Here is a 144,179-nt window from a genome sequence, read left to right as displayed (position 1 = left end):
AGGCATTTTGCTCTCCCTGTGAAATGAGAAATTCACTCTTTCTGACTGTTTCAGACTTTGTCTGCTGTGCTGCACGGTCCGTCTGGCACCACTGCTACATGGGAGGTATTCTTTAGGAGCTCAGCAAAGCTACCTTTGCATCTTCTGCAATCAGGCTACCTCATGGTTACTAGATGCTGTCAATTTTAGATTACTGCCTAGAGAAGACAGATTGGGATAGAGTACTAAGAGGAGAGACAGGCTCCTCCCATGATCCATTTCCTACCCACCAAGATTTTTCTTCTTACAGTTTCTTGGGAAAGCTTTTCTCTTACAAAAGTTCTTCTCTGATGTCCTTCCACACTGCTTCTTCCCTCAGTATTTTAGCTTCTGAAAGGCTCCAATACTACAATAAGTTGCAAAAAAAAAATCAAAGTGAGGCCCATAAATCAAGCTCTGCAAAATTCCCTCCAAAGAGGTTCCTCCAGAAGGGAACCTCACTCACTCTCTCTTCAAAAGAAACAGATGCCGCGTTCTGCAGAACAGGGAGGTCCATATGCATCGTTGGTGTTATCTGGAGACCGTACTGCTGTACTGATGGCAGGGCCCCTTCCTCCTTCCCTGACTGCACACCCGCAAGGCAGTCATTCCAGCAAGCCTTCCTCTACCACAAGCCTTCCCTGCTGTTGCACCTCAAACTCCCTCCCAAGCCATGCTGAAGGCCAGCAAAGAGAGAGACCTGGTAGGGATAGAACACAGCCTTGGGCCATGCTGACTTGACCTGCCATTGAGCTGCAGGGCTGAGGCTCCCCAGGGCCCGCCAGCGGGGATGGCATCCCCAGGACAGCAGGCCAACATCTCCCACATGGATTGTCCTCCAAGCCAGGCTGGAGAGGACTTAGTAAACCCAAACATTATCTAACCCTGCCTGCGCTGCAGAACTGTGGTTTTGACTTTCAATCCCGAGTGCTTGCTTCTATTCAGATACAACTGTTGCTAATTTCATTCTTAGTTTATTATTGGAGAAAGGCTTCCCTATTTAATTACTAGAAACAGAGAATCTGTAATATACTCAAAGCTGTGAAAACTTAATCCTGGATAATTTTTTACTCTCCAAGAAAAGTCACTAAGACTGATCTATTCTTTCAATCAAGTACACCCATTTAGTTTATTTTTAACATTCCTTTCATTATGTTATGAGCTTCTTAAGGATAATGAAATAATTGCTTGTCTCTTTGATTGATCTTTGTTTTGAAAGGAAACTTTAATAGTGTTATTTCTAGAGCAGGCTTACGATATAATACAATTAAAGGAAAACATGACATTAAAACACATTAAAGCACATGTTCCAATAATTAGACCCACAATCCTCGTCAGCTAGAGCACTGTGCAGGGAGGAGTTACTGTAAAAATTTATGAGGGAAGAATTCATATTCTTTTGCTTAATAAAGCAAATATATTAATAATGACATTTATTAACATCGTATAGCTGTAGCAGTCAGTGAATAGCCTCCTTCTGCTCTGGAAAGTTCTTCACTTGCTACAGAGAATCACAAATTCTGGTGTTTTATTTTGTTAACAAGAAAACATCTTAAAAATATGGTAACTTGGAGTCAGTTCTAAATTTGTCCCTTGCATGAAAGATTTTGCCGTTCTTCATGCGTGGGGAAATTTACCTTCACCCTGGATCTACTATTCTACTATTTTTTTTTTCTTTTCCATGTTACGATCCCCCATGTCTTCCAGCAGCTTTCCAGAAATAAATGAGCAAACGGAACAAAAAATGAAGAGCTACAGTTGTATATATTAAATACAATGCATGGCAGGCACTACGGGTCTGTTTGGGACACTTACCGTGTAGACAAACATAAAAAAATGCTCATTACCTAAGAGCTGCCGGAGTATAGAAACATGTTCTTGTTTAGATAACTAAACCTCTCTAAAATCACTCATCTTTTAATAATACTCAAAGCCCACCTCTTGCTCTTTAAAATTAATTGTATTTGCATCCTTGGTAAACTGGATGCTGAAGTATTTTAGCAATAACCACTTTTTAAAGCTTTTATTCAGTCAAGAAATGGAAAGAATCCTTAGAGCAATGCATCACTAGCATATTAGTAGGAAGCTGTATAGAGGAGTGCTTTGACAAGCTCCGGGCTTCCAGAAGTAAGAAATCTAGTTTGCACAATTCTCTGTGACAGCACATGATGGGGGAAGGTTCAAAACCTGATATAATTGGGTATAACTGAAGTGTGGATATGCATGCATGCAAATTAGAAGGGAAAAAAAAAAAGGAAAGAAAAGAGAAGAGGTCCTGAACTTGGATGCACGTGCTATCAGCTTGAAATACAGCTGTGCTGATGATCAGACCATAGTGAGACAGTATAGGCAGGCTGTGCTAGACTGTATAGGCAGGCACCTCCTGCTCCCACAAAGCATTAAAAAAAGAATGGGGCAGAAAAGCCTTTCACCCTCAGATGATGACCTCGTGCCCTGTTAGGACACTGACCCAAGGGCAAGGCTCTAGCACTGGAATCAAGGATTTTCTAAGATGTACTTTCTGTCCAATCTTCTGCAACCTGATTTCTCAGTAACACGGCTGAGATCCTAGATAACCAAAATATTCAGGACTTTTTTTTTTTTTTGTCCAGTTGCAGTTGCATTCAATTTAAATATTTGGGGTTTGGCAGGGAAGGGCGGAAGGGTGGAAATTTTTCACTTCTTTGAATCCTAGACCCAATAATCTTTTCTTCATTTAAGATCAATGAAATCACTTAGAGACTGTTAGTTTGCTTGGACTCATGCTGGACAAACAGCCTGCTCTCTGCCTCGGAGGAAAGGAGAAGCGGGTCCGTGGCACCTCGGGGAGCCCTGTGTTGATGTACATGGCTCAATCCTCTGCTGAGGTTTCAGTGATGCTGTAGTGCTTTTTTTTTATAGCAAATGAGGATTCACTAATGATAACGACTCTTTTTAGCATCCACCCACATGTGGGACTAACAGTGCAAAACTACATCAGCAGTTATGCAGTGTCTGACAACGTGATTTGGCAACTTGGGAGGGAAAGCGAAGACTCTGAGTGAACTAAGGAGGTTTAGGTCATGCTCTGTACTTGTCCAAACTGGAACCACAGGTTTAACATTTCTCCTCTTGAGAAGCTGGGGCACTGATCGAAGCTGACCAGCATTACTTCTGCAATGTGGATGGGATCTTCTGGTCTTGTCTGAGAGGTGTTCTAGCTGTAGGTACGCCGAAGAGGCAGTTCAAACCTGGGACTACCCAGAGTTTGGAGTTCATGCTGGGAAAGGACACTGTCCTTGTTTTTCAGGATGCCTGTAAGCCTACGTTAGTAAACACAGATGACGGCAATTACGCCTTTGGGAGAATCTTGGCACATTGGGACCGACCGTTTTTCTGATGGAGAACTGAGATAGCAGGAGAAACCTTTATCCTCTAGCTGAACAACATCTTGAATCTGTTTATGTGTGCATGAAAAAAATTAATCAAACCTCTACAGGCTAGATTCCTCAAGGATGATAAACACTCGGCTGGCTTCAGAATCCTGCACAAAAAGTACGGGTTAAACCTGGTGAGCTGTTTGACTCAAGATAAACTTGAGGAGCAAGGCTGTGGGGCACAAGTAATGAAATGTTATCAGAAGGAGAGGTCAAGCCTTTTCTGCATGCAGAACAGGTACCGAGTCACTCCATTCTTACCCACTTTGGTGTCTTTCACTTTGTGTTACTAATAAAGCCAATAAATACTACTCCCCTCTTTGCTTTTATTTGATGTCCCAGAGGTCAGAACCTGATCTCTGCCAGGATGAGTAAGGATCCTGGCTCCGTGGTAGATAACCTCTGAGTTTCAGTTTTAGGAGGATTAATAGGAAATCAAACACAGAAATCAAACACTGGTTTATCTGGGAGAAGGGCGTCAGGAAGGTAAGCCCAACCTCGTTTCTGCACATCTGAAACAGATGATGGTTGAACGTAAAGGTGGTCTGGTTTAGCCTGTGAGGTCAAACAGAGCCTCCTCCTTGTGTCAGTACACCGTCCCGGCTTCCCTGCAGCTTGGGAGGACAGGACACACAGCTCAAGTGAGACAAGCAGCCGGTCAAACCTCACTTTGCTTGAATCATTCTCTCTCATCCCATCATTCCCTAAACAGCAAGATGCTGATGATAGTTACCTCCTAGCGGGTGGATTCAAATCCCTTTCCCCAGAGAGATCTGAACCTGCATCTCCCACACGTTGGCTCAGTGCCTTAAATATTTGGTAAAGTATCTGGATATCCTCCACAGTGTTGTAAACCTAGGCCAAGAATAGTTTCCAGCTGCAACTATATGACTAATTTGACCTGGGACTACTTTTGGGGGGCAAATATTTTACTCACAAAAGAAAAGTAATTGCCCTCCCCTGTTAAGAAGAGAGAAAGGAAGAGACTTTACTGCTATGGAAAATGAGCCATGAGATCTTGTAGACAAGGTTAGCAGGCTACACTAATACACATCACCTTTTCCCAAGCTATAGTTTGAAAAATCTGGAGTTCTCCTCCCCATCTCCTCTTGTATACAGCCATATACTTACTTATGGATGGGTTTTGAGGATATCTCAAAGTCATTAGCATATTCTCATAATGTGTGGTAATAATTATATATATTTTATAGCCGCAGCCTCAGGGAGTGCAGATAGAGGTCTCAAACATGTCTTTCCAGGAAAGAACATTCAAATTATCGAAGCATAGAATCATTTAGGATGGAAAAGGCCCTTAAATCACTAAGTCCAACCATAAGCCTAACACTGCCAAGTTTTTGCCTTCCTACTCCTATGTATCACAATAGCAATAGGTTTTGGGGAGGAAGGAAGGAGGGAGCTTGAACTACCAGCTCAGAGTATCTTAAACCAAGTTATCAGTGTGTTTATCAAGACACTAATAGTTTCATATCTTTATTGAGAAGTTTGTAAAACACTTTGTTCTGTGCAACTTAAATGGGTAAAAGTCCTGGTCCTAGGTTTTAAAAGACATTTAAAGTTAGGCTCCTAGGATCATATTTAGGCTTATAAATAAATAATCAAATTTTCACATGTGCTACGCTCAACAGCTTCTCCTAGCTTAACGTGGTTGCAGCTGGAAGATCAACATTTTTGCAAATCAGGATACTTAGGGGCTTGAATGCAGACTTGAGATGAGGATTTGCAAAGACAGTTAGTGCCCAATTTTTATTGAGAAAAGGTTTAGGAGTTTCATGAGCATAACTTTTAGGCATCCATTAGGAAAATCTCAGCTTTGCTGTAAATGCCTCTAGATTCCTTAGATTTCGTTCATTTGGCAGCCAGGCACCTAGTTCTGTCGTCTGAACCAAAAGAAACTTGCCGAGTTCTGTATAACTTATGTAGTCTTTCTATGGAAAATAAATAAATCATTCAAATGGAAATACTCAAATAGCTGGGCATGTGTCCAGATACAGTATGCCTAGCTTAGTGGCAAAAAAGTTGCGGCACACATCCTGTATTGTCGAGGACACTGAATGTTTTGGCTGCCCTAATAGAAAAACAATAATTCAATCATGTATTATAAAGGAATTTCCTGCAGAAGTTTGGCCCCACTCAATCATCCTATTAGATTTTTCCTTAATGTGGAAGAACGGCACATTAAATTCATTACATACATTAGGCCAGCTACATTTATTTCCAGATGGGTTTCCAAAAAGTGGTTGAAATGCCTAAAAAAAGACATTTTGAAGATGCCTTTATGTGTAACTTACATAGCATAACAACGCTGCAGTCTTACACCACTGTATGCCCAGTAATTCTTTCTCGCAGTGGAAGGACACATTTAACACAACTAGCTGCAAGTATTTTATAAATCAATAATAACAGGCCCACAGGGCTAGCATCATTGTTTTATTTTGCTGGCAGGGGCCCACAGGACTTGGATGTTACGCAAAGGCGAGAGAGGATGTGTGAGTAGACAGTTATACTAATATACGCATTTCCCCCCTCCCTCTCTCCTCCTTGGAGTAACTGTCTTAACATTACATGTGGTGATTTGTCCTCAGCAGTTCCAAATTACCTGTTGGCTCTGGCACATTAAATAAACACCCGATTAAGCATTTCTCTACTCACAGAGTAGGAGGAAAATGCAGTTCAAAGTGCACTGCCACAGCCCTATAACTCTCACTGAAGTGTTTTACATAGCTTTCAGATGGAGAGGAGTTAGATCGATACCAAGCCTTTGGAAAATAGGGCTGCAGAGTGATCTTTATGCAATTTTAGGGATTTAGCTTTCTCAGAATACAGCCTTGCACATTTAGGCCTGACCGGGGCCTGGGATTGTGCTCCTTGAAAGCAGCTCTGTTCCCGTCAATGCCTATAAGGTATGGTGTCTCTGACGAGGAGACTGAAGCTCCCTAAGGAAAAGTAAAGGAGGTTTGCCACCTCCAGAGATGATACTGCTGGTTACAACCCCTTTCCTTAAAGCTTCTCAAAGACCAGAACCTCCTCTGTTTGTAAAGACTGTTCTACACTGCCTGACTTTCTCCCAGCTGCAAAGCCACAACTCTCAGCAAGAACAAGAGGAAATGGCCTCAGGTTGTGGCATGGGAGGTTTAAGTTGGATATGAGGAAACACTTCTTTACTGAAAGAATGGTCAAGCACTGGAACAGGCTGCCCAAGGAAGTGATGGAGTCACCATCCCTGGAGGTGTTCAAAGAACCTGTAGACGTAGCACTTCAGGACACGGTGTAGTGGACGTGGTGGTGTTAGGTTGATGGTTGGACTTGATGATCTTGGAGGTCTCTTCCAACCTTAAAGATTCTATGATTCAAAGCAGATCCAGACAATCTTGATGGCAACCTCCTTCCTACCTGAGGCAGCTCTGATGACCCCACAGAGGTTTCTGAGCAGTATTAACACAATTGTGTGCATGCCGTGTGCCACTCTCTCAACTGCACAATCAGTGCTGTATCAAGTTAGCAGCAACATGGCCAGGCTTAAGGAGAATCTTCCATGAAACTTTCCCATCATTGACTTGTTTACACAAAGTGGAACTGCCTCTCCAGTGGGAAGATGAGCTTATTGTGGGGCATTGGTGCAGGCTGTTCTAGTGTCCAGCACCTTCTCTGCTGATAACATCATGCACACTGTAGATGTGCAGGGATAGGATGGTTTACTGTTTCAATAAAAACATCACTCCTGAACTGAAATTGTATAAAATTGCACGTAGACTGGGCTTCAAAAAGACTTCTTAGTTTAGTAACACAGAATACTTCACTAAAGTACTTAGTTTTTGGGTTACACTTTTGCGGTGCAGGGCACTTTACACGGTGCCCACACCAGACCAGGACACAGCTGTGGTCACAGAGCAGCTGGCTGCACTCAGCTACGCCAGACTGGGTGCTATTTGGGTGCCACTTCATCTGCGCTCCTTGTCTGTCAGGGTCACCAGATATGTGGAAGTTCTGCAGCTGAAGTCTTGACTGATGCAGGTACGGACAGCCGCTAATTACACCTAGCAAGTGACCGAAAACTGTCATTTTATCTGTACTTGGTGCTGGGAAAGGCTTACTATTCTTGGATCTCTCACAAAAACATTTCAAGTTGTCACAATGCCTCTCTCTGAAAAGAGGCAGAAGGCTCCAGTATTTCAGTGGTGCCAGTGCAAACAGTTTCTTAATCACCGTCACTCAAGTGTCTCCTCATGATCACCCCTGGACCCTGCGTTGCACTCCAGTACACATATGCTGTCACATATTTAAAAAAATCTACATTTTATGCATATGTAAATACACCTACTTTGCATTCATGCATGTAATACAGGTATCACTTTCCTAAGTCTACAAGATCTGCAGCTTTACTGGTGCAGGTGCACGTCTTCTGCATACTTAGAAATCATATCAACAAGATGTATGTGCCAAGATTTTTCAGGAAGGAATCTGAATTGGGTAACAGCTGGAAGACAAGCCAGAAATTGTGATATACATGCCCGTAAAGTACCGCTACACACACTGGAGCTGTTCCTCCCTGGGCCGGCAGCGGGGGCAGGTGGGGTGCTTTGTGGTGGCACCCCGGCAGCTCTCCTGCACGCCCAGGGGTTTTCAGGATGGTCTCCTGGGTGCCTCTCTGTACACTGCTGGTACGATTTGCCTATACTATAACTTAACATATGTTTAGACTGCTGCTGTAGGCCTATAAAATGTTAAAAACACATATATTTGTAAAAATTCTGGGTTGCCTGATGTGCTGGAGACTTGTTAGATGCCTATGTGTGTCCTCTGTCAAGCTGAATCCTTTCCCTGGTCATTTCTGCCAGGTTTTCTACAGCTCCAAAGGGGCAAAGTCCTCATCTATCATTTCCAAATGACTAAAACCGCAAGGTTGAGAATATCACAGTTATTGAAAGCTCACAAACTACAAATGGAGGGTCTATTTATAATATTTTGCTATGCGGTCTCCTGCTGTGCTGAACCCAGCACCCCTTCTCTTCAAGCTGTAGGTCCTTTGTTCCGCACTGATGGAAACAGTTTCATACTTTTCAGGTGTCCCACTGGGACATTTCATTGTGGTTGTTGGATTAATCATTCTCTTCTCTGAACTTGCAACATCCCTAATTCTAGATCTGTGTTTGTAGTCACACCCCATCACCTTTCTTACCAATCAAACCCTTCCTGCCTCATTGTTTATGATATCCATTGCAAAAATAAAGAATTAAAGATAGAATTCAACTGGATAGGCCCTTATGAAGTCTTTCTGTATATCAGTTAATTTATACTGTTAATAAAAACCTGGACAAAACCTGACAAAAAAGTGAAATAATTATTAAGTACACTGTTAAAAGTAGGTAGTAATTTGTTGCTCTTGTTATAGGGAAGCTTGGCACATTTTTCTACCTTGTATGTTTTCCAACCTTACTTTTCTCCATCATGAACATTCATTGCTGGAGAGCACAGCATCTCTCTCTGAACAAAGCTCTACAGACGTACTGAGATTATAGACCGCGTTCTGATTTCTCGTATGTTGAAGAAATACAGTATGATGCCAATTACTTCAGGGGGGAATGTCTCTGGATTTATACCACTGTATCTGAGATCATAATTTGACTCCTTGTGAGTAATTGAGGTCATGTGTCTCCCTTTTCAACTTCACCACTGTAATGCCTACGCCTCATGCTGGAGGGTGAGTAGCATGAACCATCCCAGATGACTGAGTCATGAACATTTTTTCTAGATGAATATATGAGAGTTTATATGAAAGCAAGTAATTGCTCTTTATATGTGCCTGGGATATTATTTCATTAAGCAAACTACTCCCTGTTCATGCAGAAGCCCTAAAGATCAAGCAGCTGCTAGTGCTGAATTAAGTTTTCCTTGGGGTTAGAGCACAAAGTCGAAACTCCCGGGTCCTTTTTCATTACCTTCCTCAATTTGTGACTTTGGACAAACTCCCTGGGATCTCTGTGCATCAGTTACCCATCTATAAAGTGGAACGAAACCTTACTTTACGAGGGAAGAGAGATGTGAAAGTTAAGCACGTGGGCCAAATTCTGTCCTCTTACTCATACCAAAACAGTCCCTTCCTCTGTGCTCCTCAGCTATTTGGCTCCATGACATCACTGAGGAAAGCCGGACTTGGTGTAAGTTCGTATGTTTACCCCTGGCTCTCTGGGTTGGTAAAACACTCTGAAACTCTCCAACGAAAGCTGCCCTATAAATCCAAAATGTTCTTGCGGTTCAGGTTCGCTCTTTGTTTGGGTACAGATTCAACATCTCGCTTCCCTGGCTTATGAGACAGGTTGTTATTACAAGGCTCTTTCCTACCTCCTAACACCTACTTAAACAGAAATCACTTCTGCTCTCACATTCAGGGCACAGAAATCTATTTAAACTTGCCTTTCGACATGAAGGAAATCATTAAAATCAACCTCAGTCCCTCTCCCCCTGAGGGACTCCTGTCTCGTTACACTGAACCTCTGCAAGCCAAGCCTACAGCACATCTTTAACTTTGCTTTTCTTAGGAAGGACCTCAGCTTTTGAGACTGAAGAGACTTCTCTGAAGTCATGAGCAGCACAGGAGAGCAAGGGCATAGGGGGAAAAGAGTTCTCCTCCCCAAGGAGCAGTTTTAATATGCCTAAGGAAGGGAATTAAGACTTCAGATCAAGGCTTTAGCACCGTGTCATGTAAGAGACATCCTTTAGCATAAAATCACTGTATTGAGGGAAAGCAGGACACTACCAGCTATGCTTATACAATCAAATTCGAGAATATCTTATACCAGTTGATGAATGCATAAGTAGCTACATAACTTAGAAGGCATCAGAGGTCTGTTTTGCGAAGTCTTCTCCCTATGGTAGCAACTTTTCCTCCCCATAGGTAATATTTAAGCCATAGCCATCCAGGTTAGTGACAGAAATCCATTATTTTCAAAGTGCCACAGCTGTACAGGTGGCAGGTTGCATTAGTACCAGGATGAGGTCGAAGATAATGTCGCTGAACCCAGTAGTCATCCACCCAACACCCCCAGCAGACACGCTCACACTGGAGACCTCTCTCCTTGCCTTGCACGAGTCCAAGGGTCCAGAGCCACCAAACCCAGATGTGTTTCAGAGACACACGCTAAAGAGCATATTTGTGATACCACAAATATTTAAGTGTGGTCTCTGCAAGTGGGAGGAGAAATTGCTCTCTCCAAAAGCTTTTGGCCACAGGATTTCCCTATCTTGCCAGCCTCCAAGCATCCTCCTGAAGCTGTGGGTTTGGTGGGAAGGCCTCAGATAATCAGCTGGCATCTTTCACAACCCTCATAAAAAGAGCTGGTGAGAACTCCTTACATATCATCATACGTATTTGAGTTTCCAAATACTTGAGGACAAAGTAACACTTCCAGGAAAGGAGAGAGAAAGCATGTAGTTGGTGCTAAGGTGTTCAGGGTGTCATCTGCCAGGCGATGGAGTTGGGAAGGAAGGATCCTGCCAATCTGTGTCAGAAAGCTCTGGCCAGCTCCTTCTCTCTTTGCTTTCTTGTTAGAAAAATTCAACTTTACTAGCCTAATATACAGCGTGAATGTGGAATGAAGCTGATGAAAAGATTATTTAAATTTGGTACTCAGTCTCCTGGTTTGGATGGATAAACGGCTTTCCTGCAATACGGTGCTTTACAGAGTGGTCACCTTTCCCCCTAGCTTGAGTGAGAGCCAAACTGAGCCTCTGCGAAATCGAAATAATCCTTGCCCCAAAGTTTACATCTTCAGCTGAAAACAAGCGATCAGGTTCCCTCCCTCAGGCTGAGCAGATTCTTATTCTGTGAGTAATCCTACTGAAACCAACGGGACTGCTCCTGGAGCTGAAAGATGTACCGGCATGGTGTAAAGGTCTCTAGCTTTGGTTCCAAAGATCCATTCACCTTGTTCATTTATTTCTGTATTAAACAGCTTTTAATCCTACAGGCAGTGCAGGGTACTGGGATTGAGGTGCAACGGCTGAGCTTTGCTGTCTGCTTGGCTCTCCCAGAATAGGTAAAGGAATACAGGCTCTGGAAGAATGGAGCAATTTTGGCCAAAATGGCATTTTGTTTCTTCTGGTCGGGTTTTTTGGTTGCGTTTTGGGAGCCAAACTCCCAGTCACACTGGCAAGTGAGCTGTACTTCACTGGATACCCTGTCTTAAAAAAGTAAGTAGCTTTTCCACTAGCAGAGGGAAAAGACAGATCCAATGTGCAGGTCTTGCTGCTTCTTTCTTCTGAGCAAAGTCAGCTGATTCAGTGAAGTACTTGCTCTGTATACCCTCTCAGCTGCTACATGTAAGTACTTCTTTCATTTCCCATGACATTAATACAGCTCTGCACGTAATGCCATTTCCCTGTGGCATTAATGTGGCTCTACATGTAAGGAAATAGGAGGCAAAGAGGAGCTGTGCAGAAGACCTCCTTCGGTCATCCTTTAGCTCTCACCAAAATGAGTTGGAAATTTCAGAGAGGAAATTTTTACGCTGGCAAAATGCCAGACTGATTAAACCAAAATGAACCTCCCAGCAGAAATCAGACGAGTTTCTCAGGTTTCTGATGAGCTCAGTGGGCTGGTAGGCTGCTGCAGAGCCTGGCGACGGGAAGAGCCCCAGCTCAGTCCCGTTAGATCCACAGCTCTGTTAGATAACTGGATGTTAGTCACTGTTATCGTCATCTGGCCATGTTACCGCAAGGAATTCATCAAGCTGATGTAATCCACACCAGACCAAGCTCCTGGGTTGGGTGAGGAGGCTCTAAGGCCATGCTCTCCTCCTCCAGAGCCTGCAACAGAGCTTGTGAACCCCAGAGCTCAGAAGTTAAGTCCTCTGCTTTTAAAAATACCTGAACCACTGTGAACAACACCCCACCCCAAATTGGTTCACAAGTGGAAGATATGCACTCCAAAAGTTACATTTAAAACACTTCAAGGTGGCAAGGAGGAGCACAAAGGCAGTCATTTTGGGTTGCCTGTAACAGTTTAATTCCACCTTGTGTATAAAATAATCTTCTCATCCTTCTAGCTGTCTGGTCCTGTCCTCCTTTCTCCTCCTAGGCTGTCACTCAGTCTTTAAATGGCTTGGGGACCCCTGCCTGCCTAAAGGGGATAAATCTTGGAAGAGTCCAATTATTAATCTCGAGATGTCTCTACTGAGTATATATGATTTCTCTTTAAATTTTCTTCCTTAAAAAATAGATTAATAGTTTTATCCCCTTGTTTTTCAGCTCGAGGCAGAAAATATAACAGAAGTTTTCAGCTTGAATGATGAAAGTTTTGTGAAACTATACTGACTGGGAAACAGGACCTTGTCCTGGGAAGTGCTGAGCAACGTCGGCATGAGGTGGAACTCAGGTGGTGCAGGGTGGACTGGCAGAGCATTCAGCAGAGCACTCCACCGGTCTGGCTGATGAGTGGTGTCAGACCCTCCAGAGCACTGCACTGCATACGTAAATGTGTACGATCTCCCCTGGGGTCTCAAGAAGCCAGGCTTACTCCTGGTTTCATGATGTTTTCTATGTGATTGTTCCAGAATCTCCTTAACTTCCCTTTCTTTGCTGTAAAACCCCAATCTCTCATCCAAATCTTGATGACACCTTCTCTCTTCCCTCCTGAGTGCCCCATTTCAGCTGTTCCTATCAGATTGGCTCCCCTCTTGTCTGTGGGGATGCCAGAAGTGCAGAGCAAAGATGTCACAGAAAAGATGTCCTCTCATATCTGCTACCTCCTTCACTGCAAGGCTTCAGAAGCAGACCCACCTGATATCTATGCAAGTGGCCAACACAGTGGGATGGATCTATAGAGAACTCATCCTTAGTGACCTGGCAGGTGCTTTGTCTACTGATTTTTACAGTTTATAATACATGGGATCAGTCTTTTATCCCTAAGAAAATAAGCAGATCTACACTGTTTCCATAGAAGAGGCAGGGAAAGAGGGTGGTGATGAGCTGGCCTTTAGCACCAGCCCCAGGAAAGCATGGAGCAGGGTCCCAGCACCGAAACCTGCCTCCTGGGGTCCCACCACCCACATTTGCCTCCTGGGATCCCCAGCTCATGAGCCCAGGCTGCACGCCATGCTCCTGCTCCACGCTGGCCTTGACATGGTCTCATCACTCCAAAAGCTGCAGTTTCTTCCTCTGGATCCCGAGGTCTCTTCCCTGAGGAGAAGTTGGCTGGCAATGTAAGAAAACAGCCTGTGCGTGTGCTGCTTCGCAGTTACAGACAAGGTGGCAGGCATGGTGTGCTGACTTAGGAAAATTAGCTGACAAGTTCTCATAAACAATAATAATAAGTAAAATAATATTTCATTTTCTCCAAATTAGGAGGGTTTGTTGTTTTTTTTTTTTTTTTTTGCTTTGCGCCTATAAAAATCTGCTGGTCCTCTGAAATGGATCAGTAGTGACATCCAGTGGCCACAAACTGAGGCAGCTCTAAGAATTTTGGTTGTAACAGAGTGACCTGGATTTACCAGTACTTACACGTATCCTAAAAATGTTCTGTATGCAAAAAAAAAAAAGTATTCTTCCTTAAAAATAGATCACTAGTTTTATCTCCTTATTTTTCAGCTTGAGGCAGAAAATCTAACAGAAATTTTCTGTAGCGTTTTTACAAGTACCACTGTCCAGGGAGTGAAGAAAACCAATATCCACCCTGCTCATCTTTTTGAGGACTAGTGCACCAACTTCTTGTCCTTGGAGCTATTGCTCTGCTCCGACCCACACAACGAAGTGTGCTCCTCCCACCAGGGCTGGCCTTCGGAAGAAGCTTAATTCACTCAACAAGCTATTTTAAAGTGAGTTAAATGTAAAGGTCTTACAGAAGAACTTGGGTTGCTTATGCAGGCTGGCAGCTTGTTTTCTCAGTTTTTTTTCAGAGGGCTTTGTGGTTTCTATTTATCTGCTCATCTTCTTAGGCTTCTTCTGCCCATGCTGTCTGAATAAAGGGGCTACCTGCACTGCAGAGTCACACAGACATCATGGTTTGTATATGATGGGGTGATGGAACTGCTAATAATGCTTTTATTAAGGGAAATGTATATGAAGTACAGATTTTCCCAGCACAGACATAGATTAAAACCTTCATAGCATTATTTCCAGAGATTTAGAAATGGCCACTAGATCTAGGTAGTTGAAGTCTAACTTGGCAAGCATCATTTTTTTTTTTTTCTTATCATGTTATCATGGTGTTCCAACCCACAATGTGCTAAATACAGCAAAGTGCATACCTCAAGCATCCAAACAGCTCCCTGACCTTGAGCAAGCACACACAGGAGCACTGCCTTGGATTGCAGCCGCCCTGCTTCACTTCTTGCCAATGCAGGCTTGCGGAGTGACTGAGCTCCTGATGGGGAACACGCATCAGGCCACCAAGAAGTGAATCAGCTGGTTTGTATCATTCAGGGAACTTGGAGAAGACCTTGCTTCTCTTTCTTGGTCTGGCAGAAAAATACTGACCAGCCCAGCACGCAGTCAGGGGAAGAGCACAGTGTGAGCCAGGCACAGAATATTTCCTTCTGACTAAATGTGCACTCAGAAATTCTCAGCTCTCCCTCGGAGACAATAGGCTTTTCTTTAGTAAAGTGCTGACGCTGTGATTCCATAAAGTCAATCCTCCATAAAATATTGTTTCTCACTTGATCTCACTTGCAATTTAAGAAGTTAAATTTACACCCTCTGTGACAGCCTCGTGCCTCTCGCTTGATTCTAATCTGAAGCGACTGCTGCGGTTCAGTCCAGGGGTGGGAGAGATAATCAAGTTGCTGTTGGCTGGAGAGTTACTGTGTGCTCGTCCAGGTTGAGGGTTCAACCACATGCATACTTCTAGACCCTCAAAAACACACGGCAAAAATGCATTATCTTAAATCTTTTTGCACTGACGTTCAAATGAACACATTTTCCCTCAAATATGTGACAGGCCAAGTGCATCTGGCTCCACTGATGCTCAGTAAGCAACTCATTACGCTGCAGGAGCTCGCTCGTTTTTGAGCCCTGCGCTTCGGTAACGCTCTTGCCTGGTTTCCGGCACTGTGTACTTGAATTGTGCCCGAGCCAGGGCGTTATATTTAAGTGCTTGAGCAACACATTTTGCCCAGAGATCCAAATCTTTAATTCACAGCTATGAGAAGTATTGGAATAAAACCCTCGCTCATTACTCATTGTGTACATTTAGAATATGGATGCTTCAAGGAATGACACAATGTACAGAGTCTAAAAACATATGTATTGAAACTAGAAAGCAGAGGCACATAAGCCAGCCTTTCAGATCCTCCTGATGCTTTACCTGAGAGAGCAGTCTGATAAAACACCCTGCTTGTCTGTTTAGGGTGGCTGCTTAAGGACATTACGACAACTGACATTTCTAGCATGTCACTTTTTGTTCTGTGATTGTCAGGATGGCTGCCATTTCTTCTGATGCTTGCTTACTCACGTGGTAATGCTCAGTCCTCTTTTGGGGTTAAAAGATGCTAAGGCTACAAATAGGATACAGATGGCAGCAAGCTCCTATTATTTAATGTCAAAGAACCAAACACATATAACTAGTTACACTCAGCTAGAGCTTACCATCATACAGTAGATCACTCATATTGATTTCTAACAGAGATGGGTATCCTCAGAAAATCCAGATTCTGCTCCTTTCAGAAAAATTTTGGGATGATTTCCCAAATGATATCCAAGGAACTTAATACTGCAGCAGCAAAACTACCGCCTCTTTCCTAATGTGCTGATCAGACCGAAAAGTTCATCATAATCTAGAAGTCTGATTCCTGCTAAGGAAACAGAAGGGGAAAGTGAGCAGTGCCTGACTCCATGGTAGCTCTGAGCTGCTACCTGGGTACCCCGCTGTCATGGGATGTGAAACATCCTATGAGCCAGGAGAGGGTGAACGGGTTACCACCATATCAGGATAACAGCTGAGAAAAATATCAGGCTGCAAAGAAGGAGTTAAAAATGGAAAGCTTTATGTAATCAGTGCAGAGTTGGGTGACCGAGCAGGTTGGTAGAAAGGAAGAAGGGAGTAAGTGAGAATACCGGTCTCTAGCAGAGTCTTTATGAGGCAGTGTAAGTCTTGTAGGGGTTAACAGGAAGTAACAGGATTAAACTTGGATGAATTCAGAGCAAATAGTGAGATTTGCTGTCTCAGAGGTTTGAGATTCCGAGGTTTGGCAGTTCACTAAGAAATGAAACCTTAGAAGGGGTGGTTGAAGTATTTATTATTATTACTATTATTAATAATCTTTCAAATCCCTGGCAGGGATGCGATCCTTAGGTGACCCACCTGCAGGAGAGGGGATATGTACAGAGGGTGGCTGCAGGCTGAAAAGAAGAAAGGCTACGGACTGGGTCATATAGTGCTGCACTGTCTTGGAGTGCGGCGTATATCTACTTGGGTGCCTTGGTCTTTCTCCAAGACATGAGCTCGCTAGCACCATGGTGAAGGATTCATCACAGCTGCTGGAGATACAGGGCACATAGATTTAGTCCTTGCTCTGTGTGGAAGAGAGAACTGTTCCATTTGCACAGCCAGCAACTGTAGGCTATGTCTCCATGTTTAACTTTTTTAATTCCTATAGCAAGAAATAAAGGTGGAATCCATTGAGCTTCCTGGAAAGTAAGTTTTGCTGGAGGAAAACAGAGTTTTATTTCCTTCCTGACAACCTCGTAAAAAAGGTAAATTAATGTTATAGAGTTGCCCAAATCCACCAACAAGGCCAGCTTGTGTTGAGCATGGTTGAAATAATAAAACTCTACATGTATCTGGTCTCATGTAGGCACTTGGAAGGCACATACCAGGCCAAAGAAGGTGACTCTTAGCAACATAATCACCTCACAAAGGCTGGAGCTTGCCCTTTGCCTCATGCTCCTAACCCTACCACCAAAAAAGAAAATAGTGTTTGTAGAAAGTGAAACGATACCTGACTTGTTGTTTTTTTTTCCCTACAGGATTTCTCCATCTCTGTGCTGGAAAGCTTTGTCACTTTACACACTGGAAATCCAAACAATGTACACGGACTTACCTTAAGGAGCAAATACTGCACCATCCCGCAGCCCATGTAAAGGGACCAACCCAGCTCCCACTGAAGACATGTGAAAAATACAGGGGGATTGATAAGGTACAAAACTCTCTATTAACTTACGCTAAAACAATTTGTGCCTCTGTCCAGAAAAGTCTCAGCTACTGAGACAACCAGGAAATGGGTTACTTGGTTGGTTGATGGTGGCAACACAACAAGCGGATTCCCCAGTGGGAGTGGATTCAATGACTGGATACAACGCTGGTTTTAAGTGAACCTCTCCAGGCTCTTCTGAATGCAGACAAGTGTAAGGTTTGCTGGCTGTCTTTCATTTTCTCTCAGCTGTCCTCTTAGGACCTCTCTCATAGAAAAGAGTTCATCATAGCTTTACTTATCTACAGGTGAGTGAACTCAGCTGCGTGGCAGCAAATGTACTCGTGCTCTTCGGAAGTTGTTAAGAAATATAGAGTTGTGCTGAGGTAGTAGTTGCATCATTAGCCACAGAGGAAAAAAAAAAAGTCATCCCATGCTACATACTTTTATGCATGAGGTCATGTCTCCTTGTGCTGATTCTAGCTCAGTGGGGGCTCAATATGGGGGCAAAATAGGAAGAAGCTGAAAATCGTCTTCATTGTAATGATTGCTTGAGTTTGCCTACACAACTATAAAGCTTTCTTGTTAACATCAATAAGTAGTACTGAAACGAAGCATTTAGATGAGATATAATGGCATATTAGACTGTGAAGGAATTGCAGTTAGGTTTTCCAGTATTCCTCTGTTGCTAGATTTAGTATCACATTACAGGAAGCCTGACTGGACAAACCTTGGCAAGATCTAACTATCTTGCATTCTTCGCTGTTCTGTTTTACATGTTGACGTGCAGATGCTGATCTGTTTTGGAGAAAATATGGGCTGGCTTTGCACATTTTACTATTCAAAAAGAATGGAGTTTTAGAGCCCCATGTCCCAGAATACCTGTGAGGATAAAGCTTTAGACTGTATTTTGTCTCTCCAAGCCAAGAGTATCTCCAGAAGAATAGGATAATGTATTTTTATTGTACTGGTTAGTCAATAAGGCTTTTAGTGGCACAGGAAACCTGAGAGATGCAGCTATGAGTCTCTATGTGGTTAACTCCTGAAGCACTTAAGTAATATTCCTAGAATAATGTATTCTATGCTTAATTTAAAGAAAATCAACCAACCAAACAAAAATACCCAACAAAAAAACCCCAACCCCTTATAAAAGAAAACCACAAACCCCAGTTTCTGTAACATGAGAATACAGAAGGTTCTCTCCTCTTACCTACATAAAAATGTATTTTCTTTTTCATCCACTCAGCTGTGTTAGTCTACTCTATCTCTTTAGCAATAGCCTGTTTGGACCTACGTATTCAGCAGAATCTTGCAAGTTACTCTTTAGCATCTTTATTGCATTTACAAATAACAGGCTATGCTTTTCAAGTTCTCCACCTGCTACTTCATCACAGCACACAAGAACATACGCACTCTCTGCCAGACCAATGCAGGACGTAATTTCCTTAGACGAGCTAATCAGCAAAGAGGTGTCAGCTAAAGCAGAATGAACCAAGGCAATCACAGAAAAGTCATTGGAAGTTTTGTTCTCAGACAAAAACAAGAAAAAAGAAATACATGAGATTTATTGAGCATGAAATCTTCAGATGCTAAGGATCAGGTACTGCAACTTCTCACTATCCATCATGAATTCTGGAGTAGAGAAGCACAAAGTACATCAGTGGTATTGCTGAAACTAGTAAGAGTTGGGTCATGTGTAAGCAGTGGGATATGGAAAGGAGATGTGTTTTCATGAAGATAAGCATTCCTCAGAAAAGCTGTGAACCTGAACACTTAATAGCTACCAAGAATCATTTTTATACTGTTTACCAAAACCCAGTGTTTCTAAATGCTTCTCTATGAGGAAAGGGTACTTTGTATTGTCGGTAAATGGGATAATAAGGAAGTGTGAAAGATGAGTCACTAAGCCACAGGAATGTAGTGTGAGCAACCACAGCACCCTCACTCGCTCTGTGGTCCTTTGATAGAGCAAAGTGCAGTTCCTGCAGCTGTGGCCTCCAACAAGAGCTATATTCAACTCACTAGTGAGGACGAAAGTTACCTATTCCAGCTGCTCCAGATGTGCCTACATGACCAAGTTACCTAACCGCTTGGAATTTTAGTAAGTACGCTTATCCTGATCTCAGGATAGGTGTGACTTTAAGAGCTAAGCCCCATCTTCTCATAGGATTCAGGCGACAACAAACCTTCTGAAGATACGAAGCGACTCGGCTGATGTCTATGGTGAGAATCCTGGCATTGCTGTCTAACAGGGCTGTCCTTCTCTCCATGTTTGGTATCCAAGTCATAAAGATCCTCTCCTTGCACATCAGGATGGGGCAGATTCAAAGCAAAACCACCCTGGAAGTTGGGTAAGTTGAGCGCAGACACAGAGCAAGAAGTTGAGCCAGAACGATGTGTAGGGAGGGAAGACAGGGCTACGATGCTGAATTCTGATGGAAATCTATTTCTGTAGGTAACACTTGTGTCAAAAAACCAAAACAACAACAAAACAAAATGCAAAATGCAAACCAACCACAGATTGTGATATTACTGCTAATGCTACTAAAAGTTAAAATAGGGGGAAGTAGAAGAGAAAAGTTGATGGTGTGCAGTAGAGCAGCAATAACGGTTTTAAATCTTCATTGCATCTGTGACCTCCTCCTTCACCTATGTTTGAACCTGTGCTTGCTGTTAATGGCACTTATCTTGTGTCAAGTGAACAGACTACCCCCGTAAACGCATCTTTCCAATGAAAGACGCTAAAAAGAAACTTACTGTGGGAAGAGTCATGTTGATGAGAGTAACTTTAGGAAGTAAAGAAGATCTTGGCCTTGTGGAAAAGCAATATTTTCACTGTTCTGAGAGCCTTTCACAAATAACTTGGCACACACTTTGAAAATGTCCTTGACAGTGCCCTTTTAACCAATGAGAAAGCAGGCAAGCTCATGTTACAGCATCAGATATGCTGAGCAACTGGTGTGGAGGAAGTATTAGTGCCCACAAATCTCCTGTGTAAAATCAAACACAGACAATTACCTTGGTTATGACCCACGGTGGTGTAACAGGCTTCAGCTAGCAGCCCGTCCAGCTGCTCTCTGGCACAGATCCTGAACAGACCTTGCAGTTGGCCCTAAATCTTCAGATGCTTTCCTCCCCCCCACTCGCTTGGCTAGCAGCCCTGCCGATTACACTAAGCATTCACATCGCTGCTGACGGCTGCCCTTTTCCTAGAGATACGGGCAGCTCGGCCAAATTGCCTTCGGCAGGCTCTCTCCCAGGCTTTCCCAGTAAAACTGCATAGGGTATAAGTGAAAGCGGGATATAGTCCTGGAGAAGACCTTCCCAGACAACTGCCATCCAGAACAGAGCTGTAATTAGCTAAAGAAATCAGAAATGAGGGGTAAGCAACAGGATTACCCTGAGATAACAAAGAAAAATGCTGGGTATGAGGAGGACTGGGAACCCACGCCGGCCTTAACTTGGTCTTTACACTGGAATCAGCAGGGGATGAAGCTCTGGGGAAAGAGGTCTGAAGGAAGGGTATGCAAGAAAAATCCACGTGCTGCTTCATTTCTCAGAAAAATATTATCGTCTTTCCTGCTTCTCCTCCAGAAGCAGCCATTTCCGATCCCTGAGATAAACCCAAGGGTTGTTTGTTGTTCTTCCTCTCTTAACCAAGCTCTGCTCCCGCTACAGTGTTTGCAGCAACGTTCCTGAGGGCTTGGAGAGGTGACTTCCAGCTTCCTCTTCCTCCTCACCACCTTACCTGCTTGCCCCGCCTCCCCCAGCCCCACTTCCAAGCATGATGTGCCTCCCCAGCCTCTTGTTTTCCACCAGCCTGGGAGATCTTTGGCCACAACCTGCTCAGGTTTTCCTTGTTAGATCCCTTCTACTCCCAGACCTCGTTCCCCCTCCTCCCAAGAGGCGAGGGAGCTCTTACAGGCTCATTTTCCAGACCAGCTGCATGTTGATAAATACATCTGTGCAATATTTAGTGGATATTTACTGACTGCAAAGGAAAGTAAGTCTGCAGTGATTTGTGGGAAAAAAAAAAGGCAGCGATCATATTTTCAAGCCTCCACAAAGGAGTTTTGTTGGACGAGTAGCTCACAGCAGCGTCTGCAGCCGAAAGAGTTAACAGTTGTACTTAAAAAAACCATGAACATGAGACTAAGGTAGAACATTTAAAAATAACTGTTCTTAATGTTGCTACGGAGACCTTTATTATAGCCACTGTACGTGATGTGCATTGATTTCATTCCGCGTAGGTAACACTTCTCTCTCAGACCAGTAGACGCTGACAACACTCCCACTTGTACGAGATGGTATGTAGGAGCATACAGGTTGTGGAATGAAACAATGCTAGAGAGGCTTCCTCCGTGTTTCAACTCTTAAAAAATGGTAAATGTGCACTTTCAGTACTCCATTAACAGTTTTTTGCCCTTGCAGATATCCCTTCTTTAATCCATTCTGCCTTTTCTGAAAGAGAAGTGCTCAGGATTATTGTAACTGGGCTGATAAAAGCAGCAATCCTGTTATAAAAATAAGGGCTATCATTTATACAGCTGGCAGTGCGTGCATCTGGAGCTCCCTCAGTTAAATCTGAGTGGTTTCAACACATGGCATTCAAACAAAAACTGTACTGATTGCGTTAAAGATTTTATTTCTCTTTAAGCCTAGTTGATTAGGTCACAGCAGTGAAGGCAGAAAATGTATTGCCAGTGCTCATGTAGCTACACGGGCTGCTTTTTTAAAATGCTTTTGAGAAAATGTTGCTGATCAAAAGCAGTTAAGTCAAAATCTTGGCAAAAAAGCTCCAAGTTTTCATTACCATATTCTAAGCTTTACCCATTCCAATAAAAATAACGGTATTTGGAAACGCAGCCCTCACAGAACTTCAGTTTCACTTTTTATATGACAGTTTTCATCTTCCTGGCTTTTTTTTTTTTTAAATATTGACTCGGATTAAATAACCTTGTACGGATGACAAATTTTAGCAGAAATTATTCAGGAAGCCAAGCTTCTTTAAGGCTTATTTCAGAGAAGTTTTAAATTTCATATTGAAAATATTTACTTCGGTTTTTCCATTTGTTAAAGCGTGAGCTCAATAAATAAATTCAAATAGAAGTGTACAGGCTGCATTTCAGGCAGCTGCGGTTTTAGAGACACGTTTCTAAAATTATTGGAATAACTGAAAAGTTGTAGGTGGGTAGTGGGAGGAATTTCTAATTTGCTGCAATAATGAGGACAACAGACAGTTGAAGTTCCTCACTTCTTCTAGCCCACAGACTAGAATTTCACCCTCTCAGTCTATCCAGCATCCTCAGTATCACTGGGTGTCCAGGAAAAAAGAATAGAAATTGAACAGAACTAAAAATTTATTAATATTCATGAGTTTTGCCTTCTGGTTCAATGAAGCTACAAAAATACAGCCTGCCCAAAAAGGGGGAAATTATTCTTCAGTTAAGAAGGATTTTAATTCTTTTCCATCAGTAGTTTGGAAGTGAATATGAAGAACACTGATTTAAATCACACTTCTGCCAGAGGCTTTAATAAATTTTTGCTGATAATCCAAACATTAGAACAACACCCCCCCTAATACTTTCCTATTTTTTTTCCTATTTTTTATACTTTCCTTCTTTAGGCAGTTCACTTAGCTCATTCCCCTGCAGTTCCTATGCAAAAACAAGGTAGAAAGTGTGAAAAAGTTATGGCACAGCCTCGCTGTTGAAGGATAAGGACAGATCTCTCCATTACTATAGAGATAATACAGTTTTCCAGCTTGCAAAATGTTTGTGAAACTACGAGTTGCTTCTGGCCTTTCAAATGTCACTTTTTGAGTGAATTTAAATTTGGCTGGTGTTTGCCCAGCTCTGAATAGGCCCTGAACAGAAGTAGTGCAGACAGCGTAGTGTGAAACCAGACTATTAAACAAACTCTAACAGGAGAAAGACAGGAATTGTAGCCCTATGAAACATGTTACTAATGGTATTTACATAGATTTCAGTAATATAGCTATTTGTCTTACAGAGTAACTTATGTTATTACAAATATGTCGCCCAGACTAATATGTATATATACACGTATGAATATGTATTGGAATACAGAGCCCAGACATGTGTGCAATGATTATTATTTGTCATTAAATATGACAGGCTGCTTGAATTTGTGCAAAAGATGTTGTGATCAGAATACAACTACATGTGTGAAGATTAGCCATGGAGTCCTCATGCATCTTTTCATTCTCTGAATGTAGAAGCATCAATACAGGCATGTGAAGACTGTTGTGAAAACCTGTTTGTAGGAAGGTACAGAAATGAGAATATATAAACAAGTGTTTCTGTTTACCTCTCCCGAGCTTCCTGCCAATACAAAAGATCGAGCAACAAAAAGCTGATCTACTTTTCCATGCTCAAATGGTCCTTAGTTCATACAAGGAATGGAGCTGAAAGGGCCATCTTCCAGCTTTGCTGAGGGAACCAAGGAAACTGTTTCTTTACTCAGTGCTTGTTAGACTCATCTTTAAAATAGGTATTATTTTTCCTCCAGATTTATTTACATCAAAATGCTTGGTCTAGCTTCGATTGCCTGGAACAAGTTATTTTCATTTTAAACTATTAGGCTGGGAGAGTGGGACCTGTCCATGAGGGAAAATGAAAGGATCTCTTCAGGCATTTGTGAAAGGTTCAGCTCTGCAAACGCATTTATGCATGCTTAGATGGACAGTTTTTATGAACAGCCCTATGTGGACACCTATAGCACTGAGAAGCCCAAGGAGACCCAGCACGGCAGCACGCAGGCGTGCCTGCCCACTGCACTTATGCACATCACATCTTCTCCATAGAGGAACTAGATGAACTGACCAGTAATGTCATTTTTTCCCCCCTTTTTTTAGTGGCTTGAATACCATATATGAAATGTAGAGGCAATCACAGAGGCAAAGGTGAGGAACGGAGAAATCCCAGCATCTTCCTTCTCCTAGAAACCTTACGGATCTGGGCTAAAAATGTCTGAGATACTCCCTCTGGCTTGGGGAAGCGGGGCAGCTTCCCTCAAATCCCCTATCGTCCCTTTATTTTGTTTTTCTTTCCAGCTGAGCCAGCATCAGGGTACACAGAGCTGCGAGCAGCTATGGAAACCCAAGACCTGCCTCAGCCTGTCACTGATCCCAGGACTGCAGAGAGTGAAATTGGATTACTGAGCATTCGCACAAGTAAGCACTCTCCCGAGACCAGGACACAGATCCCGGGCTCGGATTGTTGAAGTGCCGGGCGTTTCTTTCCCACTCCCCCTGTGCAGGCCTTGGGCCCCCGCTTCATGGCCATAAAGCCTAATAAAGACTCTCAGATCTGCGCTGAAATGGCTGCAACGCGGACACGTGTTCAGCTCTGACCTTACTGCAGGGGTGGTAACCTCCAGCAGAAAGGAGGAAGCTTCTTGCTGCGGCCTGATTTGGCCAAGCTTAGCTGGCGGCTAACGAGACTGAGCAGATGCTCTGCGACCAGCTGCTGCCAGGACCCCAGGCAGAAACTCCAGCCCAGTAACCAACCACCTGCAAACCGACGCACGAATTACACATTTAATGAAGGGCAAGTGAGGCACAAAGCCTCACGCGGACACTCATCTCAAAAATTATGCTCATCCCTGAAGTGTGTATTAACTCTTCAGCCGTTGACTGCTTATACAAACTCAAAATTGCTTTTTAATGCAGTTTTTTTGATGCCTCTCCATCAGCCAGAGGCTGCTTTGGACTAATCCAGGAAGTGAGCCAAGTATTAAAAAAAATAATGTGAGGTTGTGGAACATCTAAAACATATTGATCACAGCGTAATTATACTCGAAATGTATTAGGGGAAGTAGCTAAAACTATCTCCACTCTGAGAAAAATTATTTGGGGGCATGCAAGAGGGCCTTGGGGAGGCTGCCAGTAATTCTTATGAGGGATGGTGAGTCTGCCTCAGAGTGTGTAAGGAAAAGGCACTTGAGTGAGCACTAAATGACAAATGTGATAAAAACTACCCCAAACGTATCACTTTCTAAAGCTTAAGCAAGCCAGCATTTACATGAATACCAGAAGTCAGCCAAGCAAATGCAGTAAGAAGCAAAATACATGTGACAAACCGCACTTGCGTCTGCGAATTACAGAACAGTTCCTGGACTTAGGAAGTAACAGCAGGCAGGGAACAAGGGAAATCTTCAGCTTGCCTGGATACTGGTACTATAAAAATACTGAATTTGTTATATTTACATGTAAAATGTTTTTTTTTTTTTTAAATCTTGGACAAGTTATCTCAGTGCTACAGTTCCTAAGTGGAGGATCTTGTTTCATGATATTATAAAAGCCAGAGCCTGGGTGAGACAGTAACAGAATCTCTAATTAAGAGCCAGGATACTTTAAGCTTGAATATGAGCCTCTTGAAGTAAATATCCAAAGCACCTTTACATCCAAAATACTAAGCTCTTGATTAAAGAAGCAGAACATACTTTTGATGATAATTAAAAATGAGCTTCAGTCAAAATACTGGATTTGTATTTGGGCCAAACAAAACCTTGGATGCAAACCCTCGCTCTCTTTTTGTTTTGACACGTTCTGATCCAAACTGTTCGGGCTCTGAGCCACTATTACCAACCAACCCAGGTGCTTTACTTGCTGCATGAAAGATTGCAAAGCTGTTTCATAACCAACCAGAGTATCCTTGTTGTGAGACAGATCATATTAGATTGGTAAGTTGAGACACTAAATTAAAAGCCTCTTTTTTTTTTTCAGAAGTGAATGTCACTTGGGGCATCTGCTTCTTTGGGCAGCCAAGAGATTTTTTTTCCTCCTCCTGCACACAGTATTGACAAGTCCAGATTAAACTCTGCAGTTTCTCAGTAATTCTGAAAATTGAGGTTTAGATGTCTCAGGCAAGATCTAAACAAAAAGCAACATTTAAAGTGCATTCCAATCCTGAAAACATGGGCCTGGCTTCCTTTTCTGAATTCATACGACAGCAATAAATGTCCCTAAAATTCTCAGTTGGCATCCTTAAAAACATCTAGAAGTTGGCGGGTCAGATTTTTCAGTAGGGTAAATTAAAACATTCAACTCAATGGATCCAACCATTCATTCCAGCTGCTGATCTGCTGGCGGTTTGCTATAGCACTAATATAGCCTAAATGCGACTGAGTCGCCCAAACCGTATTTTTTGACTACACTTCTGAGTGGAGGAACTTGCCTCATTACAGTGAAATGTACTTGAGGGATTTGGAAATGAATACTGAGCCACAAGAGACGGACTGTCCTCTGTGCAAAGGAACGTGCTCGGAGGGGTCGCAGCAGAGGAGTTCCTCCAGGTGAGTAGAACAGAAGTCTTCCCAGGGACCAGCTGGAGGTGGGGTGAGCCCTTTCTGCCTGCACTGGGAGCAGTCATACTGCAATCTGCACCTTCAAAGGCAGAATTAAAAAAAAAAAAATAATTAGATGGCATCAAAGGAAATCTCGTATGACCTAAAGGCTCAGTGTTTTTAACAAAGTTCACTCCAATAAAATGCAGGATCACCTGATAATAAAATGACATTGTGCTTGGCAGAGGTCAGAACTAGAATTGGAAGCTGTCCTGATCACTGCGTTTCTTTTCTTTTTTTTTTTAACATATCTTCAGAATCGGACCACATCAGCTGCTCTCCATGCAGTATATCCTGTCTGGAATTGTAGACAGGACAGTCAAAAGAAAAGGGCACTCCCCAGCAGTCTGTCACCAGTGTAACTTCCATCAATCTTAGTACATGAATAGCCTTCAATGGATTTTTTTTTTTTCCTCATGAATTTACCCAATCACTTTCTAAATCCTGTTCCATGCAGCACCATGAGAATGATAATCTAATTTTGGTCTCTAACAGGTGTAATGCAAAAACAATAGGAGGCCCAGGAAAGAATGAAACCATTTTGCCAACAGATATTACAAAAGCAGGCAACGACTCCAGTCCAGTGATGAAGAAAATTACTAAAACCACTTATTACAAAACAATCCACCCAGCACTTCCTGCTTTAAAAAATAATCTATTTAGACTACTTGGCAGTTTTGGAAAAAAAAAACCTCCACCTGTAATTGCTTTTCTAAGCTTGTGACATGGGTGTTTCTTTCCTCAGTGCCATGTCATGAACTTTAAAGCGTGCCTCTTTGACTGGTCTTACTGTCTGGGGTTAACTAAAAATGCTCCTAAACCTACAGATCCTTGGATCAGTCATGAATGAGACGAACCCAGGCAAATGTTCCCAGGGTGTCACCATTCTTCGCTTAGAACAGGAGAATCGGCTGAAACACATGTCCCTTCTGTGAATTTATGCTACTTGCCCTCTATTAAATTACTGGGTTCTATGTATTTTGCAATCTTTGTACACTTCCACTGTTGCAATCTCCTGCAAAATGTTGAAAATTGAAGTTCTACGCTTACAAGTTTGTTCCCATTATGTCCTAAATTCATTTGCAAAAGAAGAGTATTTTCCTTGTTTAAATATATGTGAAATAGGCTTTTAATAAACTCTCCCCTAGTACTTTTTTAAAAAAATCAAATATACATAGTCTTTTTTTTTCCTGTATGTCTTGCATCCTACTTAATAATTTCTAGCTGTTCAAAGTCAAAGAGTTCAGTATATTCTACACAGTTTTACAAAGCTCTATGTAACCAAGGTGGAAACTGGTGAGATTGTATACACCTTTGTATTTATCCAGACTCCCAGAAAATGCAAACAGCCACTTCCGAATTGAAGCCAAAGCAAAATATGCTCTTAAAGGCCCTTTTTAGATGGTATTAAGATGAATCTTTTTTTTTCCTCTGCCTGATACATTTAAATAATTTTCTTTTCTCTCTTACCTCAGTCCTATTTTATGTTATATAACATTTTTCTGCACATCCTTTTTTATTCACGTTAATGCATTTGCTGCTATTTCCCTTTATTCTTCCGTTCTCATTGAAAATGCTTAAACATGCCTGATTCTTGCTTCACAACGTGTCTTTAAGATAACACAGCTCCTGTTGAAAATGTTCCTGGGAGAGGAGAAAAGCGATTACCGACCTGAACATTTCAGAGGCTCTTCAGCTGCCGTCAGGTGCACAAAATGTGCCAAATTTCCTTTTCTGATTAACAGAAGAAATACTCAATTGAGACATCTGCAACATGACTTTTTTTTTTTTTTTTCTCCTGGTGTTCCTCCTGCTCTTCCTCCTGACCCAAAACCAGGGCTGCTATTGCCTTTCTGAATATCTTACTCCTTATCTGAAAAGCCATTTAGTTGCAAATCCAAAACCTTTCCATTCTTATCGCGTATGCCTGTATTAGCCATGGTAAAGGCTCATAACAGAGCAGTTCAATGCTGGACTAATGACCTCTCTGGTATTTCTATAGAAATGCTCTGTTAAACACCCAGGCATTTCAACCTTCAGTCACAAGACTTATAAAAAATTCATACTCTGAATCTCTAGTTTCAAACCACAGCACTGCATCATTAAGAGCTTTTCAATCCTCCCACCCCACACACTTTACAAAGGGGGAGTGGAAAGAGGGCTTTTATCTTCCTGGCATTTAAATTTCACTTTTTCTTCTCCTCTTGTTTGCATTAAGTAGTTTTGGAGGTTGTCAAAAAAAACCGAACAACCAATAACGTGAGCCTGGGTTTTATTTATTCTATTAAGATACAACATTATCTAAGAACCTTTCAGCTAGGTATTTAACTAAAAATGAAAACAGGTGTAAAAAACAAGCTTTATAACTTAAGTAACTTCTGTCTTAATTGTAGCCTTCAGAAACTATAAAAATTCTATTTCAAGATTGAAAGAAAAGATGACCCCTGACACAGGGAAGCACCTGGAAAAACAACGTGCAGCTGTCACAGTACATTTGCCAGCAGCAGGTACAACTTTGATCCAGCCTTTAAATGAGTTTGTTTGATTAGAATAACTGGGTTTTGAACTATGTTTATATTTTCCAGTAAAAATATGGTTATTTTATGACAGTTCTGTAAACCAAATTTCAATATAATGAATCTTCTGGGTTAATCTCTCAAAATGTTCAAAACTCCTCTGCCTGAAGAGTCTCCACACACCTTCTTCCCACTTACTGCAGCCCTGCCTCACGTCGTGTTTCTTCCTTCCATCCTTCACTGCTTTTAAAGCAATTTTTATAAATGTCCATTTTTTCTGGTCCTCAGTTCAATCAGCTGCCACTCATACTGCCTCCTGCCTGGATTACACCTGTCGCCTCCCCTGAAAGGGTTCTGTGCACTCTGGAAGGCGAGATGTCCTCCCCTCCCAACCTCTCCAACTTCAACCGAGCCGCAGTCTGTCCTAACGAAACCTCCGTCCTCGATCCTCGCGGTGGCTCAGCCCTACACGCCGACAACCGCAATCTCACGTCCATCACGGGCTGAAGTACCACGATGTTGCACAAAGTTCTCAGCTTTCTTCTCTTCGTATTCCTTTCCTCCAAAAATTTACAACAAGCATGACGTAAACGAAATGAAGTAAGTAAAATGAAGCAGAAAACAAAGTTTTAATTCATTTATTCAATGACAGCTTTTAAGCATTAGTAAATAGCTGAGAGGATGGAAGCAGATTTATATCTTATCACCAATAACGGCAGAGCTTGATACAATGTGATCTGTGTGATACTGTCAAAACCTGCAGAAAGCACCTCAGCAGCAGGAAGCGGCGCGGCCCCAGGCAGTCGCCGAACTCCCACGAGACGAGATTTTTGTCTCCTTGCCCCTCTCCAGAGCAATTTTACTGAAACAATCGGCAGCCACCTGCCTGTTTTTGAGGGAACTAAACGCCCTTTCTCTCTCATCGCTCTTCGGGTAACAAAGCCCACGAGGCCGGTCACCTTCCCGCGGGGGGGACGTTCGCCCTCTGCCCCCCTCCCCTCCTCGCTCCGCGGTGACGCCTTTACTGCCGCGGGCGACGGCGCCCCAGCCACCCCCAACCGACACGGGCCGAGCCGCAGCCACTGCCCGCAGGCTTCGCGCGTGGGCCTTTGCGTGTCCAGCAGACCCACGCGTGTCCCCACCGGGCTGCCCCCAGCCCGGCGGAGCGGAGGGGGGGGGCGGGCAGTACCTTACACCGCACGCATGCGCTCACCACGCTGCGACGCCGCACCGCGCCCTGACGTCCCCGGCAAAACCTTCCCGTCTCCGCCAATGGGGCCGCGCGGAGGGGAGGGTCGCGCCGCCGTTGGCTGGTCCCGCCCCCTGCCCGCCGCCGCGGTGGGGGGACCCGGATGAGGCAGCCTCGGGCGGCCGGGGCCGTTAAACGCCGGCCTGCGGGCGCGGCTCCCGCCATGGCGGCGGCGCGGTGAGGGCAGCGCGCTCGGGGCGCGGCGTGGGGCGCGGCGAGGATGCTGCTGGTCTACGTGATCCTGCTCTCGGCGCTGGCCGGCTGCTTCCTCACCCTCCTGCTCCAGCTCCTGCTCCTCTACAGGAAGACGCCGGAGCCCCCCGGGGCGACCGGAGCCTCCGACGGCCTCGTTTACTCCCGCGTCGCGGCCGACTACAGCCTCAGGGACTACCTCCAGGGCGCGGAGCCGGCCGGTAGCCAGGCGTCCCCGGAGCCGGCTTCCGGCCCGGCCTCGGCCTCAGTGCCGGCCGCCGCCTCGTCTCCCGCCGCCGCCCCGGGCCCGGAGCCCAGCGCCAAGCAGCCACCGCCGCAGCAGCAGCAGCCAGAGCCCCCTCCGGCCCCCTCCTCCCGCGAGGAAACGTGCCACTTCCTCAATGCTATCTTCCTCTTCCTCTTCAGGGAGCTCAGGGACACGGCCCTGGTCAGGAACTGGGTCACCAAGAAAATCAAGGTGGAGTTCGAGGAGCTGCTCCAGGCCAAGATGACGGGGAAGGTGCTGGAGGGGCTCAGCCTTAGGGACGTCTCTCTCGGCAATGTCCTGCCTGTCTTCAAAGCTGTCAAGCTCATTCGGCCGGTGGTCTGCAATGAAGAGGGCTGCCCCGAGGAGCTGGGCTTTGAGGTAGACTTGGAGTACAATGGTGGCTTCCACTTGGCCATTGATGCTGACCTGGTTTTTGGCAAGTCAGCATACCTCTTTGTCAAGATCTCCCGGGTGATGGGGAAGCTGAAGCTGGTCTTCACACGCCTGCCCTTCACTCACTGGTCCTTCTCTTTTATGGATGACCCTGTAATACTGTTTGAAGTGAAGTCTCAGTTTGAAGGGAGGCCCATGCCTCAGCTCACTTCCATCATTGTGAATCAGTTCAAGAAAGTTATTAAGCGCAAGCACACATTACCCAATTATAAAATCAGGTAAGATGTCCTGGGCCTTCAGTATTACTTTGGGAGATGTGCATTAGAATGGCTGTTTTGCTCTTGATGGGTAGAAAGACATTTCTGTTGGTACTCTTAAAGTAGGGGTGCTTGTACGTTTTTTGTCTGATATCAAATGCATTTCATGAAGGTAAGCGTCACTTTCCATTTGTAGTTGGTGAAGAAGCCAATGCACAGTGAGACTGTGATGTGCGTACCCAAACTACATAAAACTAAATGGTGGAAATAATAGGATCCTAAAATACTTGATATCTACCAGGTGTCCAGCAACAGAACCATGATAAACCTCACTGGAAAAAGTAGAAGGATGGCTCTGTGGAAGGGTATATGGGTTGGGGTGTCCTTCTCCCAGGCTTCTGCTACTGGTGAGCCACCTGGGCAAGACTTGTGGCTTATGCTTACCTATAGAAGCAAGGTGCTTACCACTTAACGTGAGAAAGGATAAAGTTCTCTCTTTAGCGAATATTTTTGAGATCCCATGACAGATGACGTCCTCTTCCTTTCTGGTTTGCTGAATTTCTTCAATAATTTTGAGGAAATCTAAAAGTTAAGATAAGAGAAGTATTGCCACTATTGTGATAAGTAAAACTTCGAGGGAATATAATGTTCAGTGATATTTCTGTAGCAGAAGTAGCAAGTGGCATCTTTACTTTGATTCTCTCCTCATTTCTGATTAAAAGATACTTAATATCTTACCACTGTTCAGGTACCATGTTCCCTTTCTATCATGTGTCTTACCACTCTTAGGATACCATGTTTCCTTTCTCTTTTGCTTAATTTTTGTAGCTTGTATTGTGTTAAGTAAGGGGTTTTGTTTTGTTTACTGCATTCTTCTGCAATAAACCTTTTCTTTGAAATTCCTCAGAGATGAGTAACTGAAAATGCCTGTTTGAATTTTGAAGTGCAATTAGCTTTGCAGTGATGTAACTTTTAAAGCCTTCTCAGCTAGTTCTTCTGCAGTCAAATTTCTAAATTATCATGAAAGTGGATATGTAAAATATCCAAGATTTGGAAAGCCCTGACTGGACAATAAGTCCAGTAACGTGGTCCTGTCAAAGTCTGAGGTACTGAATTGTTCTCCAGAAGTGAGCGCAATTCCTGGGCAGCAGGGAAGCTGTCGGGAGCAAGTTTGCTTCCATTCTTTTTACTGTGTTGGAAAGAGATTGCAGTTGTTAACTGTGGAGAAGAGCCTGAAGGAGAGGCTGGTATAGCACCAGTTGAGGTGCACAGTGAGCACTCTCTGCATACCTAGAAAGAGCAAGTAGAGCAAATTATCTTTATGCTCTCTAGACAAGTTTTTAGGGTCTCTGTGGAACCAGTGATGACAGGCTCCTCCCCTTCAGCAGAGGAACCCAGATATCTTCAGTTTTCCTCTGGGAGATGCACCTGGGCAGTAGAGTGCTCTAATTTACTTAAGAGTAATGGATTTTCTACATATTTCTCACACTTTATGCACCAGAAAAAAATGGATGAGGCATGTGTGAGCCACTGATGTGTTGAGCAAGAGGAAATTTGTAAATGCTTGAGAGGGAAGTACAGTATCACAGCTGGTTTTCATCCTAAATAGTAGGCTGGTAGCACGGAGTGGCAGGTGTTCAGTGAAACAGTTTCCAACCCTGTATGTGGTGCTTTTGACCTTGAAATTTTATCCTGTGTTCTGAATATGTCATTCTGACCCACAGTGTTTGAAGGGAGAAGGCAGGACACTAAGCTTAATGCGCATTAATTAAATTATCTTAAGTAAGGAAGATTGGGTCATTGGTGTTGTAACTTTCTAGAACTTTGCCTTTAAAGCTTAAGTGGGAACACAGACCCCTGCGTGACAACCTTTAGTGGTCTGTGAACCTTTAGCTGGCCATAGTTGCCCAAGGTTTTGTGGAACACAGGCTGAAAACGTGTCCTCCACCACCGTGTCTCAGATGAGCTTATGTAGGTAGATCCCTAGAGAGCAAAACCTGGTGACAGCCAAGTAGTAACAATACACTCTGTGGTGAGATAGTTGAGAATTGAGGCATTCTGGTTTAAATGGTGTGGAGAACTGATTTGGAAAATCAAGCCCCCTGCTGATGAGATTTGTTAATAGATATTTTTATTAAAACTTGTAAGAGTACATTGGCTTAGGATTAAGGTATGTTAATATATTTGTTAGCGAAGAATGTATAGTAAGAAGTCAGGAGAATTTCACAACTGCTTACTAACCTGCTACCTTACTTGTAACAGTTTCTCATCTACAGGGAATGTGCTTCTCCTCTCTCATTTTTTTTTTTTTTTTCTGGTGGCCTATATGACTTTTGTTTAAGTACATAGTCAATGTTTGTTTCCATGTGTAGTTCAAAACCTTTTTGATGTCTCCCTGCCCTTGCTCAAGTAACTTATAAATACATATTTGAATAGCAGTAATTACAACCTTGTAAACAAAAGCACTTGGCATGCGGGAAGTTCTCTCTTCAGCTGGTTAAAGGGGCACTTTGTTACCCTGCTGGCTTCTGGATTGAAGTCCACAAAGGAGGTTTACCTTGTTTCAAACTGCTAAGTAGCATTAAAAATTAAAATATGCCATTTTCTTTGCCTTTTGGATAAGGTGACTTCTGGAGGTTATTACTTGGCAGTGAATGGCATAAGAAGAGAACTTTTGCCAATACTTGATTTTGAACATCCTGGAACTAAGTTTGTGTAAAGCACATCCCTCCCCTCCCCGCTTCTCTGTTATTAAACTGTGAAATACTGCATTAAAAAAAAATGTGTTGTATCTTCACACACGTGTTATCTGTTTTTGCGGCCAAATTACTACACACATACTTTTGTGTCCAGTTATGTACAAAACTTTATGCAGCAAAGCAGTGATTAGTAAGTTCATCTTCTTTTGCATCATCTGTTGCTAGGCGTGACTTTGTGTGATGTGCATGACTGCAGCTTGAGAGCAGAAGGCAGCATCTTGCATTCCTGATACACTTAAATGTCTGTGAGGGGAGGCAATGTAGACTAGTAAGTGCATTTTAAAGTCTGTCTAGCATTTTATGTACCATTTTCTCCATAAAAGCAATTGTCTACTAATTGTAAAAGGAGGGATGCACTTTATGTCTAAACAAGTAAGTTATAATTTGTGTTTTATTCTAATAGTGTGTAATCACTTTTCTTTAGTGCTTTAAGAAACATGTTTGTGTCTGGCAAAACACCCTATTTTGAAGTTGCTCTTCCATTGAATGGCAATTTCTATCTCATATGATAGAAAGGAAGCAAGGCTGCTGGTAAAATTCAGTGAATGGTAGGCTTTTCTTTTTTTAGTCATCATTGGTAAAGGATTTGTGCAATTCAGTTGGTAGTAGCAAGAGTTACTACTGTTTTATAGCTAAGTTTAATCTTAATGTATTTGTTATTGCTTTGTAATAGAAATGCAAACAGCTTTTCTGAAGCATTGTGATCTGTCAGAAGTTTCTTGTTCAGATGTGTGGAAGATCTAAAATAACAGATTTTTTTTGTTGTTTGGGGTTGTTTTTTTGTTTTTGTTTTTTGGTTTGTTTTTTTCCTTTTCCAATATACACGAGTTCTGGTGCAGTCTTGAGAAACTAGGTAACTGTGAATCAAGATTTTTTTTTTTTTTTTAATAACTAGCCCTAACTTCACTAAGATAATGAAGAGTTGTAGGTATCATTTATTTGACTGTAAATAATCCATAACTCTATTTTGACTTGAATTAACTATTTAAATTATACCTTTTTTTTTTTTCCTTTTAGTTCTAAGACAAGTTGACCAGTGGGCAGAGCCTGAGAATGATCATGGAAAGCCTTGACTTCCCCATTGGTTGGTTGTGATGTCAAGTACTGGTGTTCTGCAGGGCAGCCACTGACCCACCAGCTGTGTCTCGCTCTCCCAGAATCTCTAATGCTGGCACTCTCGGGAACCATATTTAGTCAGTCTTGCCCACCGGCATAGCTTGGCTTGACACTAGATTTTTCATGTAAGTCTCTTACTAGAGCAGGATGGTAATATCAATTGTCAGCACAAAGTGGAATTTATCTAGTGGCCTGAATCCAGCCTTTGTTTTTTCATTGTGTACACTAAAGCAGTTCTTTAAAAGTAGTACCATAGATGTTGCTCAGGTTGGTTTCAGCTTTCTATATCTTGTCCTTTCACTAGCAGGATACAGTGGTTTACACTAAGCTGTAGATGGCCTGGCCATAGCGTGTTTAGTATTTTATGTAGTAAGGACTATTTCAGGTGTCTTATTTCCTTGCTTGCTCATGCTGTTGCAGGTATCACAGGCTCATCTCTGTTGGCTCTCTAATGAGCTATACCTTGCTCATTAACCTACTGTTAAGCTGCTTATTGGTGGCAACCTTGGTATTCCCCTCCATCATGTCATTTACATAGGTACCCTAATTAGTTGTGTTGTCTGGTCTATTCTTAACAGTTGGCTGTAGTTTTGATGTTTTGAACAGGTCCTGGTCTCACTTTGCGTAGGTTTTGGAGAGCTTTGTTTTTTAGGCTTTTTCTAGACAATAAAAATATACTTTGCTGTAATGAAGATACAAAGCCCTTTAGTATATGTAAAGGGTGACGAGGAAGTACTTGCAGTCTAGTCTCCTGCCAGAACTTAATTTCCTGATATTTATCAATCAAAGATGGAAAAAAATCTGACAGCTGCTGGTATTTTCTAAATTTAAGGTCTTGCAAGTTCATCCATTTAGACTCTGAGCAGATTTGGTATTGTCTAAGCAGAGAGGCAGTTCTGTATATTTTAAGAACACTTGGTTTCTTACTTTGTTACATTAAAAAAAGCTGATTTTTTTTTTTTATTGGTACTGGCCTATTTGAGAAACTATACTTTGCTGTATTTTAATGCATGCTGCCACAGAGTGGAATAACTTTATTTTCTTTTAGAAGTAATTTCACAAATGATTACTTCTAACATTTCTGTATCTGGTATTTAGATGACCTCCTGAGGTCCCTTCCAACAGGAGTTATCCTTGGAACCGATCGTTTGCAATATAGTTAGTTAAATAGTTTTATGCTTTATTTGGAAGCTGGGGCTATATTGAATATCACTGGGAAGAACCAGTGAGCAAGCCAATTTTAATTTACCATTATAGAATGCAATTTGAGAGTTACACAGCAGTTTCTTATTTTTGGCAAAACTTAAGCTGAGAAGTAATATAAGTAGCTATTGATTGGAAGTGTGTTTTATAATAGAAATGACTTCATAATATGGTAAGAGAGGTATTGGAAAAAGTATAAAATGTAAAATAGTATATATTATTCATATGATGAGGTTATACTCAGAAATACCAGAATTAATTATAGAGATTGGGATTGTCAGCATGTCTAACTTCAAAAATCGGTAGCCAGTAGAGATACTTACTTTTTCTACAGCTTCTGCAGAGGGTGAGGATATGGAGATTATCTTCCTGGGTGGATTTCTACTGTAGATGTGATATGAATATCTTTTACTAGTTAAATCTGTAAGGCACTCTTGTTTGAAGTTCTCATTCCTGTTGCTGCTGAAAGAAGAGGCTTTTTGGTTTTTTAACACTATGTGCATTCTAGGTGGGGAAAGCAGAAAATAAAATGGATTTGAATTGTTTTCTGCTTTGCAAAAAGCAATGGTAAACCAACACTCTGATACTTGTGAGTTTTTGGACTGTTCCAGAGAGGTAGTGCTCTGAATGATGCCAGCACAAAGACTTGTTCTGCTACTGGCAAAGCAATGGTCATTGGAACCAGTGGATCTGTCTGTAGCCAGTAGTTTCATGCCTGGAAGATTATCTTCGTAGTGCATGGACAAGTAGTTTTTTCTTATTCGTACAGGAGTTACATAAATGGATCTATAGGCAACCTGACACTCAGTAAACAAACTCAAACCCTGGAACATTAAATATTTTCATTTCTTCAAGGGTGAAGCTTTTTGTAGTGCAAAGATTTTTACTGTCTTTACTTTGGGGGTGGTCTATCTCAGACATACCTTGTTTCTGGATTGTCACATGTTTCTTCAGATTAAATTAAAGTATGTGGTACGAAGTATGTATGTAAATCTCCTTATGTAGATGTCAAGTTCAAAACCCATTGGTTCTAGGGGTTTTGAGACCTTTTAGTTGTCTTCCCCAGTTCTAGCACTTCACAAGCTTTCACACTGGGAAGATCTAATTCTGAAAGAATGACAATTTGAAACTTGTTTTTATGAAGTCAGAATTAATGAATGACCGGCAGTGTGCTGGACACTTCCCAGTATACAGGTGGGATTCTTTTCAGGTTAAGAGTCAGCCTTTTCCTATGACTAGTCAATAATTACGTTTTCTTTTCTTACCTGAAAGGATGAGGAATTAATACAGCACTAACTTGAGATGGATAAGTGAAGGAACTGGAAGACCAGAGGTATACTTGAGGGCAAAAGAAAAAAAAGAAAAATCTCAGAGGGAGAGATGGATGAAGACATAAAAGAATAAGTTTTGGTGATTGTTGTTTGCTGCAGATAGCAATGCAATAAGCATTAAGGTTAACTGGTCTGACAGGAAAACAAAACCTCCTTCAACTACTCTTACTTAGTATATAAACAGTATATAAAAGATTCTTTGTGCAACGATGATAAGAAAATTACCTTATTTAACACCTTTGCTGTTTTGTATTTTAAAATTACTTGATCTTAGTCCTGCAGTGAACTTATCAGATTTTTCAGTCTTCATTCACTATCCACATGATAGATTTATTTGGTATTTCATGGCATTTTGCATGCGCTAGCATTGAGACTTTGCATTTCTGTTCATCTGAACATTATATATTTATATATTAAGCATGTGAAATAGTTCATTTTTTTATTAGCAAATGATCCTTGATCAGAAAGCTCTTATGTAAGCAGCCTGGGCTGTGGGACAGTAGGTTTCAGTAATCGGTGGCAGAACAGTGTGGTGCTCCAGTGACGGTGAAGCTTGGTCTCAGGCTGCTGATCTCGCTGTTGGAGCTAGTCCTTTCATGTTGCTGGGTTTCTATGGGAAACTGCTTATTCTGCATTCCTGCAGAGATTGCCTGAAGTCACCCGATATGCTGCGGTGTTTACAGTTCATGTTCACACTTGTTTGATTTAAAAGTATTTCAACATTTGGTTATTCTTGATATTGTTCCTTAGAGAATAGTAAAATACTTCACATTTAAAACTTTTCTAGTATTAATGAGCTTTATTGTCTAAAATGAGTATGGAGAGAATGTTGCATACCTATGTCGTTTCTTAGTTTAATAGAGAATATCTGCCACCCATATCTGCTGAAATCATTGATTCAAAAACCTTTGCATGATGATCTCAAACTGTGCTTTTGTCCAGAAGAAAGCAGTGAGCCAATATTATAAATGTTAGCTGGGCACAATTAGCTTTTCTAGTTAGTTCCTTTCTGTGCCATTAATGAATATCAGTATTTTGTATAATTAAGAAAATATACTCTACTGAAAGTGTTTGTTTTGATGTTCAAGGGTTGAAGAGGGCCTGTTCATGACAGTGAATAAATTCTCATTTTGGAAGTGAATGTGGATGCTAGTTGTGTGAAGGGGATTTGGGAATCTTTATTTAATAAACATTCATCAGGGTAATCATAACATACTAAGCTGAACATAGAATTTAGAAATAATTTCTTTGAGTAATTTCTGCTACCGTCACCGAGTTTCTGGCTAAACTAAAAAATTTACTGCTGGAATGGTGTTCATCTCAGTTGAGAGACACAAGTAATATCCACACAAGTTTAGGAACCTTTTCCTGTTACTATTTACCTTCACTGTTTAACAAATTGCGGTTGTTTCACAAGCCAAACAAATCTAGGCTAGAATTGCTAGAATGCAGACCTTCTAGATGTTCAGTGATCCCTGCCAGCATATCTAGTAAATTAGTGAAAAAACCTGCAATAAAGACTTCAGTTGACAGATAGGTTTGTGTTGCAAAGAAAGTTTCTACAGGAAAGTGCCCATTTGACAGTAGGGTGGTTGTGTATGCGGTATCATGGATGTCAGTGCTCCTAAATTGCTCTACTCAGGAAGCTGGGTATACGCGATGTTGGGTTTGGTAGCTCAGACTTCTACGTGAAACCTTCACAAAGCCATTTGGGTGCATCTGCTTCCCTAAGCACTTCTTCTGGAAGGACTCTTACTCTTGTGGGGCCTTGCCTGCATTAATAAGCCCTCTCGGGACTTAAGAGCACTTCTGTTTACTGCAGGACCCAGCTGGAGCCCAGCAACATTTAGCACTGGTCTGTGGCCGAATATAGCTATGGAAGCTGGCAAGGACTTGCTAGGTGTGGCAGAGAAGAAAAGAAAGAGAAGGAAAACCTTACTTTTTGTGACATGAGAGAAAGGCAGAAATTGTTTTCAACTCTGCGTTGGGCTCTGGAGAGTGATTTTATTTTTTTCCCCACTAGTTGATGTAATTAATTTTAGCCTTAAAACTACAAGGGAGCAACGGTCCTTTGTAATTTCTTAGTTCCCCTGTTCAGCTTGCAGCTACATTCAGCAGAATGGTCTATGAGGAGCAGTGCACTCAGCCCTCTTCGTTAAAGCTGTTCCATGTAATGGAAAATACAGGGATTCTACTACAGCAATACGATTTTTCTGGTTTTGAAGACTTATCAGATGTCATAAAAATGTCTGTAATAAAGCCTGTATTACAGCGATCAGCTGATGATAGAGTTAATCAAACTGTTACACATACTGAAAGACAGTAATTAATTGCCAGATATGACTAGTATAAAATTAAATTAGGATGATAACTTAGGAAAACTTTTTAAAGCAATTTTGTGTTGCTTGAGCTGTAGAAGTTAAAGGACAACTTGAGATTAAATTTGCAAAATAATTTTTAAATATTGGACAAATTAAGAAATAAGTGTTATGATTGCCATAGATACCCACAGATTATATACTTCGTTCATTACTTTCTTAACCTATTTTTAATGCTAAGTTTCACTGCATTTTCCTGTATCAGTTTCAATGGCAACATAGTTCTGAAAAATGCCCCTTCAGAAGGAAATGTGCACAAATATTACCATTTGCTTTTATAATGGCATTAAGTAAAAAGTCATCTTTTGCTTGCCAGTGTCACTGAAATGAAGATACTAATGTGTACAATAACTAATACCACATGTGTAAAATACTTCAAGTGATGCCAAGACCTTTGAAAAATATCCTGTCGAATACACTTTTATACAGTATTTTAAATGTAAGCCATTGTGTAGTAAGAACTAAAATGGACTTTTACATGAATGTCACTTGTGTAGTAAATTACGTGAACCATTATTCTAATTTGCCTGAGCTAAAATAGGAAGAGTAGAAATTTAAGATCATAGTCTTGCAGTGACATGGCAGAAGGCTTCATGGAGTTGTTTGAATCACTGCTGGGAATGATCTGGTGAATAATTCCAAAGTAATTAAATAGTGGAAATGACGCAGTGTAACTCTGAAAGCTTCACAACAGTTTGTATTTTTTAAGAATAACTCTGCATACTTGCTAACAAAACTTAATGCAGTATGGTAGAATAAACAAAACAAATTCTAATGTTGCCAAGCAAAGAGCCCAGTGGATTACAAGGGGAGGTGGGGTGGGAACAGCAATGTTAGGCAGTAGTATTGTTTTAAAACAATACTACAAAAACTCAGATATTTTTTCTTTTTCTCTGTTCCTCTGAAAGAAGGCAAATTAGAGAAAATATCCAAATTCATTATGGAGGTGGTGGGAGAAGATGATGGTAATTTGAGCAGCTGTTTCTTTCAGATGTAATCACAAGTCCTGGCTGTAACTTGCCATCAGTGATGCAGGATTTGCTAAGTGCAGGAATCCTTCCTGTTCATTCATCTCGCAATGCCCTCCTGTATTTGATTGTCAGCAGCGGTGCCGCAGGTCACGTCCAGGTGTTACGTGATCCTGTCTGTGTACAGCACAGGCCCGTTAATAAAATGCTCTGCCTCACAAATGGTGCCGCCTTTGCTTAGGGGACAGTGGCGAGTATGTGCCATTGTGTGCCCCCTGGTCCCCATCAGTGCTCTCCTCACCATTGCTGTCTCGATAGCAAGGTTTCTTTTTTACCCATAACTATTTCAATACAAACAGAAATGGCAAATCTTTAAGACTCTTCTTGCCATATTTACAATGACTTCTGTCATATAAGCAGGAAAAAAAAAAATCTACTGCCTTTTTGGAAGGAGCTGCTTGACTATTTACATTGGTGGTTTTATTTGTTCTTGTGTTAAAAGTATTTGTCTTGAGAGTCTGATTCAAGATATAACTCAGAGGTACAGATATCACTGTAAGAAAAAAAGACTGTCGGTTAAGACTCTGGAAATGTGTGAAACATCTTTGAAGAAAAAAATAAAGAATAATAATATCTCTGCCTCTTTTTCTTTTTTTTTTGAGGTCTTGATTTAAAAAGTGACTGTTCATATATTGAGAACTTACGTGTATGAGCCTCCCACATGCCTGTGGCAGAATATCCTGCAATGTAGTGGGTGGAGTGCTAGAACTCATTTGCAGTTTTCCATAAAGTTTCCTAGAAAATAAACCTACTCTCTTATTGCGATGTTTTTCAGGTTACTTGAAAGCCAAATTTTCATGAGTGTGAGTAAAGCTGTAATTAGTATATTTTTATACTGAATAAGAGTATAGCGTGAATTACTAAAGTCCCTTGAATATGAATGCTGACACCTTTCTGCAGCTTTGTTTCTTGTGAAATCAGCGGAAGGTGGAGAATTGCTTTTGTAAAATGTACAGTGGTGGTACTTTTCTTTTTGGAGTACTTTAAAAAAAAAAAACAACAACCAAACCCACCCCCCCCCAACCCTACAAACTCTTTCCAAAATAAGGATAAGTTCAATTTTTGTATCTTCAATGCGAAGAATGATATAAGCAGTTTGCATTATAATACCTAACAAGCTTAAATGTTAGCTGATAAGTACTTTTAAAATGTTGTTATTGTGATCATGCCTTTTTAGGAGTGGGTAGTAATGTTTTAGAATTTTTGTAGAAGTAAACTTTGTCTTAAATTACACAGTGTAAGAATAGAGGACTCATGACTTAAAATATCTGTCAGTCAGTTTTTGAAATTTCTACACTTTAAAATGCATGACTTGTATTTCTGTGAATCAGATAAAGAAAGGAATCTAAAAATTACTGAGTTCTGTTCTGTAGTTAGGCGAACCTTTTGAGTACTCCCAAAACTGAAAAATAAATTCAGCGGTTATTCTTTCAGAAATATTTTAGATACAAGAATCTTTTAAAAACAGTAGCATTTACAAAAGTAAGTTGATACTTTATTAAACTCAGTCCAACTTTAGATTTGGATTTAATTTTTGCTTAGAGTAGTAAACAAAATTAAGATTTGCAATTTATACGAAGTAGCCTTGTAAAGATACTTAAATTTTTAGCTGGTGGGTTCTTCTGAGATTTAAGGTCTGTTTTTGCCTTGTTTGTTGAGGTTTAAATATTCAGTTCATGTAATTTGATTTAAAAATTCATAAAGCTGATAATGTTTAATCTTTTATGGCAGTAAAGTACTGCTGGAACTCATGTGGTTACATGATCTTAAACAGATATGCAGGAATTTTTAGATCACTACTTTAGATATCAAACTTCCTTTATAAAACCAGATAATAATTTAAAAATTTTCCCAGAACTTATTCTAGAACAGTGTTCTCACTTCTTAGCAAATGCTCTACAAAATCATGGCCTTCTCCTGCATTTACAAATGAAACTGCAAGTCTTTCAGCTTCTTCAGTTAGGAAATAGACTACTGAGAGCTTTTGCAGTTTGCTTCTGTCTATATTTAGCCCTTAACAATTCTTTTTGTACTGTAATTCTGGATATTCTTAACAGATGCAATGAACAGAAACGCATAAGTGCTTGGTTATCTTTGGCCAGATAATCTGATATTTTTTTCCCCTGGTTTGTAATAGATTTCCTCATGCAACTAAAATTATTTCAGTTAAGTAGGTACTGGTGGGAGCAGTTAATTTAGGTAACAGGTTAATTAAACTAAACTAAGGTGTAAAAGACTCCTGTCCTCTGTTAAAAGCTGGCTTAAGGACCTGAAAACAGTCATCACAGAATAGTGATTACAAATAAATGGGAATATAGGTCAGACATTTCTAAAACTAAACCACTGAATTAGTCTTGTTCCAAGCAGGTGAGTTCCTCCTCTGCGGAGCTGGCAACTGGAAGGAAAAATAAGTGTTTTTCAGGGGCTGAAAACACCCAACATGAAGGGAACTTTTTTTTCCAGACACAATTCTGATCTAGACTTTGAGTGAGCTGGTGGTGAGATGAGAGCAAGTGAGCCACTGAAGTGACTCTGAAGTATGGCATGAATGGAGTGTAGAAGTTTTTCGTATGAAGGAGAGATACTGACTGTATGCAGTGTCTGGAAACGTTTTTGCTGTGCTTTGTATGTGGAAGAGCGCAGTATTATGGTGCTTTATGTGTAACTTTAATCCTGTATCTTAATTGAGTAACTTTATCGTAATTATCTTTCAGTATAATCATCTGACCTAGTTCCTCACGCGAAATGACCTTTTGCTGTTTGTCTTGTGTTACTTGACAAGAAACACTTTTGCTACTCGACAGCTTATTTCAAATATTATTCTTAGTTTTTTTATTTGCTAAAATTTCACATTAAGTTTGGTGGCTATTCCTCTTCGTAATTATTGACACAAAATGTTGCTTTTTAACAATTTGAGATGTGTTATTTGAATTTTAGACTTCTGGACAGATAAGATGATCAGCTTAGGGCAGGAGACTGATAATTTAAAAACAAATTGAAAAGGTACTGTACGCATCTAATATAAGGTACTTTTAAAGTATGCCATATACAAGTAGAGTTTTGGCACAGGGGCATAAGGGCATTTTGTTTTGTTTAGTTTTTTTTTTTTTCCTAGTATAGCTACATTGTGCCTATTTCCTTCCTGTGAAGAAGATGAAGAGTTTACAAAGGCTTAACAAATGCGGTTGAAAGACAGGAAAATCGCTCCCCCACAAAACCTACCTTACTTCTGATAGTTGTTCAGTATCATTTCATGGGTTTGGAATTGAAAAGGAGGCTTTTGGATATAAGGATTGAGTTGGTGTAATCCTGCTTTGTAGCTCAAGCATTTGTGACGTGAGCATGAATTTTGTATTTTGACCTTGCTGAATAAGGAGATGGCAGCATTAGACCCCACTTGAAAGCGGTCTAATATAGTTGCAATGAAAATCTGCCTTGGAGAACCTGGTAACAGCTCAGCAGTGTTTAGAGGGGTATTACCTTTCTTCCAAGTACCTTTTGGTAACACTTTCTCAACTGCTGTACTGCCAGGAGCAACTCCTAGATTTCCCCACACCATTGTCATGGCTTAAAACCTCTTTCTCGGGCTGCAGCAGTGAATGGATCTATTGCAAACCATTTGTTACCGGCCTCTTTTTCACTGATGGAGGTCCACCAACGTTTTTGGTTACTGGTTAAAATTAAGAAAGGGAGCTGAGAATACTGGATAAATGTTTAAAGATCTAGACACTTAAACAAAAAACACATTTTTTTTTTTCTTGTTCAGAGTTTGCGAAGTGAGAGCCTTGAGTTCACAACAGCAGAACTGACCAGATCCCAGGATGGGTGTTGTGATGAGGGCAGAGACCAGCTGACGCTAACTGGGGCATTTAGTTTGCTGTCAAGGTTTCTTTATAGACCTTTTGAATAGAGGCTTTACATTATGTTTTTTTTTTTCTTCATCAGTGTGATGAATTTCTGAGTCATTTTTTGGTGGACTTTTGCTCTTTAAAGATGGACTAAACATTGGAGGGTAGCAAAATACACTCTTAAAGCTATTGCAGAATTTACAGCAAGGTTATGTACATAAGATATTTAATAAATTAAGTTCTACATTATAATAATGAACCCAGGATGACAGGAAACTTATCTCTCCTTTACATAGGAAAGTTTGGGACAGTAAGATACCAAATCACCGAAGGTCTGCAAGGCTTGGGAATAGAGTTTGTATCTTGTCTCATTCAGTGAATTGTGTTATTGGCACTATTAGCTAATGCCTGCTCTTGGTACTTTAATACAATGAAATGTGTCTTTGCTTTCGTATTGAAAGAGTATTTTATTGTCACTACTGTAAATACTTTATGAAACAAACTTTGCAATTACATTTTGTCTAGCACTGTGATTATTTTCAAGCAGGAAAACTAGACGTTGCAGTGGTGGGGAATCTGCCCTCTCCACAGAGAGGAAGGAAACGTCCGTCGCTATTCCGTTGCACTACTGCTGGACTAAATAAAATTTCAGCAGTGATCACTCTGTAAGAACGCACTCCTCGTCATGCCCTTCGTTATTGGTGATTGTTTCTAAAGGGTAGGGTAGCTCATAGGCTGTTCCTGCCATGGGGAAAAAGATGGGAGAACCTGTGATGCCTGATTCGCTTACGTGTGTGGATTGTGGGTTGCCTCTGTGTAGTTTTACAGCATAAGGGAGCGGAGTGTCGCTGTATTACAGACTGTCGCTGTCTGAGTCTGTATCAATTCACCAGTTCCCAGTAGGAAAGTCTTTCCAAATAAATTTGGGTTATCTTGTACTTAAATAGTGTGTCAACAGTTCACTTAATGTGTAACTGAAATCTACTTGAAATAGTAATTTGTCTAATGTTTAATTTTGGAAATGTACAAACTCTCAGTAAATTACCTTAAATAGATAAGTGCTATGTTATGAAATTGGAAGGCTTCAGAGCTGCACTTAAAAATGCATTTAATGTGGGGTATTTCACACATTGTACATTGCTAATGCCAGTGGAAATAGGTAATGTGTTAGGGTTTTCGCTAAGGATTTTGCAAATTAGTTGCAGTAGTAAGAATGTTGAACATAAGCGCTTGTAAATTTAAAAATGTTGTTGAGGTTGCTTTTTAATCCCCTATTGTAGAAAACTTAACTAGTGCTGCACAGGCTCCAGCATACACTAATTGTTGTACATATTACTGTATATGACTACACTGGGATTTTAGATTTTTTCCCTCTTTAATTCATTGTTGTATTAATTTTAAAAAGTCTATTTTGAAAATAGAAATCAAAATTATAGTGAGCATTATGTCTTAATCTACCAAGAAGAATGACTTGTTCTGAGGATTATTTCATCATTCTGTGCTGCAGCAAAAGGTTACAGTGGGTGCTGTACTTGACACTTTTTTTATGAAGTTACTTGAAAGATGACATTTTTGGTTTGAATATGATGCAGACATACCTGCCTACCTTACTGAAATATTTTAGCCTGTTGTTTTGCACTTTTTTTTTTGTGGTGTTCTTATTTTCAGTATTGAGAATATGTTTGTCCAGGTTTGTGTGTGTGTGTTAAATAGCCTGCAAGGCTGTTTCATGGTATATGTGAGGGGAAGACCTTACCAATACCAACACTTTTAAGCCTGGCACTTGCAGAAATTCCAAGATGGTAACCTGTTGGATCCTATTTTCTTCACTGTTCCTCCCTCCTAGAAATCTTGTTTCAGCAGCTCATTGAGGCTGCTCGTGGTGGTCATTAGTTTGAGGTTGCTATGGAAAACTATTTTTTTTAAATAGATTTTGGGAGAAGGCATATGGGCAGTTGCTGATACTAATTGAAGCGTTGTTTATTTGTGCTGGAAAAAAAAACAACCTGCAAGTATTTATTCACTCCAAACTTGGCATTATTTTCCAGTATGCTTGCCTGATTGTTCTTTTTTTTTTTTTTTTTTTTTCTTTTGCCTAACAAAATAGGAGCTAAATCCGTATTTTGAGGAGGTAAAAATAATTCCTAAAAGGAACAGGGTACCCTTCCTTGTGCTTAAAGTGAGAAATGTGTGGGGTGGTGAGTACTGTGATGGCTCGAGGTGGGGCTGCGTGGGGGGTGGCCAAGCCCTGAAGTGGCGGTGAGTCTTGTACAGTGAAAATAGTGAGGTCATCTTGGTGGTATTTTCCCTACCCTTGTTCGCTGCTTACTATTTCTTTAATAATTCAAGAACTATAAAGGAAGATTATGAGTAAATATCAGACCGGACAGGACATGCACAGGGCGTATTTTGAGCTGATTGTTTATGGTACACTTATAAACCTAAACCACGGCCAATGTAATTTAATGGCTTCATATTTTTTGTACACAGTTTTAAAAAATAATGGAATAAAGTATTTAAAATGGAACTTTTTTTACTTGGTCAATTTCAAACAGTTTTCTTCCTGAAGGAGTTAATGAGAGAGAAACTTGGAACCAAATTAAAGTTAAAAGTTGAACTGGATTTCAGGAACATAGCTAGAGTGTTGAGTTGTATTTATTCACAAGGAGAACAAAAGAAATGTCTTTCTCATGGCTCTGTACGAGGCTGATGCTCGTACAGAAACGGAGTGTCTCAAATCGGAGTGTTGAGCTCCCTCCTGGAGAGTGTGCCGACAGTTAAAGGGCACTTGATTATTTATTTGAATTTCTGAAACTCTTCAGTTCAGATCCATGTGACTGTTTCCTGAGCGTATTCTAATCTCCGAATGTGACAAGCAGATGCCTCTGGTTGAGCAAACAGTACTTATGAAAGACTTCTTTCTCATGAAATGGCAGATACATCCTGCAGGCAGTGGTGCTTGTGTCCTGCTATTTGTAAGTCTTCTCAACAGAAATAATCACTGGGAGGCCGTGGCAGTGACAGAGGATGGAAACCAAGGCATGGGGCAGTGCTAGGAAATTAGAGCAATAAATAAAAACAGAAAGAAAGAATACCCTGCAAGTGCTTTTTCGAGTAGTTTTATATAAAATGCTAGTGCAGATTCCGTGATATCTTTCTGTTTGCAGGGTTGTGGCCCTTGCTGTTAGAATTGCATATGTGTCTGCCATGCGATGGGGCTGCAGCTGTGCAGCCTCTCCTCCTCCTTCCTCCCCTCAGATCGTGGCTGTGTCTGACACCGAAGCACTATCGCTTAAAAATTAGATCTGTATTTATAACTCGGCATATTCTAATCAAGGAGAGAGAATTATGGGGTGAGATAACGTGTGTAAAACACTTAGTATCTTGAACATGAACTGCTTGTCCTGTGAATCACATGCTGTGATGAGGGAAATAAAGCTCAAAGGGCAAATATTTAGAATACCTTTATCAGTGTTTTAATTCGGGAAGACTGGCTGAAAAGAGCAACTGAATGTTTTTCACAAAATAAGAGAAGTATTGATCTGTGTAACTGAAGTGTACTGTTCATTAGGGTACACCAGTCCTCTAAGTAGAACAGCGTCATAAAAATTTATACTTTTGGGTCTTAGTATATTTTCACCTTTCAGTGCTTTGATGTTTTATGCAAAAGAACTTAAACACCTGGCAAGATATTTACGGCAAAAGGACTCTTGTTTTAAATCACATTTGTAATCATAAACCTATTTTGTGACTTGATCAGCTTCCCCTTTTCTCAAAATTGTCTGCACTAGTAAACATAACTCAAGGAATCTGTTCCTGTGAAGCAATTTTTGTTTCTATGTTCTCCAGTCTTCCGCATTCAAAAAGCTGTAGTAGCTCCTACTTGTTCCTTTTGACCAATGGATATGTAGGAATATTTCTCTTTAGCAGTGTTAAAGATTCATGGTAATCCTGTGACTTTTTTTTTTTTAGTTTCTGTGTGTTAGTGTTGTTTGTCATTTGAATTAAGATAAGTCTCTTCTATATTTTTCAGGTTCAAGCCATTTTTTCCATTTCAAGTATTGCCACCTGATGAATATGAAGATCGAGACCTCTGTATACAGGACCTTCTCTTGACAGAAGGTCGACTAAAAGTTACGTTAATTGAATGTACAAGGTATGTTCTGTGGTCCTTTCCTCACTCTTGACTAAGCAAGTACATGTGATTAAGTTTGTAGTAATTATAGCTGTAGATCTGTTCTGATTCAAGAATTAGCAGCTTTGGTGTTGTGATTGAGCTCTAATCAATAATTTTTTTTTTTTTAAGTAAAAATGAGGAGATGAAAGCTGCACTAAGTTTCTGATGCACTTCTACATTGTGTGTGGGCGCATACATTTGCCTTTCATTTGAATTTTGCCTAGTTACAAGCTATCTGTGCCTCTGATTTTTTTATGGTTGTTTGTTTGGATTTTTTTTGTTTGGCACACCAAGTTATGAATCTCTTTCCAAGACAGTATAAATGTTGTAATTATCCTATTGTATTATGCTGTAAGCAAAGGGAAATAATTATTTCACTCAGTCTTACTTAGATTAATCCAAATAACTCTTATAAGGCATTATTTATTGTCTTTGTCTGGAACAAAATAATGGAAGGAAATAAAATCTCCTTCCTTCATTCACTGGAGAGAAAATTGTTCTTTTTAAAGTTGGAGAAAAGGTGTGTGGGCTTTTAGTTTGTTTCGGTTTTTTTTGTCAGTCTCTTGGTTTATGTTAGATCTTATCCAAATAGTGCTTAGGCTTTGATCTAGTCATGTGCTGTTCTGCTTTTTATGAGCTAAACTCTAGTTTGCAGCAAGATTTATTTGTTTTTTAACCTGTTCTTGTCTTTGCTTGTATTACTGTATGAGCTCCTTTTTACAGTTTTTTTTTTTTCTGTAGGCTTGCACAACTGTTTGAACTGCAATTGCTGTGCTAATGTAGTTTATCAGTGCCATGGATTTCCAGAAGATATTCTGCTTTTAAGGATTGTGTGGGACACGGCAGTGATTACTTTTTGTAATAAAATTGCTGCTTCCTTGTCTCCCTAGCTTTGTGATACACTTTCTGTGAATGATCCAAGAATACTAAATGACACTGTGCACTCCTTGGCTGTGAAGAACGTTTCCTATTTACTGGTATTGAGTAAGGGAACTGTCTTTAGGCAGTCTCCAATTTCAGTCCAGTAGTGTGTTCATTTTTATTATCAGAGGGCCCAAAATAACTACCTTAACTTGTGTGCAATTAGGAGGGTTTTTTTTGTTGTGTTTTTTTTTTTTTTTTGGAAAGTAATTTTTTAAAATACTACATCTTTCATGAATCTGAAGCACTGTGTAACATCACCAACCTATCACTAGTGTTGTGTTTCTTTCTGTTACCTTTTAGAAGCCAGGTTACTCAGTTTGATGTCATAGTCTGACCTCTCAATGGGCTCAGCTGTCACAAATGCTTATCAGATGGCTGGGAGAAGATGCAGTTTGGCTTGTCAGGTCTTTTAAGCTGCAGATCTGACTTAATCCAACTGTTTTATGCAGCTTGGAATTTCTTGACGCGCACTTGAAAATTATGTCTCGACAGACACCTCTCGATCTAGATGTCTCACTCTTGGGCCACTAGTAGTTCCTCAGGTCTTCTAGGTGTCACATTCTTTTTTGAACTAAACAACTACAACTGCTGCCCGTAGAGTCCCCCTGTGAGTAAATATTCTTGCTTACTTTGCACCTGAAGATATTGATGAGGTAGAAGCTGAAAGACATAGAGTATTTTGGTAGTAAAATAAGAAATATACAATATATACACAAATAACAATGATAAAATTTCCCTTCTTCACACCAGCTCACACACAGTGATGATGACAATTGCCAGGGACCATTCTCAACGATTCTTTTGCAGCGCAGCACTGCATGCTGAAATATGCAGCTTTTTCACTCGTCTCTGCCACTGGGACCTAAAAATTTTTCTTGGCAGTCATTCTTGTTCTAGAAATGAAAGATCACTTTAATTTCTGCATGTTTTTCAGTTTTGCTCAGTGCCCCAGAAGGTGTTTTAAATTCTCTCTCAGTACCGTTGCTATTTTTTGCCTTCTGTAGAGAATTTAGAGCAGGATTCTTGACTGCTGATGTTGTACTCCATTTGGTCTGGTAACAGAGTTCTAACAGAGTCCTGCTTAAGTCTGAAATACAGTGGTGAAACTATAGTGATAAAACATTTAGCAAATTTTTTTGTATGTTATAAATGCCTAGTTTAATTTCATTATTCTTCACATGACCAAATATCTGCACTTTTTGTACTTGTTTATTTTCTAATTGCAAGCTTGATCATATTAATTTCCTTGTTGTTATACTATTGAATGAAAAATTAAATTTTGTACATTAAAAAAATTAAATTAATGAAAGAATGGGAACTTAGGTGCAAATAAGTATGCTTTGCAAATTTTTGTCTGACCTGTTGAAAATAAAAGTTTTCTTGCACAAGTGCAGTGCCCTCAACAGAACTTGTGTCCCTGCTCACTGCAGGGGGTTGGACTGGATGACCTTTAAAAGTACTTTCCAACCCAAACCCTTCTATGATTCTATGAACTCAGTTGCTGCAGAAATGCTATTATCTGTCATTACCTTACATTTTTAAGGAAAAGGGAAGAACAAAGCATACTGTTAAACTTTGCTATATCATTTTTTTTAAAGATACACTGTGAAGAAAGTCTTGAGGCCTATGAAGTCTGATTATATTAGGCGAGAATACTTTTCTAAAACTATGCCCTCAAGTGGACTCTCTAAATTAGCATTTGTTTCAACAAATAACCTTTGTAGACAAGGAAATTTTCCCAAGGTAGTTATTTAGTAAAATACTACAGAGTGTACCTGGGACTGTCTTGTCAAATTTGGAGTTTTATGGGTTCTTTTTGTCTTCAAGTGGACTTCACTGTGCAGCAGTGGCACCTTTAAGTATGTGAATATTGAATCTGCTTTTGAAATTCTTAAAATTTGGGATATAGCTTATTTCAGCTCCTAAAATACTTGCAAAGAGAGAGGCTACAGTTGAAATTTAAAAAAAAAATAGGAAAGGATTGTAAAAGAAACAAATTCCACTTGCTTTTGTGTACCTCGTAATAGATAACATGTTACTAAAGGTTGGTGTGTACTTTGCCTGCCCATACCAAATTGATGTTAGATTTGCAGATCAGTACTTCAGCATCATCCTACAGGAAACAGGAACCTTTATAGCCTTGTTATTCTTCCTCTTTTCCGGAGGACTATAAAGACTTGCTGAAGTTCTTGGCTTGGCTTACCTCAAGAGTTGAGGTGACCGCAGTGTCCACGCGCTTCTGTTGTTCTGTATCAGAGGACACACACTTCCTGGCTTGGAGTCCTTGTAGCTCTCAGACTCAAAAGCAGGACAGCTGCTGTTTTCATATCCATAACTACTCTGTTGAATCACTTTTCTGCCTCATGCTCACTTGCTGCAGGGAACATCCAATTTAGAACTGGGGAAGGAATAGAAATTCACTTTCTGTATGGACATTTTAATTACTGAGGTGGTAAATTAATCACATTACCTTATTGATTTACTTGTAGTTGGGGTTATATATAAACTTTGCTTTAGAATGTCTTTTATACATTCTTTCCTACTGATTGACAGACTTTCAATCTGTAAGGTATAGCTATCTCCTTAATATCCAGTTGTTCCGAGTGTGTTATGACACAGTGTTAATGTCAGTCTTTATCTGCAGCTGTTTTATAGAATACAGTACCTCTGTTTGCATCCTAATAGAGGAGGTATTCGAACAAAAATTTCCTTAGTGTAGTAGCAATTAAAACTTTCCCTTTGGAATGCAGTTTACAATTTCAGGAAGACAAACTCCAGCACGAAGTATCCACAGGCCAGTGCTGCTCTTTAAAATTCACGTGTAGTTTTGTTGTCTTGTGGTATGTTTCTTCAAGCTGGGTGTTGGTAGCCTAACTTGAGGTGAAATCTCATTCTGGTTAACTGTTTTCCATGTGACTTTTATGTTAATGTTCTGTCTGAAAATTGTTTTCTCCTTGTTGTGAGCTACCTCCTGTCCTTGTTCTTCTGTCTTAGTTGCTTCCAGTACAAGACAGCTATGTAGCTGCTGTGCTGGTATTTTAGAGGGACAGTAAGTACACCTGGAAAATTCACTGCAGAGTCTGTCTTTTTGTTTCTCTCTAACTGCATTGAGTAGCTGTGCCTTCTTCTGTGAAGTTAGGTGACCAGAAGACGAAAAGTACACAACCAATGTTGTGTAGAGAGCTGCAGAAAGGCTTTAATGAACCAGCTGCCATCAATGCAAGATTGTGGCAGACACTGAGGAAAACCTGTGTTCCTCACTAAAAGCAGAACAGAAAAACCACAGAGAGCTGCTGGGAATGGCTTAAAAATAAGCACAGGCAGCCTGAGTTCTTCAGTTCAATAACCTTGAACAAACTTAGTCTTGTCCAGACAGAGTACCTAATCAGTTGTTTCTGAGGCTGGGTTTCTGTTTACAGCAATCAAATCAATAGTATCTAGACAAATGAGTGCTGAAGGTCAAGATGGAAATAAGGTTGACAGCTGCTGTTTGCGGTGTTTCAGTGGAACATGTGAACTTTTTGTCTGAAGATGGGTTTACAGGGTACAGCCACTCACTCTGAACCAAAACTAATTGGCACTTGATAAAGCAGGTGTGCTGGGTACTGACACAAATGGGATCTTCCCCCAGCGTCTCCCCTGTGCATTCATGTACTCAGCTAAAAAAAACAGTTGAAGAAATTCTTCATAGAGGGATGTGGAAAAGAAATATTTATTTTAACTGTCCTTGCTGCAATGCAAGCTAGAGAGCTGTTGTAGCCAGAGAGATATTTTCCCTTGTGATTGGCTTAATTTTACCAATTCTAATTGTTGGTGAAAGTTGTTTTCAATAGCTTTACTTAATCTTCAGAGTTCTTCAAAGTATGTTTACTACATATCTCCACACCTGGAAGGCTAGGCACGCACTTTTCGATCATAAATATTTAACCTAGAAACATTATTCAGCAACATCAAGATAAACAGAAAATTGATGTGTTTTTATGACAGCTTTTGCTTATATCATCTAAAAGCTGTGTAATGCGTTACAATTACAAATAAGATACTCTGGATGAAAGCTTAGAAACTGTACTTGCCAAATATATGTAGAAAGCATGGGAAGAAATTAAAATCTGGTAGCTCTTTTGAAAGACTTGTTTGAAGTTTTTATTCCAAAATATTTGTCTGCTTTGAGATACTGTAAGATAAGCTGTGTACAACTTTATTGCTCTACTGTAGCCTAAAGGTTATTGTGTTGGGTTTTTTTATATAGCGCTGATATCTACCTGAAAAGCTTTATAGCCTTCTGGAATAGAGTTTTATGCATGAAGAACCACTCTTTCATTTGTAATGAATGTTAAAAAAAAATTACAGCTATGAGAGGATCCCAGTTTAGTGAAACAGAAACATAAGCTGTAGTAAACTGTGACTTCAATCTACAGCAACACTCTCTTGAATCAAGAAGAGCTGCAGTATACTGTGAAGTTTAGGACTAGAGTGGAAGACTCTTGTAGCTATTGTTGCTTTCTAAAAAAAAAACAAAAAAAAAGTTACTCCTGTGGAAAAATATTAGTCTGCTGATTGAACGCTTTATTTAAAAAAAATAAAAAGAGAAACACAATAGGGAAAAAAACCCAACCTAGCTGAAAATTTTAAGCTGTATTTGATATTTATGGTGTTTTCCCGCTAGAGGGTGGCAGAGCCTTTCCTTTGCTGTGAGGCTGTGCCTAATCTCTTCTGTGTGGACTGTGCTGTGTGTACACATTGCTCATAATAACAGTGTATAAATGAAAAATGGTGAGTTTAATATGGTATCTGGGATATGTGTAATAGTATTACAATTCTTATTATAGGCTTTTCTGTTTCAGGTTACTTATATTTGGATCCTATGAAAGAGAAACAAATGTTCATTGCACAATGGAGCTGAGCAGTAATGTTTGGGAAGAAAAATCAAGAAGTTCTATTAAAACGGTAAAAAAAATGTATCTTTGCATATTGCAGTATGTCTTATGCTCTTAATACGTTATCTAGAAAGAGCGTATCTTTAGACAAACAAATGGATGATATAGCAGGAAAAAAAAAAAATGCCAAAACATAAAAGACAAATAGACCAGTTATTTACTTTTTAATCTGAAGTATTTCACTGTCAAATTGACACGTATGGATAACATCATGTTCAGTTACCACAACTGTACTTGAAAATGTACCTGGTTTAAATACATTGTCAGCTGACCATCAGCATTAAAATGAATAGTGTAAAATATGCATATTTTACAGTCCTGTTATATTGGAGTGGGGCAATGTTTAGAAAATGGTGACTAAGATTCACCTGTCTTTCCCTGGCCGGTAGTGTACTCCCTTCTGATGTGAGTGCTGAAGACACACGTGATCAGAGGGTAGCTCATGTGACTGACTTCCTCCTTTCCTCCTGAGTTTTGCGAAAATGTAGGCAATTGCCATAAGTTTCTAACTTTTTTTTTAGAGCATATGAATCCTACCCTGTCTACTAAAGAAAAATTTACAAGTGTCTACAAATATAGAAAGTAGTAGTATTGGTGGTATGATAAGTTAATCTTCTACTAATTATTGTGCTTGATAACATATGCTTAGCAGCGTACAGACTACAAATTGCCCCTTATTGCGTTTGTGGGGGAGGATGAGAGTTACATGGCACTGGTATGAAGAAAAAAGTATGAAGGAGCCTTTCAGTTTCACAGTAGAGTGATATTGTGGTGGTAATCAAATTTAATTTGGCTTATGCTGAGCAATAAGTAATGTGCTTATTAAAAAAAAAATCTAGAAGCTTAAAAAAGACTTTATGTTAACAATTGGTTTAATACAAAGAAATTACTGGAACAAAAAACCACGGTCCTGCATCTATCCTCTGCTCTCTGAGTGCAACTCACTTAAGCCATGTGCCTTTGTTACATTTGACTGGAGTTGTGTGGAGACCACCGTTGTTTTCCCACTAGAGCAGCAAGAATCCAGAATTTCACCATCTTGTTCAATTTCTGCAATTAAATTCCACTTTGCATTGTTTTTAAAACTCTTTGTGACAAGCACTGTGATACTTGTTTTCAGCTTACTGTATATTATGTTTGCCAAAAAGGGTGTATGGCTGAGCAACAGACAGAAAGCTTCTTTTTGTTTTCTTAGCTGCTGTATTCTTAGTCAAATGAAAAACTTGAAGGGAGGATAGAGGTTCACGTATGCTCATTTAGGAGACGGTAACACTGGGTGGCAACTTGCTTTCTGAGTGCAGCAGGGAAATGAAAAGCTGGGAGCCTGCAGCTGCGGCACAGACTGAGAGACTCCAGAGAAGAACTTTTGCAGAATGTGGTTCAGCAGCCAGACAGCATAGAAAACGATGGCAGCTCAGGACTACGTTCTCCAGAGTTGTCTATCTTGGCTCTCTCTCTCTACATGCTCCTAACACAGTCAGTAGTGTTTACGTGGTTGTGAGTTAGGCGTGTCAGCTCTCTAAGTTGGCTTGCTGTGTGATAGCTCCAGTGCTGGTGGAAAGGAGAAAGAAGGGTAAGATGGCAGCAGCTTCAGCTAGTTTAAGCTGCTGAAGCACAGCACCACCTGAGGTGATGGCATAAAGTGTTACATTGGTCCTGAGAGGATTTACTGAGTTTGTCTAACTCTAGAGGATGCTAGACTTCATTGAAGCACTAAGCAGTAGGTAGATTTGAGTAATTTATTTTCAGACCTTTTTGTTTAATCTGTTTTATGCAACAGTTCTTAATTTTGTTTGACTCTTTCTAGTTTATTTTAATCTAAAGGTTTAAGCCTCTTTGCACGATCACATAAGGGTAAGGTAGGAGCAATTCAGCCTTAGTAGTTTGGCCAGTTTATAGTCTTAACCCTTTCCTAATAATAAATATTTCAAAATTTTCAAGAAACAAGCAATACTGCCAGTGTTCAAAATAAAAACAAAACAACAACAAAACCAACCCCCCAAAACTCAGACAGTTTTGGAATCTGGACTTGATCCTGCCAATGCTTGCTCAGGTGAATGACCCTATTGTTGGGAGAAGCTGTGTGTGAAACCACACATGGATCTGGAGGGTTGATGTTCTAGCAATGAAGGTGGCAGTACACTGATTTACCATTATGCTTCTCTGGGCAAATGAATTTGTTCTTATTTTTAGATAATTTTGATTAGCAGTATTGGAATGCATTATTTTACACTCTTAACAACAGAAGAGGGAAGAAAAACACTCTGCAGACGGCAGCACTGGTGTGTTTGTGACAGCAGATGGCAGTAGGACTAAAGTGATGCAGGGTGCCTTCATAAATCTTGGTATGGTAGAATATAGAAACCAAAAATTAGCAACTTGTAGAACTACTTTTTTCTTCTCAACTTATATTCAACCGATATAGTGAAATTGTAGAAGTCTCTTTTCCTGAGGAAAACAGGTTAAATACGCAAGTTAAGTTACAGAATGTTAGAACATCTCACTGGGTGGTGTGAGTATTGCCAAAGATACTCAACAAAATAAGAAGTGTTGCTAACAAACTGAGCACTGGAACTTAGTTATTTTTCTCAGAAACCATAACGATGTGATCAGATAAATAGGAAGTTATGAAGAAAAAGCATTGTGATATTTTCCAAACAGTTTACTTGTATCTTTAATTGTGATTTTTAGCTCTAACGGAATGTTAACTACAAGGCAGCTGATCGCAGTACTTATTATCTTTCTAATATTAAATCATTCTTTAATGCTCACATGTGCAATAATTATTTGAGTTGAAGTTGTTAGGACAAATAACTTCAGAAATAACAGAAGAATGTTAGATGAAGTTGAAGGGAAAAGTAGAAAGATATGTTCTGGTTTAAAAGCATCTAATTTATGAGTCTCACATAGGCATAACAATATATCCTCTGATTCAGACTGTTCTACAACACTCCTGAGGAAAATTCTCATAACTTTCTATACTTCCTGGTGTTTTCATTCTTTTTGTTATGTCAGTAGCAGTAATAAAAAGATGAGACAGGTTTAATACTTCATAATGAATTTTGGCGAGACTTTAATCTGATCCTATTATTTATGGAATATTAGTAGGTGTCAAAATGGGTTTTGAAAAAAGATGCTGTGTTATTGAACATATCTAGAGCATTATTGAAGTGTCTGTTATAATACAAAGGTATCTCAGGCTTCTGTTTATCAAATCAATCTTGAAATACCAGTAAGACTTCAGAGAGGAGATTTGGCATGTTCCCATGTGATGTATGTAAACATTCTTACATATTTATTTAGCAGTACATGCTGCTGGAATTGACATTAATCATTGCATTGCTATGTAAAACTTAATTATGCATGGATAGGATGTAGTAATTAGCATTAGCAGCATTGGATTACTAGACGGGTGTTCTATGGCTAAATAACTAGAGATGTCTAAATAATTAGATATATGTTTGCAGATACTAAATGGAGACTGTGTCATAAATGTGAGTGGCTATGTCCACTGAACTGCAAGTTAGCAATACCAGATTGATTTCTATAACAAAAAGAATTGTTCTGTTTTTCCTTTGTGCACATCTGTTTGGAGTGGAAGCCTGGCCTTGTTGCGTTTGGTGAGAATCTTGCTGCTGACTTTGCGTGCCGGCATAGCATGTATAGTGTTGTGAAAAAATAATTGAAGTTGCTTTGTGAATAAAGAGAAAATATAGTCTGCCTTCCTTCAAAGTGGCAGAAGAATGCACAAAGAAATGATTTTGAAGTATTAGTAACAGAGATCTGAGGCAGCTTTGCAGCTGTAAGTACCCCTTGCCTTGGCTATGCGATGCCTCGAGTGCTCTATGGGTGCTTGGCTGTCCTGAGCGTGGAAAGCACTGGCACGTTCCTCTGGTTCCAGCACTGTAGAGAAGAATGAATCACAAGTATAGTCATAGCAAAATGAGAATCTTGTTTTTTATGAACTGCTCTGCATATCTTGGTAGTCATATTGCCTTTCTTTAGGTACTGATTTTTCTGACAGATAAATTAGTTTTCTACAAGTTGTAGAAACTATTACAGATTGGTATCTTCTGATAGTCTTATACCCGGGAAGCATGTACAAACTCTAAATGGTTTGTGCTTTTTATTGGTTTTATGAATGTGAAGTAATGAGGGAGAGATGCTTAACTGCAAAACAAAATGTATCCATTCCAAATCTCTCTTTTATTGAAATTCAAGAGCACAAGAGAATTATTATTGATCTTGAAATCATCAAATTAGATAATCTAAGAAAAATATGAAACAGCTTTAAATTCTCGTTTCAACTAATACATTGTCTGAGGTGGTACTGTAGGCTAGTCAGTTGTGTATTCCTAAAGGTAGTAAGTGTTGGGGCTTTTTTGTTGGTGGTAGGAATTTTTTTTTTTTTCGGAAACCCCTTCTGTAAATACTAACTTCAGCAATAAAGAAACTGCATTTCATATCCTGCGAAGTAAAACTTTCCATTTAAAATACCATATCTAATGGCCCATAGGATTTCTTTTGCAGCGTTTGTCTCAGGAGCACAAAAATACCCTCTGAAATAACCTAATAACAGAAAGAATTAAAATAAGCATCCCACCACTTTTTTTTTTTTTTGAGGAATTCTGCTTGACATTTTCTGCAGTTCATTCTGAACATTGTGGTCAGCACTGGAGTAATTGAAGGGAAAGACCAATGACAATGTCTTTCAATACTGCACTCTGAATTTGTGCATGTACATACACACATATATTTAGGCCATGATCTCCACTTCTCTTAGTGAGGTTATCTTGATGGATATGGCCTTTTATAGGTAAATTTAATGGTAACTTTGAAATTGCTGTAGGCAGGCTACTTGGTACCTGTTTATAAAGCAATATTTTTTAGCCTTTCATAAAACTAAATTTCCTTTATCAGGCATTAAGGGAAACCTAAAGGTATTCCAGTACTGTAACATATGAATGTAAAATGAGAAATAATGTAAATCAAATCCAGCACCTTCTGAAATGAGTTGCCTGAAGATACTAAACTATAATGTCAAAATTTAAAGCAACTGTGAAACGTTAATTTGTAAATACATGGAGTTAAATGCCTCACAGTTGGCATTTCAGTGTGCTTATTTAACAGCCTGCCATTTCAGCATTTAATCCTATCAAAAGAAAGGAGGTGGATTAAAGCAAGAGAAGCTTTTTGAAAATGTCACTTTTTATGAAAATTCATGATCTTGTAAAATTTGATAATATTTGTAAATACAATGGGGAATAGTTCTGAGATTTGTGCCTTACATAATATTCTATAATCCGTCTTTCAAATAAACTTGAAGGCCAGCAGGATTTTTTCGGTCTCATCCTAAACATTTAAGCTTTTTGACTTGGGGCTTCAGAAAGCTTTTCTGTGATTTAATGTGTGACCTTCTGTGAAAATGCACTGCTGTTCTTTACTGCTTAGGCTATTGAATCTAAACGTTAAAAAAAGCTATCAGTGTTTGGTATTTTTTTGTGGGTTTTTTTTGTTTGTGGGTTTTTTTTAGTGCATGTGTATTCAGATAGTTGTTTAGAAGCAGGTGTCATTGCTTTAGTCACAGCCTTCTGATACTTCTTGCTTGTTTATAAATCATCCAGAAGCCATCGTGTACTGCATCCTTGGGCATGCATTCCCTCACCGGGGCAGGTAGAAAGCAGAGCTTGATACACTTTTGCATCTGGCAGCAGGCAGTGCTAAATGCATCATGCGCAGCCAAGTCTGTAGCTTCCCTTACATGTCCCTTCCCTTATGTCCAAACTTGAAATTGTGATCTTTCCCAGCCTCCCCTGGAGTGCTGCAACGATTGACTGCTTGCAATGAATCTGACTTACTGAGTTTTGCAGTTAAAATACCAGATGAGAAGATTAATGGATAAAGTAACTTGAGAGAGAAGAATCTGTAATGAGTAGGGCTTAATGCTCGGTATGTGCTTGTGCTTCCCCAACATCAACTCTTAGTTTAAGAGCTTCCAACAGAACTCATCCGTGGTACTCAGAAGAGAATTTCTTCTGCAGCCAGATAACTTGACTTGTATAGTGAAATAGGTCTGTTCTGAAGCCACTTAATTCCAGTCTAAATCTCAATTAGATTTTTGTAACAGAGTTATATTGCAGGTGCCATTGGTGATACTGTCTACTGAGTTGAGATCTTCTGAGTAGATATTTTGCAGGTTGTACTGTCTCTGAAAGCATGGTAGTGACCTCCTCCTGATTCATCAGAAAGAGTAATGAAAGAGGCACAAGCCTTTTAGATGGCCACGTTGGATGAATTCACCTTTGTAAGACCTCTCTGTGTGATTGTTCTAGGCCAAAAACTATACGAAACTTCAGGCTTGGTCAGAGATTAGTGCTGTTCTTTTAGTGCTTTTTACAGAGATGATAAACAACGTCCATTTTCACTGTGTTTTTTTCCTTGAAGGTTATTCATGTAATAACCAACCTGTCATACAGATTCCTTGAGTTACCTTTTAGTCTTTTAGTTGCCTGTCTTCCATATCCTCCTGATAGTACCCAGTTTGAATAGTAATTGTAAGCTTTTCTTGTCATACTTGTTAACCTACAACTTCGTATTTAAAATATGAATCTGTTAAGTAAACACTAAATGATAGCTTTTCCTTAAAAATGCTTGTAAAAGCCAAGACAGGCACACTGTTTTAGTGTGTCACTAGATGTGGCGCTGATGACTTTTTTTGTATTCTTGTCTCTTGTCACCTGTTCTGCTGCATGTCCAAATATTGGATACAGGAAAGAGTTTTAAGTAGGTTTTACAGCAGCTGTGTTTCTCATTTGCAAAGAAATTGACTTACAGTGATAGCTGATCTTGCTAAATAAATAGATGGTTGATGCATGAAAGCTAACTTTGTTTGTATAAACAGTATGGCCTATTGTAAGAGAGATAACAGTGTTTTATTGACCAGAGTAAACAGAGTGGTTTCTGGCTAATTCAGGATATTTCTGCAATGACTTTCTAAACTATTTTTTTAAGTCGTGTTTCAAAGTTGTATGGCCAGATGAGCCAGCAGCTCAATTTGGTGACTGCTACACATGGCTGGAGTGGAAGGGCAGTGGCTTAAACACAGATATTTACAACCACCTTTGGAAAAATAAGCTGTTGTCATTCTCATTTGTTTGTTTCTTTTCAGTCTTCTAGTTTACTTTTAAAATACATTTTCTCAAAGCACCTTTGTAAAAGTTAACCTCCTCTTAATGTACTAGGTTTTTTCTTTTCAGATTGAGAGACTGGGATCCATTCCTATTACAGAGGTAATAATTGGATTGAAACACGTGTACCCATTTGTATGGATTTTAGTGATGTTGTAATGTTTCCCTACCAAATCAGGACCTGGCCAAGTATCCTATCCGTGGATGGCCTATCTATCTTGAGCTCCTGGTCAGCAAGGGCTGCTCTCACTTGTGGGCACATGGCGCAAGATTGTATTGGTTTTACACATCTGCTTTGGCCCGCGACATCTTATACACTTGGAAGTGTGATTTACACTTATAGTTGCATAAGTGCAGCTGTTTGCATTGATTTTTTTTTTTTAATAATCAGAAGTTTGAGTCTCTTTTCTTGTTCTCTATACAATTCAGGCTTCTTACAGATGTGTGGGGCCATCTCTAGGTGCTGCTGTCTGGATTTCATCAGTTACCCTTCTCTTCTGATGAGTTTTTAGAAGAGATGGTATTCAACCCTTCTGAACGTTATGTGTATGTCAGTTAAATAGACATAGTGGTCCATTGCAATTTAGTGAGAAACTGATGAAAGTAATGTATTTTCTTTCAGTTCCACTTGATTTACACAGTTGCTCTGCCTGTCTATTTGTTTGAAGGTGACTTTGGTTAACTGTCTAAAATATTACTAGGTACAAGTTTGTTCAAAGAGCACCTCCAAGGCAAACATTGGCAGATTTCTGGTGCTAAGGTGGTGAAGCTGGTAGCTCCTCCCCGCAAACGTACTTCGGTGTGAGCCACGGCTTGTGTTCTCTCGTAGTGTGTGTGAAGGGGCAAAAGGCATTGGATTCCTTGGTTTTGCTTTTCACAAAATAACTTGTATATAAGCATTCTCATTAGTAGAGGAAATGTCAGGTACTTGAATCTGATTCTCATTGCTAATTTAGAGAGTGTAAATGTAGAAATTACATTACCTTAAACAAAAAGCATCATCAGGATAAATATCAGGAAGAAATTTATAACGAAGATTTTTTTTTTAAAGGATTCTTAATATTTAATAATATATGGTATGATAGTAATTATTCTTATTGATGATTTAACTAATGAACTCACAGTTCTTTAATATAGGTATTTGATGTCCTTCAATGAGAAGGAGATTCATTTTCATACACTACAAATATTTGATATCCAGTAGTCTTAAATTTTGTGATGCAAGTGTCAAAAAAACTAAGCAACTGCAAAGAAAGCCTTTAATTTTGTGGGAAGAATTCCTTATTCTGAGTAGAATCCTATATAATGTTGCTATTTTTATGAAGTCAAATGATTTAAGTAATTCAGATTCTTGGACTCGGGGTAATGTAGTGTTGTTACATGTGTCTTACCTTCCTAGAATGCTGTAATTATTTAACTGACTATTATCTCAAAATGACTATCCTTTTTTTTTTCTCTCCCCCCTTTTCCTTTCTCCCCCTTCAGTCACAAGCTGAAGCAGAAATCAGATGTTTGTCTTAGTGTTACAGGAGACACTTTTAGGTCTGTCAGGGTGGAGCTCAACATCTGGAGGCAACAGTGAATGAGAAGGGTGTTTGGAGTATTAATGTGGTCATTATCACTTTCAATAGATACTGTGGCTATTCTAGGTCTCTAGAACAGCAGGAGTGAAATCTTTGTGGGCAAAAGATTAAGATGATTGTTAGTGCAGGATAAGTGATTCTTCTTGCTTTTTCTTAAGGGTGACTAAGCATTTTAAAAATACTTTCAGTAATTAAAAAAAAAACCCATAAGCAAGGATTTTGTAAGGCAAGTGCAGTGCATGTTCTCCAAATGCTCTGTAATGATGGCAAATAGAAACGAGAAAGTAATGCGAGTGGGCAGCATAGCAATTGCCCTGGAAAAGCCTTGGGGATCAAAAATGGCATTGTCGATTCCCGTCATACAAATGAAATTACTGAAAGGTCATTCCAGTGTATTAAGGTTAGACATGGCAGGCTGATGTTCTGCGCAGGACACCTACATATCGGAAGTAATCAGTGAATCATCGTTAGAAAATGGAGCATTTCCCTTAATGCAGTCTGTTAAAAGGCTGCCTCCATTAAAGTTTTGGTAAGATAAATAGAATCTTTGAACTATGGATGTCTTTACAAGTATTTTAACCAAAAGTCAGTACCTTCAGATCTCTACTGATGTCATCTGTTTCCATTTTTGGGTGCTTAGTTTGGAACAAGTATGTCTGCGCACATTTGATGTTAATTGAAGCTATATATTTTCCCTAGCTGATGGAAGAAAACAAAACTAAAAAAAGGCCTTAGAAATCTGAGGCCAGATATGCAGAAAGGATTTTTTTTTTTAATTATAAAAACAGCCATAAAGTTTTTCACATATAAACAAATATATAAAGATATGTATATACACACTTCATATATAAATGTGTAAGTTGTGTGTATGTATAAATACATGCACTTAATATTTATATATTTGTGTGTATATAAAAAATGAAAAACTTCAGTTATTCTTCTTCGGTTAAATTTAAGTGGAAGTCTCGTGGCTAACAAATTGACCATGCATTTAAAAAATGTAGACACTTGTAAATACAGTAAATGATCCCTGAGAAATAAGGCTTGGCTTATCTGAAGTTCACCAGTGCTTACTGGTTACAATGATATATGAGAGTCAAGAAATATAAAGATGTTTTTCAGAGCAATTGCAGAAATCTGTTTCTAGGTTCCTTGGTAGGTAAATCACACATCTGTGGGAGTATAGTAAGAATAGGCTGTACGCCAGCTTGTAAACTAAAAATACAATCACTTTACATAACAGTGTGAACTGCATGTGAAGTGAGCATAGCATTAGTGTTTATAACTTTGTAACACAAACAAACATGTAGTCCACCTCCACTGTAATCTCTCTCCCCTTCAAACCAGTGATTTTCACTGGTCTCAAATCAGATGCACATTTGTAATAAGTAGAGATATATACGCAGTCTATATGATTTCAGTGATCTAGTTAAGTCTGTAACTTGTTCAAATTATAAGTTGCTGTTTAGTCGCATGGTGTTTCTGTGAAATGTGGAGTCAAAAATCTTTCTAAGCATGTTCTTCGGGGACATGAAAATCACCATGTGACAAAGGTATTTGTACATACTCGGTTATAACTTACTTTTACTCAGTTTTTTGGATCTGGGACTTATGTAAAGATAAAGCTATCCTCTATGAGCATGTGTATATATATAAATAAATGAAACAGAATTTGGAAAATGGATGTGCATATCACAAACTATTTTGACAGCAGGATGCTTAGGCTGCCCCTGCATGAACAAGTGGAGGTTTCCCTTCCACACTGTACGCATTGTGGAGGTTTGACTGGGGTCTACTTCTGGTCTGTCCTCCCGGACTGACCATGAGTTCGCCACAGGAGCACGTTGTCCAGTGTAGCTTCTTCTGGAGGGAATGCACTTGTTATGTTCGAGGAGCACTTGGTCATGCAAATCAAAGCACAGTAGGTGGAGACCGTGGGAAGCTCAGCCTCAAGAGCACACACCTCATCTGAACTGGAAAGCAAACGTAGACATATGCTTTGAGCAACTGTTCCATTACAAATTCCATCTTTGGTGTTGGCTTGCTTGCTGCTTCTCCTTCTCTTGTCTCTCAAATGAGCTAAAAAACTATAGAATTTATTTTGTCACTGTCTTGTGCATGGCACAGAGATCCATCTGCAGACAGGCATCAAGGTTTTTTTTTTTTCTTTTTGTTCATGGGAGGCGTAGTGAAGGATTAACTGAGAGGCTATTGAAGCCTGGGTCAAACTTTACCTCCTATGGGGTGGCAGGGAGGTGGGGTGCTTGTCGATTAATTTAGATTGTGCACTGAGGCTGATGCAGAAGTAGTTTTATATAAAAGGCTTGAGATGTAGAAAGAAGGCATTTTGCAATTCGACATAGGAGGAGAAAAAAAAAAAACTTGGAGGACTCTAGTTGCCTGTGTGTTAAATATTTGGGAGGGGGGAACTGTGGGGAAGACATGCTAGAGCTGATATATATGACTTAATCCCATAAGGAGCTCAAAATGGGAAAGAACAGGTAGCAATGATGTGCAGGTGTATATATTCTTCTATCTAGGTAACTTGATTTCTTGTGATAGCTGAAGTGAAGCAGCTACATTTGTGTTGGTAGTCATTTATGTCTTTGAACTGTTGCTTTCCTTGGGAGGAGTGAAGTCCAGTTGATGAGATTACAGGGAAGTTAGGGAGAGGCAGGGGTGAGTTTGTTGATTGGTAGGGTTGGTTTTATTGTTTTAATGCTGATATGACGTGCCTGCATGGCAGGCACACAGTTTTGACCTGAAGAAGCCTCTCCACTTAAGTGGAGTAAGATGTGTTGGGAGTGAAATACTGCGCTCTGTGTTCAGTGCGGGAGCTTAGGGGGGCTGTGGCGAGAGCCGTCCTAGTGAAACAGCTGTGTCTGTGGGGAAGAACAAGGATCTCAAGAAAGAGACTTCTGTTAGCTGGAATTTCCTTGAAAGCTTCCAGTAAGGAAAATACCTTAGGTTCTAAGTGTATTACTTAACCAAACCAGTTCTGTAAGCAGTGCTTAGAGACATAGTATCTGTTAATTATTAAAGGAGAGAGCAGGCACAGTAGTGAGAGCAAATAATGACTGTTAGCTTGGTGCAGAAGACCAGGTGTGATGATGGATGTGCATAAGTTCAGCTGCATAAACAGAGGAGGATGTGTGACAAGAATAATACTATCAACAAAGTCATAGGAGTAGTAAGGTCATGAGTAGAGTAGCTGTGAATATTTAGCTAGTGTGGAATCCTTGAAGTACCTGATTAACGTATCTTATCTATACGTTATAGAAACTCCCAGGATGTGTGTGGTTGTACTATCAGAAACATTAAACAGCTGGCTTCAGCAGGAAAATTGGCTCAATTTCAAGCACTTCTTTATATATATATATATATAAAATATATATAATTCCAAACAAGATTTAAATGATACCTGGACAAGGTACCTGTTTGGTTTTTAGACTAATTCAGAATGGAGGGGACCTCTGGAGGTAATCGGGTCGCAGCTCCATCCAGCTCAGGACTTAACTGGCTCAGACTGCTCGGGACCCTGTTCAGATGGGCCCTGGCAGCCAGACACTGCCAGTTCTTTGAAAAGTCTTCCTCTTTATTTTTTTTTTCCTCATTAAATAGTATGTGACAGACTATACTGTTACACAGGGAGTGCAGCAGCATTATCAGAACTCATTTCAAATAGTCAAATAAAAATAATTCATAAAAAGAGTGATTTAGTCTCGAGTCCAGTCTAGGAGTATTTCTACAGGGGTAGATTCAGGTGGAGTAAAATTTCTTTGTGTTGCAGACAGTCCAGGCAGGAGGCAGTTCTAGCCTAAAAAGTCTGTAACGAAATTTCTTCAAGGGTATGCCTGAGCTTACAGGCATGCTGGAAAGAAAAGATAGGAAATATGTAATATTTTTGTATATCTTATTAAACTTCTGCAGTCTGGCTACAATGGATGTTTAGCCAAAACATGGGAACATCTATGACTCATTTTTATTCCTTGCAAACAATATTTGAGCAAAGATTTCTTTTTTTTTTTTTTGAACAACGTTTCTTGCCAGATTGATAAACGTTTCTACTTCCAACAGCTAAAGCTTCAAAAACTGCAGTGGAAGATAATCTGAAATAACATGTATTCTAAAAATATGTTTGTAATAACTAGGAATTAACTTTTGGCTGCCATTGTGAGCAAAGGCATTCAGATTCTTGCCAACTGATGTGTAGAAGTATGTTAGGAACCACAGTCTTGGTTACATACGATTGAGGTAACCAACAATTGTAATTAATTAATGAACTTTAAAGATAACTATGAGGAGGAAGTAATTTTGTAAAAGGTCATTAAAGCAGTATTCTCTTGTGTCTAATAATTGGAATGAAAATAAATTAGATTTATCAGAAAGTAAAGAATCTGATTCTGGCTAAGATCACACAATTTACTTTTACAGAGATTAGCTTCATTTCTGGGTTTGTTTTGGCAGCTGGAAGTAGAAACCTATAAAGGCATTGGAAATGTGTCCTGGGCACAACACAGCCTTTTCTACACATTCAAAAAATAATTTAGTGGAGCAAAGACATCTCTTTTGATATTGCCAGACCTCCAGCCCACTATGAAATGCTGAGCCCGCTCTTCAAATGCTGAAATAAATATTTTAAAGCTGCAGTAGAAGAGAAGCAAGGAATGTTGCTGTGACTGCAGGAGGAACAGTTAGGGAAAGATGCTGTATAGGTCTTGACTGATTGTATCTCAGGCCTCCTTTTCAGCAAAGAGCTTGTAGAACAGGACAAGTGCAAGCTAATTCTTCCTTCTTCTGTCTGTGTCAAATTAGAAAAGAAATCTTTGTCATTGAAAATTGGCACTCTTTCTTATTTTATATTTTTAAGTTTTAATGGACAATAACTTTACCAACTTCTGAAATGAATTCTTCAAGCTAGTTTTTGGTTTTTTTTTTCTTACTGTGTGCTTCTTGGTGGCTGGTGTATAGCAGTCCTACAGATTACTAGGTAAGCATTATTCCTAAATGCAGAGTGCAGGAGTATAAAATATATTGTCAATAGAATAAATTGATTTTTTTTAAAAGATGGGATTTCTGTGAAACAACAACATAAATCCAAAATTTAGCATGGCAGTGGTTAGCCAACCATTACAGAAGATTTTGCAAGTAGATCATGAACTTAAAGTATATGTCCGTCATTTTCTCTCTCTATCGTACATTTCTGCATATTTATTAAAGAAAAAATAGCAGGTGAGAATGCTGAATGAGCAGACAGCTAGTGGCTATCAATTGCCCAGAAGCACTTTAAAGCAGTGCCTTGTGTAAGAGAGAGAGTATGGCTGATGTACAAAACCCGAAGGAGTGCACTCGCTGTGTGTGCAGACATGCTTTTTTAGTCTCTGTCCTTTGCTTCAGCCCTTCCCCTCACGTAGCCTTTAGTTCCCTTCTTTGAGTATTGCTGCCATTTATCTTGAATACTTAGTATAGTACAAGTACTAGCTAGAGGTCTTAGCTAATGTGAGGATTAATTTTTAATTGGTTATTGTTAGTATTGCTATTGTTGGTATTGATCGTACTGTATTAAGGCTGTTATGTCAGCTCAGTGAGCATCACTTACAGTGCAGAGGCAGAAGTTTGATACCCATTTCAAAGTGTCGTGTTATTCATTGAAAGAGTCTCATTTTCATGTTCATGTAGGTATGTCTCTTTTTGTATCTCTATACCTGTATAACACTTTTTTGAAGAAAGCACAGTGGTTTGTAAAATCTGTATTTTTGTACTACTGTTTGGAAAAAAAAAGTAATTCTCCCAGCAGGGCAGCCTGCCTGCTGAGAGGGTCCTGCTGCCACGGGAGTGCCAAGGGTGCTGCTGTGGGACCATCCCATCCCTCTCCACCCACTTTTGGACAGGGGTGATCTTGCCACTTGTTCCCATCAGGGCTGTGTTTATCGCTGTGAACCACAGCGCTGTCGGCTGCTGTGGAGAAGGGCCCTTACAAAAACCCATATATTATCTGTGGAAGCAAGCACATTCACTCCCTGTGTAATAAAGCCATAGCTCGTTCAATAATTACAAGCAACACTTTACTGCTCTCATCTTCTTATACAAGTTATGATCCTCGCACGCTGGTTTTTTTTAAGCTTGGACTGCTTTGTATGCAAAATACTCTTTCCACTTCAACTCAGAAATGTGTCCTTGTATGAAAATGGTAAAGAATCAATGATGCTTCTGCTGAACATACCTAAATTATAGCTCATTTTGGTATTTATATGACTGAGCAGTGTAGAACTACTTAGGTTTAATTATCTTGCAATGCTCTTGTTCCAATGGTATTAAAGTATGTGAGTCAAAGGCTATTTTTGTGAACTTCAAGAGTTCATCAAGAAGGGCAAGCTGTGCATGATGAATACACATGTTTATTCATTATGATTTTCTTCTGGCGTTGCAGGCTAACAGACTCCTAAGTGAAAAACAAAACACTGCACTGATAGTTTTGGTTTTTTAGCTCCTCAAATTGTCTTTTTTTTTTCTCTCACAAAAAAAAGACATTTCTTCATACTGAATGTATTGTAATATGTGCATGGCAGTCTCTACCTAAGTGTAACATTGTACACAAATAGGTAGCTGAAAATTGGAGTTTAAGCTATGGATTTCTTGCTAGTTGATGTAAATGGATGAAGTTTTAGAAATCAGAGGTCATGGTAATGGGAAAACTAGGAGTGTTTTGCCATGGTACCACACCCATGGGCTTGCAGGCTGCAGTTCTCCAATTCAGATCTAGTTTTTTTTCTATCTCCATTCTCCTTTCCCTCTCCATCACTACATATGTAGTGCTTTTACACCTTCCTCCCTACCCCACCAAAAAAGAAGTTGACCTCTGACCGAATATTATAATATTATTTCTCAGATACTTTTTTTTGTTCCTTAAGCTTTTTAGTGTGTTGCAGAGTTTGTAAAACCAAACAATTTTTTTTTTTTTTTTTTTTTTTTTACTTAACACATCTCTTGTTCTCATGAACTGTGGTGGGAGCTAAGTGACTGTGTTCACAGATTGGGAGCAAGTTAATGATAAAATTTTTAATTTTGTATACTGAAGCTTTGCTGTAAGGTATTTCATCTTTTTAACTTTTTTTTACTGTAAGATATTTCATCATTCATCACATTGCACGTTTGGTTTTTTCTATAGACCTCTAATCTCTTAAACCTGTAACTGAGGGACGAGTTGTAAATTCTTTGATTAAGGTAAGCTCGAGGTCCCAAGCAAGCTCTATTTACTCTGTTTCTGGTAGCAGAGAAAGGGGAAAGGGAAATAAAAACATGTTGCATTATGAAATCTGCTGAGCATCGTTCTTATATATTTCACTAGCTATCAATAAGATCTGTTGCTAATTTAAAAATAATAGAGCATAAAACCAGAGTATATGAAGTTAGTGAGTGCTGAAGTAAAAGAAGTCTTTAAGCTTGACATAATTTCCTATTTATTCACTCGGTTACCTTACGGTAGGGAAAAGAGGAACTGGTGTATGTTACTTCCCTGAGACAGAAAATACTTAAAAACCTAGTCAAAATTAATGAACTTTTAACTTCTCTGGGTAGTGTCCTCTTCCTCTTGTAACTTATTTTTTCTTTGATTCCTAGTAAGTTGTCTTTGACAGAGTATTTTTCTCTTAGCACTTTTGCATTCTTTGGTGTTCGTAGTTCGGGGTCTAAAAAGGATTTCTGGAAAACTCATATGTTCTGCTACCTCCAGAAATACACGGAGTGAGGCAAATTATGGGAGAGATTTCTGCCAGAATTGTGGCACAATTCTAGTCTCAAGCATTTAACAGAAATCTTTGTTGCATAGGGAAGTAGTTTTTGTTTGTTTTGGTTTTTTTGAACATCTATTGTAATAAAGCTTTTTTGTATGCTCTAAATGGAGGATATTCAGCTCTTTGTCTAAGTAGCTGTACCAATTCTCTTTACTTTTTTTTTTTCTTAGCCGATTATATGGTCACATTGATTACGTGGAGACAAAGCTGCAACACAAAGGTTCTTTCCAAGCCAAACCGTTCTGTAATTCTGTGAAACGTTCAGACCTTTGAATCTTCATAAAGCATTTACAGAAGCTAGGTTGCAAAGTTGGATAGCATGTTGATTCTGATTTACTGCTAACGTTCAGTTTCTAAATAATTCTTCAGATATATTGAGGAGTGATCTTTCTGTGTTTGGGGGGGGGGGGAATCTAGAGTATTTTTCCAGTGCAAAGCAATTGTAGCTATGTATTGATTTATTTTGCAAAATGAATTGTCAATATTTGACTTTGGTGTAAAGATCTTTTTCAGTTTAATAGTTGTGGCAATCTTTATAAGCGATGAGCAGTAACGATATGAAAATCTGGCTTCTAGGTGTGCTGTTGTATTGATGCTACTAATTAGATGTGACACTGAGCTGCTGTTTCATTGCCTGACAGCGACTTGTGCCCTGTAACCATAAACAAATTGATTTGATGTGATGTGTTCAACAAAATAACCAGAAAGAGATGTATGGTTGTGGAAATCTTTACTAGTTATATAGTTGTATGTTCTTATACTGCAGTTTTTTGTCCAGAACTTAATTGAAAACAAAGTATGGTTTGGCTGCCTTTCTATGTAGAGAAAGATTATTATATACAAAACCTTGGCCACTTACAGTAATTATTCAGAATAAGCTAGGTATAAATCCCCATCTTTTGTGGGCTTGGCAATGAAGAATTTCAGCAGAAAACTGATCTTCTGGTTTTACTAGGCAAAGGGTGGGGTTGGGGGGTTATATGTAATAAGAACGTAATTTTGATACAGATGGATCTTCTGTTTAATCTCTGAAGGGCTGTAATAATGACGAATCATTTTACTACATCTGCTTTAGTTCCTTGGGGTTTAGCTAGTTCTGTGGGAATGTAGGAGTCTGAAAAATGACCAGGTCACGCAGGATATTATTCAGGTTTGTGCTTTTCTTTAATAGCCATCTAGCCATCAATATTGATGAGAAATCTTAACAGTTGTCAAGAAGATAGTAAGTTTATGCAGTGCAGAAATAACAAACTGTGTTCACTTAAGTCCTATGATATTTCAAATTGTATAATTCCATTGGTTCTAGGTACCTGTGAGCTCCCTGTTCCATTACCCAAAATGGTAATAGTTTGTAAGACTATAGTCTTTTACGTCTTTTTTTGCACACTCTTGTGTAAGTAACTGTTTAAATATGTTCCATCTTTAATAAATTAAATGACACTGCTTGATTCCCTCAGCTTTGGTACAAAGCTTAATTTGATAGTCCTGTTAGAGTTGAGGGCAGCGTGAGGGGCCAGCCAGGCTGCAGGGCTGGGGGAGAGCTGGGGAGACCAGTGCTTCTCCTGCTGTGTTGGGCTCTGCTGGGAATACTGGTCCTCTGGCAGGACCGAACTCTAACTCAGAGCAGGGATTCTACTCAAATCTTGGCGTTTTGCTGAAGATTCCCAGGTAAGGAGTATTTATGAAGCTCCTGCTCGTTTCAGAAGATGCACTCTACTCCAGATGCAACACTGCAATTAGCATTGCTGTTGCTTTAAAGAAAACACCTCTGCTCCAGAATAAAATCAACCTATAAATAATGTACTTACTCTTTTCCTCAACATTTTTCTTTCAGAAGTCTAACTTCTAAGCCCTTTAAAATGTGACTTTAAGTCCATCAGTGAAATCTAACAGTTATGATTTGTATGCATTAGAAAGTAGTATTGTGTATTTTATTGCCATGAAAACTGGCATCTGTGATGCATGTTACTGTAACTACAGTGGATAATAATATTCCATATTTTTAGTTTTGATGGCAATATCCTTGTCAGTAATCAGGTGGTTAATGCTGCTGGGTACAATCTGTGTGGAGAAGAAAACTCTTCTCCGTGAATTTTATTGCCGTTATAAAGAACTTTTTTACCTGATAGTCTAATATTTTAGATTTATTACATGAAAATTAATACAGTTTTATCATTATTAATTAGGTACTTCCAAGATAAATGTAAGTAATTACTAGCTGGTTTAGAGGGTTTGCTTTTAATGTGTACACTTGAATGTTTTTCTTTTTCTTTTTTTTTTTTTTTGGCTTCCATCTGAGATGAACAAAACCCTGGGTTGACCTCTCTCTCATGCGCACATTCACAGTGCATAAACTCGTATATTCTCATTAATCTCCCTTATCAGTAACTTGCATCACAGCAATTCATAAGAAATATATACAAAGAAAACCATTAACTAGGTAAACTTTGTATCGGTTTGGTGTCACACATGGTATTATTAATGAACTTTCTCTTTTCTTTTACTATCCAGTTTCAGTAACCTTATTTCAGTATTTGCTATTAGACTACCTGAGGTTTTTTTACGAAATATTTATAAGATGACTGAGTCATGCTTAAGCAATACTGGAGGAAGCCTTTTTTTCTATCAAAGACATAAATGGTGATATAAGATTAGAAAAAAAAAAAATCAATCTTTTCCATTTTTTCAGGGCCAAAGGAAATCATCACAGTTGGCTTTAATAAAAACTAAAAGGATGTCAGTGAGTAAGAGCACTTGAAGAGCTACCTTGGTGTTTGTACTAAATTGCTCTCCAAAGAGCTCCACGTAGAACTGAAGGTCTGCATTTTACCTGCTTCTGACACTTTGAAGTTAAATGCAGGTTTTCTGCTGCCTTGTTTGTCTTTAACTCCTCCATTCAGTTCATGTAATTGCTGTTTAGTAAGAAAGTCTCAGCAATTCATGATAATTGCGAAACAGTTTACTTTTTGCATGTCACAACCTGTTTCCCTGTACAATTGGGAAGTACAGTTTTAGTAGCAGCTTAGTGAAGGAGTACATACAACGTGTCAGAAGTACTGAGGAAAATAAGATGTAGTTCCTTATTTTGTTCAGTAACTAGCTTGTTCTGAATTTTGCTGATGTCAAATGTTTTTAGTGCTTATCAGATAGATAAGGAGATGTTTAACTTCACTACCCTGAATTGGCACATTGATTTCAGACAAATAGCACGGGATTGTGAAGTTATGCATGTGTCTAACACTTGCAGTACTGTGGCCTTAATGAATTATTGCTTTAAATATGATCTTGGTCCAATGTGTAACTCATTTCAGAATGAAATTACTGTCATATTTTGTAACTTGCATCTTTGTTTTTATAAGATGTCATGTAGAAAAGAAAACAATGAGACCTAGCTTGCTATGTAAGACAACTAGTAAAAAAATCTCAAGAAACTTATCTGTAAGTAAACATCTTCCTAAAAGTAGAAAAAAAAAAAAACAAAAACCAAAAGAAAACAACAACAACAACAAAAAAAACCAAACCAAATAAAAAAAAAACCCACCATGAAACAATGAAAACTGCAGCCTTCATCTGAGATAGTTGTCTTCCAATGAACCGACCGCAGTTCACACAGCTGGAAAAATTAACTGCAAAATATCCCATTTCCATTTTTTCACTGTATTATTGTCATTAAAAAGTCTATGATGTTCCTAATATTCCACAAAAAGCAAAGCTGGTGACTACAGACCTTGCTAAGTAAGCAGAGGTAGTGAGTCCATTGCTTATAAGCCTGATTTCTCTCCGACACATTTGCTGTACAGACTTTTTCATTAGTGATGCCATTTGATTGTTTAAATAGAAAGTGTATTACATGCTTAATTTTTTAATTTATTTTCTTAATTTTATTAATTGAGGTGGCTGAAATGTGACATCTATTCATAGGAAATGTTATTTTAAAAAATCCGTTAAGAACTGCTCCCAGTATAGCTTGCAGAAAATTCTGTTATGCTTGAAGATACTTGAAATGGGCAAGAGAATAGTAAAAATGGTGGAGAATAGTAAAAATGGTGGAGAATAGTAAAAATGGTGGAGAATAGTAAAAAAAAAAAATCTTAAACACTCTCAAAGCAAGTGAAAGTAGGTCTACGTTGCAGTACAGCGCTATAATATTGCTATACCTGAAATAACTCAGCAGTATCAATTTATCTGTACTAAGATTTACTGCTGTTTCAACATCAAACTCTGAGTGGGCTAATTCATCTCACGCTGACTGGTTTGACATCAGAATAGACTTACACGTTTAAAGTCAGTATATACATTTCTGTGTTTCAGTCACAGGACATCACAAGAGCTGAGTACTTCCTGGCCATTTCCAGATGCCAGTAAATGTAACGAGTCTTTTGAAGGGAAAGGTGTTTCATGTGTGTGTTGGGCAAGGGAGGTGGTGGCTGGTTGGTTTTGGTTTTTATTGCTCTTAGCAAAGGGGAGAAGAAATGAGAAAGTGATGTGTAAGTCGTATGCATCATCTGCTGAGTTGGGAGAACCATAACCACAATTAAAAAAAAAATCTTTGTCTGGGGCTGAGTTTTTCACAACTTTAAAAAAAGTCTTTAGAAGGTCCAGTGCCATTAGGAATTGAGTGTTTCTTTCTTAACTTCTCTCTGAATGCTTTATTTTCTAGTGTTTGAACTTAGCCATTTCAGAAAATACAGGTTATGTATTCACTTCAGTCAGCGGTCAGAGCTCCCTTTGAGAAGTCCGAGGCAGTCACATTAAATTTGCTGAGATAGTCGTGACGGTAGATCAGAGTTAATCCATTGCGTTAGTGCGTAGTATTATAAAATTCCTTTTAAGGAAACACATTCAGTGACACCCAAAATTGCGTGAAGGTGTAGCCAGTCCCATAAAGCTGCGTGTGGTGTGAATGATCAGTAGTGCCATCAGTACCGGATTTGCCAGTTAGTAATTGGTATTTCAGTTGGTTACGTATACTGCTATCTGCAAGCATTTTCAGCTGCTATGATATGCAAAACGTGATGGAAATATATATTTTTAAAAAGCAGTAACTATAAAACTGACTATTGAATAAAACTAAACAAGCTGAAGAACATATTTACTAATATGGCAAATATTTATACTAGAGAAATTTTGTGAATATTCATTCTCAAGATGATTTTGAATGTCAGCTGACTCCCTTGTTTTACGGATGGAGACACTTTAAGACAGAATGCATTGTACAAACTTCTTTGGTGTGAAAGATAAGTGTAAAAGGTTGACTTTTTTTAGTGGGTGGCAGATTGGGTAAGTGAACGGCTGCCGAAGACAGTTTATGTGAGTACAGAAAAACTTCTCTGGACTCACTGGTTTTCAGAGCAGAGTAAAAGTGGCAATTGAGGAAAACAGAACACCCGATGAACCAAAAAAGCAAGTAGTCAAAATAGTCTAAAATCTGAGGATCAGACTGCTCCAGAAACCCGCTGCAAACACTACAGAGAACATTGGGTAGAGGCAAGGGATTGTTTGTGTCAAAGGAAGGGGTATAGGATGCATTAAGAAAATGTAGCTATGCACTAAATACATTTCATAATATCCCAGTGGAGACAGATTGCTGATAAAACTTCCATATTTCTATATTCACTGTAAAAGTCCTGTATGCCATGAAGTTTTATTATCATCGGTGGTACCTCCGTATGGTGAAAACTAATTCTGCAGTTATTAGCTTTTCTAAATTTATTTTGGATTTGCATGTTAAGTTTTTTTAAAGGCTTTGTCAAACTTCTTGTAAGCAAAATAGAAAAAAAACCCATCTTTTTGGCAGTTGCTCAGTTGTCTACTGTAAAATTAATTGTGCAAGAACAATAATCTGAATCTTCATTATTGCTATTTGACAAATGAATTTTTGTCATGAGAATAGATTTTTTCCCTTTTAAATTTATTACTGAAAGTTTTATTCAGAGATTATAAATATGTTGAAACATTTAAAATATATAATTAAGCTATTTTGAAAAAGTAACAACCCCTCTCATATCTAATATAAATACATGTTGGCTCAATATTTTTGTCTAATGTTTTAGAAAAATAACTTTTAAAAATATTGAGGGAAATCAAATCACCATGTTTGAAATTAACTGAATTAATGTAAACCTGGGGGCGGGGGCGGGGAATTTTCAACCACATCTGGTATTAAAGGTGTGTGTTTTAAGAGAAGAGCATGTTAATTATTGTCACAGAAGTTTTGATACAAATTTTGAAACAGTAACAAATTTAGATTTTTAAGAAATAGCTTCAGTTTTGGAAACAATAAAAATCTGGTTTTTATTCAATAAATCCTAGTAAATACATTTTATGAACTCTTTGAAAATAATTAATCCACAAATCAATAAACTGATTTCCAGGTTTGTATATGTGTTTCCTACTGTGTGTTGGTTTCCTGGAACACAGTACGGCTTCTAGCTGTGAAGTGTAGTGAAATTTTAAGTAGCCAGTATCTATTCTTTGCATTAGCTTACCTTCAACCTTTTTCTTGTTATTTGTAATTAATTTCTGTTTCTAGGGTGGAAGAAAATAATTATTAAAAATAATCAATTTTCTGTGTAGAATTAACTCTATTCTGGAGAAGATTTCTCTTTCTTTTCATTGTTTGTCACATTGTACAGCCTAGTTATTCTATAAATACTAATGTAACTTAATTTTGATTCTTTTAAAAATCTTCTGGTTACTTCTGTCAGTATGTTTTCATACATCTGAGCCTGCTAAAAGAATTGGAAAGATTAAGGAGATAAAGCACACGTCCAATTTTAGGTAGCCAGTTCCTGAGTTTGTTCTTTTTGGGTCTGTTTTTGCTGTGTATGTAATGCATGCTAACCGGGGAGTCTCCTGGGAATCCTAGCCTAGTTACCATGTTTATGAACCAAATTTTAATGGATTTCTGTGCAACTGTGTGAGCGTACATATGTATCAATACGCCTACATATGTGTAAGACATAATAGTGAAAGTAGTTTATAACTGATCATCAGTACATATTTTATTGACTGCTGAACTACTTAAGCATCCCAAAAACAAGGCTAGCTCTCAAATACTCAGACACAATTTTCTCAATGCCTGGGAAATTAAAGGGTTTGTCATCACAGATTCCTTGGTCAAGGTCTACATCAGACCCTTTGTATGCAAGCTTGTTTTCTTGGTGTTTTTCCCCAGAACACTGCAGGAGTTACACTCCCATGCAGACAGGAGGGCTGCAGAATAGATTGGAAAAGGCTTGTGCTGTTTTTTATTTTTGGGCTTTGGGGCTGTGTCACAAAGAAGAAAAACATCTACTCCTTCTCTAAAGTGTAGACAGAAATCCTCGTAGAAAATTAAAAAAAAAATTCCTGTTTTCCTTTAAGGCTAGTATTACTAAGGAGTGTATCGTGAGATTGGCGATACCCGTTTCCTTTCACTGTCTCCTCTAGCCGTATAAATCTAGCAATCGCTTCGCTGTGCAGGTCGTACATAGTGACTGCATTCAATAGTAGGGTTGAAAAAAGCAATAATGTTGAAGTCCGTATTTTAAAGATATATGCCAAAAATCTTTTTTTAATAATACAAATATCTGAGTTTTCAGAATAGAAGGAACTGCTTCCTAGTTTTCTACTTTAATGTTGGGTTTTTCTTTTTGACATGAAATATTCCTTCCTTTCCTCTCCACATGCAGGGTTGTTTAGGAGGATGTAGTACTTTACAGGCATATTCATAGACATTATCTCTTCTTTTTCCCTAAAATGCGTTAGACCGTACCTTCCATGATGTCAGTTTGTTATGGTACATATCACTAGTAGGGAATAAGAAGTATTTTTGAAAATGTTGTTCTTCAGTTGATGTAAAGTCAATGAAGTAAGTTTTCTTATACGTGCTTGGGTGATCAAGCTTTTCTTAGTGTTTATTCAAAAGACTGTGCAATGCTTACTGCTTAATTCTTATAAAGCTTTATTATGTTAATATGAAAAGCTAAGCAAATATGAAATATTAGTTGCAGAGTAAAATTAAGCTTTCAAAAAACAATTTCCTTTTTAGTTCCTGAAAACAAGTGACTTAGTTTAAAAGCAAAAGTCTTATGGCTTAATGTGGCTATTGCGCTGTGGCTTAATTTAGTGACTTCTTGTTTTTGTATGCATCTAATAGTTTTAAAAATACAGCTGAATGATGTTGTGCTACTAGTAAGAGCTTGTTATGTGTACTCTTCCAGAAATTGTAATCTCCGTGTTTATTGATGGACATTATTTATTATGTTTTGTCTTAAAAATTCTGAATGGAAGTGTTGTCTCTAATGTTAACTTACATTGTAGTTACGAGACTACAGTATTACTGGTGACACTTTTCCCTCTGTATTCAAAAATAACCAAACTTCATAGGTACAGTTTTGGAAGCAAATAGTAAATGAGATGGCATCACATTTGTGTCTGTTGCCTATAAGAGAGCTGTTTGTTATCTTCTCTTTGCATTTGCAAATTCTTTCAGACTAATAATAGAATGAAGCATTTGGAGATTAAAACTGCATCCTGTATTGACACTTATCTAAATGTTCAGCCATTCAAGTGCTATTAGCAAGCTATAAACTTCTGAATTATCACTGTGTAACTGGAGTTTGGTATCAGTATGTTAAAGGTTGGAAAATTTTTTTTTTTACTGACATCCAACATCTGCTAGGCTTTCAGAGTGACGGGGCTGAAGTAAGGAAAAGCTCTAAGACACATGATTTTCTGCTACATTGTATTTCCAGAGCATACTTCCAGTATTGAACTGAAGGTAGTGGGGGAGTTATGCTCATACACGGATGCATATAAATAAACTAAAACCTTTATTGTGAAATCGATGCTTATACACTTTGTTCTGTAAAAGTCAGGCATTCACAGCCCCACATCAAAATGTTTTATTAATTTTAAAGTGAGTGGATGTCTTGTGTCCTCGTCTTGGTTTTTATTATTCAAGGAAAAAAAAACTCTAAGGAAATTACTTGCTTTCATTTTTTTCCCCCAAGATAGTCATTCCTCTTCTATTGCATTTTAATCTTAACAAGTAGTTCGTAAATAGTCTGGAAGTTGCTTACGTTTTTAAAAAAGGTACATTTTCGAAGTTCTGTGACACAGTTCAGCTCTAACTCTTTCAGTCCAAACTGCTCTGAATGTATGCCTTTCACTGACAAGCATGTAGTATTATCTGCCTTGTCCTTACGTGAGTAACTACTAAGGATTGCAGGAACTAGTAAACCAGAGCTATTAATTAAATCAAATTAAATAAACTTGCTTTAATATGGTATAGATTGTTGGTTGAAATTTCTTTCTCCTAGGCACAGCTGTTAATTTTTCTCCCTTGTGGCAAGTTTCCTTGATAATAAATGTCCTTTCATTAGCAGCAGCTTTCTTCTAACCTCTGTGTCATTTAGCTGATTTTTGTTCTTCTGATGTTTTGTGTTTCACTAGATCTTTGGCTCTTTGCATTTATTATCAAGTTTTAATTTGAGGGAGAGGCAGAAAGGCATAAAGTAGCTGTGCTGGGTGTACGGAGATGCTTGGTATTGTGAGTGTATTTCCTGGGGTGGGGGTGTTTGAGAGCTTGAAACAGTGTTTACCTGCATTGCAGCTAGCCTGAGATATTTTTATATTACTTGGTGAAACTTGGAGTTGCCAGAAAGAAAAATCAAGGAAAATATTCATCTGGCCTGGGTTGATAAATAAAACCAGTTTACTTCGTGAGAAAGCTTGTGACTGTGCCAAATGTAATAAAAAGCTGAGATGAACTTTGCTTGTTATGTTCAAAGACCGTTCCTTCCAAAACCAGTTTCACATCAGATACTGCTAGAATATTGGAAGTCTCCTCGCCAACAGTGAGTTATACGCAACGCACTGTAATCTGCAGTCAGTGTCCCTGCATGGGAGCCAAATGTTTGGAGATACCTAAGTGTCTTCAGTCCCAGCTGTCCCTCATTTCTTTTATGTGGTCTTGCCCTGTGGGAGTTGGGAGGGGTGAAATGCTGGGAATCACCTCAGAGGTTTCCAGTCTTTTACAGCAGAGAATATTTTCACTGTTAAGTCATCCGCTATTGAGATGTGCTCAAAGTAGTCCTTGGATTCAAAGGAAGCTCAAGAGGATAATGGTCTGTACTGGGAAACTGTAAGAAAGCATTTGGTAACATTTTTTTTTCCTTTTTACTGTCTAATTGTGCCCTTTTCTGGTATCTTGCTCATCACGCAGTTTGCCGTGACTGCAACTACTACCAGTGGTTAGAGGTCATTGCTGCCTTTCTTCAAAATGCTACGTGTTACAGTACCAGATCCTGTTTTCCTTCTTACGTTCGTTCTTCCAAATAAGGCTTACTGCTTTCTGAGGAACGGGTCTTTAGAAATGTTACTGCTTCTGTGTGCCACTCTTTGAATAGAGAGGAAACGTCTGACTGTGAAGCAAAGCAGATTTGCAAGAGGTAACTCCTGTAAAAGTGTTATTATGGCCACCTTCCTTCAGCACTTGCACAAGAGTTAGCTGATGTTGCAAACAGACTTACAGTGATGTTTCTTCTGCAGTGATGCAAAACTAAGACTATCAGTCTTGTATGAGCCGTGACTTTAAAATGTCTTGTCTTATTAATTAACTCCCGTTCTGTGTCTTAAGATCCAGAGTTTATATAAGACTTCAGAATAAGCTATGTATCATCAAGATAGATGTATCCCCAAAGGAGTGTAATTAAATGACCAGAATAACTTAGTGTTAAGAGGAAAATAATCCTGGTTTATAGTGGGGCTTTTTTGGGTTTGTTTTTTTTGTGTGTGTTTTATTTTGGTTTTGTTTTGTTTTTTTTTTTTTTTCCTCCACCTTTCCATCTAAATATTAATTTAATTCCTGAAACTCTCAATAAAGGGCTTTCTATCAGAGTGGGCTAACAGAAATTAGGGGAAAATAAAGTGTTACTTTTACTTTTCAGTCCTTTGTAATACTCATGTTTGTCAGCATTGCTTAAGTGGGAGTTTACTTTCTGAGCTTCATTACGATAGTTTTGTTATGTGGTCAAACACAAGGATTTGGAAATCTTTTTCCAACCATAATGGTTTAGAGCAAGACTTTCAAAGGAGCTGTGATAGTAAAACTGAGATTTGAGTGCTGGGACTCTGCAGCAAATCCCAGAAATAAGTCTCCTCATTGTTTGATGATAATTTGCAGAGCTAAAGAGCATAGGGGAGTGATCTTTTGGAAGGAGTTTTTGTTGCGGGTTTGTATGCTGCCCCAGCAAGTTCATCTCATTTGTGTTCTTGACAGATAAAATATTCAGCTAGTTTTGTTTGAAATTGTAGTAATTGTTCATGTTGTTTCTGTACAGCACATGCACCACTTGTGAGCTGCTAACTTAAAGCTGTGTTTTATATATATAAAAAAGGGACTAATGCAGAAGAGTTATTCTTTTCTTTAAAAAAAAGTTTCTTTTTTTCTTCCACAGGCATTTCTAATACTTTTTCCTTTGTTTCTTAACACTTCAGAGTTTGTGATCTAACTTTTTTTTATTTAATTATGTATCCATTTATTTGGTGTAAATGCGAATGGCCTTAGTTAAAACAAACAAAAAACCAAAACCTCTACCACAGTTGTTTCTGTAGGCAACTATTTACTTGTTTGCATTATAGAAGACCCTTAAATCTCAGAACTGTGATTAAGCTTACATTTGGTCTTGTTATTCTTGCATAGATTACTGGGCATTCACAATAGACATTAATTAAGTTTGAGAGAAAATATTATCTTTATGTGACTGTGGGAAATGCAGAAGGTTAGTGACAAAGCTTAGAAAGTTAATGCAAGTCTGTTTCTTGAAACTCAGTGCTGTTGTGAAGCAAATTGTTAATTAATGTAGCATTTTTATTTCTATAAAGAGCTACACAACAATTAACAAAAACCAAGACGTGATGCTATTAGCATTATAGGAAAGGAGTGAGTGCCATGCAGCTAAGGAGAGAGTCATGAGCTGAAGTAATCCACTTCATCTGTGGAAAGCCATTGGACAAAACTGAACAAACAAACAGATCCTCAAAAGAGGAGAATCGCCTCCAGACAGTTCAAACATCGACAATTGCATAGCAACAAAGTAAATGTGGGATGGAGGAGAAGGCTGTCTACCTAAACTCAATATATTGAAACCAAATAGAAAATTTCCTATGGAGTTCTTCTACAAACAGTGTCTGGCTCTCTCTGTTCTTGAGAATCAAAAAAGCAAATTAAACTTCTTTCCTTGTAGCTGAAACAAACTGTAAGTTTTCCATTCAAATAGACAGAATATATTTTGGTGGAATGATAGTACGCAGTCATTTGAAACAGTCCGGAAAAAATGTCCTTTAGGGAAAAAAGTTATTGGGTTGCTTGGGGTGTTTGGTTTTTTGTTTGTTTTTTTTGTTTGTTTGTTTTGGGTTTTTTTTGTTTGTTTGGGGTTTTTTTTAATTCATTAAGGACAGTCTTCATGAAGAATAAAGTTGCCAAACATCTCAGACATTGAGATGTCTAAATATTCTTCGATAGGGACTTCCAAATTATAATAGTTCCCTGGGATGAAACTCAGAGAGACTGTACCTTAGTCATTCTTTTCAGAAGAAAATATCTGAGGTTTTTTACTTAAAGTTTATGTTGTAAGATAAATATGAGGAAAGGATTCTGACTCTTTGAAGAAAGTTCTTAAGCTGCTGTTAATTTGGGTGTGTTCTAAATATACTTTTTGCAATGTATAAGTACGTAATAGTTTTTTTTTTCATTCCAAATCCCTTTTGTATAGACTACTGAAGAACTCCTCATAGGAACAGGTTTTTGTAACAGAAATGTGGTATAATCAAAGTGATACCTAGGGTGATGGTACAGTGCTCTTTTTAATACACCTTCTTTCCTATAAACTGGATGATGAGGTTGTGTTTTGTTGTAGCTTTGTTAGGACTGGAGCTTTTGATGAAGATGAGCTGTGTATTGCCATTCCTGCTGATTTGTGTTTGCACAGGCTTGCTGAGTATTGCTATTATTAGTATATAAACTGTGGAACAGATGTACACACCTTTATATTTATTTATCTATTTATGTTTATTTTGCTGACAATTTCTTGCACTGCTTTCTAGTCTTGGCATATTTGGGTCTTCAGGACTGGTGATGTTTGATTCCATCTATCTCCCAAGGTGTAGACTGGATTGGCAGGTGGTGAATCCATTTTGTGATAATCTGCTCAGTGAAGTCAATGGTTTCTAATGTAATTTTTCTCATAATATCAGTTTTATAATTTTGGTTTAAACAAGATCATTAGTAGCTGTGAATCCTTGCAGTCCGTTTAGTCAACATACTCTTAACTTCTTTCTCTCTAGGCGGAACTAGTGAAAGGGAATCTGCAAAGTGTTGGGCTCACACTCCGCCTTGTGCAGTCCAAGGAAGAAGATGCAGGGCATGTTGTTATTGAAACTGTGACTCCAAACTCACCTGCTGCAGCTGCTGATCTACAGAGGGGAGACAGACTTCTAGCAATTGGCAGTGAGTAATACGTCAGCCTCTAAAATAAGTGTTGTCTTGCAAACTGGAAGGACATTTCTGCATACAGTTCAACTAGACTGTGTTTCTCAATTACAGCTATTCCTGGCACTCATAATAAAAACTAACATTTGCGTATTTATGACCACTTAAGATTATAATTAATTTTGTTTTCCTTGTATATTTATTTACTTTCTACTAGTTAAAAGTCAACATAAAGTTGAATAAACATTTGAATGTAAATATATTTTAATTGTTCTTACCGTGATGCTCTGAGGTTCTCTACTGGGTTTTTTCCTGTGATGTTGTAAAATATACTTAGTTTATAAAGAAAACCATAACATCTTGCATCGTACACCTGCATACTTAACATTCAACCTAAAGGTACTAAACAGAGTGTGGAACAAGTAATATAAACACATTCTTGACTAAGGGAGTAATGGTCTGAAATGTCAAAATGACTCGAAGATCTGCTGAGTACTCTAGTATATTTATACTCTTACTATCAATTTTTTTTATCTCTGACATGTATTATTTAGAAATCTACCCTGAAGTTCTCCTATTTGAAGACTTTGGCCAAATTGTGACTGGCAGATAAGTGCTGTGTTGAGGCAGAAAGTCACCCCTGACTTTTGTAGGGGAAGTCACTGCTTGGCTCTTCATAAAGTTTCTGTTGATATCCCTGGGCATTGTGAAATGGATTGATACTAGTTTATATTATACAATTTGAGACCATCTCTAGATATGGCTTGAATACTTCTCTTTTAAATGGACCCCATCGCCAACAGAGAACTACACCATGATCATAAACCATAATCAGAAACTGGTTCCGGGAATCTTTCTGCCTTAAACTTGAGAATTGGAGAGGAACTCAAAATATGCAGTGGACATAAGGGCAAATAAACTGTTAACAAGAACAGTGGCTATTCAACTTAGTGGAAGGAGCAGATAGGTACCTGTTTATGGTCATTAAAAAATAACGTAGTGTTTTCTATTCTACTGGATATTTTGGGACTAAATAAAACATTATGGTGTAGAAATAATAAGTAGCTTAAAATTGTTGGGGTCTGTATACTGTCCAGAGATTTATAAAGACTAAAAAGGAGTGGGAATGTCACTGTATATTAATAGCATTTTAGAAATAAGTGTAGGTACCATTGTTAAAATAGAATGTAAAAACTGAGGGGGAAAATGGTAAAATAAATTCTCTTAGGGTTGTATTGTGAATTTGGAGATTATCTCCATCGTGTCGTTGGCAGAGAAAGAAATGCCAAAAACTGCATAATTATGAGCTATGTTTAGTGTCCAAGATATCCCTGCATGTGACAATGCATGCATGTTTGGAGAAAAACGTTGACCATACAAATAAGAGGTAAAGTTTTGTTTTATATTTGGTTCTGCTAAGTCATTAAGAAACTGTAGAAGAGTAGTATGGTAAAAGACTATGAAGATAGAACTCTATACACTTATGACATGGACTACTTAAACTCCCTGCTAGCACAGCCACATTAGTGGGGTTTTTTTAAGGTTATACCTGACAGGTTTTGCAGAAAGCTTTAACCGCTACAATGGGTTATTGTAGCGGTTAATCCCCAGTGCATTGCTACAGTGGTTTAAAAGGGTTTTGAGTTGCTTTGGACAGGCAATTGATGATTCCTGTAGGATAATGGAAAAGTGACTTTTATGTGATCCCCTGCCTGACTTTATTGGGACTGTGTGCTCATTAATTAAGATATTTTTTTTTTAGCTTGCATGTAACTTGTTGAATCTTACCACAGGCTGGAGATGCTGTCAAATGGCTCTGAAAGCTCTGATGAGGAATGCAATTCGGTTCACTGTTCAGCAGTGAACAGTGAGAGAGAATGTAGCATCATGCCTGTATTTTGTTAACGTATTGGAACTATTTTCCTTGTTAACCTACTTCTGTTTTAATTGCAACTGTATTTAAAGATACCCAGCTCTTTTGAATCCTTTGTTAAATATCTGCTGCTGAGAAGTCCAAACTTACAATAAGATTAAGGTTAAAAATGTTGGCATGCAAAATCAACATTATAAGATTACAGCATTAATAACAAGCAGTAAACTAGACTGTGTATCTTAATATGATTTCCAGCTCCTGAAGTGATATATTTGTATGAATAAAATGGAAAGGATCCATCTGTTGAATTTCAATTAAGCTCCTTTGTCATAATTGACTTCCTCTGTTAGTGAGCAAAAGTATTATCACCACTATGAAAGACCTGAACATGTTTGTGAACTATTTTCAGCCATTTAGATTGTTATTATAATTAAAATGTAACAATTTTTGTCTTTTTTTAACAGGTGTTAAAATCACATCAACTGTCCAAGTGTTGAAGCTTATTAGACAGGCTGGGGACAGAGTTTTAGTCTTTTATGAGAGGCCTGTTGGATACAATCAGCATGGTTCAGCGCTTCAGGATGGATTTGGACAATTTGAAGACTCTGCCTTCTTGACACAGCCAGAAGATGACCAAGCTAGTTTGTCAGCTGATGTTGATAACAGAGATTTTGATTCAGAATTTGAGGATTTGGCTTGTGAATCACCTGACCAAAAAGATGATCTGCCAACAACTCAGAGTCCTAAACGTTCAGTGGTAATACTTGCTTCTAAACCACTTGGAACTATATCTCCGATTCTAAATCGAAAACTGCATTTAGGAAGTCATCAGACAACATCAAAAACGCAACAAAAAGATGGAGCTAAAGTGGGAACACCCAAAACTATTGAGGGTTCAGATGCATCACAGCAATCAGGTAAACAATCACAAGGATCCAGTACTAAGCCTCCTGTGCCACCTAGGCCACAAAGTAAGCTGATTTTGCCTACTAGTGAAACTCAAAATCTGTTAGAAACTGGAGGTGTATCTTCTGAAAAACCAGAGAGGCCACCTCCACCTACAAATAATGGAGATAAATATACAGAGAAGGTAGTAAAGAATAGTGATCAAATAGAAGACCCAACAGTATCAAAAGTAATAACCACACCAAAACAAGATACAGTAAAAGATGGACTTTCAGAAAATGCACGCGGTTGCAAAGATAGTGGAGATGATCATCAAACGTGGGAATCACCAGAAATTCCTTATAAAATCCGGCAAGGCCGATGGCCAAGGACAAGAACATCTTCCTGTCTATTTGAAGTAGAAGGATACCATAAGTACCTTAATGTTGCGCTGTGGTGTAGAGACCCTTTCAAAGCAGGTGGTTTTATCTGCTTAGGATATGCAAGCATAAAACTTGAAGAAATTGCTTTAGATTGTATGGCTACATCCTCAATGGAATATATTAGAACCTTTAAACTGGATGCTCCTACACCTAAAGCAGCAGTCACTAGAACAGCATTGCGGAATTTGACAACCCATAAGGGATTCAATGAAAAATTTTGTTATGGCGACGTAACCTTACACTTCAAATATTTAAAGGAAGGTGAAATAGATGATTCAAACTTTCTCTTGGAGAAAGAAAAGGAATGTCACTTGGAAGAAGAAGCTCATGCACTTCAGAAAGAGGATCCTTATTTGGGACAAATTGTTCTTACAGAGAACAAGCATAACTTTCAAGATACTCAGTTTCAGAATCCAACTTGGTGTGATTACTGCAAAAAGAAAGTATGGACTAAAGCAGCTTCACAATGCATGCTCTGTGCTTATGTTTGCCATAAAAAATGTCAAGAAAAATGTCTAACTGAGACGCCCTTTTGTGTAGGAGCTGAAAAGCGACTTGATCGAACTGTGGGAGGTTGTAGAACAGAAGGACAGGAAGCTCCCCAAGCTGCAACCTCTCGGGTTGATTCAGAATCTAAAGCTGTTAACAGAACTACAGGTTTGACCAGGCATATCATCAATACAAGCACGCGCTTGTTAAACCTGCGTCAAGTCCCCAAAGCTCGCCTTTCTGAGCAAGGAACAGAGGTGGTAGAACCTTCACCAAAGCACACACCAAATACTTCTGATAATGAAAGCAGTGATACTGAAATCAGTGGGCCAAGCAGTCCTTCAAAACGTGCAGGAGGTACTGGGATAAAGTTGGTCCGCAAGGAAGGTGGTCTAGATGACAGCGTCTTCATTGCCGTTAAAGAAATTGGACGTGATCTCTACAGAAGTTTACCCACAGAGGAGCGTTTTCAGAAATTAGAATTTATGTTGGATAAGCTGCAGAATGAAATAGACCAAGAGCTGGAAAATAATAATTCACTTGTTAAGGAAGAAAAAGAGACAACCGATGCAAGGAAAAAAGCCTTGCTTTCTGCTGCGCTGGCTAAGTCGGGTGAGAGACTGCAGGCCCTCACGCTGCTGATGATCCACTACAGAGCGGGCATTGAGGATATAGAGTCTCTGGAGAACATGTCATTAGAGCGGCAGTCCAAAAGAGTGACTAAAGATTCAGAGGAACCTAATTTAGCAGAAGAAATGGATAACGAAGATATTAGTCTGACAGAGGCACCAACATTCAATATCGTATCGGAAGAACCAGTTGATCCACCTCAATCAGTAGACTGATATTTACATATTTAGCCTTTAAAGGAATGGACTAAAAAATACTTTGCACTTAATTACAAACACACACAAATTAAATCAAAACACTGGTATGATGTACGTGTCCTGCTTCTCCATGGTTACTTGCCTGTGTAAGAGTACAGCTAATAAGGGTTCTTCTCCAGCTACAACACCATTTTGTTAAACTGGCTGGCTAAAACTACATTTTGGGATTTATATTGGAAATTTATTTTTAATAACTTATTTTTTCTAATTACCTAACCTTACCATTTCACATGAATGTGTGTAGTGTCCTCAATGTATTACTGCCCCTCCCTTTTTTTTTTAGCTAGTGTTTTCAACAGGAAGCTAGCAGGATTTTCAAAATGTTTTGTTTCCATTGTATGATGAAAAAATTATAAGCTTGTTGCATGCCTAAACTGATGACTGACACAGAAGTCACTGAGGGACCAGGCTTTAAAATGTTGATCAGTTATTGTACATGTTCTAGGTAGTTGTGTATTTTTTGCCAAACACATAATGAAAGCAAACAAAAGGTCTTTCATCTTGTCTGTTATTAGCATTTACTAAAGTTAACATTGCATATCATTTGGTTTCCATATTTCATAGTTTGTAATTAACATGAAATATAGTAATGCTATGCTAAAAAAAAAAAATCCTCCTTAGAACTTTGGGCTATTGTATCCTGATTGAATAATACAAGATATCAAAGTACATACCAGTATTTCGTAATAACTTAATTGGGAATATTTTTGAGGTAAGAGACTGGTTGCCTTCCAGAACAAGTTATATGTTGAAGTGTTGTTGTATTATCTGGTAACCTGATAAAGGAAAACTGTTCTTCACAGGAGTTGGAGGTTTCATTGCATTCTATGAAAAAGCATGTAATGACAGTTTAAGTAACTTTTTAAAAAAAAGCATTTTGCTGCAGAATTTATCTTATCATTTCAGAAAACTTAAGGTACAAAATACTTCACAAAATAGCTAATGTGTTCTCTCAATGCTTTTGAGTAATCATATAGTAGTAAGTTGCCTTCGGCTTCTCAGACAAGAGACAATCTGAGCAGGAGGATCACCTTTGTCAGAAGAATGTCCTATAGTGTATATAACATGTTTTATTTGAGTCAAAATCGGTGAGTCCAGTAGAGATGAGGAAGAATTTCAGCTAGCAGCTTTTGAAAAGAACTGTCTGGTCTTGTGCTATGTGTAAACCGTGGCTCTTAGCATCACCTGTCTAAGGCCGTTGTTCTTATTTATTTCCTGTAAACATGTCTTTGTTTCATCTTCTGTGTATAGAAATGCCGTATAAAATATCATCTTTATTTTAGGTACTGTGTTAGGTACTGGTATCATTATCACTGGTATCGCTTGTAGTAGGAAAAAAAAAATGCCTTTGTGGAAATGGGGTTGAATCTAAGATGGTAAAAATAACTCATTTAAATTTTCAGGCAATCTGTAATGTAGTTCTCCATTAATTTTGCTCCTTAGTTTGTTTTGTGATAGGCAAAATTAAGAAGCAATGGTTTTCACAGATGGAAAAGCATACTTGTACTTCTGAACAAAACAGTTACTTCCACTCATGCAACTACTTGCACTTTTTTGTGAGTTCTGGGCAGTTGATACTTATTTAGCTGATGTATGGAAAACACTATCCATGCTAAAATAGGCATGTGACACACTTCTGAAATTAAGCTTCAGCAAATAATCGCACAAAATTAGCTTCCCTTATTGACTAAAAATTATTTAACCTATACTCGCTTGAGATGCATATTAAGACTTCACCAATGGTAAGCCATCGAGAAAATGGAGTGGGGGTGATCTGCATTCAGTCTCCCTCAGTGTTTGCTCTTATGGACTGTAGAGGTTTTCAGATATATCCAAGTACTTCATTTAAACCCCGGTACACATGAAGGAGCTGTGAAAACAATGCAAATACTGATGTAAAAAATGCATTCAAGTTTTCAATTGACTTGTGTAACACAGTGGGTAAGAAAAGCTGGATATAGTTTTCCTCGTATAGCATTGCTAATGACGATTGTAAGAGATGAATTAAACGTAGTGCAATATTTTAAATATACTGAATGGGAAAAGGGCAAAATAGTTGTATTTTAGTGATAAGAAGGAAAACATAAATTCCTATCTGGCATTAATTACATTAAACGGTGACTCTAAAGGGGAAAACTGTAATAGTACATTCCTGATGTAATCTTTGCTTCATGCTTGACTGTAAATAGCTGAAAATAAAGAATACCACAGAAAACAAGAATATCTTGACTTAATTATATCGGAATAGGTGGCAGCTACACATGTTTGCAGAAGATCTGCCTAATATGATTTTGTTGGCTATTATTTTATCATGAGAATAAGCTTTAATAAAATAGTTTTGCTAAATTACCAACTTCTTTGCGTTGTGTTAATATTTTTTAAACATTTGTATTGCAGTAGGTTGTCATCTAAAACCACTAATTACAGGAAAGATCTTTGGGAGAAAAACACATTTTGTATTAAAAAAATATTGATTGCTGGATTAATTGGGCTTTTATGCATTCTTTGTTTGCATATGCATTTATTTTTATCCTGCATGGTTTAGTAGTAGACATAGATTTCTTTAAAAATGATTATTCCAGTTGGTTCTTTATTGTAGCTAGGGAATCTTATAACATGCTAAGGATATTTGCAGGTTTTTAAAAACTCCAAGCACTGCACAAATAATGGAATGGCAATACTGGTGACGGTGACTACCACCAAAGTTTCGTTATGGGGAAAAAATTGTCCAAGAAAAATTCTTCTGTCTTGCCCTGTCCTTCAGAAAATGTTGATGGATAATAACTAAACAACTCCTTTACTGTGTACTAGCTCATTTTTACCTATTCAGTTTTTCCTTGTAATTCCCTATTCTTGGGGGTTTTTTTTCCCCTCAAATTTGAAATAAAACATATATGGAAGTTTACGACTACAGAAGAGGACTACGTACTGGGAGCAAATGTACTAAATGAATGTATTACATTTAAATTAACACAGATCAAAATGGGAAAGAACACAAGCTATTCCAGGACAGAAAGGGTTTTTTGGTTGTATTTTCTGTGACTAAAGTTCCTTCCTGACTGTCACCAAAAAAAAGGGTTTGTGTTTGATTACTTATTCCTCTATGGAACAGAAAATCCAAAACGTAGAACAACTGCTAGATGTTCTGTTTCAGGGGAAAAAGGTGGCGCAGGGAGCCCAAAACAAGGATGTCGGCGTGGCTCTTCACTCTTGGCTTCCTTTGGCTTCTGGTGGACTGGGAATGGAGCAAGAGCATGGGGCAGCCGAACTGAGCTGTGTGGGTCTGCTGAGCAAACCGTGGTGAGATACTGGTCTGCAGGGCCCTGGCAGAAACCTGGCTTTGTCTGCAGAGGAGAAATGTGATCAATTCACCTGTCACTGGGGCTCCTGCTCATGCTTGTTTTGTGTTGCAGATGAATGTGAACTCTTAATTGTGATCTACTCAAAAGTACAAAACCAAGCCATGAAGTAAGCCGTTCTGTGCTTTTTAAAATATATATAAGTTGTTACGTTTACATTACTTTTACACTTGTGAGTTTAAGCAATACATTTGTTAATCAACTGGCAAATAAATGAATATGCCATGTAGTAATTTAGAATTCTAACGCTGGTGTGTTAGTTTCAAAGTTAATGGGATTAACAATTTGATGTTGATCGAAAGAGTTCAGTGAAGCTAAGTAAAACAACTTCTTGTGGGGCAAAGTTTCAGGTATCCAAATGATCTACAACCTACTGTAAATAATCATCAATGCGCACAATTGTCACTTATTCAGTGGCAGTGAAGGACTCAATATACTGCAGAATCTTAGTTTTTGCTGTGTTGATGTCTGTCTCCAAACACCTCTCAGCTTTGAAGGAAGGATTTCCATCTATTATATATTCAAAGGAACGCAGCAGAAAATATACCACTGTAAAATCTGTAAGTGGATTTTTTCAAATGAATCGTAGGACGATGCTGCTTGATATTTCACATCATGTAGGCCTCTTATGCTGTTTTTTTCAGATTCTTCACCCTTACTTAAACACTGTGTTCTGGCAGCATATACAGAGGTGGGCTCTGGTACTGCACCTTTTGGCCTTATTTATTTCCTGAAAGTTAAATCTCAGACCAGCAGCCACATAAGACAGATTTTTTTTCTTGGAAGCATCACAGTTACCTGAACAAGTTGCCTGTATTTGTGACCTGGAGTCAGGTCATAAAAATATTTGTCCTCAAGACAAATAGGCTAGAAATGAGGAGTGCTTTCCCACAACCTGAAATCCTTCTTGGCTTTTTCCCCCCCCAGTATATAGTAAACCACAATGCATAAGGCGGCAAATTGTGAGGGGGATTCTTTTTTTATTATTTTTAGCTTATTACAATAGATCTTTAACTTCTCTTAGATAACTTTATTTTAATGTGGTCTGAATGCATCATTACTGACAAAGCAATACTTGAAGTTTGGTACATTATATTTTTCATATTTTCTGACCATAGTATATACACTTTACAAAACTATATGTAAACATAGTATCTATGCTGTAGTACATAAAACATTGGCAATTACATGGAAGAAGGCACATAAAGATTTTAGTTTTACAAATGAAAAGATAGACCACCGTTGATAAGGACATTGGAATTGGTTTTAAATGATTTCTTTCTAAATCTGATTTTTCTTAGTGCAGGTAGGGACTGCCTAATACAGTGCTTTACCTATATGAGACTGTCCCCAAATGCTGAGAGAGATCGGCAACAAACTGGTCATCTTTTTCAGTATTCTTAGCAAAGTTGATATTTTAACTCATTTTTTAAAAATAAATATATTTTAAATTTCTAGATGTGTACGGAAATCCACGTAAAATAGTTTTCTGTTTGAACTGCTTAAGTTATCAGCTTCCTTTCAGCTCATGTTAAGACTCAATACTGTGATACTGCAGCTTTTCTTATCCAGTCACTTACGCTGCATCTAAAATGAAGTGGAGATATGTTAAAAGATTCAAAAGATAGAAATACAAAAAGTATCTTCATGCTGTTCTTATTCCCTTTAAGGGAAAGGAGCAGTGCACATTCATACCTGCTTGTTCATCTGGTGTTGGGTGCTTGGTTGGGGGCTTTGTATTGCACGACCGGTTAGCTAATTAAAACTTCATTAAATAGTACCAACTACTAGCTATACGCTCATCCATTTAAAATAATACATGAGCTGAAGTTGATCAACAAACTCAGCGTGATGTCCACATTCTGATTTCCAGCTTTCAGCTCCGGTAGATGGACTTGCAAGGGCACAGTTTAGAAGGATGCAGGTTGGATAGGTTTTCTTTGAGCTTTGTTTTTTTTTTTTTTCTTCTTCTTTCAATTACGTAAGAAAGACTCAAGCTCTGGATAGTAACTCATGACTCCAAACAAAATATGCAATATTGTATGTCAATGAGTTGACCTCAAAAAACAAATAGTTAAAATTCACATGTTTATACAGAGTTATACTACACATTTAATAAAAAATATAGTGTGATATTCAACAAAATTAAATACACAAAATAAAGATTAACACTATACAAATGCTCTATAAAAGCTTTCCCCCCCATATAAGGCGGTTAGAACCACGGGTAATGCATAATATACCTTTGGTTTTTTTGACCATTTCACTATTAAATGTGCAGTACAACTAAAACCTATTTCTGGATGAGATGTTTCACATGAAACACTGCATTTTGTACACCAAAATATGTTATGTGGCTTTTCCTGTTATTCATCGCTTTCATATTCTTCTTCATCACCTATGGGGTAGGACTGGATGTTGTTCTGAGTGTACATTTTGGTTTTCACAGGACAGTTGTGATCCATGAGTATTGCCTGAAAGAAACCAGAGTGTGAATATTAGCATCTGGCTGAGGTCTGTGGTTGACTCCGCCACACAGCCATCCGGCCTCATCCACCATTCAGGGCTTCGCCTCTCCTCTGCCAAAGGAGAACCCAAAATGATTTCAGTTAGAGTAAATCGAGTCTGTAGGTCTGTGTGAGGTGGGATCTCAGCCCTAAAGACATCACCAGTAAATTTCTATTACCTTCCTGGAGCCAGTATTTCAGCCCACGTATTAAATTAAAAATACATCTACAGTTGTAGATTTACAGTTACAGTGATTTACCTCTCTACAGTTACAGTGATTTACCTCTCCTGTATTTAATCTCCATCTGTTAAAAGCTGGATGAATGAGCAAGAGGAGTCCTGCTGCCTCAAGCTGAATCTCCCTTCCCAGCTTTTGTTTTCCAACTCCTTTCTGTAAAGCACAAAGTAGGGACTCTCTTTTTGACTCTTCAAACACAAAAGAAATGGCACAGCAGGTCATTGTCACAAGCACTTTTGGGAACAGGAGTCACCTTGCATGTAAAGTTATGTTGGGGGGTGGGCAGACAGGGGAAGGTGTTTAAGCTGGGAGGAGAGATCCTGTCCCTTCAGGGGTTACCGTGTCACACGTGGAACCCTGTCAGTGACCAGGGAAGCACACAATAAACCTGATATTTCTAGCAAACAACAGCATCTTTTTTTTTTTTTTTTTCTTTCTGTTCCTCAGCCTTAGTCAATGTAAAAAAAAAAAAAAAAAAAGTGCTGTCTGCAAAGGTCATGACAAGGGATTAACTGGAATCTCTGGGATTCTGTAGTCCAAATATGTGTAGAACAAAAGGTCTCTGGCCTCACGTACACCATTGTTTCAGCAAGATTAATTTTTTCACCCCCCATTCTGCTAAGGCCCTTACAAAGCATGAGCAGCACACGCAGCGGGTTCTGCCCTTACCTTGCAGAGATGTAGCGCTGCATAGTAAGACCTTGGCTGTGCAAAATTACATTTGCTTTTCCCCCAAATAAACAACTTCCAACTACATTTTGAGCCCAAGTCAACCTTCAGCATGAGCAAGGATGGAGCACAGGGCGGGGGGGGGAGTGGGCTCTACATGTGCAGATGGTGACAGATGTTGCAGCAAAGACTGGTGCTTGTTTTCCAGGATTTTCCCAGCCCTGGAATCACAACAGAAATTGTTCTGCCTACTGACTGCACTGCCTTGTAATTCCTTCGGGAGCTTCCCATCTTCTTGCTGAGCAGAGGAAGCCTGGGGAGCAAACGATGGATCCTCCCCTGCAGTAAGTGGGGTTTTGACCCTGGTCTAGGATAAATCTATTAGCACAGCAGAGTGGGGGAACAATTTTTTGGGGGTGACAGGCTAAGCAAACAGTGAGCAATAGGAGTGAAGGAGTGAAACGTTCCGTGGGTGTCCTGGGGCAGAACTCATGGAATAAGCAAGGGAACTCCTCACTGCAGGTCTTGCAGAAAGTAGACTTGGACTCAGAGAGCAAATGTGAATGCTAATGGGGAAACAAGTCTGTTAAAGACTGGTAATTGCAGTCACTTTTGACTTCGGTCTCTCAGCCCCTAATTTTAGAGGTGTGAGAAAACACATTTGCCTGCTATGAGACATCCCTAGATACCCACTGCAGTCGCAGGGGACTGGGCACGATGGCTGATTTAGCCAAACATCATTCTTCTTATGCACCATATGGTGGCTGGGGAGCACTACTGCTCTAGAAAATTGAGTTATATTAGAAAAGAAAGAGGCAGGGTAAGCCCTGTGGTATGGATAGGATCAGAGAATCCATTAATTTGTAAGGGCAGATGATCTGTACGGAGGAACAAGGAAGAGGAAGAAATACGGTGCAAAATGTGCTGGGAAGACCGTGAAGAAAGCAGGTTGAGGCACACAAAGGAACGAAACACACTGAGTACTTGGTCGATACATTTCTGGCACTTCAAGGAAAACAAAAAGGCCTCTTATACCGAGTCCAGCACAGCACACCCTGTTGCAGATGAATGTCTGCTGGAGCCTGTTCTGTGATAATCAAATTCGTGATTTTGCAACATGTAACTAATAAAAAGCTTTTCATTATGCATCTTGGACATATAAAAGGGGGTGGGGAGGATGTGCTCATCCTAAAGATGATGCATGAGAGCTGGTCCCGTTTGGGGGAATTAGAGGCACAGATGCAGAAGTAAGTTATCTTTTGTTTTACTGAAAAAAAAAACAAAAAAGAAAAAAAACATTATGCTTACCATTTTCTCTTCTTTGGCAGGTGGACTTCGAAGGAAAAAGCACAGGGGAGCGAAGAGGATATCCACAATCCCTATAATTGTCATGAGCCATGGAAATCCAATGGCCTTTGCAATGGCACCACCGGCAGAGGGACCTTGTATAAGTAAAAACCTTTTTCTGAATACCGCTCAGACTTAAAATTTGCAGCAGTCACTTTAAACAACAGGAATTTTATATCCAGAATTCCCACTTTACAAATTGGACTGAGGAATGTAAAGACATGTTTGTAATTATAACATAAACCTTTTCTGGCTCCATACTCCACATTCATCAAAGAAATGAGAGATGCTCCTGGAGCATCTATCATGCACTCCAGGAGGCAGGGGCCCACTGGGGAATTATTCCCCTCACAGACTATTAGGAGCACAGCTGTGGTGTTAGTTTTAAATGTTCCAAGGCCTCTTTCCTAGGGATACCCTATTTGTGTTCAGTGCCTGACGTTTTCAAGCCTCGTACAGCTAATGAAGCCGAGCACGGCAGGAAAAAGCTGGACTTACCTATGGCAAAGCCCATGCAAAAGGCAACATCAGCTATCGCGTACACGCTGCCGTAGACCGACACATGGCGCAGATCTACGAGGTAGCCCATAATTGGCATCATGGAGGAGTCCACCATTCCTGGTCATGAGGGAGGGAAAAGTATTTCAGGAAAATGCTGCTGGTTTTTTGTTTGTTTGTGTTTTTTTTTCTTTATCTTAGCCAACTATGTGCTAAATCAGGATGTGAAAGCAACGGAAAGGATGCTTATTTTTAAATAAGTTTAAATCCTTAGAAACTTGTATTATCTTATTCTTCAATAACCATGTTATCTGTGCTTTGTATGGTCTTTACAGTGTCTGAGGTCATGCATGGCCACGCACGGATGTGTACTTGCCAGAGGACAAGAGGCATGTGAGCTTAAGGCATCTCAAAAGCTTCCCAGCAACTGTTCGTGCAAAAGCTCTTACCTCACATTAGCTGCAAAGTAGCTTTCATTGAGCAGAAAGTTATTTTGTATGAACTTGCATTTACTCTAGGCCTACAAAATTGCATTAGCTTCCCATCAATCAAAATTATTACGGTGGTTTTAACATGTCTTTTGAGCCACACTTTCATTCCCAGCAAGAAACTGCATGAGAGAGTTGACAAAACTGCTGAGATACTGGGGATTTGTAGTTGTGCCTGTGACTTCCTTCCTAACTACACATCCCTTGTGTGTGAAGGCGCCCCAGAACATTTCCTGACCAGCCAAGCACTAAACCCCAACCCATGGTCCCTACTCCAGCCTGGGTGCGTGGTCCAGCATAAGCAAAGTCCACACATACTTGAAAAAGAGTACAGGCACATGGGCTTGGGAATTCCTATTTGACGAACAAACATTTAAGACTGGTTTGGCTTTTTTTTCCTTTGAAAATGTCTCTTTAAATTATTTTAAACAACAGGGAAGACTCTGGCTTTTGGGCTTTAATTCTGAAAACAAGGTATGAGTTCGTGGACAGTCTGAAGGATCTGTTCAGGTCGATGAAAAATTCTGGACAGACTTCAGAATCCAGCAGCCTGGTTCAAACTGCCTGAGCACCATCCTGTAATCCTTCTTGCTCTACCCACCTGTTTGGGCCACAGCTCATGCTTCACTACTGTCAGATCAGAATGGCAACAAAACTCATTTTCCATGTAACTTTCATTTTTACATAAACAACAGACTGCAAGAAATTATTATCGTTTTTCTTACCAATGGCAAATCCAACTCCAAAATTTGGTGCTATGAGCCCATAAATGTTTTTAGCAAATGGTACCTATAAAGGAAATTTCAGGCAGTTAATTATGTCACACTGCACATGCTAATGAGATTAGTTTTGTTTTTCCAAGCCAAATTCTCCAAGTAGTTACAGCACTCACAGTGAGAGTCGGAGTTTCATCTTTGTTCTTGGTTACCGTTTCAGACAACTGTGCCATTAAACCACTGAGACACTTACTATTATGAGCAAGAGTAAACTGTTGAGTGACAGCTCAAAAAATGATCATCCTCCTCCTTCCAGAGCCATTCTTCCTTAAAATAATTGAAGCACTGAAATTTGAAAATACTCAAAACTCTGATCTGGAACCTATTAGCTACACATTTTTAATAACGTATCATAAAGCAGAAACTTCAGCAAAATCTCCTGGCGAATTCAAATCATATTTGAAGGTGAACACATGAGCACTCAGATGGTTTGAAAGATAACATGATCTTCTACTTACGCATAAAATACTTATTCCCACAATCAGCATTCCGAGTAAAGCACAAAGCCACCTATCAGAGAAGAAACACCACTCAGAGGTCAGTGATACTGAGATGTCAGAGCTGATCTTGGATGTTTCCAAGTCATATCTGAAACGCTGAGTTACACAACCAAAGTAGCAACATGTTCTAAAAAGTAATTTTGCTACTATAGAACAAGCTTTAATATTTTTCATCACCAGTAAACTGTCCTGGGAAACACTGGAAATGGTACATGAACACACTGGAAAGTTATTAGTATTTTTAAATTAAGCATACCTTCCCATTTTGTGCGCAAGTATCCCAAAAAGATTCGTCCCAATGAGATAAGAGATACTAGCCGGAATAAAAGCAACGCCTGAAAAATATGAATGAGATGTTTTATCAGCAAGGATTTTAGTGAAGTGTTAGAAGAAACTAATAAATTCCAGACACTGCAATTTTGATTTGAACACATCTAATAGAGTCTTTGCGTGTACCCCAAGGAATCCAATATCCGGTTTGTTGTGGCCTTCTCATGAAATCTAAGGACATCATCTATGAAATGCAGGAGCGATGTGATGCCTTTGAAAAGGGTTTGGTTTTTTTTTCAGTATCAGCTACAAGAACTGGTATGGGAGAGGGGATGGAACAACAAAGAGCCAAAAGTTTCTGTCTAACTCAAATAAGCTTTGGGATAGGTCAAAGAAAGCGACTCTTTTGCGGTTGCATGGCTTACGGAGCATCTGCTCGGCACATGCAGCAATCCGAATGGTTGGGGTGGGCGAGTCCCTCCCGGGAGGATGGGTCAGCAGGACTGCTGCTGTGGCTTTGCAAGTCATGGTGTCCCTCCACGCCCGTGCATGCCGCGATGCCTCGCGTTACAGGCGCATTTGTAATGCCAAGATATGGTCCTTGGTCAGGCAGCAACTGAAGCCAAGTATATATCATATGTAAAGGTGAAAAAAACCTTAAAAACATGATTTTGAAATTAATTAACCAATACATTTGCACGAAAAGTTAGTTTTTAAAAAATCAGTTATTGGTTTAAATTTAAAAAGCTATTTATCTGTAATGACTTGCAGATGAGGCCACTCTAGTAAATCCTTTCTGACCCTGACAAGAGGGTACCTGGACCCTCCCATTTCCCCCACATCTACTCAGAAAAACATACTGTGAGGACCAGCAAATTTTTCTAGTCTTGAGGTTTCCACAGCAGTGGCCGTATCTGGAGTAGATACTGGCTGCCCAGAAGTATCTCTGGTTTAAAAGCCAGTTACAGCTGTAGCTGAGGATTCATCCTCTCCCTACAGGTAAGTGGCAGGGCAAGGCCCAGCCAGAGGGGAAATGTCAAAGGAAGAAATGCTATCGGAGAGTGCGGGGTGCCATTCCATCGGCTGCCTTGGAGAGCACCTGGAAGGACGAAGCAGGCACGTGTGAGAGCAGGGACTGCCTTTGAGGAGAAGACACTGAATGAAAAATATCCGAGAGGGAGAGGAACAGGGTGGCTGTGCCTAATGCTGGAACCTTGTGCCATGATGTTGAGCGGTTCATGTGTCTTGGAAGAAGTAACACACCATATTTTTTCTGTTGTTCTTGTTAAATTTTGTGTCTTCTTAAGAAAAATAAAACTGGGAAACCTGACAAAACTGGGAAAGTCTGACAAATTAATGCATGCCATGACAAGCCTTCCATGCTGTCACTGTTAAATCAGGTAATCCAGATGCAGACAGCAGCCCTGACATTATGGTACACAATCAAACAATTTCCTTTAAGTGTATATGCTCCTCATCTTTCACCAAGGCAACGTAGCTTTTCTCATTTCCTGCCTATCCACCTCTCTTCCTATCTCTCTGATATTCATAAGAAAAAGAATGGAGAGGTAATTTTTAGCACAGCAATATCCTGTGATTGAAATCTTTGTGAGTTACAATGGTGGTGCTGGGGAAGCATTTTCACCTGTGTAACCGCAGTTGCTTTGGTACTGCTTGGAGCTATCTGCTTATACCGAACGGTTACACATGGCAGACCCTGCAAAGGCTTGTTAAATAAGACTTGCAGGTTGGTGTGTAAGCTGTGGTATACTGAAGCAGAACCGTAATTTTCCAAATAGGCTTTATGCACCGTAACATTAATTGATCAAATCAAGGTTTTTTTATACCTTCTTCAGATCATGCTTCAAACAGCTGGATCTCCAAATTGCATAAGATAGTCATTTGCTTAAAACCCTGCAGTTCAAGATATCATTTAAGAGGCTTAGAAACTTTAATTAATGCTGTCAAATCAGACAAAGCATAATGAAGTCAATTACTTATATCATTAAGAGGTAAAATTAGTCTTAATTTAAAATTGATATTTTTCTTCCAGGAACCTCTGTTCAACCAAGAGATTTGTAAATCTCATTTCCATTGCTCCAGCAGTATGAAACTCTAGTGCAGGAGGTAGATAAGCAATCTTTATTTTTCTTCCTGAGGTTTAAAATATCTCAATTTGTGTGTTATTTTGCTGTATGGCAGGCTAGCCATAGTCAGTACCATGTTCAGCAGCAGAGCAGCAGGTTAAGAACTGCTAGCTATGGCCACCCTAGACCTGAGTCTGCATTAACAAGAATGAAGGTTTGTCCTTTCTCTATGGTGTAGGGACCCCTGCATTAACAGAGTAGGGATATTAGCCAGATGCTAGCTGAACGTCAATCTAACTTGATACATGGGACAGATTCCCAGTTCGCCTATGGACACTGATTTCCCAAGATTGTGTCCCTGTTACAGGCTATAAGGTGGTCCAAGCTGGAGCTCTCCCATTGCTTTCTGTTGAATGGGATGGCTAAGTAACCCCCGAAAGGACATAAAATCTGTTAGATTCAAGGGAAAACATTCCTCATGCCCTAAAGATACTACCCTGAGGCATATAAGGAGACCATCATTAACAGGACCAGAACTGACACAGTCATTAGACAAAACACAGAGATGCAAATAATGTACTGTACTTTACCAAGCTGCCATTTTTTTGAACACATGGTCTCCATCATCCAGATGGGTAAAGCTGGTTCAAGCATAGCAATAGCCATGTTTGCAAAGCAGATTGATCCTTAAAGAAAGAAGGGGGGAGAAAAAAAAAAGTAGCAGTAGTTATTTCTTTTGACTATGAACAAAAAGCCACACAAAGAATGGATGCTTTTACATAAAGCATTGTGCTTTTTACAGTCCTATCTGTCATGCATCAGAAGTTGATTAATGTTAAATAGAACCAAATGTAAAATCACTGAAAACTAACTTTCTATGTATTTCTGTTCTCCTAGAAACCCTACAGTAAAGGTTAAGCTGTTTTCATAATGTGGAAGTTTGCAGTGAGCTTGATGACATTTCGAAAGTTCACGAGGTCTGACTGTTGCACAAACGATTAGCTGAAACTACAGTCCTTTGGTCTTTATCTCATCTCCTGGGGCAAAACCGGAGCCCTGTTGTGTGAGAGGCACGGGCTCCGACCCTAAGCGTCCCTCATCTGAGAATGACTACGATGAGATCTGGAGGTCTTGATCCCAAAATACCAACAGACAACCACAGAGACATCCACCCTCTATGAAAGGGAATTTTGTGTTGAGACCTTACAGCTAGCAGCCAAGCATGAGTTTGGCTGAGCTTGCCCAGCCCTATGAACTTCAAATGTTTCCAAATCTCTTTTGAATTTCTGGACCTTTAGTCACCCAGACACAAAGGATAACGAGCGGTGGAAGTGCTGATTCAGTCGTGCCTGCCAGCTCAGCTCTGCCCTATGCCACCGCCTGCGGACCCAGACTCCAGTGGGTTTGTGTCAGGTTTGTCTATCCTCAGTGGTGCACTTCAGCTTTCACGCAGGGATTATTAAACCCCATGGTATTTCTTTGGGTCAGAGATGTCTTTCCCACTTACTCAAAAGACCCTGAGGCAGTCAAAGCCTAATGCAGGGCAACGGGACGTGTCCCCTCTGCTAATCCCTTCAAAATGGCTTTCAAGGAAATTTGGAAGTTACTGCTAGAAGTGACAACCTCAAACTTGTGTTCCCACTTTTCTTCCTAATATTGAAAATCTCTGAAATTTAGGAAAATATTCTAGACTCTTGCAATCATTTACCATACCAATTTTACTTTTTTTTTAAAAAAAAAAAAAGCTTAATTTGTCTGAGGTCAGAGAAACATTATTTCTTCTGGAACAAGTTCCTCATCATACAGTTCAAAACAAAATGAGCACCGATGTCATTCTCTGCTCAAACCTGTCAGAATATATTAGACTGTGTATCCACGATTCCCAAAAAGAACTTGCAGACTTGCTGGCTCACTCCCTTCCCGGGGCAAGGAGCAACAGTTCAGCACGGCTTCCCCCTAAAGACGAAAGGTTAGATCTAAAGCTAACCTTTCCACTCTGGTGCAAGCTCCCGCTAGCGTAGCATCTGTGAGGAGCCCCAGTTAAACACCCTGGGGCTGCTCTCGTCCCAGCCAAAATCAGCCACGCTCGAGCAGCTTCCTTGATGCTGGAAAAAAAAACATTTCAAGCCACACAAAGTGCAGCCAGAGGAAGGAGGGCCATTCTAACAGGGATGGCTTGAAATAGCAAAGCTCTTATTCTACTCTTAATAAACTTCATGGAGGAATGAGGAACAGCTGTGCAGGCACACACGTGTGGCACCTACTTCTCAGTAGGTCAGGAGGCATCACAGGGCTTACCCAAGTATTCAGGTATACGGTGACAAAGGTACTGCAGATCTTTAGGATGTACCCCAAGAGAAAAGCGAGAGCCCGAGCTGCTACTCTGCAAACGCAGGGCTAAGTCCAGCGCAGAGCATGCTACCTTAACAAAGCTTCCCCAAAAGAAGATTTTTTTTTTTTTTCCTCTATCTTGCATGGAGCTGACCTCTCTTCAAAGGACCATGTCTCAAGGGTATAAATCCTACATTGTTTCTGCTTTAAATTACATTAAACATCCTGCACTGGCCAGAAGGTGCAAAATCGCAGCCTACCAGCTGGATCCCATCTCTGCAGCTGAGAACCCACTCAGCTTTTGGCAGAGTGCCATAGACATCACGGCTATTTTTCTGTGAAACAGCAGGTACCCATTGAAAAGGTGTCACACACCTTCTCAAGAACCCATGTGCTCATGATGATATCTATCTCAACTCTGGTTTTTGGATCTGATAATTTAAACCAACTTGTCTGTCCACGCAACTTTGCCAGCCAGGAGCACCCAACATTCCTTTAATCCCCATCAATGAGGTCCGGCTGTGAGAACGCCATTGACTTCATTCACTGAGCTCCTACCAGCAGTGACAAAATGTGTCAATGACATTTCTTTTGCCTGGGTCAGTGAGTACTGATGGCACTGACTTTGAAGCATCACCTCTGACACAACCCACACAGGAGGCAGAGTCTATATTTGCTCACATTTCCTTTCTCCTGCAGAGGTCAGCACCTTCACCTCGTCCTGTCCCTACCACGCACGCATTTTTGTGACTTCCCCACCTGGACTGGTGAGAGCATGTTCAACAGGAATGGCCGCAGCGCATCCTGCAACAGCTACTGCTGGCACCAGAGGCGACCGGGCAGCAGGAACAGCCTTAGGGACTGGGATGTACTGGGGGTGAATGAGAGCAGTAGCCTCCCCAGCTGTTCTAACAGTCAACGTTATTGACTCACAGGCAACGTGGGTTCATCAAGGGAAGAAGTTGTGCTTTCGGAAAGAAGAGAGGAACTCCATGCTTGAGTTCAAGACACCTTGCATTAAAGAGTAGTACTGTGCTAAGGACAAGCCAAATTGGTCAGAAAGTGCTGGTACTTTAAGAATACAAACAATTACAACTCAAGTGTATGACGCACGCTCAGGAGATTGAATCTGAATTTATACCATGAAATCAGTGTACCTAAAATCAAGATTGCAAGAAACACTGAAACTGTTAGCCCACCTGCAGCACGCCTAAAATGTCCCTTGTGCTAACTTGTGGTTAGCAAGTCAGCGCGGTAGAGATGCAGTCAGTTTTTAATGAGGTGGTTAACTGCCCTAAAAGCCATTTGAAACCTCTGATCTCCCTAAGCAGTGCAGACCTGCTGGGACTTTAACCTTCTCCTCTCTAATCACTGTATCTGAACATTGTACACAGTGTGGGACATCTACATTCACAGCATCCTCGTGAAGCAGAAGACATATCATCCTGGCTTAGACAGGGAGAAATGTGGCATAATGCCTTGACTGATCGCCCCAGGGTCTCAGAGCACGGATCTAACTGCCGTCCCAGCCAATGGCTTACCCACCCTCCCCTGTCAGCATCAGGATCAGAAGTTCCCATCTTAGAAAATAAACCAAAGAAAATACTGAACTCTTTGGGGTAAGGGAGAGCAAGTGAAACTTTCAGACCCTTTTCACTGTAAATAGGCAACAGCTTCAGAACTGAAGCAATTTACATTTAAACAGTGCATTCCTCAGGCATGAAGAAAGCCGCGTTTGGACCAATGTGCCCTCATAGGCCAGATGCAAGGCTGAATTTATATTTGGTATTTGGCATTCTGTTCTGACAAAACCAAATTTGGTCTGCAAGGGAAATAAAGCAGGAGGAGAAGAGGCTGAGGTTAGAGAACATCAGCGTCATCCATACTGTCAAAGCACTGGGCAATCTCTGTCCTGGGAGGCAGAGACCCTGGGTGCTGTACCCAACTCTGCTGGTAACCCATGCGAGGGACCTTCTCACATCCTGGGAGGTGATTCCTGGTGGGAGCAGGACAGGGCACCCAGAACAGCTGGGGAGAGAAAGAGGGATCGGAACAGAGAGGGTCTTTATGTTTCCACCCCTCTGTACATCCCTAAAACACCTGGAAGAATTGCTTTGTTGGGCAAGCAGGTTAGGACTATGAAACAAAACTGTGAAAAATAATTATTTGTTTGCAGATATTTTATCAACATTAAAAAGGGCCAGGCTTAATTACGGACTGCAGAATAAACATTCAACAAAATGCAACTCAAAAAGGTAGACTTCCCTCAAGATAGAAAAACTTATTAGACAAATAATACATGTAATGCCAAACGCCATTCACTATTCAACCCAGACCTTCCCTGAGATATAATCCACTCTCTTGAGACCAAACTCACTCCCTCTTCAAACAGAAACAAAGCTCAGTGTTATTCCCTATGCCAGCCTGCGAAGTTCTGGCAATCTCTCCCTCCCAAAGCCTTGGCCCTACTCACTTGCCTCATAGAAAGTTCCATGGCCACATCTCATTGCCTTAGCAAGCGACCGCAAGCTGGAAAGACACCTACACTTCAAACTTTCTGCCTGTTACTTTTCTACTGGTATATTCATCCTGTATTACCAACAGAATTTTTTTATTTTTCTGTTTGAGCTTCATGTAAATGAAACCAGCGATGACAATATTGTTAAACAAGCTCGGCCTGAGGCATTCCAGGATGCCAGGTATAGCACCAATGGCTGGTTTAAAGAAGAAAAAAAAAAAAAGGATCTGGTACCTGCTGCAATAATGATATACGGGTCCCTCAAAAGTGTCAGTAGCGGTGTCCCCTTCTGACTCTGTGAAACAAAAGCTTGGGATTAGGAAAGGCAAAGTGTCATCCATTGCTTAGAGTATTTTACCTTAATACTTACTTCTGCTTGTGCTCTGGATGGCTGCAGAACAAATAATTGAACAGCTGCAAAAAGAAATCAATCCTGTAAGATTTCTTCAAGCAGGGGGTTAGATGGTAGTAAGAGGGAAGGGATGTGCTACATGGCCATATCGACTCTTGGCATTTACTGACCTCCGTCTAACAGAGCCAGCGCTGCCAGCACCAGGAATGGAGAACTCTTCCCCACAAACTCATACATGATGCTCCCAAAAGGTGGGCCCACTGCCAGGGAGAAAGAAAGGACACACGGTGGTGAAACCACATCTCCAACTGCGAGCAAACATCCTCTGCAAGGGTTTGGGCACCCTGCTCTTGGCACTCAGTGGCCAAAACACTCAATTTAAAAATCCCCACAAAGCTCATTCGTCATGACAATAACCATATTCCTCACTCCCCAAAGGACTCTTCCATGTAAAAAAAACCCAAACATTTCAGAGGTTATTGCCTGGCATATGTATCCACGTAAGAAATGTGCTGCTGTGGGAAAAACTGTCCTTAACATGCACCACAAGTCATATCTGGAGATGGCACGATAACATTGCACTCTATGACACTCTTCTCCTGCCTTCATAGATCACAAATACATTCTTTGGGAAGGCTGGGGGTGGCTTCTTCTTCCAGCAGAGCCTCCAACTCACTGACCTAATACTCCCATAGCAAGGCCTCCTAGTGCAATTCCCATTGCGTTGCCTCTCTCTTCATCATCTGTATATACACTGGCGAGCATACCCATCCCTAAAAAGACACAAACACAAAATTAGGCATCTGTGTACTACAGCTTATGATCATAATTTGCCAGTCCCACTAACCATTATACAGAGATGGCAGCAGGCATCTGTGTGTGTGTGTGTGTGTAAATATTTATATTGCCCCCCATAGAATTCACTTTGAAGCAAAAGGAGGTTTGGCAATGTAAACTGTCTCTAAGACCATGTTCTACTGTGCAGTATTACTCAGGTAATTTAATGATGCTCTGATTTGCCCAGTTCTTTGTCCCTGTCTTTGTCACAGAGCTTTTTGATGATGCTTTTCAACTAGCAGAAATAAAGCTTTTGCCAAGTATTCTCTCTCTGTTATTTATACTCCGGGCGCTTGACACAGTGGTCTGGTGACCACTCACAGCCATAAGTGTGGTCGGCGCTAGCTCTGCTCTGGGCATGAGGTATTGTGCAGAGCTGATTACTTTGAAAATGAGTATTTCAAGTTCAGCCTCCAAAATTAAAGGATTCTTTTGACCTTTATCTTCACGTGCCTCACTTCTGCTTTTGATGATGAACCTTCATTTCACAAAAGGAAACACGAAGCCTGATTCATTTGTGGTTTTGTGAAGCACTCAGACACTGTAGACGTAAATGCTCCAGGAGAGTCCTCATAGAAATTAATAATTCTGCTTTCAAATCAAGGTTTAAGTAGGACTCAGTAAATAAGGTCACAGAAAAACAAAACATTGCATGATTGATCATTAGGTGAATACCATCCATCGTGTGCATCAAAAGAGCAGAGGTCTTGTGTGGATTAACACACATTGAAAATTGTGGATGACATCAAGTTGTTTGCACGAACAGTTGAAGAGCAAGTTAGAGAAGATATCAGGCTTCACAAGGAATTTGTAAGATTTGGAGAAATATTCTGGAAAAAAATAGAAGGCAATGCGAAGAAGATAACACCAAGGTTTACACTTAGGTGGGAATGATTACATGCACAAATGTGGGGGGTTAAACGACTGATTGGCAGGAATACTACAGAAAACTTCCTTTGCCTGTGAGATACATGGAGCGACTCTCACAGCCATTGGCCTTTGTAAGGGGCCAGAGCATCTTCAGAGTGCTAGGTCTGGTTCTGGCGCAGCACAGGAAGGAAGGTGGGGGTGACTGGAGACCATCCAGGGAAGGGCAATGGGGTGAGTAAAGGCTTAAAAACCATCTGTGAGGGACAACTAGAGGATTTTCAATTTGAAACCAGGGAGGAGAAAACTTATGTGACATGTGATAATAGTCCTGCAATATGAAAAAAAAAAAGCCACAAAGATAAAGGAAATAAACTATTCTTCATGTTCTTTCAAGTATGGGAAGCAGAAATGGGTTTATAAGAAGGCTTTAGACTAGACATCAGAAAAAAAACTTCATGACAGTAGAGGTACTTAAGCACAAAGCTGAGGGCATTTCTGGAGGCTTCTGAGAACATGCCTGTCAAGTATGCATGAGGAACGACACATACAGAGCTGATCCTGCCTTCAGGAAGGGAGTGAACTAGATAGTCTCTTGGCCTTTTCTGCTCTATTTTGTAGGTTGCCTGTGAAAAAAAAAAGTCACGTACTTCTCTAAGAGCCGAATCTCAAGGTGCACACTTGCACAGGGACCAGTTAAAGGTGGCACATCTTCTCTTTGGAAGACTTGACTTGTAACCTTAACTAGTACACGGAGAAAAGAGGGATGTTCTTGTCTCTACCCCTCCTGCTTGTCTTTGCCTTCCCCACCCCCGGCTCCTCATCCCAGCCCCTGCCTGCTTCCTTAGCTGCATCCCCACTCTTCCCACTGCTCATCCAGGGTTAAATCTCTCTGTCTCACTAGTGCTTCTTGAGAAGCCTCGAACCTGTTTTAAACATAAGATGCTTCTTGCTCCCAGTTTGAACACTCAGCCTGGGGCGTTGCGTCTCCACAGCTGCCCCAAGCAGCACTGCCCAGATGTGGGCTGGAGCAAAATCCCTGCAAAAGGAATCCGGGAGGAATCCAGCTGCCAATTTCTATGGCGTATATGTGAACTCTGTTTATAGGCCAGTCCAGCTTGGAAAGGGGAATTTTCCCAAGGAAGCCAAAAGACACATTCTTGACAAAATGCTGTATTCACCTCCCTTCCCAAGCCAAATTTATATTTCTGCTACCATCACAGGAATTTTTTCCAAGAAAAGACTGCAAAATGTTCTAACATGAACAAAACATATTTTTTCCAGTCTCAATGTCGAAAATGGTTCAATAATTTGGACTGAAACACTGCATTTCACCTATTCATTTAAAAATCACAGATTTGTATTGGAAATCTGGTACAGGGAAACTGAGTCCAAACTGGCAGACAGCATGGTAAGTCCTTGAAAACAACATTTATAACAGAAATTTCAGTATCAGACAGAGCTGCTATCCCTACTATAGTAAGTACCAACATAAGTTCCCGATGACCTTTAAAATGGCAAAAAAAAAAAGGAATTTAAACTGTTGAAGACACAGGTGCAGAAATCCCATGGAGAGTGCAGTTCATTTAGTGCTCTGCCTGACTGCAACCCAAATACCAAGGAAATCTGAGAAGACATTTGCTTTGGAGCTACTTTATATGAAAGAGACAGAAAAAAAAATGTAAAATTTATTTAATTGAATATTTTTGTATTAATTATTGAAACTGCAGACAAAATACAATTCAGAAAATGATAAAAATGACAGAATCAGAGAATCTGCATTTTACTTCATCATCTCTTCTCTTACCTGCCACCGAAGAACAAGAGGAACCCACTCCTTGAAGGGACCTGGCAATAAACAGCAACGTGTAGCTTCCAGAGAAGGCAAACACTGCAGAAAAAAAACACAGTACATTTTTAAAAATTAGTTTAACTCTAACTAAGTTAAAAAGTTAGATTTCTTGAAAGTATCACAAAAACTTCACACAATTTAGTCAAGTGTTTACAGTGACTGGTGCCACTTTCAATGCTAACCTCATTATTTTCTCTTATTGCATTTGGATGTGGCAGTGTTGAATGGCTCTCAGGTGTCTGAGCCTCCTGGTAACGCAGAATGCAAGCGCACAAACAGTTTTCACTAATTACTTAGGATTTGATTACATCCTGCTCTGATTCAGCCGTACGCAGACAGAGTAGCAAGGCCTTTTTTTCCATCCTGCTTTGTTTGAGGCTGCCTGGACCGAAGCTCCAGGTGCTCAGGAAAAGCAGGGTTTAACACACATGCACGCACTGATGCTTCTTCCAGTAAGTCAATGGGCAGAGAGAGGTTTTACGTGGTGTTGCCAGCTCTGCCGTGGATGGCTGGCAGAAGGTGCAGGGAAGCCAGCTCCACCCATTCAAGGGCTGTAGCAGGTTCCCCATCCTCCCAACAGCAGACCAGTAGAGAAACTGCACCTCAGGAGGTGCCTCTCTCTCTCCCCAGGAGATTTTACCTTGGGCTCCGCTCTGCCTTTTGGGACAGAGCCCCTGGATGCTGCGCTCATCAGTCCAACTAAATTCCCCATCCACAACCTGGGAAAGCAGGAGGGTCTCAGAAATCCAAGCACATCTTTGCTTGTGGAGCCTGTGTCATGGTCACTGTCATTAAATCAACAGGGAGTTTTTAAAGACTTTTTTTCAGCTCCTATCTGTTGGCCACCTAAGGAATTTTGCCAGACTAGGGGAAGCTATTACCCACCACCAAGGTCCAAATGCAGTTCTCCCACCCGCCCTGTGACACTGTGCCTCTCGGGCCGTTCACTAGGTCTTAGAAAAATCCCAACCCATGCGGACAGAGAAAAATCAAGAAAAAGAAAGGAAAAAATTATGCAAGCAAATCAACAGCACTCCCCTTTGTCATGAATAAGGCTTATTACTCTTATCTCCACCCCAAGCAAAATTTGTCTAAAGTGTTCCTGAAATGCAGAATTGTCAGAGACTCTGAGATCAGGTAGTCTTCTCTGGCACTTCAGCCCCCTTGGTGTTAGAAATATTTTCCTAATATATAACCTACATTTTCTTTAACACAGTTTTAAACTTGTTATTCCTTCTTTTATGTACAGTGGACAAGAAAAACTGTTTGTTCCCTTCTTTTTTGTCTTAGACTGATACATCTGCCTTCTGAAGCAAACCTGATTCTTTCATTCTTCTTCACAGGCTTCTAATGATCCCTGATGTTCTCCTCTGTACTCTTTCCATCTTGGCCACTACTTTAAGCGCCGTGCCCAAACTGAACATAAAACGCTAGCTGAGGCCTTATCAGTGCCACTTAGAGCAGACAAACGATCTCAGATGACTTGCAGGCTACGCTCTTCTTTGCACAGCCCGCAGAGATGTTTAGCAACACTTTGATATTGTTGACTCATATTCTACTTGTGAGCCACCACAGCCTGACAATCTTTCTGGTAAGCCCCTACGACAGCTAGTTGTTAAGAACCCTGCAAAATAGCCCTCTCATGGCTGGTCTGATAGCCCTCCCGTGGCTGTCAGTTTAAACATGTCCGAGCACCGCTTTGGATAAGAAGAACCTGACAGAAAGGTTCAGCTAAGGAAGAGACCAGCCAAGGTGAGATGGAAGGTGGTGAATTCCGTAGAGCATGTTCATATGAGTGTACTTGTCAAATCTCATCAGCACCACCATCCACATGGAGCAGCTACCCTTAAATTTTCCTTGGAAATCAGCCCCTCTAAATCAACAAGAAGAATTCCTAGTGACAATTATTATAGGTCATTTATCTAAAAGTTGCATCTGGGCCAGACCAAATAAGATGTAGACACTTACTGATTGTTGACACAAACATGATGCAGAAGCCAGCAAACAGTGGAATCTGGTAGCCTATTCTGGAAAACAAAATGAACATTCGTATTTCCAGGATTGTCTCACTGACGTTTTAAGTTAGACTTACTCACATGAGCACACACACCATGAAAACCCAACCTGTAGTTCCTTGGTAGGCTTTGAACTATTTGTTGTGGAGCACACAATCAAATGTGTCCATGTGACAAATGCCTTTTCATCTGGCACAGCAGACTGTGTATCTGAAATCCCTGGAAGAAATCCTTCTCTCATTAGAATCTGATTGCCCTGTTCTCGTTCCACCATAATTGTTCCCAATAAAGCCCCTCTGGGCTTCCATGGGGTTGCCAAGGATATGAGAGGGGAAGATTTGTCTGAGCATGCTGAACTTTGAAATATCGCAATAGTGTTTCAAGGCTCATCTGTTTCCACCCTCATGAGACAATTACTATAATGAGATACAGTCAAACCAATGGCTTTTTTACTGGAAAAATTTGTCATCAGCTTTGCTGGGAGTTTTGCCTCAGCCAGGAGCATTGGAAGAGTTCCAAAGAGCCTGAGAATAATACTTTTGCTTTCCCTGGGTTTAGGAATAAAAATAGAGCTAATCAAAGCTTTCTTCATCAGCCTGCTTCTTCATCAGGGCTCTAAACAGCCTGTAGAAATGCCTGGTTGCTGAAAGTATTTCCAAGTTTCCAGGAAATAAAGAATTTTCTGTCTCGAAGCAATACATTTTTTTTTTGAGCAGCTAAAACTGAAATTTCAACAAAAAAAAAAAAACCACAATATACTATTTTTCATGCCATTAAAAATCTACCCTAGAATCAAAAGCACAACCCAGGTAGCTCTGAAGGCAGTCTGTGTATTCTATTCAGCACACTTTATCCACGGCCCCATTTTTTGTAGGACTGTGCATCTTAAATGTATTTGCAAAGACACTATTTAATGGCCAAATTCTTCAACAATGGATGATGATTTTCAGAGGAGTACTGATTGACTTCAGCTTCCAATGATTTGACAGTATTGGGCACTTATATTGGTGGTATTCGCTGAAGTAGGTCAATCAAATAATGGAAGAGCCTATAATGGTGCTTTTAATTTTCAATAATAGCAGTCATGACATAGGTAAACCAAAATAATTATTCTGAGCTTTGGGTTTTTTTTGTTAGTATATTTTTTATACAATTAAGGACATTGGATAACACAAAACACTGAAGTACAGGGCTCAATGTTCATTATCTGTCTCACTGTAACATTTGTTTGAGTTTTGTGAATGAAAGAAATCTAGCATGAACATTTCTACATGCCAGAAAAATCTCTAATGAAGAACAATTTTCCCTTAAATATCGTCACTACTTTAAAATATGACAAAAACAGAGTGCCCAGATTCCTCTAGTTGAAAATTGTAAGTGGGTGTTACAAACATCCAGCAGAGACCAAAGCTCCAAAGAAAATTAAATCCCTGCCAGCATCACAGACTTCCTCTGTGGCCTTACGACAACCATTTTAATCTCTCAGCACCTTGATACTTGGCCTGTAAGAGAATATTACTCCCTTTCTTTGTCTGATTTATTTAAAGTGAATTATTTTTCTACACCTGTCTGTTCTCTTGCTGTGTGTAGAGCAGGTATTACACAATGGGATGCTGATCTCCACCGATGTTTCTATGTACATAAGGAAATTAAAAATTACCTGTTACCAACTTCCTGCCTGCCTCAGAGCTGAAGTGGGCACTTCCCTTCCCAGTGGGCTCAGGTAGAACAGGGCACAGTGAGTGTGACCATAATTGCTTTGATTTTGAATTTCTCGATTAAAGAAAGCACAGACAGAAGTATGGATTAAAAAAACCTTGCAGGTATGGCTACTGCTGTTGGTGATCATCTTTCTCTGTGGTATGAAAGCAAAACTTGAATGTCCTTATGACTTCTTCCATTACAAAGTGAAGTGGGGTTGTGTCTGTCAAGGCTATCCCAGAGGTGTCTGGGATGGACACTGTGGGAGAGACGTCTGATTTCAGCGCAGAAATCACGCAATTCTTAGACTCAGCACAGGGGCCATGAGACAGTAATTTGCTTCAGCTACAAGTACACTGAATTAAAATCCAGTTATTTGCACGAAGGCAAACGCCATCCAAATTGGCCCCAACATTCACCTTTCCATCACTAGATCAGAGACACGAGCTGTGAGATCTTCATAAACATGAATAAGCTAAACAAAGCGAAGGGCTATTGAACTTGTTCTAAATGATACTCTACCAAGCTAAAGCAAATGTCAGTTCTGCTGATAGGCTTCCTACGCTTGGGAAGTTTCTGGTGGTTGAAGGCTCTAAGAAAACAAGTATTTTGGAAGTCACTTTCAATGCTCAATTAAATACTGTGCAAGCGTTGTTCTTAATTTTTGCACTCACAGATATCATTCTTCCTTTATCTTGGGCGAACAGGGTCATAGCAAGGTGTGAAGTGATGCATAGCAGAGGGTGATGAGGGCAGAACTGGAGCAGAACTCAGTCCTACTCTGCTGCCTAGCAGACTACGATGCTTTATCACACATAGCAAGGTCTATCACCTTTTCCTCCACACAGAAACTCTGTGTGGGCACAGTTGGTCATTTCAGCCAAAGTCTGCATTGCCAGTGACCCATCATACAAGATGATGCAAAGGTATACAAGTCAGCACAGGACATGCATTTGTGCTGAATCAAAGAAGTCATTATCATCCTCTGAAAAGTTAAAAATTTCACCCACAATTTGGAAATGCACGGTTCTGATGTGCTGCGCCTGCATGAGACCGCTGAACCTCTGGAAGTCGTGGTTGCTTTTGCTCAGGGGACACTCCTACCCACATCCAGCTGACACTGAGTTAGATATGCAGATTATCCTTTCCTGCATAATCTCAGCAAACCCTGCCTCTCAGCAAACCCTGCCTCCTCCTGAAATAGCAGCACTAATTAGTTGGCAGTAGTGTCACCACAAATGACTAATCTGCAGCTGCATTCCCTGGTTGGTCCAACAGATATTAGAGTTCACAGACTGGGAATTTTTGTTGAACAATTACACTATATGAGATAAAAAAAAAATCACAAAAAAAATAAAGACACTATCTGTAACAGCCAACTATTCAGTGATTCTGTCCCTCGGTCCTGGGCCATTCATGTTATCGCCGTGAACACGCTTTTTCTACTTCTCGGCCATGACATGCCATACTCCATCACAGTTATCTCTACATTTTGTTCCTCTGCATGTGTGCAATACAGAAGAATATTACAGCCTCTCTTCTCTTTTTCTTGTTGCCATGCTCAAGTATACAATTTTCTTGGGCACTCCTTTCAAAACCCTCCAAGAGAATCTGAAGCAAGAGCCCAGCATGTTTCACCAAGACTACCTGCAGCTAAAAGTGCTTCCTACAAGTATTTCTGACCTCTGAAAAAGCTGGAGTCATTAGATGAAGGAGGGAGAGGGAAGGTTGCTGCTGATGGAGAACACCTAAATTGCTCCATTTCAGTCCCGCGTTGGCCCCAGATTGCAGGCCTGTTTGGAAGTGGATTATACCCATTAACAAGGTTACCCTACAATAAGGCACCTAAGTGATGGGTCCTGTGTAACCACAAAATAAAGGTTACGCTGACCAGGTTAGCAGCTGTGGATGATTAGAGCCAAATTATCCATCCATTACAGTGCTGCAAATCCACTGATTTTAACCTGGTTGTTACACAGCTGCACTGGTACTGCTGTGAGCACCCTTGGTAAGTCTGTCCTGGCTGGCAGTCTGGCTATCTTCTTCACTGCTAGCGAAGACTGGGGAGGATGTATGGCAAGAACAGCATTTTCCTCAAGGTAATGAATCGCTGAACTTGTGTGAAGGTAAGGGAGAATGTGCAGGGTCAGCAGGGACAGGGAGTGTGGTCCATGCACTCTCCACCTCTCTGCTCTGTGCTGTAGCACAGGGGCTTTGTTCAACCTGCAGAACTGGTCATGCCCATTCCCTGCCAAAACCTGAAAGGAAAGCTTCCATAAGAATGGAACTGTAACTAAGTAGTTCCAAGTGCTATTTATTTCTCTGCCTCATTCTTTCCATGTATCTTGGTCATGAGGATGTCATGGTCCTAGCCACTCTCATGCAAAGAAGTTCAAAGCTATAGTCAGGCTGGTGTAAAAATGATGAAAATATCTGTTCACTTTTAAAATAATTTTGAGGCCAATATGGATAAGGACAACGTTAAAACTACCTATTTTTTCAGACTGATAAATAAAGGGAGAAAGAGAAATGGCAAGAGAGACAGTGATTGTCACTAGTGAGCTAGCACAGCTGGGCTCACCGCCTCATTCAGAGAACTTCGTAAGAGTTTGGAAAAAAAACCAGAGCAAATCAGCTCGTTATAGAAGGCATAGCAACCTTTCGTCCACTCTCTTCACTGGAAAGGATTAGGCAGAGCCTCTAATCTCACCTCACCAGAGCATCCTCCTCATAAAGTGCCCTGTACCAAGTGCTGTGCTATTTGTATCATTTCTTACCAATTTCCCTACAAGGAAAAATACGATATGCATCTGAGCCACCACATCTTGTGGCCCTGAAACCGTGCCATGGTGGGACCTGGGTTGTTGACATCCTATGGCAAAGTCATCACTTAGCATTTCCTTTGCTAGGACTTTGTTAGACCAAGGGTAAATCGTGGTATTCCATGAACTGCAAACCAGTTCACTAAGCCAGGTGTGTGTTTTGTCTGGCTCTCCGTGGAAAGAGATGGGCTTTAAATAAGCAGTATTTTTGGCAAGACTTACTTCTTGAATGAAAACAAATCTGAAACATATTTTTAAAAATCTACAGCTCCAGTAGTTACAGAAAAAGGGGAAAACAGCCTACAAATTTTTCAGAAAACCTAAAATAATTATTGGAACAGACTCACATGAATAGAACATCCTGTTGCACCCTGTACAAACTCAAGCACTCAAAGCCAGTGCCTGCTGAAAGCCAGTAACTCCAGACTCGATTAAAAATCTAAACCACTCTTGAATTGTATTTGACTGAAAAATAAAAACCGTGAACACAGTGTGCTACCTACTTGAAAAATAAATTTACTGGGCATCTTAACAAACTGTGCACACTAATCTTGAACTAAGCAACCCACTCTCCTTAAGCTGTGATATTTTGCAAAAGTAATAATGGCAATAACAACTTTCACTAAAGAGCTTATCAGTGGTAAGGAAGAGTCTTTGTAATGATAATTCAGATATTTTCTGTTTCATTTATAATAATCACAATTTTCACACTGCTTTTTAACTGATCGTATACATTATTATTAGGAAATGTTAACTTTAGGGTTGTTTTTTTTTTTGCCAATGATTTCTACAGTTAATTGATAAATGCATTAACTGATAGTTCCCACTAAACATTTCTCAGAAGAAAGGCAGATACTGGTACCAAGATACAAACAACGCATGAAAGAAAACCAGTAATCCTTAAATCTAATTTAGGGCCACTTTGTCACTAAGGCTTTCGTTTCTGCTGTGTAAGAGAAGAATTTGTGGCACAAGAAGCTGGGGTGAGGTGCTTAATTATTCTCTCCCCACTTGTTGAGCATCTGAGCTTGCAAACCTGCCCCTGTGATTGCCATCACGCACTCGGCCTCCTGCACTGTGTTGCAGTGTCTTTGGCCCACATAGCTGTATTGAAGATGTTTCAACACCATTTCAGCAACATTTTCTATAAAATTCTGAGGTCTCAGGAGCTGGAGGAAAAGTGTATGACGCTGAATATATCAGATGGCTCATGTGCAGCTTATCAATTTATTTTGGAAAGGGTGTAGGTGTCTAGAAGCGTTCACCAAGCGTATTTCACTAAAATATTCCTCCAGATAAAGTGAGAGGGCCAATAAGCCAGGGCCACAGTGGAATTTAAAATACTTTGTTTGAAATAATAAGTCTGGATGAAAACATCAATATAAAATCCTAACTGGGTAACACAGCAGAAATAACGTACCTGTTTGTCAGCGGCCCTATGAAGGGGTTAGTGATTAGCTGCACTGTTGCTTTTGAAGCAAACAAGAGACCGACTTGAACATTTTCATTCAGCAGGTCCTTATCTTCCTTAGGGCAGTCAGTTGGGGAAGGAGTCACATTTACTATCATTTGTTCTGTCTGAGTATGATGCAACTCTCTGGGCTGTGTCTTATCAGATTCGTTTCCAGTAACCGTCGTTGAGTTGTCATAGTAGGAGAAGATGCTCTGAAAATTGTTCATCGCTGTTGAGTCTATGTTAGGCTTAGCAGTCTGGATTTCTGTGGCATTTTTCTCATGTTTGATGCTGTAAAGGTAACTGGGAATTATTGGCACTGGAAAAACAAATAGAATATATCGGCATCTTACTGTCAGGTTTTTTGTAAATGGAATCACCAAATTTTCTTGTTTGCTTTGCCATTAAGGAATACAAGGCTTTCCTGCAGAGCACAAGAGTAAGGATTTTGAACAGCAGAAACACAGAACTGAAACAGAAGTTTGCTGATGGGAAAAAGCACACCCATAACTCAGAAGTACAGTTTAAAACAAAAAGTTATTTTACATTACTCTTTATTTTTTGCCAGTTTTCATAATTATAACATTTTCTACACAGGCATCATTCAGAAAGCAAAATATAAGAAGTATCAAAACCCATGTTTGAAGAGTCTGTTGCACAAATGCACAAATCCATTTATTAGACTGTGAAAACATGAAAGACAAGAAAGGCATTGAAACTATTGTTAAATCAAAATATAAAAAATGTAATAAAACACATTTCTAAAATAAACTCCCAAAATATTTATAAGTAACAGCCCTATAAAGGGAAAAACTGTAACACTCCTGTATAAAGTAATCAGAACTAACATGTTCATGTTTGCATCTCTCATTATTTCTTTTTAAATTTATATCCAAAAGATCATCCAGAAGGGAACTGCTTTATACGCTCTAGGATCTTAGCTGCAATTTCATTGCATTGATATGTATCTCAGAAATCACATTTCAGAATTTGTAAGACAGATGTAAGGTTCATTCCATTTAACACTAGTGACAGAATCACCCCTTCTTGTCTTGCATCTCTTATTGAAAGAGTGGGCTCTTTCCAAAAGTCTGCAAACTACAATAATTTCTAGAGCTTCCAGCATACCTATTACTGAATAAGTAACTGAATGTTAATAACTTTATTAGCAAGTTATTACATGAATGTCATGTAAAAAAAAATATCCAAAATTGACTTGCTAAAAATATATATGGTTTTAGTTAAGATCTACATTGAGGCATCAGCTTTCAAGTTGAAGTTCCCCAAGAAATTCAGGAGTGATTCAGGAGCTGAGGCTGCAGCATCATCCGAGGGCTGACTCTGCACAGCCTGATTAGCTTCTGAGAGAAGCATGTGCATTCGTGCGTGTGCCTGCGTTCATCCATGAGCAACTAGTTTCTCTGAACCATTTCCTTAAAATTCAGACAAATATAAACATTTGAATATGAGGACTTCTAAAACTACCAGTGAAAAATTTTCAAGTGGTTTGAGTTGTGACACTACGCATCTGAAGCCAGTACAAGTTGCATCTTTGACTTCCATCAAAACTTGGATTAATTCATTAAACCAACTCACAGAAGCGCTTTTCTTAAAGACCAGTTAGATAGTTTTCTTACTAACCTATCATTTTAAGACCAATGTAGGGGAAAGAGGAACTATCGCAAGGAAGCAGGCATCTCTAATGTTATCTAGCCTCTTGTTTCAGTTGTGTGACCACAGGAGAAAAACCAAAGATGAGCTAAAAATACTATTATCTGTCGTTCCGTGAAGTACTAGTGGCGTTTAGGAGAAAAAAAAAAAAGAATTATGAAGACTTTTGTTTTATTCATTGCACTGCAGTTAACATAGAAATAAAAGCGAGACGTTGGTGTGTATGGCAAGTGCATTTGCAATACCTAGAATATTAAAAAAAAAAGAAATCGGTGCTTGGAGATGTTGGGTTTGAGACTATTAACCATGCGTTCGGGGAGTACAGCTGTCACGGGAGATTATTTCTGCCATAAATCGAGAGGGGAAAAAAAAAAAAAAAACCACCAGCAAAAAAACAACCAACCCAAACGCGTTCAACCTACCGACTACCGTGAGCAGCATGTTGTCCAGGAGCAGGGCGATGAAGACGATGAGGAGGATGAGTTTCCGCGACTGCCGGCTCTCCCGCAGCCAGCGCAGGAGGCTCAGCTCGCCCCCAGCCATGCTCGCCGCTGGCTCCGGCTGCAGAGAGACAAAGGCCCTTGTGGTGGGGGGGGGGGGGGACGGGGGGACACCCTGGGCGGGACGGGACCCCGGGCGGGACCCCCGCAGCCCCGCGCTCCCCGCCGCCCCGCTGCCGGCTCCGCTCCCCGTCCGGCCGCACGCTGTCAGCCGGCACCGGAGCGAGGGGAGGAGGAGGAGGAGGAGGAGGCACCTCTGCTCCCCGTGCGAGCCCAGGCAGCGCTGGGTTGGGAAGGGGGAGACCGATACTCCCCTCCCCTTCCCTGCTGTCCCCTCCCCTCCGCGGGCAGGGATACTCGGGGGCGAGCAGCGCGGATGGGGCTACCAGCCCGCAGCCCTGGGCCACGCCGGAACCCCCGTGTGCGCGGTGAGATGTGCCGACACCGAATTACGGGGAGGGGGGGCAAGAGAAATAAAAGTCACCGCCCGTGCGCTTACCCAGGCGGGCAGCGAGCCCTTATCGGCGAGCCCAACCGAAGCAGGGCTACGGACTGACCCTTTCCTAAACTGGGGAATTTGCACCGTTTGGCATTTAAATTGCTCTTTTGCCTTGAGAATTGCCTTGAGAATTCCAAGTGTTGTGCCCAGCCTGTGGCACTCGGCCGGCGTTACAGATCTTTTTTCTTCTCAATCTGTGTTAGAAAAGAGATTAACGGCGTTGAACTGACCAAGAAACATGTTTTAGCAGAGATTTGCGTTTTTTCAAAAACATTGTCTTTCATATCACACAATACACTGCTTGCTTTTAGTCACCCAATACCAAACTTCATGGACTGTTCTTTGCTTCATCTTCTTCACCAAGCTTCTCTTTCGGTGAAGCACCCTGAAGGTGAGGGACATCTCTTAATGGGTTTAACGGCCCCAGAACAAAACGTCGGACTGGAGCTGGTGGCATCATCACTATGCAAACTGTTCATTTCTTCACCTTTAGTGGTGTCCATTGTCAATGCCATGGGGTTTCCTTACCGATGCAGGTTTCTCAGGAAGCGTGCTCGAACTTACGCTGTAAACACCCGGTTTCAGGAATAACAAAAGATATTTACACTGTGCAATTCTGCCAATGTGAGTAACGGGACAAGATAAGTGTTTATGCTCTCTTAGGTCCTAATTCATCTCTGGGCAAATTTTAACAGGCTTTGGGAACTGGAGTAAATTTTCAGTACAGTGTGGTTTTAGCTATATGCAGATTTTTCTAAAAAGTGGGAGAGGATATGCTGGTAACACACCTCTCTCTTGTTTGCATGCAGGTAGCTTTGATGTTACTTGACATGTCCAACATTAATTATTTTCATATGGGACCTATTATGTTGGTACATGACAAATATCACTCAAGGCTATTAATTAGCTATTGCTTCTCAAATAATGCCTTATAAATGGTTTTTCTTTTCCAAACTTTTTTAACCAACAACCTCAGGAGTTGAGTACATTTGTGTTTGAAGTTCAGTTTCCAAAACAGAGGTTGTGCTTCTGTGCTCAGAGGAAACAGAAAAGTACAATCTACTGGACTGAACTGGGGAGAAATGTTTCATCTTCCAAGTAGCAGAATCTGAAGTCACTTAGACAGCAAATGACATTATTGAGTTGAGAAATTGTATGGAGAGCAGTAGAAGGGGTAGACGGGCTCTGGTTATCAGCATTAATAGGGGACGCACATCAGTGAAATGTCAATAGCAATATTCTACCAGGAAAACATGGGTTTGTGTATTTTGTATTGCCAGCAGTTCACAGGGGAGTTAACTGACAGCGGTGCTGCCGCTTCTGTCACCTGTGAGAGAGCAGATGTGGAGAGAAACAAGATGCTTTTCCAGCCGTTTCTGCTGAGGGACACGATTGTAGAAGCAACTTGCTTGTCTTTCTGTATCACCTGCATGAGAAGGTGAATTTCCCCTTCCCCCTGCCTCCCCTCCCAGTTCTCTCTTCTAGAATTTTTCTCCTCCTCACCCATCACCATCAGCTGCTGACACTCACACTGACAACATCTGGCCACTTTGTTTTGCTGGACTTCAAATCACTCCTCTTTTCTGCTCTCCTAATTTCTCTCACCTTCAGCCAATTAACTGTTTGGTAAATAATGCTAAAATACATATGCAAAATCATGGCTGCACTATTAGGGTGGACAAGCGGTAGAGCATTTCAATACATTTATTTGCATGTAAAGCAGCCTACTTGTGCACAGACACTATTGCTTTACCGATCTAGCCGATTAAATTGTGGTTGCCTCTAGGAAGGGAGCAGGTCAGGAACCTGCTGGGTTTGCTCCTCCGCAGGTCTAAACTGTATTCAGGCAAATAATGATTCCTTCACTAATGTTTATTTATCTTTAATCAGTGATCTTTATGTCTACTGGAAAACAAGCAGAAAAGGAATAGGACCACCGCCAAATCAACAGTAACTTTTGGGAAGCTGTTGGGGATTTTATTTTCCTATTGAACTTTTTACTATTATATAATTGTTAATTAAGACTGGTGAAAAAAAGAGGGAAGAAAAGCCATAGGATTTTTCCAGTTGTTATTTGAGCTTTTAACAGAACAACTGAGCAAAATTTCATGCTTTGAAAAATGCTAGTCAGCTCCACTTCTCTCGTTAAGTGTCTATCTTTTAACTGTCCTTTAAAGTATACATGTGCTTATTATACTCAGATTTAGGAATATTATAACTTTATTAATTTTCAATAATAAATATTTATGAACTCAGAAATGAGTTCCAAACCCATATATTTACTTAGGAATCAGGATTTTGAGGACTTACAAATACTCCCCTCTGAGTGAAACACCCCTAGGCCATTAGGGCGTAGGGTGAAGGCATGGAGCATCGTAAAGCTGGTTAGGAAAAAATGTTTTAATGTGGTATCTGAATCTTTGGCTTTGGCAGTCAGAATGGTGGACTCTCCTGAGTCACCGCTGTGATGCTATAGAGCCTGGACAGCCAAGTGATCTATGCGGACAAAACAGCTGTAAACACACAGGCAATGATACCGTAAACGACCACCAGCTTGGAAATGATGTTGGAGAATACTACTGCTTAACAGCCAAAATTCTGACCTCAGCTGGAAGTTCTGCCATGGGAAGTGGCACGATGTCCTTACAAGCACTGGTGAGAAGTGACATCTTGCTGGTGTGCCCACAGGTTCCTGAAGTGCTGAAATTTAGAAAAAAACATTTCTGGTTCTCACCATTCAGGCTGAGAAATGCACTACTTTGCTGGCTTCTTTGGGAAAAGTAATCCCTTTTAAAGCTGTCTCTTTTTAAGATTTACATTTATTTTTAGTGCTTGCAGTTTAATTTGCAATAATTCGTAATTATCTTAGCTTCCTGTATGAATTAATCATTCGCAGTTATTGCTGTTGGGGAAAATTCCTGTATAAATAATTCTTACAATTTAAGTTGGAAGGCATACCTGGCAGCTTATGTTTTACTAATAACAAGTAATATACCTAGTCAGCTTTTTCAACCTTTGTAGCTCTCTCAAGATTTTTTTTTCCTTTGTGCCCAGCAGTCATGATACTAATTACTCTGTAGTAAGAGTGTGTGGTAGTTAGTTCCTCTGAATAATGCATCTCTTCTCCAGGCAGTGAGGATATGTCTTGTATTTTAATCTTCTGCCATACAGCCTACAGTAAGTGTGTGTGTGAATGTGTGTGTTTATATATATGATTGTTCACTGTGGCAAGTAGTGTTCAGAGGAGAGAGGAAAAAAGCAGACATTTTTCTTTTTGCTTTTAAGAGGGTCAGTTATCAATTAATCTAAAATGCTAAACATTGATTTGGCTAAACAACAGTGTGTGTGGTCACCAGGTCTGAGACTACGAGGGGTTCACCTTTAAAGCTAGGAAGGCTCAGGGTGGAGGGAGGTGTGCAGGGGAAGGAGAGATCTTACACAGCTCATGTGTCTCCACTAAAAAGAAGCAAAATGTCACTTGCTCCCCTTTGCACAGAAATGACGACGTTAACGTTAATGTAGGAACGTAGGGCTGCCATTTCCCCACGCACCAGGAAGCTGTGGCAGGAGGTGCAGACATCTTTTAGAGACGTAGGAAGGCTGTAGGGGAAGAGGAGTAGAAGGAGAGATGAAGATAAATAGGTGATGATTTGTTGTGATGTTTGTGGGCAGTGACAGATGTTAGGAGACGTATAGATACGTCACAGAGAAAACCCTGGACCACAATACACAATGGCATAGGCTATCTCTACACAGTAAATAATTTAACTTAAGTTTTTCAAGTTCGGGCACTTATTCTAAAACGTTCACATATAGTCTTGACCCAAAGTAGCAGCAGCAGTCTGAGGTACAGTCCCTTCAGCTTTTCTCCATAACATTCACACTGAAAAAAAAATACCCAAAAGCCGATACCTAAAGAAACCTGAAGCTGATGAAGGAGGGGTCAGATATCAGCACTGGCCCTGGTTTCTCCTCCTGTCCTCCAGTGCTGTGTTACTCTTGCCTGTCTGCGACACAAGAGGAGGGAAGGGCAGTCCCCTTGGCTCTCACATCCCAGAGCATCGTCATTTCTCTGCTCACTCTTCACACCCAGGATATTTTTCCTTCCTAAGAGTGAACACTAGCAAGAGCCAGGGGAAGCTGAGAGTTTAATGTGACTATCCTCAGGATCTGCCAGAAGAGCCATTGCACTGCAAGATGGCCAGGGAAGCTGCTTTTACCGTTTTTGTGGCAGGCTTTGTCTAACCGCTCTGGTATTACTGACTACAGGTCAGTGATGGTGAGGTCCAGCTCTGACACATTTCATTGCTCTGACAAGAAAAGAGGGTCTGCCAAGCACATTAAAAGCTGGAAAACAACTGGGCTAAATAACACCTTGTTTCATCTGTTCTTTCCAAGCTGATATTCTGTTTGCAAGGAACACAACCCGGAGGGCAACCCACTGTTAGCTCAGTGATCAATGGGAAGACACGCTGGCCTCAGTTTTGCAAACCTAATTATTTTCTTCAGAAATCTGTCTGAAACTAAAAGGCATCTGACAAAAAATCTTTCCTATCCCTGGAGCTTAGAGGAATTCAGTCATTGCATCTAAATTGTGTTTATATTGACCGCTTACACGTCTTCTGAGACTGGTGGCTTTGCAAGAAAACACAGTCCCCTCCAGGCACCAGCTGTGAGCTCCATATATTAAGAAATACGGTTTGTAATAAGAATGCAGTGTGTGTTTGTATTTAAACACATAGAGGCATATGCACAGAAATGGTTGTGTGTGCGCGTGTGCGCCTGCTTCTCTATGTGCCTGCGTGTAAGTGCCTCTGTGCGTCAGTTACTCAGGTAATGGTGCCCAAGCCATGCACCCTGAGAGGTCTCAAGGCAAAGTAGAGGGCGAGCTGGTTGTCAGGAAAGGAAGCGATAGTTTTTCCTTCAGCGGCTGGGCTTCAGAGGCAAATACCTTCCTGCTTTTTCAGCCCAGGCACCAGCCTGTGCAGTAACTCAGAATGTACAGGAACCTTTAAGGTCAATTTGGTTTAAGTACTTGTTCACCTTAATTATTTGTTGACTGGTTAAAAGATTAGCCAGGTTTCACACACATCTTAAGCCCTTTGCAGCAACATAGCTCTGCATCAGAAAGTGATGCTTTCTGCTGGCACGTAACATGCTGCCTGCGTTAGACTCCATCAGTTTTGCAGAGCTGGCCAAGGCTGAGTGCATGGATGCAGGGATCTCCTGACCCAGAGATCCCAAAAGGGAGGATCCCAAAAGCTTGAAGTGTGACGTGCATTCGCCATCAGCTGTGGTGTTGGTAGAAGAAAAGAAACGCTCAGAGACAGCGACAGTCACAAAGCCAAAAAAAATTCACAAAGTGAAACTACAGAGGTGGAAACACATAAAGTGGGGCTGCTGGGCAGGGAAATACTTTTGCCAGGTCTTGAATCAGTTATAGGGAATATCCTGCTTGGGCTCAAGTATTTCTACACATTCAAGACATAGTGAAGGGGGGGTTACATGGAATGTTTGCCTCCAAGAGGAGGAAATTGCTGATGTCCAGGGTAGGTTCTCCTCTCTGCGTGCCTTTGAAACTGCCAGGAGCGAAGAGATGGCTCCATACCTCCCATAGATCTGTAAACCTGCACAAAGAAAGATGTGCAAACAAAGAGAGAAAGATGGGTAAAACGTATGAAGAAGCACTTTTACCTCTTGGTTGCATTTCAGTTCAGTTGCTGGGCCGTCATGATAAAGAACAGTGAGTTGCAAGACCCTGAAAGCTAACCAGGGGTCCACCTCTCATGGCCAGGTGGTTGTTGGGGTTCTCCTGTCCAGGATTTTCATCCTTTCTTTTTTCCTGACAGACTGTTCACTGCAAAATCCTCCAGTGTGACCAAGATGAACTGTTTCAGGACCTGCTGGCTGGCTCAGCCGTATCCATTCACCATTGTGAAGGGACCTCCGGCTCCCGTGTGTTGGGTGGGCATTGTTAGCACCTGATGGCACTCCACATCACAAGGGCACAGCAGTCAGGTCAGGGTGGCTGCAGCGAGCAGTGGGATGCCTGGGACTTCTTGTCATTCTCTCTTCTTTAGCACAGTTTCAGCGCAGCTGGCTTCTGCTTGTGTAAAAAGGTTAAACCGAGCTGCAACTTTCTCTTTCTAAAGGACAAGTTGAGTGTCAATAAAATAAAACAACATTTTTTTTTGCCATGTTTAAGAATTATTATATTATAGTAGAATTCCTCCAATACACAATCATCGTTAGAAGAAACTGCTCCAAAAAGTTGGCCTACTTCATTAATGTATAAGAGCAAATCCCATCCATTGTGGAAAGTGAATTGACTCTAAAATCCTTGAATTGCCTGCCAGACCTACATCTAAATATATTATCCTGGATTAAACCCTGTAGAAAATTCATAATGAAAAACAAGCCAACCACACAGAGCAGGCGTGACCTGCAGGCTGCCGAAGACTGTGATTGCTTCCCATAGATCGTAATTTCAGCAACACCTGGGCTGAATGTGCTGTGCTGATGCAACGGCCTTATGGATCCTAATGAAATAATCATGGGACAAGAGCACAAAGAAACATGCAGAGCTTGTGAGAAAACAAACAACCATAGTGCAGGAACAAAGATACTAGATAAGCTGGGAGATGAGAAGCTTTTGTGGGGCCTTATTTATATTGCTGGCATAAATAAAATCTCTTCAGATCTGTATGAAATATGTTATATATAAGTGCAGTCTTCCATGAAGGATGTCATCGAATAAATAGCTTGGTTTTTGGTTTTTTTTTTTTAATTTAAAACTATCTGGCCACAAATGCAAGATTGGTCAAAGGTACCAACAAATAAATACACACAACTGTCTCTGCGAGATCTGAAGGTTAGAAATTGACACTGGGCAGCTCTGAATTCTTGCAACATTCGGTTCTGAGTTTGTTCTGAATATTGCAGTAAATTACCAGTGAAACACGGGATGCGTGAGCTCTGACTCTCATCTACACGTGTGACTCGCTCAGGATCTCCTTAGATACCAGCAACAAAAACTTGGCTATTGTAGGGCATCTGAAGTCGCTTAAAACCACCCATGGACTTATTCCCTCACCCATTGCTGATGGATGAAATTCAAAGAAGACTTCTGCTCTAATAGTTTGACAGCCCTAACTGTTGCTCACATGTCTAAACCCTGACTTCAAGATATGACTTTGCAGGACTGAATCCTAAAATGTGCTATCAATAAGAAGAAGTATTTAAGTATTCTACTTTCTTTTTAAATTGCTCTCTAAACAGTGCTCTTTTGTGTAACTTTTTAATAGACATTATATTTCTCTGGAATATCTGTTCTAGAGTCAGGTAAATAGACACAAACTAAATTTTTCTCTAATATGAGCTTGTTGAATTATAATTCTTAACACAGAGAAGAATGATTTATGATCTAGAATGACTGAAATCCTTTGCTTTATCAGATCTATCATAATCTCTTAGATACCTGCATACACTACTGGAAATGCTATGGTAAATTTCTTCAGCCAAATTCCTTTTTAAAAATCAGATTTGATTTTCTTCCACCAAGAGTGCTTGTGTTTTTGCATTTGTTTTCAACAAGAGATTTTTTTTTTGTCTCTTGGATTATACAATCTTCATATGAGCCTAAATACACTTGGAAAAATAGGAAGCTCTGTCTGGGAGTATAAATTGCAGTGCTGTGCTTAGTCACAAATGGCTGAGTGCAATGAGATTTTACAATAAACCAGAAATGTCTGTGTTTCGTTGTGTCAATAAATGTTCCAGTGATGCTCTTAAAGACAATAAATTACTGGTAATGGAACACTATCCTCAGCATGTAGAAGTCATTTTCCACTTCCAGACATTCTCAGATTAGGTTTAAATTGCTATTAGAAAATCCTAAATGTGTGTGTTTGAAGAAAATCTTTTTAATGCCTAGAAATAATCCAACAGTGGCTGGTTAGAGCCGAGTTAGCTAGAGTATTCTTGGGGACCACAGTTTACACATTTGGAAGGGAGCTCAGCTCCAACACATCCTTACTGCAAGCAGAGGGAACAATACAGAGAGAACTCACAGCCTGTAATTTTTTGCAGCTGCTTGATGGTTCTGCTCAGCCAAAGAGAAAACATGTCAATCTGCTAAGAAAATCGTTGTGAGAGTCTGAGTTTATAGCAGGGTATAAAGATGAATCCTGAGAAAGCGCGTCTGGGCTGCAGCGGGAGGAAGGCATCTCCATACTGGTTGTTCACAGAAAGCCTTTGAGGGAGCAGAAGTCAGTGATGGACAGAGCAAGCAGGGCAGGACGGGAGGTGAATACAGGAAAGGAAGAAGCCATAAGCAGAAAATGGGACTTTGGTGTACAACCATTAGCTCTTTTGTAGGTGGAGCTGTTGGTTTCTCTGAAGATCATTCATGAATGATGTTTCATCGCTGCTGTTGATGTGCCTGGTGGGCTTACAGCCTGGAACTGAAGCTTCTCACACATCCTCTTTCCTTCAGCACTGACATTAGCAACAGAGAAACAAAGCAGGACAAACCCTTTACTTTTTTTTTTCTTATTAGTGGCAGCAATAGTAAAGATCAGAATAACATATGTATTTAAATGTGTGAAGAATCTTCAAGGCTGTGATACTCTTCCTGGTCCTACACTGAAAAATAAAGAGTGAAATGGAAATGTAAAGCATTTTAACAGGAATTTTTATATTTAGTTCCTGAGGTTTTTCAGAAAGAAATTCACAAGGCATCAAGCAGGAATTTCCGAGGGGCCAATTAGCTCCACGCTCTAAAAGAAGCGGCACTGGCAGACTTAGACTGTGCTGGATTGCACTGCGGCATCGTACAGACTAATGACCCCCAAAACGCTGAGCAAACAGTTCTTTCCTGATCGGTGCCCAGAACTGATTCCATGCATTCAAATTCAAAATTACATTTCCCTTAGGATAAAGCCTGCTTTGCTCCTGGTTTTATTTTGCTTTATAGAACTAAAAAAAATGGAAAAAAATAACTAGTGCTGCTAATGGATGTATTTCAATTAGCCATAGCCGGGTTTGCCCATATCCATGGTGGCCTGTACTGACATAACTGAAGACAAAGCTTACAATTTCATGTTGGAATCCATCAAAATCGGCTGTGCTATTTCCTGTTTTCTGTCAGTGTTTTGAGCTTTTGTAAGCCTTGTGCAAACTTAAGGTGATAGGTAATTTTGGATAGTACGTGCAGGGGTCCATGAGCATGGACACGTAATGTCACATTTATATATAAACACATGTACACGTATGTGTGGGTACATTATACACATATAAAGTGTGCTCTGTGGTTTTATTTTCAACCCTACTTAACAATGAGCTGTGAAACCTCATATAACGTGTGCAGTGCAACTGCACGTTTATGTTGCAGAGTATTTGACCCAGCTTCCCCTGATGTCTTTATTGATATTCTTCATGGGGACACAAAGAGCAAAAGTATTAATGAACCCTCTGATTCTGACTGAGCAGAAGCTATCTTAAGTGCATTCAGTAAAAGAGGAAGCAAACATGAGCCAGAAGGCTCCAAGCAGTGAAGAAAGTTCTGGCCGTTGGCAAGCTTGCTTCACATTTTCATGTGAAATTCCTCTTTTAAGGACTAAGTCTTTCCCAGAGTGTTAGATCTGCTGCCAGCGATAGCTTCTTACGGTCACAGGAGTCTTAAGATGAGCTCTCAATGCTACATGGGCCTGAGGATTTCCATGGATTTTCCAGGAGAAAGCAGTTCAACAAAATGTTTTCTTACATTTGTACTTTCTTATATGCCTTTCTTTTTGCCATTGTATTCAAATATTGATACTAATGTAACAGAGGAGTGAAGCTGGCATGGTGTCAGATGGTTAACAAACCAGTAACTAATGGATATAATGGCAGGAAAGCTTGACTAGTTGCGTCTGGCACGTAGGAAAGGGGAGTTCGTAGGGGTGAAGCAGGTGGTATCAGCGAGCAAAATGAAATCGGCCTCAATGTGTGTGGGAAAAGAGTTGAGCAAGGGACCTCATGGCCTTCTCTCACGGAGAAGGGTGCTTGCAGCATCTCTCAGGTCAGGCTCCACTCGGTCGTTGGGAGCCAATGAGCAGTACCAAGCTTCTTGACAGAGGCTTCTTGACAGAGTCAGGGAAGGGAGTGATTCAGCTCTTTCATGTTGAAAAGTTAACTATAAATATCAAAGCTGCTGCTGAGTGAAAAGATGCATTTGTTCAAACTGCAAAGCCATGAACTGTGAAAACTAAGCTGAGCCCAGAGCTTTCCCTGAAAGCCTTAAAAAGGCTTAGTTTGACAACCAGAGATTTTTTTTTCTTTAAAATAACGGAATGCAACCTGATGGATAAGACCATAGAAGCCATGAAATGGAAAAATGTGATTTGCTGAACGCTGCATTTAAAACCCTGCAGTACAGCCATCTTTATCCAGGGACCAGCCTGTGAGTAGGAGAGTGTTTCTGCAAAGGGAGTGAAGAGATTCCTCCATGCATGACATCAAGGGTATTAAACTTTTACTATATAGCATTTCTACCTTTCTGAAAAGGAAAGAGAGAAGTTATTTCAAATCAGGATTCTGTGACATGGAATATCTTCTTTGTCATACAATCCTGGCTTTATATAACTTTGTATAACATATATAGTTTTATATAATTTCCACTTCAGTTCTTTGTGAACAAAGCCAATCACATATGAAATACTTGGAGCCAGCTCTTCCATTGTCATAAATCACTCCGGTTCCTCTGCTTTCCAGGACAGCTCACCACAATTCAAGTTTTGATCTCATGCAGGTCAGCTAATCACTGAAATGTTTAAATGTTCTAAAGGAGGGAAGTTCCACAGTTAGATGTTCAGATCTGCCGAATGTTTACCATCCTGATACGTGACATGTGAGTGGAGATGATGTGCCTTCCCACCTCCAGCCATCATGGGAGGTCTCACCTGCTTAAGTGCCTGCCAGCAGCACGTTCCTAGAGACACAGGGCAGCACCGCTGTCCCTCTTCTGCTCCAGGATCTCATGTGCCAGGTACGGTGGGTCAACCTGCAAACTGTCCGTGGCTGACGTGGGGATGCTGGAGCAAGAGCCAGGCAGCAGCAGCTTTCTGCAGATGTGTGGGACGCAAACACCACGGCTGAGCAGTGCAGCATGGGGCCAAGAGGCTCCATCTCGCACCTGACGTGTGACGCTGGCCGGGCTGTGTATTAGATTAAGCATCCACATTTTCCAGTCACCAGATTTTCCCCGGAGGAAGAGTCAGTCATTGTCAGTATTTATAAAACCTGATGAGACCTTCTCACTGAAGGGCAGAAGGAGTGAAAAGTGTCTCATCATTATGAGTTTCCAGCTCTTCAGTGACATTTGATGAAATCATATTAACCATAATTACATTTGAGGGGAGCACGTCTAAGTTCTAATGAGCCTTTATAGTTATTCATTATCTGATTTTCTCATTTTCATTTTCCAAAGGTTTGTTTGCTTCATTCGGTAAAATTAAAGGAGAGCACAACCTCTTCCCTTCAAACTTCTGTTCCTTTACTGAGTTTTATGGCTCTACACTGCCCAATATTTGCACATGCTTGATTTTTAGCTTCTAGGAGGTCCCATCGTATATGTGAAGTTATGGACAAGAACAGCTTCATGGATAAGCACTTGCAGGTTTACAGGCTACATTTATTTGCTTTTTATCAAAGGAAATTGTTACATAAAGAAAGTGAGCTTTGCATTTTCAGACACTGCTACAGTTAGTGGGATGAAATCCAGGCACTACAGATGCTTCACTGAAGAATTATATGCAGATTTAAAGCATAAATCCCATTTTGTCCATTTTGAGGACATGCTCTGTATTTAAATGGAAATGGACAGAGCAGAATATCAACTTGTACTACAGATTAATATCTTTGCCAGTCTGGTCTAGTTTATTATTTAAGTTCCTGATGTGGGGAAAAAAAGGTTTCGGATTTTAACAGGAGTTAATATCTTCATTCATTTTTTCCCTTCTTTTTCTGTGTCTTTTTCAATCCAAGGAATCTAGGCTAGATATATCCACTGAAAGCTGCAAATTATATCTATAACGCTAATTGTAATTATAATTAACTATCTAGATTGCCTCTAGTAAGGAAGGTGAAGAACTAATGAAGGTGCTAATTGGCTTCTGTGTAATTATGGTTTTTTTTCCCAATAACTTTTCCTGGTAGTCTCAGTAAAAGTCCTCTTTTTGGGAAATGAAGGATGTTTGAAATAGTGCACTGTGAACAATCACCACAAGAAAAATCTTCTGATAAAAAATATGAAGCAACAAAATATTAACAAAACATAGTTGTTCAACATTGTATATCTGTAACCGATAAATTTCCAAAATTAAATATTAATTTTTAAAATGTAGCCTTGATTTTGCCCACATCTCTGTTTATATCTACAAAATTCCTCTATCCGCTCTTCTGTCTACCAGACATCACTGATTGTCTACTACAGATCTACAGCAGACGAAACCTGAAGTAGCATCATTTCTGAAGAGGCTTTCCTCTTCTTCTAGAGGACCATAGGTCAGTGGAATTTCATTCCCTCTTTGTAACTGCAAGAGCCATCACATTTTTCTGCTGCATTTTGTGTTAAATATTAAGCAATATCAGCCATCCAGCTATGGCAAAATAATATTTTGGTTGGATTGCAGTCATTCAAATGCAGGCCTGGTAGTTCAATGTAGTTTTCAGATGCAATATTATCTCACAAAGCACTGCATCTTCTCTCCCATTAATGTAACAAATGCACCTCTGTTATTCTAGAAGCCTTATTTTCTTTCTGTATCTTCTTAGATTGTCATGCAAGGACATTGTAGCAGATCCCATGTACCTTCAGGGAGAGGAGACTCAAGCCAACGATCTGAGAATCAAACTCCTGCAAACTTCAGGAGTTCTGGAAATTCAGAACTCACATCTAGGTTTTTGTAACTAGCCCTTGTTTTTGTCATAAGCTGGACATCTTCTGAATTCTGGACTGTTGCCAGTCTCACTCTGAATCCAAATGTAGCTTGGACATCTCTCTAATTTCACCTGTCGTCAAAGACTGTCTGTTTTGTTTCCCATGTGCTTTCTCTTAATCAAAAATAATCGGGTACCCCAACTTCCACTTTTTGCAAAAAATGACCTCTGATTTAACTCAGCTATAGCCTGCTTCTAGATGAAAGGAGCTTTCAATAGGCTGCCTCCATTGCCCATATTTTCAAATCACAATATTTGCATAGACTCTCTCTTAATGAGAATAAATAAAAGAGAGAAAGCAAAGTAATAAAGAGAAAATCAAGGATAAAAGAAAAAATTTGCAAACATAGTTAAGGCAAAGCATTACACTATGTCTTTGTTTTTCAGATAACCCAAACCAACTTCAAAGTTAGACTCTAAAGGCAGGATCAATATCCATAGCAACCAATTGCATTGAAAGTTGCAGCGGCTGCGTCCATGAATACCAAAGTAAACCTGCTACGAATACACGCAGAGCCTGGCTGAAGGTGCGTCCTTGGGTGCTTCTGTGCTACCAGGATGCTTCCATTCCACTGCTGATACTCCGACTTTGTCATGTCTTTATCAAATACCTTGTGTTTGCTCGCCTGTTATTCCTGACACCAAAGTCATTCCCCAAAGACAAATTAAAGAAACAGTGTTGTCCTCCTTCAGCCCACGATGAGTACAAAAATCTCGGGAAGCGGATGGACAGCTGGCACGTAGAAATTGCTGCCTGCTTGATCATGAGATGATGCAATTTTCCCCTTGTGCTCCTCAATGCAGCTCTCCCTGCCTCTCTTCTGTTTGACGTAGATTATATGTTGGACTAGATGACTTTTGAAGGTCCCTTCCAACCCCAACCATTCTATGATTCTATGATTCTATGCTTGGGGCAGGCATCACCTTTACATTATTCATTTGTGCAGTGCGGAGCGTAAAGGACTTCTAGTCCTGGACTGGGGTGACTACAAGCTGCCCCCATACAGGTACTAACACATCAGTAGGGATTTGTGATTACTATTAGCGACACCAGTCTGCTAGACAGCGCCGAGCTGAGAGGTTTATTCCATTGCAGACCGAATATGACTAGCCAAGTCTGATCAGTGCTTCTGTTGACCATTTATCAGTGCTGTATTGAAAATGTTTACAAAAGCAGAAGGAACTTTCTGTGATTGGAACTTCTCCTTGTGGGTACTGCTCAAGCAGAGCACGCTTTCTTGGTATTTATCAAATGCTACAATTAATTTGAATTTCTTTAGGAGACAACAAGGTATTCAGTGTATCATCAGGCTGGTGATGTTAGGAACCCCAGTCTATGTGATGTAGCTCTGTCTGAGTGCGCAGATAACATGCTTCTGTTTCTACTTGTCAGTTCTATATACAGAACTCATAGAAGCAGAAAGAGAACCTGGTCTGAGGTGTATAGAGGAGGTCAATAAATAGAAATAGAGCCATCTTTCCATGTTAAATATTTCCTTTCTAGGTCATGTAAGCGTTGCCAGGCATTGCCTGTGAATGTATGATACTATTTAAAGCACAATGCTTTGATGAGAGGTGTTCAAATGGTATATTTGTGGAACAGATCTTGTTCTTTTTAAAATCCACAAAATTTGAGTTTGTCAATTAATACTCACCAAAATAATTTGTTTGCTCTGGTATAACTCTTAAGCATTTTGTTAGTGATTTCCAGTCATTCTTTTCTAAGAAAAGAAGCAACATTCATTGGGCAGATGTCAAATACAGCTTGGACCTAATAAGTTTCTATACACGTACAGCCACCATCTCCCTCTGTGTCTGAAAGGCCCTTCTGTTTTCTCTTATCTGACAATAACCACTGCCTGGGAAAATACAGCCTGCTGCAGCTCCAAGTCACGGAGTCACAGATACGGCTTGTGCAAACGTAAATGGGGACGTTGACAAAGCCCAGAGTGATAAATCTGTGTCGGGGAGGTGAATTTGGGTCAGTCTTTGCCCTTCCGTGCAGCCCTGTGCAGGCCTGGATGTGCACAGCAGCCCGATCGGCACAGCGTTCACGCTGCCCTGGTCGTCATCGCTCTCTTTCTCTCTCGAAAGCCTTCGTTGGCCGGTTCACACTGCTCTAAGCAACATCAATTTCTGCTCGGATTTGTGACTAAACTGATGGGAGATCTGCTCAGGGGGAGGCAGAGGAGCCAGGTAGGGAGGACAGATGCAGGGGGAGGGCACGGTGGCAGCTGTGTTTGCTCTGCACGCTCCGCACCTGCCCTGTCTCCCCCCCCTTCAAAAGCAAACCCAGAGAAACCCCTACGAACGGCAGGCTGCAGGGGAGGTGAAAGGGGCAGCACGGGGCCATCGGCGGAGATCTGCGCCCGTTCTCCCCCCTCCTCACACAGAAAGGTACCCCAAGGTCGCACGCTACACTCCGTGGCCCAGGAATGACACCTGGGAGCACATCGCCGCTGGTTAACATCTCCTTTTTCTTCCCAGTTTCAACAGAGTCATCCACAATGTATTTATTGCCATTGCTGGCAGCCACTACGTTTCCCTGCGCATTTTATTCCCTCCTGCTTTCAGGGCAGGGAAAGTTCAGTGGCCAGAGCAGTGTTTAAAGGGGTGGGAAGGTTGGCGTTACTCTGGGATGGGGCTGCGGTGCAGGAGCTGACATTTCGTGTATTTACATCAGATCTGCCTCATGCAGTTACAGTCAGCCATGCTACCGAGAATATAAGCTGGAATAATTCAGGCCCCGTGGCCTCTACCATTGCGACTTAAATTCCACTAAAAATAGTAATAATAAGAGAAACCAGCAACATTTAAGCAGAACTGTGGGCCAAGTATGAGCAAGGTTGGAAGAGAACAAACAAAAGATTATCTGTCCTTTGAAACACCCACCTCCTTGCCAATTCAAATATTGACTGGCCACAGAATAGGAAAATCACTGCTTGCAGTGGGATGGAAAAGGCTGAGTTTCTTTCAGAGATAACCCATAAAGCAAAAATGATGTTTGGAGGCTTCCAACAAAGGCAAGGACTCCAAAGCAGAAAAAAAAAAAAGGTGCTATGTGCATTGAGGGAGCTATCTCAAAGGTGCTTTTTCAGTGTGAAATCTGAGTGCAGACATAGATTTCACCCCCCCCCCGCCCCAGCTGCTATGTGACATTTAGAAGTGCTCAGTGGTGACACCAGCTTAAGGGGTCATTGTGAGAACATCTGCCCCCCAGCCGTTTTCACAGGCATGGTGTGAAATGGATGGGGGAACTAGCCTACCTGAAAAGAAAAGTTGTGCATTCAGGGTATCATTCAACTGGATCCATTCCCTAATCTGGCTTGCAGCTCAGCTGCACAAGCAGGAGTGCCACGGCAAGTGGTGTGGAGTAGCGTTGGGCACGGATGGGCTGGAAGGGCCATGGGATGGAAGGGAAAGGGAGGAAAAGGGAAGGCAGGGGCAAGACCTTACATGCCATGGTACCAGTACTCACCAATTTAGAACATCAAATCACAGTCTTAGCATAGCTGGTTGCTAGAATGTGTGCACAGAAATGTCTCGTGGTTTCATCCATTAAGAAGGAAGATGCCCAGGCTCCCTCCCTCATCATTGCTGAGAGGTGGATTGGAAATGCCTGTTTCTCCCCTCTGACCACAAAGGAGGTCTTGATACAACTGAGACTGCATGCCCCTGTCTGTCTCCAGTCACTCCAGTTATGTAGGATGAGTATCACCACTTGTAATCACCTTCAGAGGACAGTTTTTCGGACCTTGCCTCCAACAGGATTCAGCATCAGTTGCTACACGTCTAGGTTAGCAAGCAAAACAGCGCAGTAGGAGTAGGTCTGCAGGGTGGCACAACTGGCAGTGAGGACTTCTGTCCCCACTGTCTGTATTTCAGGGATTTTGCTTTGGATTAGGTCTGGTTTGCTCCTGTGGACCAAGAAGCCATCAGCAATGGAAGTGCTTCAGGCACATTCCTGGTGAGCATCCTGCAGCTTCCCAGGGATCTACGTGCCCACTCTGTGGTGCAAATCCAAGTGCAGCAAGTGACAACAAGCAAGAGATTCACTTCCAAGTGCACTCCTGGTCCAAACAAAACTCCTGGAGTAGCCATATTCCTACCCACCTCACTTTACTCTTGTTTCTCAACTATTTTCAGAAAGCAGAAAGGGTGAGGTCCTGAAGTTTCTTTAAGAAAGCTATTGCTCAAAGAAAACCAAGTACTGAAGGATTTAGTTCTTCTTTCTCACTCTGTTCCTAATTCTGAAATGATAGCAAACATCTCTCCACTGAACTCCTGAAGTGATTACCCATCTTCCACCACCAGTACATGGGATATGCTTGGTAACATGACTTCCCAGAGCTCCTCTATCTTCCAACACACCCTGTTGTCAACATTGTTCTGACTGTGCTAGGGTTTGTTTTGACCATTATTTTAATTTTAGTGAGATGGGTGGAGGTTTGGTTTGCCTTTTTTATATGCCTTTTTTTTTTTTTCCCCCAATGATTTTTTGGCACTTTTAGATAGAAAAACTTCAAAATAAGTCTTTTTGTCCGAGATGTTTTGTATGTTAATTTTCTAATGCTAGAAGGCCTGTAGAGATCAATTCTTAGAACAAAGAATTAGAATCTAGTCCCTCCTCTGCTATTAATTAAATCTTTTATCCTATGCTGGACAAACAGCGTATTAGGGTTTGCCACAGTCCTCAAAGGTATTATTACCACACTTCAGTGGGTGAGGGCAAACGAAGCCGAGGAAGGTTGTAATTTGCTTTAGGTCATTCAGCCAAAGTGATGAAAAACAGAGCAGAAAGTGCCCAGTTCATATTTTTTTGCCGTCGGCCAGTGGTTCTCCCCAGCAACACGCAAAGCTGCGTGGGCAGTGGTCGTACCCCTCTTGGCCTTCCTCACACACGAACAAGGGGTGCAAAGGCCTCCCTTTTCCTTAGCTTGCCTCCCATACGGGTTTGGATGGGTCTGGTTGAGGAATGGACACTTTGTCACTTCCTCTGGAGGAAATTCTTTTTCTGCCTTCCAGGGAAGAGAAGAGGAATTGGGAAGGGTTGGTGGAGGGGGACGGCACTACTGTAGAGTCAGCAGTCCCCATTTCTGGCATTGGTCCTGAGCTGCTGTATCACTTTAAGATTTCCGTGCCTCAGTTTACCCATTCATATGGCCATGGTTAGGAAAGTTGAGATGTCTTGATAAATCCTATATATTTTGGTCTAAAAGAAAGGTTGAAATAAGAATTGATTGAGGAGCATCCTAAAATCTATGCTCTCTCTACATTGGTAAATGTAGGGCATCACGCTAAATGAGCTTTGTGATCTCACTTTAAAATTAGTAACAGATGGATTTTTCTATGTGAAGTTTAAGTATTTTGCTATTCTCTCCTTCCTAAACTGCTTCTCCTTCTAAAGCTTCCACCTACAAACCAAACAAACTTGTTCCTAGCATCGCACAAATTTTTCCAAGTCATTCCGCGGGTACCAAAGCGCTGCAGGACCAGGCCCGAGGCGGTGTCGAGGGGCTGTCAGAATCAGACGGGAAGGAAAGAGCGAGTGGAGCCCCCTCCCTGCGGCTCCCGGGCTCCCAGCCGTGCCGGCCGCCGGTCCCCGGGCTCCCCGGGAAGGAGGTCCGGTTGCACCATCTAGTGGCTCCCGGCAACCGAGCTCCGGGGATTTGCTACTCGCAGCCCAAACGGCCAGCAAGCCTGGATAACAAAAATTGAGACAAGGCAGCTGAAATTCCAGGTAACGCTAAGTGAACACAGGAAATATATAAAAAAAAAGCAAACTTACTTATACTAACACAATGAGAATTTTTTAATGGTAATTTCTTTTTTTCCCCGCATTTTTTATTTTGTATTATCACCATTAAGAGCACAAAAAGCAGAATCCCTAAGAAAGAAAAACAGAAGGAAGGTTCTTCCACAATAACACCAAAAAAACCGCATCAGTTCAACTTCACTTCCAAGGTTCTATATTATGGAGGTCAGGCTGTAACCATTATCACACATCCTTCGTTTTGGAGTTGCTGAAGAACAGCCTCACTTTCCTCTAGAGAGAAGCAGAGCTGTGAAAGGGATGCTACTGAGAGACTATCTCATCATTCTCTCTGAGTGAAGAATGGAAAGAAAGGGAAGTTTCTAAGAAAAAATATTAAAGAAAAAGATCATTTTCCAAAAATACATTTCTACTATTTTTCAGTGGAAACCATAATACCAAAAACCATAATCCAAAACCAGGATGATCTAATATCTTATTTTTTTTTTCCTAAGTATTCCCAGAAGTAAATCCCACTGAACCTTTCACTCTTATTTCTGCAGGCTTTATAGGTCAAGGTCTAAATCTTCACCTGTACTCAGACAGGGAGAGTACGACCGGGCAGAGGCATGTGGCAAAGCATAGCAATACAGCAATATTCAGCTGGCATCTGGGGCATTTGCCTATCCCAAATACGATGTCACAGTGAGAAAATTTCTGTATTTACTGATGTCAGTGCTTGCTTGACATCTTGGTCATGCCAGTGCTAGTAGAGAGAAGCAGTGAAGATGCAGATTTGACAGGGGCACAAGCCCTGAGAGGCACAGATAGCCAAGCCAAATTATTAAAATCAGCCTTCAGCAGCAGGAGACAGTTTGGTCTCTGTCCCAAAGTGCAAGAGCAAACTTTAGTATGGACAAATCTGCCCTGTTTCTCCTCTCACCTTCCCTTGGATTCATACCTGTTGCCCAGACAAGACAAGGCAGAGAGCAAGCTGCCTGCGCTGGGGCAGAGCTGTTCTGCTCAGGCATGGATCTGCTTGGTTCCCCTCTTTTGAAGATGGAGACGAAGGCTTGGAGCAGTGCCCCTGCCTCAGGAGAGCAGCCTAGTTCACAGCATATTATTCTTAAGTCAAATCAATGACAGAAGACCTCTCATTCCTCTCCTTTCTTTCCTCCAACCTTGCCCAGGGTAGGGAGCAGAAATGTTAACTAAGAGTCTCTGAGTCCAGCACTAAGGAGGACTAAAACATAAATTTCAGAAGATTAAGTACCTCTGGTCAAGGGCTGAGAGCCCAGAGTTGGCAGCTGATGGGAGCTGGCAGCTGACGAGAGCCCTGACAGTGGACGACCTCAGGCACTGCCTCTTCTCTCTTCCACATCCCTCCTCACCCCACTTCTTAAAAAAAATGATAACTGCTTAGCTTTAAGGCACATTTAGAAATATACTCATGAAATACAGAGCATTATTTCTATTGTTGTGTATTATTTTCCAGTGAATGACTTTCTGTATTAATGTTGCAATGGATGCTGAAGGAGATGTAGGGAGTGCCCATGGCTGGAAATCACCAGGAATCTTCTGCGAACACAATTACAGAGGAGGGGGCAATTAAAGGCCTTGACTCCACAGGCCTTATTGAGTCAATACTTCCCTTGGCTTGAATTGTCTTTGAAATGCACTGAGGCATCTCCCAGGACTTCAGCAGCACAATCGAAATAGAAAGAGCTGCGTTATTCAGGGATAGGGTCACACTTAAGGCCTTTGTTTTCCCTTGGAAGAAAACAAGAGTTTTGCAATTGGTGTCAGTCACTCTGGGTTTGGGAGTTTACCTGAGCTGCGCAAGCAGCGCCCTGTCCTCTCACCATGGAGATCTACCTGAATCATGTCAGAGGATGGATGCAAAGCATCCAGGAAGCACGCAAAGCATCCAGGAAGCACTGAGAGAGGCACTGGGCTGTGAAATTGCAGGTTATATTTAATGGATGTCTGTAGACTTCCTCAAATACAAATGATTCATTCATCAAGACAGTATGGGATATATAGAAAGTAGAACTTCACCCATTAGGAAACTATTTATGTCCCACAGGACAAACAGAAACGTAAAACTTGGAGGGGGTGGGATGGCAGATGTAGTAGCTGAGATGTGCATCTGGATGATGATCATGTGTAGATGAGTTTCAAAGAACCAGCCATCAAAATGGAAGTGCTGTCTGTAAACACAAGCATACTGCCAGCGTGTCGGGGTCCCTGAAACCCCAAAGAGCCTGCCTGCCCTACCTAGCTGACTGCCTCCACCAAAGGCCTCCATCTCCAGATCAAAAAGAAAGGCTGAAGTCAGAATAACAGTTCTTAGCACAGTGTTGATACTTATTAATATTTATGACTCCTTTTATTTCACAAGCCAAGCACATGACCTGCTAAACCTGGACTGAGTTCTTTGTGAATGGTAGCCTTCACTCAGAATAGCCTTTGAGTCACGTCAAAGCATAAGTGCACGCTGACTTGGAAGCCTTTCTAGGAATTTAAGCACTTACTAGGTGCCGTATCCTATTTGTTTTGACTGTCCTGAAGATTGCCCTTCGCCTGGCAAAGGCAACAGATCATATGCGCGATAATGAGCTCTCAGCTGAAAGAATAATGAATCTGACATTGCAAAAATGTTGATGGATCAACAGTACATTATGACACCTCAGCTTTTATTGCCATGGGAAAAGCTGTTAAACTCTGCACGTCCAGAAGCAGAGGGAGTCACAGAGTACATGAAGATGAGTGTGGTGGCAAGGTGTGGAAGCTACTCATCTGCAAGGCAGGTGGCATCCTCCTGTAACCAAAGACCTTGGCTTCAGAAGCAGATACTCCTGTGGGGTGTTTACACATGTAGGATCCTCCTCTCAGAAGTAAGGTATCATGATGAAAAAGCCCACGTGAACACCCACCATGTTTAGGTTCAAACCCTAAGCAAGATCATTTCATCCTCCACTCCTGTTTCCTCTCCATGGAACAAGACAGGAGTTCCTGCACCCACAAGTGCAGTGTGCTGATAAATAATTAGAAGATGCCTCCAATATTATAATGATCAAAACTCTACAAGAGTGTGGAACTTATGTTTAATATGTAGATATAGAAATTGCTGAGATCATGAGCACTAGAGGCC

General features: G+C 40.2%; 2 protein-coding genes across 2 annotated transcripts; one reads left to right on the top strand and one right to left on the bottom strand.

Moving 5' to 3' along the window:
• Window positions 1–30,692: 30,692 nt before the first annotated feature.
• PDZD8 (PDZ domain containing 8) lies at window positions 30,693–92,491 on the top strand. Its single transcript, XM_086752530.1, has 5 exons — window positions 30,693–31,840; window positions 49,516–49,638; window positions 55,428–55,530; window positions 85,416–85,578; window positions 87,898–92,491. Exons 1-5 carry the CDS (start codon window positions 30,930–30,932, stop codon window positions 90,093–90,095), a joined length of 3,498 nt encoding a protein of 1,165 aa, XP_086608656.1. The 5' UTR covers window positions 30,693–30,929; the 3' UTR covers window positions 90,096–92,491.
• A 3,272-nt stretch (window positions 92,492–95,763) lies between these two features.
• Window positions 95,764–121,850, bottom strand: SLC18A2 (solute carrier family 18 member A2). The gene is made up of 15 exons (XM_086752049.1): window positions 121,719–121,850; window positions 119,593–119,944; window positions 113,603–113,661; window positions 111,590–111,673; window positions 108,759–108,851; window positions 108,249–108,338; window positions 108,097–108,140; window positions 107,961–108,021; window positions 103,468–103,563; window positions 100,777–100,855; window positions 100,479–100,530; window positions 99,970–100,033; window positions 98,757–98,876; window positions 98,220–98,353; window positions 95,764–95,970 (listed from the first exon to the last, which is right to left on the bottom strand). The coding sequence occupies exons 1-15, from the start codon at window positions 121,837–121,839 to the stop codon at window positions 95,863–95,865; spliced, it is 1,557 nt and encodes a 518-aa protein (XP_086608175.1). The 5' UTR covers window positions 121,840–121,850; the 3' UTR covers window positions 95,764–95,862.
• Between the last annotated feature and the right edge of the window lie 22,329 nt (window positions 121,851–144,179).

The sequence above is a fragment of the Chlamydotis macqueenii genome, chromosome 7 (assembly GCF_036417535.1).
Source record: "Chlamydotis macqueenii isolate bChlMac1 chromosome 7, bChlMac1.mat, whole genome shotgun sequence".
NCBI lineage: Eukaryota > Metazoa > Chordata > Aves > Otidiformes > Otididae > Chlamydotis > Chlamydotis macqueenii.
This window is presented reverse-complemented; position numbering and strand designations above follow the sequence as displayed.

Excerpts from the sequence above, each read along its gene's own strand:
- PDZD8 (XM_086752530.1), top strand. The coding sequence starts at position 30,930 with ATGCTGCTGGTCTACGTGATCCTGCTCTCGGCGCTGGCCGGCTGCTTC. Across the intron at positions 49,639-55,427 it reads ACGTTAATTGAATGTACAAG|GTTACTTATATTTGGATCCT; the intron begins GTATGTTCTGTG and ends TTTCTGTTTCAG. Across the intron at positions 55,531-85,415 it reads CAAGAAGTTCTATTAAAACG|GCGGAACTAGTGAAAGGGAA; the intron begins GTAAAAAAAATG and ends CTTTCTCTCTAG.
- SLC18A2 (XM_086752049.1), bottom strand. The coding sequence starts at position 121,839 with ATGGCTGGGGGCGAGCTGAGCCTCCTGCGCTGGCTGCGGGAGAGCCGG. Across the intron at positions 108,141-108,248 it reads GCTGGCTCTGTTAGACGGAG|CTGTTCAATTATTTGTTCTG; the intron begins GTCAGTAAATGC and ends TTCTTTTTGCAG. Across the intron at positions 95,971-98,219 it reads CTGCCAAAGAAGAGAAAATG|GCAATACTCATGGATCACAA; the intron begins GTAAGCATAATG and ends GGTTTCTTTCAG.